This window comes from Solea solea, chromosome 20 (assembly GCF_958295425.1).
Source record: "Solea solea chromosome 20, fSolSol10.1, whole genome shotgun sequence".
NCBI classification, from domain to species: Eukaryota; Metazoa; Chordata; class Actinopteri; order Pleuronectiformes; family Soleidae; genus Solea; species Solea solea.
This window is the reverse complement of record NC_081153.1, coordinates 16649364-16767377: the sequence shown is the minus strand read 5'-3', so window position 1 is coordinate 16767377 and position 118014 is coordinate 16649364. Positions and strand designations below refer to the sequence as shown.

Below are 118014 nucleotides of genomic sequence, written 5' to 3'. Positions count from 1 at the left end.
GTTTTGAGCCCTGCAAAAAACACATAAAGAGCAACTTAATTACCTGAAAATGCATTCATTCAGTGGGGCAGAGGGATGCGCAAAAGGCAACAGAAAGCATAATTATCTTAATGGAAGACTGAGATGCATGCCCTTTGTAACACAAGCACCTCTTAACAGCCAAATCAATAGCACACTATGGCTGTGCCCTCAGCCCTGGAGTGGATCACCTCCATCTGCACTATCGAGCACTGATGATCATAATAAGCTGCTTTGATGCAATTCACATAACCACAAGTAATGAGGCATCCTCAATTGAGAGAACACTATTACCTTTTCCACCTCTCTCTCTCTCTCTCTCTCTGTCTCTCTCTCGCTTTGGCAAAATTCAACATTAATGTAGCTAAACAAGTTTCTTTTCAAACCTCTCCAGGGTTTCAAATCCCACTCAGTCATTTACATTTCACTTCTAAAGAGACATTTTGAGTGGCATTTTTTGGTAAAAGTAATTAACATATATATATAAAAAAAGACATCATGTCATGAGAAGCTTAAAGGCTTTTGGGCAGGATGAGATTTTGGAACTGTGCACATGGGCAGCACATGCGCAAACTGAATTTCCGCCTCACTGGTAGGTGGAGTATTAAGCCCCACTCACCGAGCAGAAAAAACATTTCGACAACAGAAGAAGTAATCACCAAGGATAGTCATCCGAGCGTCGACCTAGCGACCCTCGAACCGGCTGACACCCCGACTCCCCTGCGCGACGGGCCTTTCAGCTGTGAGCTGCAGCATCGTCTTTCTTCTTCTTGGGTTGGAATGCCTCCTGTTCCCTGCATCCAGACTTGTACCGCCACCCGGTGGTGAATTGGGATACTACAGGGCCCTGACGTGCGAGTATACCAGGGTCCGTGATACGGGATGTGCAATGCGGCATGTGCCGCGGAAGTACACCAGTGCCTTAAAGCGTTTGTGTGTCCTTTAACTAAAAAGGAATGTCTGTTACATTCCAACCATTGTCAAATGAGTTCACACAATGCTGATTTGAATTTCTCTGTGTTGCACAGAAGCCAACACGATTGTTCAATGTACCATGAGCGATGAAGCACCCGTTTAAGTCCCTCCTCAGGTTTGAACAGTAGATACTCAAACTCCCAAGACCATGTCAGCTGTGTGTCACTGGGCTATGAACACGTAACACTGATTGTTTGGCTCATTACGCCTCACTGGATGACTAACAAACAAAACTCCTGTGAGACTGCACATGCACTTGGCCTTTAAACAAGTGCTTAAAGAGCGGACTGTGTGGTTTGCTGAAAAAGCTCTCTGAACATCAGCTGATCCTCCCCCCCCTGTGGCTCATAGTGACGTTCATAAAAGAAAGAGTAGCGAGGGTGAAGGCTGGGGATTCATATGGGGAAAGATATCACTTTGTGACTCTCAGCTGGGAATGATGTCAGGGAGAGCAATCTCACAACATGTGATCAAGACAGTATGAGACCTCCATACATTTAGAAAAGAATGTGTGCTTGTGTCTGTTATTTTCACAGTAAAATGTCCGCTTACGTCACAAGCCAAGAGAGCAACGTTTTGTATGTGGTCATAGTTGAATCACTATAAAGGCACACTATGTGATTTAAGTTATTAATTAATACATTACAATGAAAGGTAATACATCTCCTAGAAACATTTCCAGTCAGAAAACATGTTATAGTAAGAGATGCAGGGTGCATGGTGACCAAGACTATTTATTTATTGTGGCCTAAGTCCCATCCAGGTGCCCATCTGCTAAGTGGGCGGGGTTAGTGACCTAACCTGCGATCAAGGTGTCAAGGGCCATTGTGCATTAGGAGTTAGGAGTTAGGAGTTAGAGCAGGCCGGCAGTTCAATCCCTTGCTCTACTAGTCTGCACGCTGAAGCGTTCCTGGGTAAGACAATCTTGGCAGCTGTGGATGTGCATGATGAGTGATGGAACACAGCGCTGCATATACAGTACATGCCTTCTATGAATGTGGGTGTGAATGGGTGAACGGCAATACTGTAGTGTAAAGCATTTCAAAGCGCTATATAAATACTGACCATTTCACGCCATGCCATTAACTGTTCAGTAGTAATGACTGCAAAGTACTAAAATGATTTTAGCCCAGTGACCCTCTGTGTTGCTTGTCACTCCCTCTATTATGCAGACATAGTCATTATAACACACACACACACACACACACACACACACACACACACACACACAAGCCTATACATCCAAATCAGCTCCGTGCCAGGCTGTATGGCAATTATTCAAAGAGCTAATTAGGTCAGTCAGCTCCTTCAGCCCTGCAGGCGGGAGAGTTGTGCAAGATGGTCCGGCCTGACACAGTGACCTCGTGATGGCTTTCCTGGGCAGGATGAGACAGGATTGGTCCGAAGCCAAAGAGATGAGTGAACCGACCATCAGTTGGGCATATGATTGAAGTCCTGAGCATCAAGCACAGGCCATCTGGGCATCTTGCCATGTGTCACTGTGACTATGTACTCTATGGATGAAAGGAGTAAAGTTGCTCTGTACAATTGAATCCGGTTAGATTTTTCACTGAGTAGACTAAACTGAAACTGGAAATCAATTCATTTTTTTCAATTCAATTTTAATTGTATGGCTCCAAATCACAACATATATCATCGGAAACAATATTATAAGGGGAAGAGAAACCCAACAATTCACACAACGAGCAAACACTAGGCATCAGTGGAGAGAAAAAACTCCCTTTTAACGGGAATCTCTGAGAGAACCAGACTCAAAGATGTGCAGCATCTGCGTCGACCGGTTGGGGTGAATGGAAAAATTGGGCACAGAAAGGCGAGAGAAAAGGGGAACGGAAGGCGACGTAGAGACAGAAGAGAGAGACCAGGAGCAGATAAATAACAGTTGTATCAAGTTATAGGTTCTGAATCAGTTATGATAGTACGACTATGTCATTTATACACATAGATTGTTGATATAAATTATACTGATATCAATTTTAGTCATAACATAATGATGATGACAATACTAGCACTGCTAATGATAATAATAAAAATAATAGCCTAGGAACTGGATCTGGATCCTGCAGCCTCCAAGATGAGGACACAGAGAGAGAGGAGACGGGAAGGAAAGACACAAACGAGGGAGAGAGAGAACAAGGTTAATGACATGTAAAAATGACATGTGTGGGTGCACCAGAGAATTTCCTCCAGCAGTCGATAGCAGCATAACTAAGAGACGGTTCAGGTTTCCCTGCAAGCTTTATCAAAAGGGAAGGTTTTAAGTCTAACTTTAAAATCTGAAACATTGATTTAATTGGATAAACACAGACTATTCACTATTCACAGATTTCTGTTCAGATGTTTATCCTGCACACCAGGGTGCAATTGTTAAAAAATAATAATAATAACATGAATGTTTCTTAGTTTTTGCATTGTCTGAGAAATAAAATGCTCAAAGTACATTCAATTAAAACAATAGACTGGCTTTTGTTTTGTTAAGGAAATAGTGTCGTCGTGTTATCATGCGTAACTGGCTGCATGTTGGAGAAATGTTACGTGGAACTACTGCTGAGTGTGTGTCTATTAAATCTTTATGCATATATTAAAACATACCCAGAAAACAAAATTACTGGTTGAGATACATGTGAGTATTGCACCACACTGAGGATCTACTCCCATAGACTTGTTTTTTTGTGATTGTGAAACATTTTCATCCTCAGACATATGAAGCAACAGGAGTGACAATCATTCATAAATGGAAACACTATTTAGCATGTCCTACTTTTAGACATACATTGGCCAGTGCTTGTGTTTTTGCATTTGCATGATTTCTCAACGTCTGCCGTATGCAACGGCCCACAATGCAGTTCGACAATGCTTGACGCTGCACCCTTTATTAGTGAATAAGAGGCATTTCACTTGACGCCTCCACTGCATATATGTGAGTCTACTGTAACGTTGTTATTTAACCTTTGTGACGCTATTCCGTGGTAAATCACATTTTATTTTAGCTTCCTCGTCATTTTTAAAAGCCCCACTCTGTTACTTCATTCTAGTGCTCGTATGAAAGGCGAACACTCGATGAAAACGAGGACTTACTGTATCGTGTGCATAGAAAGATGAGAAAAGCTGCAGTCACATGTGACAGCAAACGACTGGTTCTGAGTCACAGCCGATGTGGACTGAGGATGACTGTGCACAGTGCTCTCTGCCTGACGACGTAATAACAACCAAAGCATTCCTTCAGCCAGAGCTGGATGTTTAAACTGTGTCATAATTTTCCATAATGGCCTTGTCTTCATCCTCATTTTCCATTCAAAATATGTTCCCATTCCCTAATTTGAGGCCATAATCCTGCGGCTGTGGTTTTTCATTCCACACTCGGGGGTGGGGTGGGGGGGGGGGGAAAGGTTGGTCCACGCCAGACCTTGCTCCACTAGTGATTGTGACATTTCTTCTCCTCCCTCGGGGCTTTGTTGAACGCCCCGCCTCTGCTCACCCTCTCATCCAAAATGCTCCAATTCCTCTGGAGCACTGTCTTCTGCTCGCAGAGAAAAAGGTCACATGCTCCATTATTTCAAAGTGAACTTTCGACCCAACATTTACAGACGAGGCACAAAAAAAAAAGAGAAAGAAATAGCGGTCGGTGTGAAGACGCAGCAGGTTTACGGCTGTGTATTTCAGGGTGAAGGATAGACGGACAGGTGAGTGGAGGCGGCGTGTTAGGATTGGCATCACAAAGTCTTTACACAGAGACAAGTGATGACATGGCTGCGAGGGCTAAGTGGTCAAACATTGATCCGAGTGTCCCGGCCACGTGCACTGTACAAGCTGTTACAGTATATTGCAAGTGATTCCTGTGCCATAATAACAACCGTGCATGGAGGATACAGCCGACCCCGCGGCTGTGATGGAAATGACTGTGATTCACTCTGTCAGTCAGTTCTCTCTGTCAGTGCACTTACAGTTCTACCTCCATAGCTTCTCATTAGAGCTGTGAGCTGGGACAGTGATGAGATGCAAAGTGAAGTTTTTGCCATTTCAGCGCGTGTGCAAAGTGACAATGAGAGACGGCGTGTTTACTGATGCCGCCCTCCCACCAGCCAATTACTGATCATTAAAGGATTTCAGTGACACTTCTGTTACCGAGAGACAGCAATGAGGATGAATAGAGATGAAGAAAGAAGGGGGAATGATTAGAAGAGAAACATTTGACTATGAATACATTGTGAGGCTCACTTAATTGCTTCCTCAATCAATGCTCTTCCTGTGGTCAGATGTGGCTGTGGTTTTAAGCCTGGTTATTGACTCAGCTGCTCTTTATTTGTTGAACAAAACTGATCCTCTCAGGTTCACTAAGGACAAACATAAGTGAGGAACAAACCCTTTAATGGAATAGAAAAGAAAGTATCTATCTATTCATCTACCTACCTACATATCAGTATTAATTGGATCGTCTGCACTGCATACTGAACACATTTATTGTAAAAGGGTTCAAGAATCAACAGTAGTTCTTTCATCTTTGACTTAATGATCACCCAACAGCCACTTCATTAGGAACATCTGTTCAACTGCTTGCTCATGCAAATATCATCGCAATCACATGTGCATTTAGGCATGTAGACACAGTGAAGATGACCTGCTAGTACAAACAGAAGATCAGATAATGGAGGAAAGGTAAATGAAATAATAATCATGGCATTGTTGTGGGATTTTAGACATTTACTTGTTAAATGTTGGAGATTAACGCACATTTTTAAGGACTTTTAAGGCTTTTTAACTGATCTACAGTTCGGCATTGTTCGGTTTGAGGTCGCGCTCATGACTCAATCAGTGGCCGGCAGTCTGACAATGTCACGCCAGAGCAGGTACTTAAAAAAGCACCAGGTACTATTGATGGTGGAGGTCAAAGGAGAATTACCAGACTGGTTTAGAATGATAGAAAGACAACAGTTAATCAAATAACCACTCGTTACAACCACAAGATATGCAGAAGAGCATCTCTGAACGCACAACATGTCAAACCTTGAACACACGAGCTACAGCAGCAGCAGCCGAAGACAACACAGGGCATCACAGGTGTCAGGTGAGTTTACATTTCTAAAGAAAAGAAAACAATGCTTGTATAAATTCCTCGGGTTTTTGATACCATTAATCATCCATTGTTTGCAGCAATCCTCCATCCTCTCCTCCTTCAGTGACTCTGGAGGTGCAATGGAAACACAGATGTCCCTCACGTTGTTCTGGCTCAGCGTCCTGCAGACGGCGTGTGCAGTGGTAAATATTACTCTTCCCTGTAACAGTCATGCTAATCATTTATCCTCTGTTTGTTTGCTCATCAGACACATGCTGCCTGTGTGTTGTGTTCGCTCTCCTCTCCTCAATATTTCATGCCAATGGAAGTGCATCTATTCTTAGCGATCCCCGTGCCTCACCACCTCCTGTCAAAACATCATTTTCTATCATTCGACACCCCTCCACCTTATCAGCCCTCCCTCTGCCTCTTGGTCTTGCAAGTTGCGGCGATTGTGTGCATTAGGTCGATCTTGGTTATAATAAATGAGCCTATTGTTGCCCAAATAAATAAACAAGATAAACATAATGATAGTCAGGCTCTTCATGAGAAGTTTACTCTCTCTCAACATGATGAATCCTTTTCACAGTCGACACATTTTGACATGTAGGAAGAATATTGTTGTGCATAATAAAATGAAGGATGGTTGAATTCTATTTCGCTGCCTCAACTTCAGGGTCATGGTATTTTGCATGCTGGTTCACTGTCACACATTCTTACTGGGATCCTTAAACTGAGCAGAGGCTTTATTAATGTTAACAGTAACACCGGTGCTTTCCCTGCTGTTAAAATCCCCTCCTTAATGCAATTTCGGCATCATCCATGGGGGCATCAAATCCTCTGTCCTTCCTCTGTGCAACATTTTCTTTTACCAATGGTTTATCTATAGTAAGTTAGATAAATCTGGTTGACATTTCCCAAAGTTACAATGTGTTTAATGTCAAATCTGCTCTTTTTTTTTTCTTATCATGCATCCTGCAGCTGAACAGGGAAGTACTACACTGGGAAACACAAGTACATTATATAGCATTATATAATCTATAACATCACGTCGGCCACTATAATATGCAGCAGTTGAATAGGCGGCACAGGCGGCACACCAGTGGTTTACAAATAAGCTCAAGAAATAAGAATCCTGCTTCATTGTGGTTATTTTCTGCTTATTTTCCACACCGCCATACGATGACCACGCTTTGATTTATTAATAAGTATTTTGCCCTTAATCCATGGCAGTCCTCTCCTAAAATGATTGTGCAATTTCATTTCTATCTTTCCCTGTGAACTGATTGCCTTCACAGCGCATCTCCTTGCTCCCTCCAACCCTCTGTCTTTCACGACCATTTACCAACACATCACTCCCCTCCCTGAAGGCTCAGCCCTCATCCGCGCATCCATTTCCCCCCGCCCCGTTCTCCCTTTTCATCACTGCCAGAATCGGAGGAACATTGCTCTTGATTGCAAGGCAGATGCCATTATCTAGAGCTTATATCTTCACAATCACATTAGCCATTTGCACAGCTGGTTACTTACCGAAGCAAGGCAGGTTAAGCGCTGCACCTGAGGGGACAAAGTGATGGAGGCCCACCCGGAGATTACACCGGGTCGTTCTGCAGCACTGTGCCATTACCAAAAACACATTTGGCCTTTGTGACATTTAACGAACGCCTCCCAGTACACACCTCTGTGTTGGTCCGTTTATGCTAACACTAAGTCTTCTTTAACCTTCTCTGCCTCTCCCTTGATTCCTGTAAATTTCTTCCTCCCACCTCAATGTATCTGTGCCCCGAGGCTTTCCATATGTCTTCCTTTCTTCTCTCTCGCAGCAACTTTTACTCTGCAACTTTTTCTTCTTCTTTTTTTTTTATCCGTACCTCCGTAACTCCAGCAGAGTGCAAAATCCACATTCCCACTAAATGAAAGGAGTACGGAAAGGAAGGATGACGGAGGTTGGCGAGGTGACTGAGCTGGTGCTGAGCTCAGGCAGCTGGCCAGCGACACATTTACACACACACTCTTACTGTCACACACAGATTTGTCTTTTTCTACAAGTTCACAATGATTCGTTGCTCCTGTTGTTATTTTTGTCCCCGTTACTTTATATTCAGCGTCTGGCGTTTCATTAGATAAACTGCTGGATGAAAGGAGTCGGAGTTTAATGCGTGTGACTAACTTTAAAATCGAAATAAACGTGTGTTACCTTCATACTGTCATTAAATGAGTCCATGCGATGCTGATTGACCTGTGTTTTGTTTTCATGCCACCCAGCGACACTACCGTAGCTTTTACATCATAACTGACATTAATGCCAAGAAGCTCCCATGAAAAGTTTCTTAAAACTCGGATCATTTTAGAATGAGACGCAGGGAAAAGAGGACACTTTGGACAATCGATCTCAGCGGTCTTTGCCTGGTCTCGTCGCCGAGGTGACGGCCTACAGTATCTCCGTCTCAAAGTTTTAGAGACACTGAACCAGGCTTTCAGAACACCTCAGCTGGATTATTGTAATTCTCTGTATGTGGGCTTAGACCAGTCACCTGTTCTGGTCCGGAACGCCGCCGCTCGCCTTTTGACAGGGAAAGAGAAAAGTAAAGAGGCCACGTCACACCTGTGTCGCGCTCCATCCACTGGCTTCCAATTTGTTTTAGGAGTGATTTTAAATTGTTAGTGTGGGTTTTTTAAAGCTCTTAATGGTTTGGCACCATCTTAGCTCTCTTCACACCCCATCCCGAGCTCTGAGGTCTAATAACAGGTCAGTTTTAGATGTGACTAAAAACTAACTTTGGAACGATTTACCCATGGAAATTAAATCTTCCCTCACCAGTGGACATTTTAAATCACTTTTAAAGACCCACCTCTTCTTCTTGGCCTTCACTTCAGGGTGGGAATAGTCAACCCAGACCCTTTCTACCTTTTACCATTTTATTATTTTACTGTTTTACTTTTATGTTTTTAATCAACCTTGGTTGTTTTTGAATGTGCTCTCGAAATAAAGTCGACTTGACTTGACGTGGTTTAATTAAGAAATAGACAGAGACCAGTGAAAACCATCACATTTTCTCCTGGAATATTACTCACACTGTGAATGAAGTCGGTTAGGAAATCAATATCAAGCCAACAAGGATACATGAAAGTGTTAAGGCTGATTGATTAGAACAAGTTATCTGAATAATCAATATGCCCATTGCTGCTATCCATGAATTAATCACAACAAAACAAACAAACAAACAAAAAAAAGAGTCAGAGCCAAGGTAATGAGCCTCAGTTACTGTGACTTTAATGTGTACCGATGCCTGTAGAAAATCCAAACTGTGCAGCTGCAGAGGCTGCAGAGGCAGCGAGAGGCAGCGAGAGGCTGCGAGAGGCTGCGAGAGGCAGTATGCATGCATAAACAGCACATCACGTGCAGCAAAGTCAAAAGAACAAATATGTTCAATAACTTATGACACCGGGAAGCTTCTCTCAGTCACATGTTTAAAACACACACACTCATGCCGGCAAAAGCACATCATAAATATGCATTTGCACCTCAGCTGCTTGAGACGGGGTCCGGAGAACATATTAAATGTCAGCGTCTATATTTTCATCTCTCTTTCACTGGCACTGTGTGGCTGGCAAGTGCAACAGGAAGCCAGAGATCATCAGTTTATGGAGAAATGGAAGAACGTGCTCCTCATATATGCAGCACTTTCCTCCCGAGTGCAAGTTGACAAAAAGGATGACAGATGTTTGTGTGAGTGGAGGTGAATGATCCAGTGGAGCCACACGGATCGGTGGTGGGACAGCGAGGGGGAAGAGTTGGGGGAGTGGAAAAAGTGATGGTAGTTGTTCTTTTTATCCGCCCCTTTACTCCAGTCGCCACGGCAACATGCCCGGAGGATGCTCAAGAGAGGCGTCATCGCTGACAAAAACAACAGAGAAGCAGAAAGTGAGCGAGAGCAAATGAGAGCAAACTAGAAGCTAGAGGAAAAACAGCCCTCCGGTCGACTCTGGTTACTTCTCCTCAGTCAAAGAAGTGTGAGTTTGACCTTCAGGGTCTTGGCTAAGAAGTTTAATGAACACTCATTTGTCATTTTGATTAATGTTTGGATACCCCAGTTAAAGTTTCACCAGCAGCGACGCCAGCCATGTTTATGGGTGTGAATATCACTGATATCAGCTCAAAAAAAAAAATAGAGGGGACGCTATTATGAGATATGAAATTGGCAGAGTTAATCAAACCGAGGCTAATGCCTAAAATTTAGAATTAACGAAGCCATTAATGCAGCGAGCTGCTGGTCTGCTAGATAGAGTGGTTAAACCACCACGGGCGAAATTAAACAGGTTAATTAAAAGTCTCCAAATTTTTCATACGCTGCTCCTTGGTTCATGGAAACACACACAAACATAGACACACACATGCCTGCTGTGGCTTTCTGCTGACTGTTTCCATTTTATATTTTTAATCATTAATTGAACCCTCAACCCATGTTGCATTGTGAATCTAATATAATCATATTTCACAAAAAAACTCCTTCCAAAGACCCTAAAGATTTAACTATTCATTTAAAAAGCAGGCAACATTAGAAATAACACAGCTGCAGTACTTTTGTACGGCGTGTTTCAGTTATCAACGTGGCACCAGTTTCAGAAACAGAAACAGTGGGGACAAATAAGAGGAGTAATGTCAGTAAGTGGAGAAATATAATAAATGCACATGCGTTTGCTGCTGACACGAGGGATGAGGCATCAGTGAACATTTAATGAGTAAAAAAAAAAATGAGGTGAATCATATGTGATGGCCTTCACAGTTCTAATATTACAACTCAGCTGAAAACCAAGGGGAGCGCTGCATTGACATAATGCTGGGCGCAGAATATCAAATACCATGTGTATAATGCTGCTTACATTACACCTTGAATATGATACGATACAGATTGCACTTTGGAAATGTATTTATTCAAAAGGGACAACGCATACTGATGAGCATATCAACGTAAATATGCCAGAATTAGCCGAAAAGGCTGCGTTACATCTGTTGTGCCTGGCAGCTCATGACTAAAACAACAAAAACAACACAACAAAACGGACAATTCACAACATGGGTGAGAATCCAGAGTACAATGAGCAAACATGCACACATTGGGATAACATGATAACCGATATTACACAAATGTGTAGTCAGCCAGCGTGTCCATGTGGGCGCCATTCGGGTCCCAAGCAGATCTGCCTGTGGTTTCCATGGTGGCCCATCCATCCTCCACATGAGGGTTGCAGGGGGCTCTCAGCTGACATAGGGTGAAAGGCGGGGTACACCCTGGACAGTTCCCCAGTCCATCACAGGACCACATAGAGACAAACAACCATCCACTCTCTCATCCATGTTCAATTTAGAGTGTCCAATTTACCTCATCCCCAAATTACATGTTTTTGGACTGTGGGAGGAAACCGGAGAACCTGGAGGAAACCCACACACACTCGGGGAGAACATGATACCTCCATGCAGAAAGGCCCTTGTTCCAACTGGATCGTGAACCTGGGTCTTCTTGCTGCGAATGCAAGAGCGCTAACCACTTCACCAACCGCGTGGCCCAAATTTGCCCACTTCAAGCCTTTACCCACTAAGTACCTAAAACCCATATATTGAGCCTAAATGTGGACATATTGGCTGAGTAAACTGGTCCAGTCCCACCATCATGGCAGTTTGCCCTTTAATTTGTCACCTCAGTTTCCAGGGTTTCATGGCTGTTGGCAGACATTTCGAAAAGTGTCCTCGTAATGATGTGATAATGATTAAATGTGTGATGTTACTCAGTGCACACGGCGCTGGAGAGGATTTCAGTCTTTTAGTCAAAGTACAAAAAACCCATTTGTAGATATTATTGTGCTATATTTGTTCCTAGCACATGTAATGGTTTATAAAAGTCAATGTTGTGCTTCATTGTGTTTAAACTGTGTCTTAAAACCGATCCTACACGTGCATTCAAAACATCATTGCAACATTCTCTGCTCTTTTAATTAAGAGCTTATATTTTCCTCCCCAGACAGGAACACACACACACACACACACACACACCCTGAGTCCTTTAAACTGAGCATGTTTTGAGGGGGCGGGGCAGCTGAGGAGATGGACATGTGAGCGCATCTCTGCCATCAGAGGGCGGGTTTGTGGTGTGGTGGTTGTGTGTGGACCCCGCTCCTGCTCCTGCTCCTCCTGCTGCTGCTGTTGGTGATGGTGGGGATGAAGATGATGATGATGAGAGGAGCGGCCCAGACACACACCTTCATACGGAGACGCAGCGCCTTGGATGAGATTCTAAAGCAGTGCAAAGAAGACAAAAGGCGCAGCTGTCAGTTGTGAATGTAGTAGCCCGCCTGGTCTTATCTTCTCCTCCTCCTCCTCCTCGCAGCCTGGCTTCTGTTGCAGACTTGTCCAACAAAGGGAGAGACTTGAAAGTACGCATAGATTTGGCACAAGTGCACAAACTCGAATGGGTCTCGTCGCGATGGCTTTTGAGTTGAAGAACACGTAACCACGCTGCTGTCACCCTGGTTCAACCCGTCGTTAAGGTAACCGGGAAGTTGAAACGGCGTCTTTGGCCGCTGGGATGTTGTGAACGACGCGCGTGTGGGACAGAAAGAGCCGGGACGCAGAGCGCAGAGAGGGGAACCGGGACTGGACGCGCACCGGAGGGGGATTATGGCTCTCGCAACGTTTTTTCTCAGCCTCACCACGCTGGCGCTTACAAACTTGCACCTGTCGAGAGCCAGCAACCGGCATGCGGTGTACTGGAACAGCTCCAACATACTGTGAGTGTTTGTGGGGGGTTTTGTTTTTCTGCAGCGATAGCGCTGCTTTCTCTCTGTCCACCGCAAATCAACTTGATATTGCGCACCTGTGCTGATAACTTGTTTTCCAAGACAGCGGTCAGTCTCTGCAGCGACGTGCTTCTCTCTTTATTTATTATTTTTGTACTGAATGAAGTCCAGTGAATGAGTGAAAGACACACACGTACATGTGATGGCACAATTAGACAAAGCAAGACAGTTTCTATCCATAGTGTGAAGATGAGGCGTGAGATAATCAAACGGATTTCATGCATTAGTGTCATGTTTTTATCTTAAATCTTAAAATGTCTTTGTTTCGCAGTCATTTAGACAAACCCCTCCTCCACCTCCAGGTAAGAACCCCCCCCCAGAGAAACTCTACTGACCACTAGAAGGAGCCAGTTTTCATTTCAGTTCTTCTCTTATCAGCTTATCTTTCACTAACTTCAATATTTTACTGGTGTAACAAACTCAAGTGCTTTTGAGGTCTTTGAGCCTTTTTTCTCTTTTGTAACATGAATAGGTTCCTTTCACTGATCAGCCACACAGGTGTGATCTGTAACTGCTTTTATTGTTGAGACACATCTGCTCATTTCAAGCCATAAAGATATGGATGATGATGAAAACTGACCAGATGATGAGCCACAGCATTACGACCGGTCGCCAGTTTTGACCAGTTATTCATGTTGTGGCTGATGGTGCACATGCACATATAACGATTTTGAAAACATGTCTAATTGTGATTATTTTGGCTGAAATTGTGAGCGTGTGAAATTTTTACTCCATTATTCTCATTTTCATTATGATGCGACTGAATCTGACGTGTATAGATCAGGACAATGTTCAATCTAAACTGGTATTTTGGCCATGTTGGAATCTTGATTACAATCGTGATTCCTTGTCCAGCCCTTACATAGAGGCCTTTAGAATCAGTCCTATTATGGAGGGCAAATTCACAAGTTTGAACTACAAATAAACGACCTCTGTAGTGTACTGAAGTGTCAGAGTATAGGGCAGACACGTACACTGTCATTGCAGTAGAAGCCCATCCATGAGTCTGCAGTTTGTCATGATTATAAAAGCGTGGCGTTGAATGTGCCCTGAATGGTTGTCATGGTAAAACACGGGCTGTGGTTTTGAAACGTCTTTTTGGGCAGAAAATGGTAAATGGTCTGTATTTGTATGGCGCTTTTCTACCACTCAAAGCTGCTTCACACTGCCATTCACTCACACTTTCATACAGCGTATCTTTCACACCCATTCACACACACACACAGCCGTCAGGAGCAACGTGGGGTTAAGTGTCTTGTCTTGGTATGTAGTTTAGCAGAGAATCGGGAATCGAACCCACAACCTTGAAGCTGAAAGACGACTCGCCACCGAGCTACCGTCAGTAAACATTGGTAAAGTGTGTTTGCAGCACAAGGAAATGACATTTTATCATAATTATTGTTGTTGAATTATTCCCCAACCCTAGATTTGCTAAAGACTGAGCTCAAGTATGTGCTGCGTCATGTAACATAGTCGCATAACTAAGTTTATGACATGAAAGCTTGATTTATCCTTCTGTTGCTGCAAGTGTTCTAATGTAACGTCCATGGTGACGTGTGTGTGTGTGTGTGTGTGTGCGCGTGCGTGGTAGTAAAGTGTGATGATGTTCCTTTACGACATCACTTTTGTAATTACAAAGTCATCTCAACCAGTTGCAAGTAGAGTGATTCATCTCCAGGTCGAGATGTGTTCCATCTCCCCGGCCTGCGCGCAGAGTGGTTGCTATATAAATATTTAATTTCTATCTCACTTTGAGTCCATACACTGCTTTACAATAATGACTCATTTTAGGCCATCATCGTTTTCATCTAGCCACTTTCGCTTGTGTGCTCTCTGTCATCCAACCTGCTGCTATGCAGCACAGATAGCCTTCATAATTCATATGCACAGCTCAGAGTCCCATAGATCTGCATGAGCATGTACACTCACTATAAATAAGTATGGCTGACACACACACACACACACACACACACACACACACACAGTGAGGATGCCTACCTCAGGTAAGCTTCCCCAGGCTCTTCTATGTTCCTGCACCTCCACCTGTGAGAAAGCTGCCTCTCTGCCCCACAGAAAGCCGCCTTTCTGTGGGGCAGAGATCAATGTGGATTCTACTGCCTTTGTCTCCTCATTAGGCAACAGTGAATCCATCTTTTTCACATTCTTTTATCTCCTCTCTTCACTCAACCTCCTCCGTCGCCCCCGCTTCTCCTCCTTCTCCCCTATCTGTGTTCCTCCTCTGTCCATTTGTATTCACCTCAGATGCAGGTCTCTCCTATCGCCTCTCTCTATCTCATACTTGCTTATTTTCCTTCCTTTCTTATTTTCCAACTGTTTCCCCACCAGCAGGCCTGTCCTCCTCAATTCTCTGTTTTTTCTGCATCTCATTTGCCGGCCCCTCCATCTGCTCCTGGTCTGCCATTCACTTCCCCGAACTCAGCTGGGAGCACACATACAGTGGATAATTAGAAAATGTATTACGAGTCATTTGAATGTATGCGAGTGTGGGACGCTTCCAATATTTGAAGGTTTCCTTGAGTCAAAAAGCCATAAAAGTGCTATAAACCTGACTGAATCAGTTGAGACGGTGACACTTCCTCATTAATGTTAATGTGTGAGTGGCACAGTCGCATCCAAAACTATTGGAGATTTATGGCTGCAGTTAATCCCATCAGTGTGACTTGAATATAATAGAAATGGAGACTTTGGTCCCATTGAAGTGTTGTGAAAGTGCACAGGTTTTTGAATGTCACATGTCACTATTAGTCCTATCTATCAGTTTTAATGAGTGTGTGTGTGTGCTGAAATTATTTTCACAGCATGGATTTCGCAGCTTAGTGCTGTCATTCATTACTGTGTTAGCACATTTTGTGGCTTTAAATTGACATTCATGTGTTACAGTGACAAATATGTCCTCATATTAATGAATTCAGAACACTTTCATAGTGTGTGTGTGTGTGTGTGTGTGTGTGACAGATAGCGAGAGATGGAGAGAGACAGATAGAGTGAGAGGCACAGAGGGAGGGAAATGGAGTGAGACAAAGTGCAGGTGTGGGTCTACATGCCTGCGTGTGCAAAAGCCCTTCTTCCCCCACAGTGAGATACAAATCTCTAAAATAATGCAAAATTTGACCCAGTTTGCAGGTAGCAGACAAATCCTCAGAGGCTATTGCAAGAATACTGATGGTCACCTCGCTTTAAAAGGCCTTATGCTTCTGGCCACTTTGCCACCTCTATGTCCACAAACTGAAGCCTGCACATGGTCAATGAAGCAGCTCCGTCCCTGCATGCCGCTCTGGTCGTAGAGACAAACTCAGGAGGGAGCAGGAAGAGATGACTGCATTGACAGAGCCGGAAACTAAAGGCCTTTTGGGCCAAACTGGAGTTGGGGCCTCAATGTTTTACCCTTGAGCTCAGCATTTAGCACAGATGGTTATGGCACAGCTGCAAGAAATGAGATCAGTTGGACGCTAAGCTGTTTGTGCCAAAGCCATGAAAAGGCCCTTTTTATGATAACGCTCCCCTAGAAATGTCTTGCTCTGGTTGTACTGAAAGACCAAAGGGCGACTGTCGCGTCGTTGACGCCGTGCCGTCTGATTCTTTTTCAGGTGACGGCATTTCTCTCCGCCTCAGACGATGTGAGAGAAGTTAATCTTGATTATCATAACCCAAAGAAAAAGCTCGGGGTGCTCTGATTACCGCCCAAGCCTGTCATGACCACACTCTGCCCCATTAGAAAGTGTTGCTCTCAGCTTCCTCTCTCAGCAGTGCGCCTGGCCAACTCGTTACAGATGTCCCTGCTAATGGCTGACTGAGGCAGGAAAAAACACACGCAGGCCATTAAATCATCTCGCATCTGAGGCCATCTGCCAATTAGAGAGGGGAGATGCGGAACATCTTGAGAGCACGCGGGAGCAGCGGTGCACTGCAGTAGCCTCGCCTACCTACAAGCAGCCTCTCCTGCTCCTGCCACCTCTTCCCATCAGGTGTTTGGCCTCGCTGCTTAGGCAGCCTGCATCTCCATAATTGGGCACCCTATGTCCGCATGATCAAAACAACAGTGCGACTCTGCCACTCATTTCACAAGGTAAAGAATGTCTTTTACAAATGCTTGTAATTTAACAGGACACCGGAACCATAAATCGATTTATAGCGGCGGTAAGAAAATCATCAAGGAACCGAAACCGTTTGTTTCATATGAAGTCACAGTTCTGCATGTTCCATATGGCACGTTATGAACCTGAATTATACAGTATGTGAGAAAGTGTCAGGCACTTAGTCCACACACACACACACACACAAAAAAAGCCAATCCCTGGCACACCATATCATGTGCTACAAAATAAATTATCAGCTTGACAAATAGCTTCTCCGAGAGTTCGAGGTACAGAGGCCTGGTGACAAATGTTGAGTCGAGGTGCAGTCTTACTCAACAGGCTCATTAACCGCCAGGTCAGTCCGTGTGGGTGTGTGTGCAGACTGTGTGAGACTTGGAGGTGATTTCCTGCGGAGCACCAAGATGTCCTGTAGGGAAAAGTTTGTAGATATTTAGTCACCGTTATTGGAGTCATTGCTGGGAAATGGAGAAAATAGATAGTCAATGATGGAGAAGGGTTATTGGGAAGAATAAATTAGAAAGTGGATGGCAGGAAAGAGAAGAAAAATGTAACTGTAGGGAAGAGTTTGGCTTAACGGAGGGAGAACATGATGGAAAAGTGTGAAGCGGTCTCTGAGGAGGAGAAAGAGAAATATTGAAAAAGTTAGAAAAGTCAGAAAGGTTGAAAGTGAGGATGGATTTTTGCCGGTGCTATAGGTATAGCTGCTGTTTTCTGAGGAGATAATACTCCTGGGAGTTGATCCATGCTAATGTGGACATAGGCTGGGTCATTCATGTGGACCAGTGCTCAGAGACAATAGCAACTGTCACTCACCTGCCCCTTCGCCCTGGGCCACCCGATGCTAACGGAGCGTACAGGAGACAAGCAGATTTGCTACCTGATTACATGCGTGTCTGTCTGCCTGCAGCCTTGTCTCTGGGCTGCTTCGGCAATTTTGCATACAAATGCATCTCATTCACTCACATTCAATTCCTTCTTTCATATTCATCGCGCCTCACACGAGATTGAAAGGGGTTTTTCTTTTTGGTTGCAGAGAATGTGTAATCTACAGTCATTTAAAAGTAAAATAAATATGTATCTTTGCAACTATTATATAACCATTTTTGCTGATTTATATTCTTTCCCTGCCTTTGAAATCGAGAAGATTGGTTTTGATGTACAGCGTTGTTGAATGGACGGTTCACTTGATTGATTTATCACCTGGCTTCATTAATGCTGTTGATCTGCTGTGTTGTCTCATAGCGCATTGGTCTGCTAAGTGGTGCTGTGTCCAATTTTAGCTCATTCAAATCTGCTATGAGTTGCATAAATGGACGGAGAACCACTGAAAGGATGTTTAATGGTTCGTATGGATCCAGGAGAGGGTGCACAGATCAATACTTTTATATGGTATGGGAAGGTGAATGGACCTTGGCCGAACAAAAACACGACAGTGTTGCTGTCTGAGCAGCAATCAATCTGGGTGCATCAGATGATCAATCTCCAAATGCATTTTTAATTTGATTTCACAGTGTCAGTAAATTGCCATGAAGTGTTGGGAGCTCAGCTTAGCAGTCTCAGATTGAGTATTGCCTTGGAACAGTGAGCTTGAGAATTGATTTTACAGACTTGTCTGTCACTGCTTTGGGTTCATGCACCATGGAGGCTTTAACTAAGTCTACATTTACCAACGCTCCGGTGTAGATGCAGAGGCGGCTTTAGAGAGGACGAAGGTTACAAAAACAGGACGAGCGTGCACAGATTAAAAACAAAAAAAACCAAAACATCAACAAAAATTGAAACGAAAGAACAAAATGCAGTTAAATGTCTACGGAACATAAACTGCAAATAATCCACAAGATAAACCTAAGAGCTTTTCATTAGAGCATACTTCAGTCTGCACTTGTTTTGCCAAATTTCTCACTGCTCATTTGCATATCAAATAAAAACGTAGTCAAATTCCATCTTGTGCAACCCGTCAGTGGAGATTTGTTTATCGGATGCCAAGTGTTATATACAGGGGTTTTATTACAATCAGTCTCTGAACCCACCGGCTTTCTCATCTGGCAATTACGCTCTGCGGCCAATGGTAAATATTTTGGAGCCTCCAGTGTAGAGAGTGGACATTCGGGCCAAGATTGTAGCTCCTGTTTTCTGAATATAATCTGGTACCTGCAGGCAAATGTTATAAAGCAAGCATTATGCAAAAAACAGCAGTCTTCAGCTCACTTTTATTCCAACACGTGTCACTCTACTCAAGGACGCAGGTTAATTCCTGTCATGTTCTCACTGCACTGTCACTTTACTCTTGCACATTTTCCATTGCGGTATCTGCTTTGTTTTAGATTCTTTTTTTTATTATCCAGTCTACTTATTTTTAAGCTGATTATCTTTTTTATTATTATTATTATTATTATTATTTATTCACTTATATTCCATGAGTCTTTGTAGTGTGTCTATGTTGGCTGTCTGTTGTTAATCTGCAGCAACTGCACCACTTTTGCCCCAGACACATTTCCCTGTGAGGACAGTGAAGTATGTTTGATTTAAATTGATTTGATCTGATATGAAAATTTTATTTTTTTGAGTAATCTCTATTAGCCATCTGCATGTGAATGTAGGTAATATCAAAAAGCCGATGTATTTTCCCTCAGTCAAAGACTGCTTGAGTGTAATTGGTACCTCTAGAAATGGAAAGCAGAAGGCTGGCGTCCCCTCTCGCCCACAGATTCTGCATATTCACATTCAGGATGTGCTTATAGAGATTATGTGGCCATATGTAAAGGATTTTCTACACATACACACAAACCCACAGTCCACAGAGGTATAATTGTTTCTTCCAGACTCTTGTTTTGATGAACACAAATCAAATTCTACAGTGTGATGAGCTCAATTAAAAAAGGTGAGTGGAGATGTAGGTGAAACCCCACGAGGAGGCACTTTATCAACCTGGAAGTTAACAGTTGTGAACTGAAAGGAAAGAGCGAAAACTTTGACTAAAACTCTATCCCAAAATAAAATCTCCCATCTTGGTGTTTCGACTTCACTGTCCTCTATGTCCCCTCTGGAGCTCCAATTCCCAAAGCCTGCTCTACTTCATTATGGTGAGGAATTGGCAGGTTTGGTGGACTATTATAACCTGTTCATGGGCTCTGATGGGAAGGTGCGACAGGACTTATCTAAGAGTTACCCCAGGCGAGGGAGAGCGCCGCTTTCATCAGAGGAGTCCAAAGAAAAACACAGTTTGGCCCTTCATATGCCATCAAAAGCCATTTGGATTCCTTGCGCTCCAAGGTTATAAAAACTGCTCTTGACTGGCAGTGGGAACCCACAGGAGATAGTTCCGATCCCAGACAGGTAGAACCAATTTCAGACTTAATGATTTGAATGCAAATGCTTTCTACAAAGACGGCTTTCCGACTTGTGAATGGCGGCTACACAGTACATTACACTGGGAGTCTGCATTGCAGCACCCGTTACCCACTGGGAAATTACATTGCTACTATGATGGAAATGGCTGCCATGTAGGAGGAAGATCAAAGCTATTGATAGTTGAATAGTCAGTAGCGGAAGTTTGATTATTGGGCAAACGGGCCTTGTTGCCGCACGAGGCCTGTAAAACGATAAAGCAGCCACAGCAGTTGGACAAAATAATTCATTTTGTTATTGAAGCAGAAGGCCACTCCTGAGGTATGGCAATTGAGGTGGTATTTTGCACCAACAGGCGCCCTCAGAGTTATCAGTGTCCCCTCATAAAAAAAGGCAGCGAGTAAGGACACAGGTTTGTGCTCTGTCATATCTTGTTCTCTGTTCATTCCCTACAGGTCCTGAGCCGTGACAGGTCTCTCCTCTAATGCTCTTGGGTGCTTAACAGCAGCGTTACGAGGAGTGCAAACTGTCCTCACAGCTTAGTGGATGATATGGCTCCAGTTTTCCTTTCATGCGAGGGCAATTTCAAATACGAGTGGCTTAATAATTAGGTATTATGTTATAATTGAGATTTTTCCTATTGAAGATGTAATTATATGAAGGTCTGAGACCCTTTGGCAGTCATCGTTTTCTGTAATGAGAATATTTGAAGAAAATTGAAATCTCTTTCAAGAGCTCTGTGCATCCAGAATGACTGAAAGTAATTTGACCCTTCAGCAGCGGTGACTGCCACCTCCAGTGGCTTAATGTACCCCCCCCCCCCCATATTGTTAGAGTGAACATTTAAATCAGTACATCTTCAAGCGAAACTGCGCTATTACAAATATGATAGCAAAGTCTTTAGAGCTTGAAACTAAGATGTAATTGGATTGGACAGAAAACTACCTACTGGAAAAGAAGGAGTTATATTCTGGTGCGGATGCTGGAGGGCTGTGCATCTTTGACTTTTACATTGCAGGTATTAAAACCTCGGCCTGGTGAGGCAGCGAGGAGCTACATAGAATTATGAAATGTAACAGTAACTTGTTGTTGTGTATCGCACAACATGACAGTACTTTCCTGGTGCTCTGCAAATACAATATTGTGACTTTTGCGCTTTAACTTTTTGGGGAAAATATAAAATTGTGAGTCGTCCGTTAGATAGATAGATAGATAGAAGCAGTTCTGATTTGATTTGGGATTCAATAAATCCCAGTCTAAGTTCAGTTCACTATTCACAGATTTGAGATCTTAAAGATATGAACTCCTTTTTAAAAAATAAATAAATTGCACAGACGATAGAACAATGAAATATTGAAGAATCAAATTGCAGAGCACAGGCGTCAACCTCGCAGCCCGCGGGGCACATGCACCGCCCCCCCCCACTTAATATCATGTCCTAATGAAAACATGGCCCGCGACCTCCTCTTCCTTGTAAACACACGGTGTGTGTGACTGAGACACAGCTGCCAGTGAGGCGATGGAATATGGACAGAATATAATATAACACATTTGCTAGCAACATTTTCATAACAGCAATAAGAAGACATTCGGTTGTAATTATTGCGTTAAGTGTATTAAATTCAACATTTTATATATATATATATATAATATAAGCTTGTTTTTTAATGTGTTTTCATTGTGAAACATATCTCATTCTATATCAAAACAAGCACTTTTACTTTGAATTTCTGTTAAATTTTATCATGAATATCTTTATTGCGAGTATTGTGTTAAAATGTTTTCTGTTGACCAGACGAGACGCTCATTGTCGCTCAGGTGATTTGAGTTTGACATTCTTGTTATAGAGGGAAAAAGGAACCGTGTCACATTATACTTCCCCTTTCATCTGTGACACTGTATTTTACTTGAAGTAAACAGTGTACCCAGATCCTAGTGCAGGCTTTGGTCATCTCCTGCCTCGACTCCTGCCCTGCTAACAGGCCTCCCGACCTGTGCTATGAGACAGCTACAGATGGCCCAGAGCGCGGCGGCACATCTGGTCTTCAATCAGCCTAAAAGGGCACATGTCACCCCTCTGTTCATTGAGCTCCACTCGCTACCCTTAGCCGCCCGCATCAAATTCAAATCACGGATGCTAGCCTACAAAGTGCTTCATGGGTCTGCTCCCACCTCCTTGAATGCTCTCGTAAAGGCTCATGTTACCCGCTCGACTACTCCGGTCATCGAAGGATTGTCGTCTGACGCTGGCGTGTGTCCTTCCACCTACCGAGTGCTGCCAGAACAGGGGCGTCCCTCTCGGTCTTCAAGAAGCTCTTGAAGACTCAGCTCTTCCAAGAGCATCTTCTGTCCCAGCACTTACCTTTACCCCCTCCCTGCACGATCTCCTTCTGCACTTGGATCCACTTCTGCACTCTCACCCGCTGTGAGTCCACTGTTCTTTCCAGGACTTCTTCTATGTAGCTTATTCCTCTTTTGTGGAGGAAGTGGCTTTGGTTAAAGGCGTCTACTAAATGCTTTAATGTAAATGGAATTGAGGTTCGCGGGGGGGGTGCAACAAAGCCAATCCCAGCTAATAGGTCAAAAGGCGTGGTACACCATGTACAGGTTGCCAGTCCATCGCAGGGCTTAACATATAGAGCCAAAAAAACATTACCTCATCATATTCACATTTATGGTTCATTTAGATCCAAAGAAAACCCACATGCACACGGGGAGAACATGCAAACACATAATACCCACATTAACCTAAACACCTAAGACGTACGCTCCTTTATTTGACTCATTACATTGCAGTGAGGTCACATCGGACAGTTAGATACTGCATAAACTGATTGTAGACAGCTCTTCGTGTTCCCTTTAAATGGCGTGCTAATGTGAGCTAACAGAACAAGCTGCTGCTGCTCAGCTCACAATGACACTGATTAAGGTAATTAAAATGGTGTATTTTTAAGTGTAGTGAGAGATTCAAATGCAATATCTGGTAGAAGGAGCTGTTGGTTAATGTCCAGCTGCTGTGCAGATCAGTTATTTTCTCCATTAATCGAGCACTTGTTTGGTTCATAAAATGTCCGAAAAATGTTGATTGGTGATGTTCTCAAAAGTCTTGTTTTGTCCACAAACACAAATGTCTCAGTTTGAAACATTTGTTTGTTATATGGAGCAGAAAGATTTAAGAAAGATGAAAAACCTGAAAGCTTGTTTTAATTATTGAATAACTGATGATGAAAACACCTGACGATCAATCAAATAAGAGTATAAATGACATGTGCAGGCACTACATTTGCTCGTTGTTTGAGACTTTGACACGACAAAATCATACGTGGCTTGATTTTGCAGTTCTGCTCAACTCACCAAGTAAAGGTTGATACAGCTCATAAAATGGTGAAATGAGGAGCCTCTTGACAGCTTTGATTTCTGCCCTTGATTTTATGGGAAACAACCCGGGTGCTCGGAGCTCGTGGTGATGGAACATTTTATATTTTAAAGGGGTCATTGCCACAATGGCAGTCCATGCTCTGGCTCTGAACACTGAACATGTTGTAAAATGTCAGAGTAAGATCGGACTTCACCGGCAGAGCTGAGCTGCACTCTCTTCTCTCTGTCCTTGTTCCCTTGTCTTCAACCTCATCATTTAATCAGGTCTCGTGTTGGTCTGGATCAAAAATCTATTTGGAATTCATTTGCTGCCTTGATGTGTAAATTCAGCGATGGTTTATACATGAGCCACGGCACATGCATAATCATGTCTGCCTACTCGCGCATGCATTCTCTCCTCTTCCTAGTATCCTCGCTCATTGATTGATACGGCCGGATCGTGACTCATACTGGTATCCTCCATCAGTGGGAGGTTTCCTTTCCTTTTCTTCTCTCTCCGGATCACTTTGAGAAACATCTCTCCAGTTGCAGTCGTTTAGTTGCGTGTGATTTGACGAGGAATGAGGAGGTGGTGCCCTGTTTGTTGTGACTAAATTTTGAATGCTTAATTGTAAGTGACAGATTAAAGAGGAGAGTCACAGCAAGAGTCAGAAGTCTCCCGGCTTATTATACTCCGGCTTTGTTGGCTGAGGTGTTTATTTGACTTGTTCAGCTGCTTTCCAGTAGCTGTGGGTACTTGTACTTCGTATTGTTTTCACTCTGCATCAGAAAATGGGCAACAACACGTTTTCCCGTAGTAACGAGCTCTTTAATGCTGCATGCGACTGTGTCTAGACCAACATTGGAACTGAAAGACACACAGAGATGAGCCCAGATCCTTAGCATGCAGTGTGTGTGTGGGTGTATAGAATATCAATGTCCCGCTGCGCACGCTCGCTCGCTCACTCTGTGTGTGTGTGTGTCTTGCAGTCATTATGTGTCATTGAAGGTGTTTTCATGTCTCATTGTTTTGGTGACTCGCTTGTGCGTTTGTGTCTGTGCATACATGCTTGTTTTATTGATTGCAGGTGAAAGCAGGGTAATGATTCTGTCTCCTCGTCTCAGGCGCTCTCCGTCTCCTTCGGTCAGCCTCTCCTCTCCCTCGTCCCCGTGTTTTTTCGCCCCGTACCTCGCGGAGCAGCAGCAGCAGCAGCAGCAGCAGCAGCAGCAGCCCCCTCTCTGTCTTCCTGCCGTGTCACTTCAAGTGTCTCTGCTCAGCCGTCTGTTCCTGCTCCATTCTCACCTTGTGTGGAGTCAATGGGAAGTCCCCGAAGACGGCTTCGCACAACCGCATTGCTGTGCGTGGGAGGAGAGTGGGCGCTACCACACATTTCCCTCCCCACGCTAATTTATGACTCCATGTATTGTATCAGTTTTTAGAAATTGTTTCACTCACTGTTCGTGCCGTTCTTGTTCTACTCCAGTGAAAGTGAAAGCCTTTGCCTTTTTGCTCTGCAGTCTGCGTTTGCGTGTCTAAGTGTGTCTTTTACAGCATAACGTGTAGGCTGTGTACAGTAGGAGATAGATGGTTATGATAAATAGATTTGCTTTTGCAGCACTTAAAGGGATTTCTGTGCCACTTCCCAGGAGGAAGGGAAGAGAAAGTGTAACCAGAGGAAGAAGAAGAGGAAGAAAGTACGGTTGGGGGGAGGGAAGCATTACAAAAAAGGAGACGGCGCAAAGAGATATAAGGCAGTAAAGACGTGTAAAATCTATCTATCTATCTATCTATCTATCTATCTATCTCAATATTACAGACAGACATAATTCCATCCTATGTTATATAAATTGTCATTTACACTCATTTGCAGTCTTTATTCATTCACTCCATTTCTTTTTTTTTTAAATACACACATCGTGACACACACTCTCTGATGTTGGAGTTGCTGCTGTGTCAGGACTCCCTCCCTGCTCCTGTCAGTGCTGGGATCCTCAACACTGTGTGTGTGTGTGTGTGTGTGTGTGTGTGTGAATTGCATACTACAGTAGAGGAACAGTATCCAGAGAGAGAGGGGGAGAAGGAGGCGATGCTCATTTGCCACATGATGCAAGGGAGGAACATTGGTGGAAGCCTGTGTCACAGGTGACACTCAGTGACAGGGCCAGGAGCACAGCCTGTCACTGACACGGGAAACAAAGACAGGGAAATCCTGGGAAATGAATGTGGTATTCCTCATACAGGGAATGACAGAGAGATGCAGAGTGGGTATAGGCGTTAGAGTATGGTGGCACAGTGAACAACAGGAAAGCACATTGTTAAGAGTTAAATGATGTAGAGAGGAGAATAACATATACAGCCTGAGGTTGTGTTTATGATGGGGAAAGCGAGTGTGACATATGGCGACTGCGGAAGATGGATTCCTCCTGTGGAAATTGTTCTAATACCAGGAGACTTATTCCCTGGGAGCTCTGACTGCATTAAAAACATTGTAAGTTGTTCTTGGGGGTAAAAAAAAAGAAAAAAAAAAGAGAGAGTGCAGATCTGGGCTTGTTATTTGATCTGTAGTAATGTCAATTTGAACATCAAGCTCTTGTTTCTCGGCAACATAAATCCTGTCTGCTAGTTGCACTGGCATTGTCACACTTTCCTAATGCCTTTCCCCACGTTCTGACTTGGCATTTGCGATCCCTAATACAGGTTGTAATCCGTAATTATCGGTCTTTAATTTTCCTAATGGAAATGAACTTTTGGTCAAATTAACGGTTCCATTATGTTTTCATTCCCACCTCCAGCGCCTGCTGTAAAGAGGTAAATTAGTGCCAAGGAAACTGTATCTCTGGGTAATGTGCAGTGGCAGGAAGATAACAGCAGTTTCAACATTAGCATTCCTGCATTGTACTGTGAGTGTGTGTGTGTGTGTGAGGTCTCAGTTTTTAAATCTATAAAAATAAATAACCCTGCTGTTCGTCAGCAAAAACCTTGTCGTCGGCCCCCCCACACACACACACCTTCTCCCTCTCTTCATTAGACAGTTCATCAGCAATCTATTATAAATGTATTATTTATGAGCAGAGCCAATTCCATCTTTAACACCTAGCACCGGTTTCTTTAGATGTTTCATGTTTTTTGTCCAGTTGCACTGTATATTTACAGTATGCAGAAAGAGAGGAAGACACTCAAGTGTCTTGTATGCAAAAGAAGTTATAAAAAAACAAAAAAAATCAACCTTGTGGTTCATTCTTAGGGTGCATTCACACCGGCTCCTTCTAAATCGAACCCTGGTTCGTGTGTCGTATGTTTACATAAAACCATAGGATTTGATGCAGCGCTATGTTTTTTTTCTTATGTGACGGAAACAGAAGTTGTCCTGTATTAACCAACACAGTGGTTCTGTTGGGCCCCCCTTCCCAGGGGCCCCGCGACTCTCATGAAATTGTAACAGTGTCAATTATAACATTTATTGAATCAATATTAGAACAAATGTTTTCATTTTCTTTCAATAATCTGTTGAAATACAAATCTGCAATACAAATAACCTCAATATTGCTACACGAGAAGGCAATTTTCAAATTAAAATATGAAATGTGCAATTATAACGATAATAGTGTCATTCTTTAAACAATAAATACATTTGGATAACAAAGAATACTTTACCAATATTAATAATATGCTGTGCAAATAACACTCGTCTTGGGTTTTGGTCGTTGTGAATCCTTGTTCCGTTCGGCTGACGTTGGCTTGTTGTTAGTTTCTGAAACATCGCACAGTTTGAAAAAGGCTGAACCAACAGAGTCCAAGAAACCTTGCACCGGCTGAATGTTGCAAACCCCAATTGAACCGAGTCTAGCGGACTATTACGTGTGAAGACGACCTTAAGCATTCAATATAAGTATGCCCTTGGGCGAGGTAATTTACCCAGTATTCCTTTGACCCCCAAGGTCACCCGGTGATCACTCGGTGATCACAGCCTTCACAGGGATGACACACAGAGAGGTCACTCAAAGTTAACTGTCTGACGGTTGTGCAACGACACTGACGACAGCAGCACTGAGCGCTCTGACGCCTTCAAACATAATAGAGCCAGAATTTAACCAACAATTGATAAAACTAATGAAAGAAAGAAAGAAATCTGTTCAAAGAAAAATCCCTCTTGTTTCACTGTCTCACACATGGACAAATCTATCAATTATACATAAAATATTGTTATAGTTATTTTTATGTAGAGATGAGTGTGAAGGTTATGAGTAGGCAAGTAGTAGTTAAGACCGCAGCAAGGTTACATCCACACTAATGCGTTGTCATGTGGCATTGTTAGATTGTGATCAAATATGAAAAATGATGTGGATGTGGCTCCAGTGTCAAGGAAACCAATGTACGTACTGTAAATGCAACGTCCTTTCAAATGACTCTGTGTGTGTGTGTGTGTGTGTGTGTGTGTGTGTGTGTGTGTGTGTGGTTTCTTGTCTATTCAAATATTTGAACATAACCCTGTGATTTACATCCAAATTCCAACATCCACTGTCAAAGCTGGGAGTCTGATGATAATCAATATATTGCAAGACAATATTATAACGATACATCACGATATCATTCTCACTGAAAACGTCTGTTTATTCACAACATAGAGAATAAAGTCTATGTATTGAATGTTGAAGGAGCATCTCTTAACGTAGCTTTCTCCACCATTATCCCGCTCCAAACTCCCTCTTCACAGGAGGATCCTGTCTTGGAGCTCAAATTACAATAATTTTCCCGTAGCTTTATTTATTTTTTCGTGCTTCAACCATTGTGTATTTGCACACATGCACAGCTGGAGCGCAGCATAAAAGGCAGCGCTTCTATCAATAAAAGATCTGCTTTTAAGGCCTTGGAAGAGAAGCATTTTGGTCACTTTCAGCATCAGTGTGCCTTTAAGCAGAGCAATAAACTTTTAATTAGTGAGGCAACTTTGGCCAGCTGTTTTCTCTGTGTATGTAGTTCCCTCGTTATTTTGACTTTAGGCCATTGCTGTAAAACAAAAAACAACAAAAAAACAAATGTTCTTTCTGAACGAGCCTCGATACCTGAAGCTGTGAATATGGTGGGTCTGAAACTGCAGGGACGAGTCACACGCTTACTTTTCTTATGCTTACCAACCTCCAACACCTGTACAGTTTGTAAGGTGATGTAGCAGCAATCTGTGCGAGAGGACACTTCTCCTAACACCTTAACTCTCTAACACAAACGCCAGATATGTTTTGCTTTCCCCCTTAAGCCCTGTGATTTATCGCACAACACACAACAAATCCATTGGAAGATGATGCTCACACCAGCAGACACACACACACACACACACACACACACACATGTAAGGACACCTTTGTTTCAACCACAATGATTTTAAATGATTTTGGCTGCAGAGAAATTTTGCAGATGTGCTTGTTCCAGATACATGTAAAGTGATCATTAAAATTGATTGAAGATTTGATTGGGGAGGCATTTTTGAATACTGCTGATTTACCACTAATGTGTTTTTAATAAAAGAGGTAGTGAAACAAAAAGTCTTTGGATGATCGGAGAAAACTGACTGATCAAGACGGGAAGGGGCCGCACGCACACACACACACACGCACACACACACACGCACAATAGCTTTTTGATGTAAAAATGGAAAAACTGTAAAAAAAATTACTTTAAATGAACATCTCTGCATAATATCAACACAGTCACAGTCTGAAACATGTGGTTAGCAGAGAGCAGGATCAGTTGGGGGGGAGGGGCACTCAATACTGATAGATAGATAGATAGATACTTTATTCATCTCACAGAGAAATTCTTCAGTGATGCCATTTCTAAACAGCTTATTATCAATCTGGAGGGAGTGATGCACAATTGAATAAACCACGTGGAGGGATGGGGGTCGGGGGACGGGCACTGTCCATGATTCATACTGTAGAGCAAATCTGTCTATCTTGTTTTGCATGGATTGTCAAATGATACTATAAGTATTTTAGATTATTATTTATTGAAATATTATGATTATTTATTCATTGGGCTATTTTTTGATGTCCTCTCAGACAGCGGCAGCACTGCACACAGACACAAACATATGCACTGCAGTTATCCCTGATTCTTCTCTGTAAAGCCCTGCAGGTGTGGTCCACTTCTACCATTGGTATTCATTTCCCGCTCTTTATTCCCCCCACAGTATTTTTTCTCCCCCTCTCACTTGACAGAGGACCGTGGGTTAAACACCGGGGGGAGGGCTCCATCATGACTAGATTTGATCCAATTAAATACAGATTTAATCAGCCACACAGTCGGTGAGTGAATACAAAATGTGATCAGGCTGGTGGTAACTAGAGCCCCAGCAGCGAGGACACTGATTCCCATCCCCAGGCCGGACAATAGGCTTAGTGGCAGAGGAGGTTCTGGGATCATAGCTGGCCTGTCTATTGAGCACGTCCACATGTCTGTGGACACAGATTTAGATTTCACTTCTATAAAGCTGGTGACATGCTGAAGCTGTTGCTTAACTCTCCGCAGTGTCCTTAAACTCCTGCTCCAAAGACTCGTTAAACTGGGGATTTAGTGCTGCTTTGAGAGAGACACGGAGGCAGTGATGACAGAGGCGCCTATGGAAGATCTGCAAAATTTACTGTTGATGAAAACTCTATTAATTAATGATTTAAGGAGTGGATTATATCTGTGGTGGGCAGCGATGATCTGGAGGAGGTTAATCTTCCGTTTACTGGCAGAAAATCGGAGCCCATCTACTCGCAGCCATGTTGAAATCACGGAGGAAAAAGTACGTCTCCCCTGCCAGAGAAGGAAGATTTTCCTTCTTCCCCTCCCAAAAGGCTGCAGCTGCTGATTGTTGAAACCTTTTACTCTGCCGAGGAAGCAGTCCTGTGATATGAAGTACAGCTCCCCAGTGCCCCATCAAAGTCCACTGTAACTGCTGTGTCACCTTCAGAGTTCCAAGGGAGCGTTGTAGATGGGGAGCTGCTGCAGAGCCTACTAATGAGAATTCATCTGGAAATTGGTTGTTTTTCAACGTAGGCTGGTGTCTGGGGTCATTTCAGTTATGACCCAAGACTTAATTACAAATCCTGCAATTGAACGTATGGCGGTGTGGTGTGGCTCTCTGGGACGAGATGTTGCTGTGGCTTAAATGTGCAAATAATGCTGCAAACATGACACACCATGGCTTTAAAGGTACAGTTGGCAGAACAATGGTTTATTGTTGAGTATCATCCACAGGTTGTCAACTGATAATGTTTTGAGATGGCAGCTTTTCTCACCAGATTAGGCATTTAATAATGTGTTTGATTGTGTGAGTGTTCTCATTCATCCAGGTCATAGAGTTAGCTGCAGTGTTGTAATGTAACAAAGTACTTAAGTACCAGATTCACACATCTGTACTTTACTTTGTTATTTAAACTTTTCAAGAAGCGTTTACTCTAAGGCCACTACATTTCCTCTTACTTAACATCAGAAGAAGAGTTGGTATTATGGTCTGTATATATATAGCGCTTTTCTAGTCTTGATGAGCTGCTTTAGGCTACTGTTTTGCCATTCACCCATTCACACGCTGCAACACATACTGTACATGTATAGACGAGCAGAGTCAGGAATTGAACCCACAACCTTCCATTTGAAAGACAACTCGCTCTACTAACTCCTCCTTTTTTTTTAAAAGACTTTTACTTATGTAATATTATAAAAAGTGACTTCAACTTTCACCAAAGTCATTTTCTGGTAAGAAAAGGCAGTTTATATAAGACTGGTTAGCTGTAGGCAACTGGATTTGCTTAAGTCAGGTTTGAAGAGGTTTGACCTCTCATCCAATCATTCCTCATGTCGAGGAATGATGTTGTTTTCTCATCAGTCCACAGAAAACGCCTCTCACGTGTTCTAGCCACTGTTTCCACTCTTTTTCCAGTAAAACTGTTTCAATTGCACTCATTCGCCAACCTCTCCACCCCCGTCAAGCATATAAAACTTGAATGCAATATTTCAAGCCTTTTTTTGAGTGTTCTGTTTCCATTCAGGTGACGGAAACCCTCTTTATATCTGTGTGTATTCTCATCAATGCAGGCCATAGTTCTGTCAAAGGAATTGAAAGTAAACACAAAGTAATTGGCTCCTTCAGTTCTGCATGCAGTGTAGGTTTAAGTAGAACGGGTCAGGTTAGATTTCTTCAAGCCTGGACACAGAGCCTGGAAGAGTTCCAGAAGTCTAGTTCCCTCTCAGATGACTTGTTTTACCTTATGCTGGGAGTTTATTATGTCATTCATCATGACAAAAATATGCTGCCTCCTCCACCTTTAGGGACACAGTTTAGTGTCTAAAACAAATCCACAAGCTGGAAGATTGTTCCTCATTGAGCACGCCAGTCATCTATGTTAATGCAAAACCAGCCCTCCATTCTCTGTCCATTTATCATTTACAGTGATGAATCGCGCGTTATCAGATCGAAGCCTCATATCCTGAGTGTCATTGGCATTCGACGCATTCCTGCAACCAATTTCTCTGCATTATTCAGAAAAGCTTATCTCAGCCTTTTGTTTGTAAAAAATATTCCTGCGTGATCTCACTGCGTTTCATAATGAAAGGTCTAAAGCGGTATCATTTGTTAATTACACCAAAACGATTCCAGGTTCTTGCTGTTTGCATTCCCGCCACATTCTGCCCCTGGGATGTGCATCTTTCTCTCTTCTTCCACCTCAGATCAGCAGTCTTTAATTGCCTCTAGTGTTTGCGTGAAGACTTGCCTCGCGTGTTATTTCCTGGTGTAAATGAGATGAGGAAAGAAAGGTTACCCCAAGTCCCATAAGACTGTTCCTCAGTCCTTCAGGGTGGCCTTGGCTCAGCCTTACCGCCGTCTGCTATCTCAAACAGAGCTGTGCTTGAAGTGCTCGGTCGGGCGCCCGCTCTGTCTGCACTTGGGCAAGAGTCATGGTGCTTGTTCAAGTTCCTTCTTTTGTATTTGCATAAGGAACAAACAGGAAATTGTGTTCATTTGTATGCAAATGTGTTTGTCCCCAAGGCTGGGATTTTGAATTAAAAGTTTTACCGTCCCATTAATTTCAAATTACACACGGGCACTAACATGGGCTCCTCCACGTGGCGGCGGGGGTATCCAGCTTGCCATCCAAACGCGCCTCTGTCAGTTTAAACTGTTTGGATTGCCATCTGCAAAACAGAGTCGGAATTTGGATTTAATCTGGTCCACTGATTTGCAGATTGATCATCTGCACCACGTTGCAATCTCCTCTTAATTATGCCGCGGAAAATATGCAAAGCTTTGGGTGTGATTGATATTCGCGGATACTACTAGAGACAGACGTTTGGAGGCCTTGGACTGGTTGACTGACAGGTTTTGAGCAACGTGGTGAATGAGAGGGAGTGTTGAAGGCTTTCCTTCATGCCAATGTTGCACACCTCATCAGCCCTGCTCATTAAAATACATGTACAACCTTATGAAAAATGCATGACCCCATCAATGATGTGTGGCATGTATGGCCGGATGCTGACAGTCAAGGTAATATGAAAAATTAGCACATTCACATGGGCTTCTCAGAGCGGAGTCTGATAGAAGGGCTTTGTCCGTAATGTTGCCAATCAAAGGGCTAACATTGTTTTTAATTCACCTAATTAAAGTATTGATTACAGGGATTGAAAACCTGACTGTAATGTTGAGTTTGGGTTTTGCATTTATGGTGAAAGTTGAGCACGAGTTGACGCTACACGGTGGTTAATGTATTCATTCATATTTAATTCATGATTGAGACGTAAGCAAAGCAGCTCGTGCGGCTCCAAGTAATGAATGAGAAAGATGAATTAATCACAGGAACCAATGGATCGATCGATGTTGGGAACTAAATCACGCCTGTTTTCAGCCGTGCCAAGCGAGAAAAGAAATTTGCTGTGGTTATGGTTCTGTCTTTATATCGGTCTTTAATTTATTCATCCAGCTTGGACATATGGAAAACCATAAAGGAATAATATAAAACATATTTTATGTGAAGTTTAACCCTTTAACACCTAAGCCTCAAAATGTCCGTCTGCTTATTTTAACCATAAAAGGGCCAGAAAATGTCCTGTGACTAAGTGCTTTTGCCCATTTTTTCCAGAATAACTTTTAATATATGGCAGTTATCATTAATTTACCACACCTGAAACACTCTATTAATCGATTTGCTGAATTAATCTTCAACTATTTTGATAATCGATTCATCAGTTTGAAGCTTTTTTGATTATAACAAGACATTCGAGACCGTCATCGTTTCCATCATTTTGACGAGTTGTCTGACATTTTATGGACCAAACGATTACTCGATTAATTGGGAAAATAATCGACAGATTAATCGAGTTTGAAAATAATCACTAGTTGCAGCTCTACAATTTACTGCGTCTAAAAATAGTGTATTGACAATTTAAAATGAAGAAAAACAAAATGGTTTATTTAGAAAAAACACCGTAGTTGCACATGAACACCAGAAATGTGAACAGTATAAAACATATTTAAAATAACATTTGTTTTAGTCTTTGTCTCAATGTCCAAAAATAGGCCAAAAAAATGCAAACTATGTACTGGCCTTTTTCTAACTCTCTCCTCTGTGGTGACTAAGACTGTGATTTGCCGGCTTCCTGAAACAGCGTGAGTGAAATGACTATGATAACCACATGTTGGCTTGGACATGCAGCTTCCAGAAACCGTTGGAATCTTTCCGATAGCACAAACCGTTCATTACAGTAATGTAAAGTGCGCTTGTGTGTGTCGCCAGCAATATGCTCGGTGTTACGTCATATTTAGTTCCTTTTTACTTTGGTTTCACCATCACCATTTACTTCAGTATTTACTGTTTGACACTCAACTTTAACCAAATGCATATGGTGAATAGAATGAATACAGTGTGGAACTAGTGATAAAGTGTGCACACGAGGAAAACCCCCCTCACATACACACGGTAAAGCTCACAAATGAATAATGTATGGAGCGCATCATGAGGAGCCAATGGGGAAGCATCATTTTTGACGGAGGCTCAGTGAGCAGCTCTGCTTATGAAAAGAAGGGGAATTTAGCTTTGTGTATTTTCAAACACAAACAGAATCATTATTTTTTATCTATGTGATATTTTTTTACATCACTTTTTTTGTATACTAATATACAGTATGTCTATATATATATATATATATATATATATATATATATATATGTGCAACAATATATGTATGTTGCACTGTTATCTACTCAACGACTGTATATATATGTATATATATATACATATATATATATATACACATATATACATATATATGTATAGTAGATCTTTCATCACAATCTCCTTGTATAGATTAGTGATTATCATAAATGCTGCTAAAATTAAATGTCGATATTATTTGGCCAAACGTGATTGAGCAACAGTAAACTAATATTCCCAGTGCACATTTAAAGAAATTGCTTTGCATGCAGCTGTTTGTTATTTTAGTCAACGTGAAGTCTTTTAAGAACAGATGGAACCCTGATTGTTTTTGCACCTGAAATAAATCGTCTCTGCACACTTGAAGGCAGGTTTCTGCTTTCATGAACAGAACTGGCAACTTCACTGTTGTTGCTCATTACTCAGACTGAATAAGTGGTTGTTAAATCCCTTATCCCTTATCCCTACTTGTAACATGTGTATACTGTATATATAAAGTCAAATCCTTAATATCAATAATATTGAATTGCCGTTTTAATATTTAACTTATATGTGACTAAGACTATTTTACTATTTTAAACGTACAGTATATACAGAGGCTATATAAGAATGTGCAATATAGAGTGGCATATATCCTTTTTTTCCAATCTGATGACATTTTTGTTTTCATTTTCAACAACTATATAAACACACCTGACCAAAAAAAGTGCTCCAAATGTTTAAATTGGTTGAATTTGTGAAATTTGGAAATACGTCACGGTTCAAAGTTCACGTGGCTCGTTTTTATGAACAAAAAGGAAAGAAAAACGGTCTATTTCTGTGACTTCTGCACAATTATTGCTACTTTATATCGTGACTAAAAATGTGATATGAAATGAATCAGTAACACATAAGAAGACACAAAAATGCGTTTTAAAAGCCTGAATATGTGACCTGTAAACACACCCCCCCACAGGATGTCCATAAAAGGCGTTGTGTATTATTCCTGTTGCACAGCGCCATGCTGCGTGATCACTAAGGGTTAATAATGAACACATTTAATTAATAAATACATATTTAGTTATGATACACCTGCTTGTTTGCATTTGACCTGCTGTGTTGTGCTGTTAGATTCACGTAATTGGAGAGAAAATGGAATGAAGACATGACAGCCACGTTACTTTCATCGCAATTTCAATTTCATTGCTGCCTTTGTGCCATGTGTGACAGGACCCGCTGCTTTGCAATGAGAGTTGTTGATATGTTTCTGCACCAATGCCACTGAAATAAATCAGAGACTCTTTATTGGACTTTGTGAAAAAAGGTAAACGTGAAAGGATAAAATAGAGGACACTTTTGAATGAGCCTGCAGGCTGTGCAACAAACACTGAAGCAAAGTATTACGTTGGACAATGTTGAGGTGTTTTGTAATAGAATTTAGATTGAAACAATGCTCTTTTTGTACCACGGAATAAATGCGTACAGTAAGTGAATACATGTGGGAAATAAGAAGTCATCATGTGACAGCTGATTAATATTCGTCAGAGGGAAAAACCCTACGCTTTGCCTTGAATCTTAATGCAAATTTGCAATTGCATTATAACCATGGAATCCCTTGACTGCTGTCACACGTCTTTACTGTTTCCTTCCCCCGCTATTGTTCTCTTCACAGAGTCACAGAGCACAGTACAGACTGTAGTGTACATTTTGCCAGGAATCATAATAAGCCACTCTCTTCTGAGAGTTTCAAAGAAAGGTGGTTACTGACGGTAAAAAAAAAAAGACAGAAATGGCCACAAGGTTAGAGGAGGTGGCAGGTGACCGTGACACAACATGTACCAGTTCCATTATCGGAGCCCCACCCTATGCAACTGTCACAGAATAGGGAGAATTTGATTAGACTGACTTGTCCGCAAAGGCTTCTAGGACCAAGCTGCCAAAACCTTTTCTGCCTTTCTGCATGACTCCCAGCGAGGGTCAGCAGGAGTGTGTGAGTGGGCAACAGCCAGCAGTCACAGCCACTCAGAGACACCCTGGAAGGCGGAGAGGAGAAAGCTGACCACAGCTTGGCAGCTCCATTGGAGTCTGATAAGCTTTAATGGCACTGCTACAATGATTCACACCCTGTGAGACACACACACACACAGTGACATGCACACACACACACACACAGACACACACCTCTAGCAGCCTTGTGAGGAATCATTTCTGGACCCCGGATAAATTTGCAGTAGCAGGGAGTCTCTATTTACCAGTAATTGCATTTCTCTGCCCTCTTTCAGCCCTGCCTTCAAAAGTGCTCTGTGCCTCAGGAAGTTGAAGGTGGCTGAGGGAAAAATCAACGGAACATGTTGTCGGCCTCACACGCTGCTTTGCCACAAGTTGACACTTTATAGGCCATTCTGTACCATACACGAGCACAAGCTGTGCACTGTACAGACGCTGTCGCACAGACACAGACGCGCTGCATCATCGGCGAGTCCATTCAGCTGGAACAGAACATATTTAACCACGGCGCATGTTTGTCGACTCGCCACACAATGGCTTAATTGATCCATTTACTCAGCGTCGCAGGAGCGGCAGAACTACGCTTCGGCGACTCGAGATGTTCAAACATAACATCTGTATTCACCGCGGCTGTAAATGATGATAAACGCTCCTAATATTTGGTTAATTCTCCGTAGTACAAGGGGCCTGTTTGGCTCCGAGGCGAGCACCTTAGAAAGAAACGGCTCTCTATCACATGGAGTTATAGTCTGTAACGCACGACGCCGGCGCCACCACTGCCAACATTAAGTTCAGTGCAGGAAAGATGGTGAGAGGATATCTGTGTTTTCATCCAGTAACAACGCAATCATTCACTGAAATGTCCTCCTGAGTGATGTCAAAATCACATATAGTAGTTGAATAAGCTGGTGTGGATACACAACTTCTCACACAATTCGTACCCTACTAAACGTCGGGTCGCACATTTCCCATAATACATCTTGATAGGTGTTACCATCCCTGCCGGAGAATTGTATACATTTTTCAAAACGCCAAATGCCCAATTTGTAAAACAAGCTCCTGAATGTAATTATTTCGTCCCCCATGCTCAATCAAAGATAACTGCGATTGCATCACGGTGACATCTACAGCGTTATCTTCTCGTCAGGTCCCTGAAGGCATCGTTCCAAAACACATTACTAATACCAACCAGAGAAAACACACCGTGTCGATACACTTTTCCCTATTGTGCAAAGTTAACAATTGTTTTTAAAAAATCCTGACTCCGGATCCATAACTGGATCACTACCAAATTCTCAAACTTCCCCCATGGACCATAACCTACAGACAGATGTGGCCAAAAACACAACCTCCTTGTCAGAGGTAACAACGATCACATACAGACTCCCCGAAATGTCTAATGTTTGTTTGATTTTCATTTCACAAAAGCACCTGAATGAACTTCAAATAGAGAATTTAATCATTCAACTGTGAATGTAGTTTCACAATGTTTGCACACACTCCTTAATAAAGGAGTGTGTGTGTGGTGAAATGGTGAGAACGTGGTGTGATGCACGGCCGACAGCCTGACTGCGTCTCTCGTGACTGATCACATTTACCATGAATATGATGTTGTGCTCTTGCTCGAGAGACGTAGGTGTTGCCTTTATGAGTGAATTGAAGGAGTGTACTTCAACAAAGTAGCGCCACCAATTAACCTGCACTCGGCGAAGACGGAGACACAAGGAAACACCGCATGGACAAAGGAATCGATAGTCTGAGAAGTAATAAAAAGCAAACCTCGGATCAATGTAGTTTTTGAAGCTTCACCCTCCCCCGGAAAAGAAGGAAATATCTGTTCCTTGTTAGTGGGAAGTGACTACAATGCGTGGTGAGTGACTGCTGTGCGGACTGTCAGCAAGTGGAACAGATTGCAGGATTGCATATGACTCAAAAATGTCCGTTTGCCCCCATTATGTGTGCAGTTTTATTTTTTCCGCCTCTTTTTTTGCTGCTTTCAGCATTATGCCTGAAGTGTGCTTACACATCTCTCTCTGCTTCTGGGAGCTTTGTTTTTATGTGCATGTGTACACACACACACACACTGGTTTACATTGACTTCCTGGAGACTTCCTCATGGGGCAACGGTAGCTCAGTGGTAGAGCGAAGGTTGTGAACTTGAAGGTTGTGGGTTTGATTCCCTCCTGAGAGATACTGAGCTATCAATTCCCAGTTCTGCCAGTCTACATGCCGACGTGTCCTTGGGCATGACGTTGCTCCTCGCGGCTGTGCGCCGGCAGCAAAGATGAGTGATGGATAGAAAACATAGGAACCTTTTTGCAGTAGCTGTTTATTGTTGGTAGTCTTGGCAGTTGGTCAGGTCTAGGTCTAGGTCTAGGTCTAGGTCTTGGTCTCGGTCTAGGTCTAGCAACATTATGTGCCCAAAGAATGAGGTCAGCTGACTACCTGAATATACTGAGTGACCAAATTATCCCATCAATGGCAAAACTAGTCATCTTTGAACTGTGACATATTTCACAAATTCAGTCCGATTTTAAACATTTTGAGCACTTTTTGCTCAGGTGTGTTTATATAGTTTGCGATTTTTTTTCAACAGATGGAAAAAAAGGATATAAGTACACTCTGTATTGCACATTCTTATAGCCTCTGTATATACTGTATGTTTAAACATAGTAATGGAAAGGGTTAACATGTGATCTTTTACTTTATGGGGACTTGCTTACAGAGTTAGGTCCCCACAACGTGAGTAATACCTGGAACACACACGTGCTTGGACAGCTTCGGTACAACAGGTAATTATTTGTAAAGAATGTTAGTGCGTGGGGTGCAAATTGCATTGTGGGATGGCTCGGCAGGACTGAAAGGTGTAAACTGAAGAGGCTGCCATGTTTACATGCACCTCATCCATTGTTCGCTGTGGTGAATTGTAGTGTCGCTGTTTTTACATGTATCTGTTGGATAGTCAACGTGGGCGTAGTTGTTTGTCTCTGTCAGGAGAGGATGATTTTCCCCACAGTGGAGAAACACTGGCTGAGCAAAAAAAAATAAAAAACTGCCAGTAAACGGGAACATGGGTGTAGCAATAACTCCAAAACACCTCCGGAGAGTGACACTGAGATGCGCAGAAAGACTGTCGCCACCTGTCATAACCCTGAAAAACAGCAGGGGAGGCCAAAGAAAAGCCCACCTGCTTGTCAAAACTCCTCTCACTCTAATTGTTCTATCCACATTCGCAGGATTACTGGTTTAATTCTGCTTTATAATCACCGCTCATTGTTCACACTTATTGTTTCCTTGCTCAATTTGTTTTGTTTGTGTTCACACTTTGGCTACACAAATGTATGTCATGCCAGCCAAGCAATTTGTGTTCAAGGCAAATGAATTTAATTTAATTTAAGGAGAGCATAGAGGAAGAGCGGGAGAGCAGGAGAAAGGGAGGGAATAAAGAGGCACCTGCAGACGCGGGAAACAAATAAAGCAATTGCACATGCAAAATGAACGCTGTTTAATAATTATTTCAGGCTACGTGGACACAGTTCTAACCAGTGGACAGAAAATGATGGATTATTCATTTAAAAAGGACACAATTAGCATATTAAGTAGGCTGGTTTTTAATTCATGAATCAGTTTGGAACGCGCAGGGCCTATTCGTCTGGAGATGGTAAGAGCAAAGCAACTCCATCACTTACAGCGGCACGGGCATGAGCCTTAGAGATGTGTGTTAGCCCATGTTCATCCCGTGTTATGTGATTATCTAACCCACGGGTTCCATCTGTAGTGTGTAACGTTTAGATTTCAACACATCTCTGTTAGATTCCTTGTGAAATGAGCTGATTAGACCTGTTCGATTACGATCCAGCAGTCACTCACCACTTACCCACCGCTGGTTTTTAACAACGGTGCAACAAGAGTTGAATTCATTTCCATTATCATTCATTAAACTAAATGAAATGCGTGTAAACTGTAAAGCTGCAACTGCATTTTAAAGAAGTCGCATCTTAAATCTTAAAAGACAAAAATGTAAACTGAATCATGCTTTTACGTGAAATAATGTTTAACAACTCAGAATCATCATCAGTTACTATGTGGATTATTTTCTCAATTAATCGAGTGATCGTTTGGTCCATAACATGTGGAAAAATGTTCATCAGTGTTTGTCAAACTTTGTCAAATGGTGATGTTCTCAAATGTCCACAAACCAAAATGATTCAGTTTCAATGATTTCTTTGTTATGTGGAGCAAAGAAACCCGAAAATTGTCAAATAATAGTTGACGATTCATTTAGTGATCGATTAATAAACGAGTAATTGTTTCAGCTCTCATAGTGAGGCAACAGATGTCCAAGCATCACATGTCATTTCTATCCTACCCTCTTTCACCAGTGAGGCCAAGACTTCTGTTTTGGTTATTTCAGTGAAATAGCGCCGCTTTATCTCGGTGTTGCGTCTATTTTACGTTACTTAACATTTAAATAATCAGAATTTGGAAACGTGTGAATCGATTCAACGTCGTCCGGGTCTGAATCGCGCTGCATCTAAGAATCAATGTTTTTCCCCCACGCTTAGTTCTGAGTACAGCTGTGTTAGAAATCTCGTGTCGCCCGGTGACATTCTCGTGCCGCACACGACAGAAGGAGACAATGGCAACATTGTGCTGGTACCGTGAGACAGTGGAAAACAGTTTTAGAGTATAAGTGACAAAAAGTTTCAAAACAACCTGGTCGCTCAGCAGTTCAAATGCTCCCCCACTCAGGTCTGATCGCTTTGCTTGTCAGAGCCTGGTTTCAGGTGAAGGACACAGCATACAAATAATGTTCCATTGAACAAAGGCAGAATAACAAATTCCACAACAAGAATCTCCCAAAGTTACACTCTGCACTTTTAAATATAGATTATTTCTGGGCTTAGTGGAGATTGGCACTTGTTCTGTGACTTGTAAGGCTCTATAGAGCGGAACATGTCCAGCTCGCTCTCAGCTGTGGCTCTGGGTGGTTCAAGGCCTTTTGGCCAGCACATACGGGGTGTCCAGGGGCAGCAGGAAAGGAAGCTGATCGAACTGGTTTTACACTGGGGTTGTCAGAATTCTCCTAACTTTCTCACAAATCAATATGAGCCTCAGACTGCAGCCAACCGGCAGAAACTGGCTGCAATATCCTCCCAACTCGGGCTCGGTCCATGTTTCTCATCAGTAATAACTGTGCCGTTTGAGCCAAATGCCTCAGTGGGCCAGAGAACACTGACTCATGTTAATAATGCATTGTCGCATGTAACGCTGAATAATTAACTGCGCTGCTAAATACAAGATCAGTGCACATGCAGTGCCATTCTGCCACAACGCTGTTTTTCTGAGAGTGAGAAAGCGCCGGGTGATGACTAAGCCATCCGTCTTTGTTGTGAATGATTATAGGTTTTACACTTCTCCCATTGCTGTTGTTGTTTGGTTTGCATTTTATTTCGTCATTAATCCGTCCAAGTGGCACAATTGGTTAGATATTAATCAGCAGCTCAGCTGCAAGTCAGACGGAACTTTTCTTTGCCTTCCATCCAACAGTATTCAAGTGCTAAATGACTATTATTTGTGTGTATTATTACATACAGGCTCCGTACGACTAACAACAGAAAATCATGTCTTATTATCAAAAGAAGACCTTTAAATCAAACATTTGTTCACCGGGAAAGTGATCAACAACTGCACTGATGTGGGTATTGATTCAAATCATTTAGGATCAATATAATATTCTTCAAACTCGTATTACATTTGATTGACTTATCAATCGTTGGTTCATCAACAATTGGACGAAATGAAAACAAACTATCAATGAGTTGAAAAGGATAAGAGCGATTTTGAAATCTATTTATAGCTTCTTCAGACTTCTTCTTCTTCCCCTGGAGAATAACTTGAGGTGTGGCTGAGCTCTTAAGTGGAATTCAATAATTTCTAAATATCTTTTATTTTTTCCTCTTTACAAATGCTGTCATTTTAATTTTCTGACATATTTTGACACGTGTTACAGATGCATTTGCAGAGACTGTGTGTCGTCATACTACAGAGTTCCTCTTTTTCCCACAGTTTATGCTTTTGTGTTTTTACACATCTCTTTTATCATGTCCCTCCGTTTCGACACATCACGTTACATGACTCATCTCACATCACTAATAGATTGACTCTCGCCGTGATTTGCATTGTCGGACTTAATCCGTCCAGTGTAACCGTCTAATCGTCCACGCAAGCGTAATTGGAATCATTTCAATTGTTACAGTCCAGTCCGTGTTCGTCTTCCTCTTCCGTCCTCTCTCCCCTTCCTCACGCTGTCTTTATCTCCAGTGGTTCTGGTACGCTGCTCTTCTTCCATCTCCCTCGCTCTTTATTGACTGTTGAGTGTGGGGCGGTGTTAAACCAGCATTGATGTAATAGTGGGCATTAGCCCTTTGAACTGCTCTTAATGTGACTGTAATAAATGGACATTTATTTTGGTGGCAGGGGCGTTTTTTTTTTTTTTTCCCCACACAGTAACTGAATGTGTAACAAAACATAATGATAACGTTTAATATAAATTAGGGCAGCAACTGTGTCCATAATTTTCATAATAAATTCATCTGTCGATTGTTTTCTTGAGTAAAATGTCAAAAAATGTTGATTGGTGTTTCACAAACCTGGAAATAATAATGTTTGTTATGTCCACAAACCAAAATTATTATGTTTTAATAATTTTCTTTGATAATATTCACCTTTTTCAAAAATCAGAGAGCTTGTTTTAATTTATATAGATATATATTTATATAGATATAAATTTAAGTCTGTCTGTCTGTCTGTCTGTCTGTCTGTCTGCATCGGTGTGAGAGGGGGAGAGCAGGCGTCGGCATAAATGGCCATTGTTATGGGGACAGCATACAAGCCTGTCAAAAGCTCTGGTGCGGCGCGATGTAGTAGAGCCGTTCCTGAGACTCTCCTTTAATTGGAATGTAATTGGAGAAGCGCCATTGATCATGAATCACATTCAGCCTCGTCTCCCTCCTCCCTTAACTGCTTTGTTGTTTTCCACTGACTGACCGACTCTTTCCCTCCTCCTCCTCCTCCTCCTCCTCCTCCTCCTCCTCCTCCTCCTCCTCTAAAAGAACGTCAGTCATGTGCAGTGAAGCGAGGCAGAGGAACAAGGCCCCCCTAGTGGGTCCGGAGCTGGTGGGTCAATGCGGTCTGGGGCACAAACCACAAGAAACAGGAAAACGGGAGGAGAAAAGTCCTCTAGAGGAGAGAGGAGAGGAGACGAGGAGGAAAGGACTGTGTGAGCAATGAGGTGGAGTCCACGTGTGGAATCATTTGTAATAGCCGGCGCGCTCTGTTGCGCCATTTCATTCAGCATTTAGTCGAGTGAGATTTGTTCTGTTTTGCCTTTAGTTTTTTTTCCGGAACGCGCAGAGAAGTCAATTTGCTGCCTCATATGTCAAACGCTGGACTGCGTCAGTGGCATCTCAGTGGTGTCACGGCGCGGAGGAAAACTCCCTCACTCCTCACGCTGGAGTGGAGATGGGAATCGGGCTTGTGGAGATTGCCTGAGCACCATTTTAAAAGTTGACTGGAAAACAATGGAAGGGCACCGGCACAGAGCCTCTGTCCTAAATGGATTCTTAAGTGAAACAGGGCAGCATGAGTTAAGTGAGGGGAAGAAGCTTCTGAGGCGCTTCTGATGGCACAACATACTATAGATACTCCAGATACTACCTATACACTATAGATACTGTAGATACTACCTATACTATATATACTGTAGATACTGTAGATACTACCTATACACTATATATACTGTAGATACTACCTATACACTATATATACTGTAGATACTACCGATACACTATATATACTGTAGATACTGTAGATACACTATATATACTGTAGATACTACCTATACACTATATATACTGTAGATACTACCTATACACTATATATACTGTAGATACTACCTATACACTATATATATACTGTAGATACTGTAGATACACTATATATACTGTAGATACTACGTATACACTATATATACTGTAGATACTGTAGATACACTATATATACTGTAGATACACTATATATACTGTATATACTATATATACTGTAGATACTACGTATACACTATATATACTGTATATACTATATATACTGTAGATACTACGTATACACTATATATACTGTAGATACACTATATATACTGTATATACTATATATACTGTAGATACTACGTATACACTATATATACTATAGATACTGTAAATACTATATATACACTATATATACTGTAGATAATATCTATACTATATATACTGTAGATACCACGTATACACTATATATACTATAGATACTGTAAATACTATATATACAGTATATATACTTTAGATAATATCTATACTATATATACTGTAGATACCACGTATACACTATATATACTATAGATACTGTAAATTCTATATATACACTATATATACTGTAGATATAGATACTGTAGATACTATATGTACACTAAATATACTGTAGATACTATATATATATATATATATATATATATATACTATAGATACTATATAGACTATAGTAGAGCTGCAACTAACGATTATTTTCATAATCGATTCATCTGTTGAATATTTTCTCGATTAATCGTGTGGTCCATAAAATATCAGAAAACCTTAAACCGTGTTCGATAAACCTTGAAATGATGATGTTCTCAAATGTCTTGTTTTGTCCACAAACCAAAATGATGAACTTTTAATGATTTCTCTGTTATCCAGAGCAAAGAAATGAAGAAAATACTCACATTTAAGAAGCTTAAACTATTGAAAATCTTGTTTTAATCAGGAAAAAAGCTTTGAACCGATGAATCGATTATCCAAATAGTTGTCAATTAATTTAGTAATCGATTAATAATCGATTCATTGATTAATTGTTTCAGCTCTATACTATAGATACTGTAGATACTATTAGATGCTGTACAGTAGATACTATAAATACTGTAGCTATTACACATACAGTACACACTGTACATACTGTAGATACTGTAAATACTGTAGCTTTTACACATACAGTACACACTGTGGATACTGTAGCTATTACACATACAGTACATACTGTAGATACTGTAAATACTGTAGCTTTTGCACATACAGTACACACTGTGGATACTGTAGCTATTACACATACAGTACATACTGTAGATACTGTAAATACTGTAGCTTTTACACATACAGTACACACTGTGGATACTGTAGCTATTACACATACAGTACATACTGTAGATACTGTAAATACTGTAGCTTTTACACATACAGTACACACTGTGGATACTGTAGCTATTACACATACAGTACATACTGTAGATACTGTAAATACTGTAGCTTTTGCACATACAGTACACACTGTGGATACTGTAGCTATTACACATACAATACATACAGTACATACTGTGGATACTGTAGCTATTACACATACAGTACATATTGTAAATACTGTAGCTATTACGCATACAGTACACACTGTGGATACTGTATTCATTACACATACAGTACATACTGTAGATACTGTGGATACTGTAGCTATTACACATACAGTACATACTGTAGATACTGTAGCTATTACACATACAGCACATACTGTAGATACTGTAAATACTGTAGCTATTACACATACAGTACATACTGTAAATACTGTAGCTATTACACATACAGCACATACTGTAGATACTGTAAATACTGTAGCTATTACACATACAGTACACACTGTAGATACTGTAGCTATTACACATACAGTACATACTGTAGATACTGTAAATACTGTAGCTATTACACATACAGCACATACTGTAGATACTGTAAATACTGTAGCTATTACACATACAGTACATACTGTAAATACTGTAGCTATTACACATACAGCACATACTGTAGATACTGTAAATACTGTAGCTATTACACATACAGTTCACACTGTAGATACTGTAGATACTGTGGATACTGAAGATAGGGCCAGCGCTGAACAAGTAATAGATTAACATTAGATTTGTGACATATGAAGAGTGCACATCTTAGTGTAAAGATAGAAATCATAATCTGTAATTCGTTGCTGTTTCATGGAGATGTGAGTTTAACTTGGCGACCACTGAAAACCTAAACTACCATGACAACTGCTGGTGGATTGTTTGTTTACTCAGCTGCAGCAACATGATATTAGACTTCATGGCTTGATGGCTGTTGCCTGATTAATGTGCTTTATGCATACTGATGTACACATGTGCAACCGTGCCTCTGTCGACGATGAATCACCACTTTGTTTTGATTAGATTTAGGGAAAAACAGACTGTTTGATTCTATAATGTAATCTGATCATAGTACAGCGCCTCAATCAGTTGCAGACCGGCACGTGTTGGCTTCTGACTTAAAGTGTGTAACTGGTGCACAGCTGGTTATTGTTTTTGTAAAAAAATCCATTTAAAGGATCCATTTTTGACATTTTGGCAGTGGAAGAAGCATAATTGTATATAAGGAAATAAACATTCTACCAAAAAAAAAAGAAAAGAAGTGATTTGTGCTAAATTTGGTGAAGGAAAAGGGCACGGGTTAATGACGCTGTACTGCTCCAGTTAAAGAGCTGGATCTAGGAATCTTTAATCATTTTATGAGGCAACATTTTCATCACTTTCTCAGGATTGCTGTTCATTAAAAGATATGACATGTTTAGTTAAGTGCCAGTGCAGCTCCCGAATGTGGTGGACATTTATGAGGTGCGTTTACATTGTTCTATACAGTATGTTAAACTCAGAAGGTTATTTGAGCCTGCATCGTCATAGCAACTGACAAGATCCAGCTCATTTATATTTTAGCAATCACGACATTTATTCTAAGTGGTTCAGAAGAAGCATGTAGCGTATTTTTAAGCAGAGACTGAAGTTAATGTAACGACAACAGTGCAGACCTGTCAGAAGCACCATTAGTGCTTGTCAGTCACACATCAAAACACGATGCTTGAAATTATTAGCACATAACTGGCTGACTGTAGCTGCTACAGTAGATATAAGACCACCGTTAAATGTTATTCGAACATTTGAACATTTTCCATTGCTGTCAAATATGATAGTAATGTAATATCTTTACAATTCATTCTTCATATAAATCAAGTTTGTATGGAAATATTGATGCCAATTGTCAGGGACAGGATTTGCATTTAACGATACAGCAAGTACATGAATGTGTAACAAAACAGAAATACTAAGTGGGTGATAACGTTTAATACAAATAAGGGCTAAAACTAACTTATTGATGGATCTGTCAATTTCTTTATCAATTACTCACATAAAAAGTCAGAAAATGTTGACAAATGTTGATTGGTGTATCCCAAACCTGGAAATTATAAAGTTTGTTATGTCCACAAACCAAAATGACTCAGTTTTAATAATTTATTTAATAAATAAAAACCAGAAAATATTCACATTTAACAAGTTGAAATTTGGAAAAAAACAACAACAAACCAAATTAATAATATATTAATTGAATAATCGTTGCAGCCCTAATACAAATAGACATTAGGAATCTGCATTAAGCATAGATACACACCTGATGTTTCATTTATAATCAGCCTGGTTCATCACCAGTAAAGAGTGGAGTAGAAAAAAGAAAAAAAACCAAATGCAGATTGAAACTAGAGGAGGGTCAGAGATGCTTGTTGGATATTAATGAGACATAAATGTGACATTAAAACGCGATCAAATGAGCGAGAGCGGGACATGAAGCAGCGGCAGAGGACTGGTGTGAAAAAACAAAAAAACATGTCGAAAACCAAGAAATCGACACAAAGAAGAAGCAGGCAAATGAAAATGAATGAGCGGTGGTGAAGTGGGGACGGGGTCGTGATATGCGCGGCGGCAGCGAGGAGAGGTGCCAGAGGGCAGGTTGAAAGTCAGGGTGAAAGAGATGAAGGGAAAGATGGAGAGGGAAAAGAAAGCGAGCGAGGAAGGGGAGGTGGAGGAGGGGTGTTGTTGTTTTAAGATCAGTACAGATGAGTGCGTTCCCTCTCTCTGGGGAGGGGGCCCATCGGCTCTCTGTGTCTGTCACTCTGCTCGTTTATGCTTCGCTCCTAGGGAGAGGTAAAGGGCGCTCAGTTGTTTTGTGTGTGTGTTGTGTTTGTGTATTGTGTGGATTTACATTTAAAGCTTCAGGGTGAAGACGCTATCACCCGTCCTGACTTTGTGACACATTGTCAAAAGGCCATTTCAGCGTTAAGGGTGCTTTCGTACCTCGTGTTGTTCTGAAACCCGGCGGCGTTTCCACGTTTGCAGTGTGTACATAATTTACCCACAAACCAAGCTATATAACCAGACAGCTTACCATGATCTGATGCATCTTCCGGACACAAGCTGTCGGGTGAACAGGTCATTCTATGCATCCAGGACACGTCTTCTCCTTCAGACGTGTCTGGACGCAGCAGCAGCAGCAGCAGCAGCAGCAGTGCGTCTTCTTATCACCGTCAGATATATGGCATTGTTTTCTCGGCGTAGCCTAGTCGCTCGCTCAGATTGAAAATGTTCGTATATCAACGTCCAGAGAACGGCAATAAATGCTATTCTCCACACTCGCTGGTGGTTAAGCATTTTCGATTATGGGACTTTGAGGGGTCTGTGTTTACATATTCATATAACCAGACCAGGTGCACAATAATTAACAGCTATAACTTAGGATAAGACACAAACTAGGTCTTAGATACAGAGGTGTCAGGCATGTGGACTGGATACACTATCTCAAGTCTTTCTAACAACATGTATCAGACCTGGCACACTGGGTCTGTGATGGCTGTTCAGATGTCAGGCGTGGTCTCAGTTCTCCTCAGATCTGAGCTGTCTTCAATAAAATAACTCATCACTGACTCCAGAGGTTCCATTGTTGGTCATCTCACCTGATAATGAAAAATCTCACTCCCTCATATTAATCAAAAGTATTTTGATCTTGCTTTGATGGTTTTTTTATCTGTCTTTTAGTATGAAGCACTGTTGTCACTTTACGTTATCATCGTGTGTGTGTGTGTGTGGAGGAAGACAACTCACTTCATTGTAAACCAAATCTACCTTCACGTATAAATAAAGTTACCTTGAAGTTGAATCGGAATGAAATACAGGTTTGTAAGCAGACTAAGACTTGGTTTTAGTATTAAAAGCATTTTGGCTGCTTTTTCAAATATACAGTATATACAGAGACTATAAGAGTGTGCAATATAGATTGACTTATGAGTGTTTCAGTACAACTTATAGACAATCTGATGGAAAAAAATAATAATAATTCACCAACTATACAAACACACCTGAGCAAAAAGTACTCAAAATGTTTTAAATCGGATTGAATTTGTGAAATTTGGACATAGGTCACAGTTCAAAGTTCACTTGGCTCGTTTTTATGAACAAAAATAAATGAAAAACGGTCTAATTATTCCTCCTTTATATCGCGACTAAAAATGCGATATAAAATAACTTTGACTCAACATCACATAAGAAGATGAACAAATACAACCCATTTTTTAAAGACTGAATATGTGACCTATAAACACAAACCCCCTGGATGTCCATATAAGGAGTTGTGTATTATTCCCACAACAATTTACCAGGGGTGCACCTGCGGCACTGATCCGTGCTACGTGAGCACAAAGGGTTAAACAACCACCAGGGGGCGACACTTCGACTTCCATTCAAACTCAGTTTGAACTTTGTCAGTAAACATTTTCCTGAGGAGTTACTGGTCTCAATCACGAGTCTCAGGTCTTCAATAACGCACCATGTCAACTTTGTAGGATTAAAACAGACACTGAATCACAGCACATGTGAGTGGACACCAGTGTGATTGACAGCTGGTGTCATCCAATGGGAGCCTGTTTGCAGGTGACGTCTGTGAACGAGCGCTTGCTCAAATTGCAAATGTCAAGTCTTAAAAGTACGAGTTCAGAATCTTATGGCAGACGTTGCCGTCGGTTACCACTCGGTCCACACTAAGTCACAGTTTTCAAATGAAAACGGAGCCAGCAGCTTTTTAAATGTCTCTGTTTTCGGGGCGGCTCTAAAACAACGGGGTAGTGTGGGCGCCAGACACATCCAGAGCACAAGTTATGTGTTTTTCATGTGAAAATGGAGGTCATTCAGAAAAGGAGTGTCACGCTCTTTTCATCAGTGAATGAGTCACCCCTCCTCATCATTAGATTGTTTTTCTTTCTTTTCTCCTCCACCATTTTCTCTCCATCTTGCCTCATTAGGACCGCTTGCCCTGTTCTTCCAGGTTGTGTTATTGCTTCTTGTCCTTTATTCTACCTTTTTTCCTGGTGTTTGGCGACCAGATTTGAGGTTTGAATACCCAGTGGTTTGGAGTCATGATGTACTTTTTCATTTATTGTTCTATTAATCTATTCCATTTTTTTTCAGCCCATTAACGGTCAGAGGTAATGAAGAAAAGTCTTCAAATAGCAAAACCTGTGTCCATTCACTTTTCAGTTATATAAAAACCTGCAAAAGAAGCAAATCTTTAGTAAAACATGTGCTGGTTCCAGCTTGATTAATGACTCCAATTATCACAACTGTCGTCAATTACTTTTCTGTCAGTCGACTTATCAATTATTCAACAGTTGTTTCAGCACTAGTTTGTTTGTTGTCTTGTTCTTTATGAGTTTGACTACAACAGAAGTAAACGCTAAGGTATACGGAAAAGAAAGAGTATTTAAATTTACATTCAATATTTGTGACGATAAATCCAGCTTCAATAGTTTTATGCAATTTGCCTATAATCTCATGGCGGGGAAAAAAGTACACCACACATTTACTCATGTAAGAATTAAATTGAATAAATACAGGTGTGCAAAAGGTGACACATAGCTGTAATGTAATTATTGCAATGGCTCCAGTCCTGCTGCTAAATTAAAATCACTCGCTAATGAAATTAATTGAGAATCAGTAGGATCCTGCAGAACCACTGGAAAAACCCGGGATACATCTCTGCTTTTTAAGTGACTAATACATTCACAAAATATATGACATGGATAAATGAAAGTAAAATAAATGTCATTGTGGATTGAACCTCCACTATTTCATTTTATAATAGCGACTAGCCGACGTCTGATATTTAATTAAAGGCCACTATCAGTCAAACATATTAGCAAACTGATTTACCTTTCCAAGCCGTGCAATAAGTAACATCCGCCTGGTTGTAAAATGAACACTAAAATAAAACTGTGTTTCATTCTGATAATGTGTTAATGTGGCTGAAATTCAAGTCAAATCATCCATTTTTGGTGCTAATAATCGTATCAGTATTGTAATAAACTGGCAGCAGCAGCAGCAGCAGCAGCAGCAGCAGCAGCCTCACATACCCCCAAAACAAAGTTATCATTGTTTTTGCAGGTTTGCAGAGCTGCTGTCACCGTGTGTGTGTGTGTGTGTGTGTGTGTGTGTGTCACCCTGTTGCCATGAAGGTTATCAGGCCAGTGCACAAACTAGACTAGAGGTGGAAGGAGGTGGAGCGGTTATCCCCACAGGTTAGGAAGCATAAGTATGCAGCACCAGTCAGGTGCTTATTTTTATGTGTGTGTTTGTGTGTGTGTGTGTGTGTGTGTGTGTGTGTGTGACACTTGTCTTCCTTATGGAGACAAAAAGCAAGTCCCCATAATGTAAATGATTACATATGAGGGTGAAGACATGTTGTATGGTGAGGATGAGCTTAGGGTTGGGTCAGTTGTGGTTATCGTTAAGTCTCCAGGAAATGAATGTAGGTCAATCTGATGTCCTCTGAAGTGATGGAAACCAGATTGCGTGTGTGTGTATGTGTGTGTGTGTGTGTGTGTGTGTGTGTGTGTGTGTGTGTGTGTGTGTGTGTGTGTGTGTGTGTGTGTGACATTCCTCACAGGAGCAGCCAAAGTTCGTTCCTCGATGTCATCCTGTGGCTGCCCTCCAGCTAAAAGCCAGCGGCTTGTTCTCTGCACTCTTCCACCAATGTCACCTTTCTTACCTGCACTTTTTACTTTCTCCTCCTCCTCCTCCGCCTCCTCCTCCCTTCTCTTCTCTTCTCCCACCCCTTCCTCTCTCACATCCGTCCCAGTGTTTGTCATTTTTCATCATCCGTCCATGTTTGCTAATCTCCGTCCTTTCTCTGCTCTCTGTCTCAATTCATCATCTCTACCTGGGTCTTGTGCTGAAGGTTACCGAGTCGCTGATAGAGAGGACACGAGGAGCAGACGATCATAAAGACTGACACTAAAGGAGGAGGTTATCCTCTTATCTTTTCTTTTCTCTCCTCCTCCTTTGCTTTCTCTTTCTCTCATTCTCCTCTCCGCTCAGTTCGTCCTCTCCTGATCTCTGCCCCTCCATCTGCGTCTTCCTGTCATTGCTACCCTGACAACACTCACCTCTCCCTCCCTTCTCCTCCTGCTGGTGATCCCTCCATACTGACAGCTGTCAGTTTTCAGACAGACGGACACACTTCGCAGAAACAGCATGTGAAGCGTGAGAGTTTGTGCTTCATGTGATGTGAAGTCTGTGCACGGGTCAGCAGTTCAATTCAGCGTGTGCTTTGTCACCGTGAACAGCACGTGTTTACAGGATGATATATGCATTTAACCTATGTTCACATCATGTAGACACACACACACACACACAGGCTTGTGCTGACAGCCTGACCTTAACCTAACCACATTCAAATTAGCCTTAAGCTTAACCACGAGGTTCTGCCTTGTTCGGACCAGGTTTTGGTCTCCATGCGGACTACTTGTCCAGAGAAGGTCTTAAAGAGTAAACTTCCACACAGAGACAGCTCGATACATAGAGCTGTTAGAGTATTCTATCTTTACACACCTAAGGTCACATTCACAGCCGCTGTTTGCCTCGCTACGCGGGCCGCCAGCATTAGGCCCAGGAATCATGGCAAAGCAGCTCGCCCGTCTCTATCTAAAATTCTAATCACCACTCGCATGGACATTACTATTCAGCCTGTGTTGCCGCCGTCTGCCTGCACAGCGGCGAAGCTTTGCACTAAAGTTTTGGTTAAACCATGAAGGCCAAAGCCCATTTCAGAGCACCCACATTTGTTGCCTATTACATATTGATAAAGACTATCTGTCTCTTACTCTCTGTCCCCAATCTGCTCTTTCCACTGCTCTCTCTCTTCACCTTGGCCTCTGCTGGTCCACTGGTCCAACTTCAAAACAGTGATTTGTGTGTGTTATTTTTCACTGTGCTTCCAACAGATCCACACCTTATTTATGCATTACACATCACAAACAATCTCTCCGTACATCTTTCAATATTCCCCCTTCTTATTGCCCTCGTTTTTGCATCCCTTTCTTCTTCTCCTTGCTAAAACGATATCACCCCTGCACTATCGGCATGCCGGGGCACACTTCCTCCATTCGACACAATTCTTATCTTCTGCTCTATATTCCTGCATCTCCCTCTTTTCCCTATCCTCGTTTTCTATCTTTCTGCCCAGCTACCTTTTGCATCCTCTGTCTCTGTGCCCTCTCCGCCTCCATCCTCCGGGCCCCTCGGCTGAAATTAAACCCTGTCGGTGTGAGCCTGGCCCGTCCACGTCTCCCACTGAGGCTCAGCCGCACGGACCGAAGAAGCAGACCTTGAAAAACAAGATAAAGTACATCAAAACTGCAATGGGATCACCGCTCCATGGGCAGTGTATATTTTTGGATACCATTTCGCATTCATGCGCTCTCTCCACCCTGCTCCACCCAGTCTGTCTGTTCTTCTCCCCCACTGTCTTTTTTTCCCTTCATCTTTCTTTCCAGTCCCCGTTTTTGTCAGAGAGACATTGTCACAGCCGTGACAGTGACGCGGGTCTGCAGTGATTAACATCGATTAAAGTGGCTAACGAGTGTCTTTTATACTCTCTGTGTGTGTGATGGTGCGTACGTTGTGGGTGTGACAGTGTGTGTTTAGTGTATGCACTTCTGTGTGTGTGTGTGTGTGTGTTTTTGTGTTCAGAATGTGTTCATAAAGCTGTCACTCATCTGCGTTGAGTGTGTGAGAAAAGAAAAGCCCAGCTGTGAGTGCGTAGCAGCGGAGGAACCTGTGTATTTAATAAGATTGTACATTGTGTTTGCGTGAGTGTGTGTGAGTGTGTGTGTGTGGTCCAGGTATTACTAGTGTTGTGGGGACTTAAATGTGTTAACACAGTCACATTATGGGGACAGAAGGCAAGTCCACATAATGCAAACAACTACAAATTGTTTTTATTTTAAATATGTTTTATACTGTTCTAATTTCAAATTTAACATCCAGAATCTGGTGGTCATGTACAACTGCAGTGTTTTTATGAATGATTTATAACAATGTTAATATAAATAATTATTTATATTTATAAATAAATATAAATAATACATTTTAACATGCAGTCAATTGTACTTCTAGCATTTAGTTTCAGGACATTCTCTGGTCCTTTTGAGGCTTAGGTGATAAAGGGTTAAGGCGACAACATGTTGTATGGTTAGAGTTAGGTTAGAGTTAGTGTTCGGCCAGTAGTAGTTATGGTTAAGGTTACAGACTTATTCTAAAGTCAGTGTAAGTCCTCAGAAGCCATGGTAACCAGCCTCTGTGTGTGTGTGTGTGTGTGTGTGTTGCGTACAGTGTGTCTGCACATAGCCTACTCACTAATTCAGCTGCCTGTTGAGCAGAGACTCTCAGTCTTTGTTTTCTCGCCACATGGACCTTATTACTCACACATCCGAGCAATAAGAACCCAGCGTCCCGCAGCTTAAATCAGCTCCCAATCAAATGACCAAACAAATCTATCACTTTACACTGATAGCACACTGTGTGTGTCATGCTGTTTGATTATTGAATTTAGTTTTTTTTAATGATGCATTTGGTGTGAATTAAAGTTCTTTTTACTAATATCAGATCATTACATTACATTTTGATTTGCATAGAACAAATGAATGACATGTTTAATGCTAATATAAGGTTACATTTTTACATCATTCTCAATTTTTTTTTTAACATTTTACTTAAAGTACAAGTAAAAGTACTGATCTAAAATGTGCTCAAGTTAAAGTAAAATGGTACCTTGTTTAAAATTTACTCGGAGTAAAAGTTACTTAGTTACTTTTTGAACAAGGTTAGGGTTCTTTCTGTGTCGTGCAAAAAGGACAAGGGGACATAAATCTGCTGACAAAATAAAATATCTAAACACATAATCTGTCAGTCAAAATGGGTCAAAGGTCACAAATGCTTTAACCTTCTCACTCACTCAGGGACCTTAATAAACGCCAATTCACATGTCCTCATCGTTCACCTGTCCTCATAATTCACCTGTCCTCATCGTTCACCTGTCCTCATCGTTCACCTGTCCTCATCGTTCACCTGTCCTCATAATTCACCTTTCCTCATATTTCACCTGTCCTCATAATTCACCTGTCCTCATCGTTCACCTGTCCTCATAATTCACCTGTCCTCATAATTCACCTGTCCCCATCCTTCACTGCTAAAGTTTCCGGTATGTGCATTTTTTTATTTAAAATTAATTTATAAAAACTAAAAAAGTACGCAAAAAAAACCCTACTCAATTACAGTAACGCGAGTAAATGTAATTCATTACTTTCCATCTGTGCAAAAAAGCATGCAGAAAATTATAGGGTAAATAATCAAACCTAGTCAAATCATATCTGATATTTGATTTTAGCTCACACCATATTGGCTTTTATGACATGGCGGCGCTGTCGGCAAAGGTTGCAACAAAAGCAGCAGATTTGCGTTTGCTGTGTGACCCCACGTGTGATGGAGCATGTTGATTCTGTGCTGTACGGTACCTGAACACAGTAGCTCGAGCACTAACCCTCCTGGCTGTGGTGGTGTGGGCTGACTGAGCCTTTGAGGCGCCCAGATCCACAACCGACATGGCTGCCTGAGCCATAAGAACAACTCCATGAATTATGAAAGTGCATAAGCCCTTCGTCGGGCCGCCTTGAGAGGGAAAGAAGGAAGAAGAGAGGGAGAGATAACTACACGATAGCAAAGAAAGATAGTGTGGAGCGAAGCAAAGTGGGGGGGGGGGGATAAAGATGAACTGAAACAATGACAGAGGGGGATGACGCATGCATGTGTAGTGGAGTGAGAGAGTGTTTGTTTTGGAGTGAAGAAGAAAGTGCGTGTGGTTTCTTTGTGTGAATTTGTCACTGATAGCGCGCGTGTGTGTGTGTGTGTGTTGATGCTGCGTTGTTACCAAATCTACCTGCATGAAGAATTGTTATCTATGCAACTGGATTTAGGTTAATCACTGTGTCCAGAAATGCAACGTTATTATTTTTATTATTATTATTATTATTATTATTATTACACAGACAGTAACATGCACCACACAGGCTTTGTTCCAATAGTCAGAAGGCAGAAGTGACACAGAGAATGGGCATTTTCTTTTCTTTTATCTTTCTTTTTTTTACACCAATTATCTGATGTGTGATCTCCAGGCCTTGTTGCTTGTCATACGAAGTATCTGGTTTATTCCATCTTTTCTTTTTTCTTGTCTTTGTGCCACTGCAGAGCTGGTGTCACAGCAGTGAACTCCAAGAAGCAAAGGCAATTCCATTAGCAGATTTCATGAGGTGGCTTTCATTAAAGGCCCACGCCAGATGCTACACCACACACTGATGGGGGGGCGTTGAGTGAAAGGATGAATCTGATTTGATTCCCCGGGATAATACATTGCGCCTCATCATAAGGTTGTTTTGGAAATGGGGTTTTACATGTTCGGCCGTGGCTACTGTGGGTGTTGAGGGAGCAGGTGTTATGTTGTCATGTGTCAACCTTCATCCAACACTGCTCTCTCTGAGCCTGTTCAGTATTCAAGGCTCTACCATGTACCACATGTACCACCTCTCCATCCACTGTAAGTGCTTCGGCCCTTTAACACCGAGCGTATCGAAGGCGACACGTTTGCGTTTGTGCTATCAGAAAACGTCCAACGGAGAAGTTGCACGTCAAGGTCAACATGTGGTTATTACGGTTATTTCCCTCGCGCCGTTGCAGGAAACCAGTGAATCAGCGTCTTTGTCACCAGAGAGGAGAGAGTTGGAAAAACGCCTGGACATAGTTTCCATTTTTTGGTCTGTTTTTGGACAATTGTTATTTTAAGAATGTGTTATACTGTTCAAATTCCAAATTGAACTATTAACTATAATGTTTTTTTCTAAATGAAACCTTTTGTTTTTCTTCATTTTATATTGGTAACCCTTAGTGCTCACATGTGCAGGTGCACCCATGGTAATTTGCTATGGGAATAATACACAACTCCTTATATGGACATCCTGGCGGTGTGTGTTTATAGGTCACATATTCAGGCTTTAAAAAAAACGTGCTGTGGAGTCAAATGTATGATTTATTTCATATCACAATTTCAGTAGTGATATAAAGTAGCAATAATTGTGCAGAAGTCACAAAATGAGAGCGTTTTTCTTTTCTTTTTGTTCATAAAAACGAGCCAAGTGAACCTTGAACTGTGAGATATTTCCAGATTTCACAAACTCAATCAGATTTGAATGAATACTGTGTTTTTATAGTTGGTGAAAATAATTATTTTTTTTATAGGATTGCCTATAGGTTGTGCTGAGAAAAAGGATATAAGACACTCTACATTACACATTCTTATAGCCTCTGTATTTACTGTAACGTTTAACATAGTAATGGTTCTAAGGGTTAATGCACTATTTTAACATGCTGTAAATCGTAAATAGCTGCCAGATATTAAAAGTTATTCTGGAAAAATGGGCGAAAGCACTTACTCACAGGATATTTTCTGGCCCTTTTATGGTTAAAATAAGGATATAGACATTTCAGGGCTAGGTGCTTAAGGGTTAACAGGAAGCACTGCCCATACTTGGCATTTTCAGGCCCCTACGCCCAGTCCTCCCAGGTTCACTCACCCGTCCTCGTCTGCAGGCATCACCAAGCAGCAGCTGAGGTGTTCGAAACTGTAAACATGCTGCGATGCATCGCCTCTCCAAGGATGTCTCACAAAAAAAAAAAAAAAAACACTTTCAGAAATGCTTTCCTGTCTTTATCTACCGGGTTACATAAGTGCCTATATGTACCAGCATCCTTCACAATCCATAGCCTTTGCGAGGAGAAAAAAATGATGGAAGGGAAGAGGCGAGATAGAGCTGTAGGCGAGGAAGGTATGAAAGAAAACCAGAGCGATAGGAAGTGGGGGAGAAAACGAATAATAGAAGGAGGTGAACTGTGCAGGTGATGCAGAGGAGACGGAGAAGAATGAGGAAAAAAACGGCGTCAATTATTCAGAAGAGAAACATCTATCGTACCTGGGGTGTTACTTTGAACATGCCTGCATGTGTCACCTGCTAATGGGACACAGATTGACACGCTACCTGAGCAGACTCCTCTCGCCCGCCTCGAGCTGCTCTCTCGTCCCATACGGACTCTTATCGCCGCTCTCTGGAAGAACGTGTAAATAATTACTCCATGACCACTCAGCCGCGCCAGCTGGAGGGGTCTGTTTGCGTAAAGAAAAGAGAATATATTTTAAAAGGTCTGTGGGTTATTTTTAGGAAAAATGGGTGAATTATTTATCGTGGGGTCCCTGCCAGGTAGTGTTTGTGGACGTGTGACTCTAAATGTTTTTTTATCTGGAGATATCACAATTTGTAAGTGACATCAGCAATTAGGGACGTGTTCACTGCTCAAAGAGGTTTTCTTTTATGATTTTAAAAAGGGAATTTGAGTTTGTTTGGACGCACACCTTCATGAAACTAATGCCATTTCCACGGCTTAGAGATGAAAGAACAAATCATTCTTCTTGGCATCCATTAGGCTGCCACTGCCTTAATATCATCCCGTCTTAATCTGACCCAGGACTACTTTCCTTCATCTTTCTTTCTCTCCTGTCTTTGTTCTTCTTCCTCTCCTTCCTGCTTGCAGAGGGAGGGATATGTGTGCCAGCCCAGACTAGAGGCTTAAAGCTGGAGGCTTTTTTTTAAAGTGAACACCCTACTGTGGTTGACTTCCTGCAAGAAAAGAGAGTCCCTCACATACTGAGCTTCAAAGCTTGCATACTGCACTTTATTAAGATAATAAAAGTGGCGCTTTTGTCTGAAGGTTCATGATCCTCTCTGGGGTTTCACGATATTTACTTATATTTCTTTTTACAGGTGGTGGATTTCTGTCTTACCTGCATATCGTGCAAATCGGACGCCATATTTATCCCTTTACTTTTAAGGTTCAGGATGTGTAAGATGATACGTGTGAACCCTTTGCGTCTTTCGCTCTAAAAATATACTATAATATAATAATAGTATACCCAAGATTTTTTTTCTTCTTCTTTACTTGGATGAACCATTTATTATTCAACACCATTCCCATTGTCAGTTGTTGGTCTGACCTGTGGTGTTTTTTTCACCCATGCATGAAATATAATACCCTTAGAACACATTACTATGTTAAAACATACAGTATATACAGAGGTTATAAGAATGTGCAATATAGTGTGTCTTATATCCTTTTTTTCAGTACAACCTAGGTGTATATAAACACACCTGCGCAAAAAGTACTCAAAATGTTTAAAATCGGATTGAATTTGTGAACAAAAACAAAAGGAAATCGCTTTATTTGTTGATCAATATAGTATTATAGCACTACTAAAAATGTAACTTTGACTCAACAACACATAAGAAGATGAAAAAACCCCGAATATGTGACCTGTAACCAGGATGTCCATATATGGACTTCCCACGGCAATTTACCATGGGTGCACCTGCGGACACAGATCTGTGCCGTGTGAGCACTAAGGGTTAAACTCAGAGGCAAAATGGAACATATTGAGAGCTGTTGTAAGGTTGACCAAAAGCAGTCATGTCTAACAGCGACGCTAACCGCTCGAAGACTGCATTTCCTGCATCATTGCACAGGAAATGATGCTGGAATTTGCATCTCTGCTAAAAGTGAAGCAGATGAGGAGGAGCTGAGGGTATTCCCCTGTTTTTAGCGTTAGTGGTGTCTCGATCTAGATTTTCAATTGAACATTGATCGAAACCACGTCACAATCTCGAACCTTCGAAAGCAAAGCTGGAATCGAGGATTCAACCACGTCGCGGTCGTAGCATAATAGCAGAACTACATGTTACCTCCTCCCTCTAACCTGAAGCTGCTGTAACCACGGCAACTGCTGATTTGAGCAACACATGGACCGAACTTGAACCCCCCTTTCGCGCCTCTGAAGTCACCGGGGGGTGGAAATATTTTGCGTTCCCTGTGAGTTTTGTCGAACCTAACTACAAAAACTACTCCGTTCACACAGGTAACTCCTCCGTCCTCATTTGGAGCAAAAACCTCCACAAAGTTCAACTCGTGCTAAAGTGATCACTAGCGCTGTGGACGTGTTTGTAGCATCAGATGTGCGACCTTATTCAGAGGTGGAAAACCTTGAATTTAAGCACTTAATTAACGTACTGGAACCACGCTGTGAAATGCCAAGCAACGGTGTGTTACCTTCCATGTATGATAATGTCAAGGATAAAGTCACTAGAGGTCTGAGCAGAACAGGTTTCGTGATGCTGTTAATGAATGGTTTCAATTTGACAATAAGGCCTTTGTGTGGTTCATTGCAAACAAATGATGGACATTATAGCAGTCATGGCACCATGTAGACAATCCAAATGGGAGTTAAATGAGTTATCATGACATAAAACCAATGATCCTACACTAAACAAGTCTAAAAATAGACCCCATATGGGCTAAAAGAGAGAAAAAAAAGTTTGAGAATCAGATCGAATCAAGGATTTTGAGACTCGGGACTCTCCTGCCACTGATGTTGACGGTGGCAGAAGTTGATTAAAACCCCCTCAAGCATTGCAGAGTCATTTGACCTGGGAGTAAATGCCAATTCAACATATTCCCAGTGGTTAACAAAAACACAACATGGACTGGGAGCTGGATTTGTTTTGACCAGTGAGAGCAGAGAGCGCGTGCCCTGTGCTCCGTTGATGGGCGAGATAAGCACTGAGCATGTGTGCTGTAGAGAATTCATCCTGATGATGAGCTTGTCCCTCTGCTATCTCCCCGCGCTCACCCTTTAAGGCCGGCACCCTTCACAGTTAAGTGGTAACATATACAGCAGAAGAATCGAAATTGGCCTGTCATCACAGGTAATATCTCAGGTTTGTGACAATTGCTGCAATATGCCCTCACCTCCGGTTCAGACTCTTCTGGCACCATCATTTCCACTTTGGGTAGATGAAGCAGCTCGACCAGAAATGTGTTTTCACAGGTTCAAGAAGCAGATCGGTGGTGCGACCTTTGTTTTTGTGTCAGTAACTGACAGATGTTTCACAGAAAAATACGATACCTTTGTGCACTTTTTTTCAAGACGTTGTCGTGATTTATTTATTTCTGTGGAAAACTGTTGCCTTCGTCTTTTTTAGTTTGGAAGCAATGAAATAGACAAACATGTATGCACACTTTCATTTCTTCATGTCCTCGTTTATTTTCTCTCTCATCTGTTACTTTAACCCTTATCTAGATAATACACAACTCCTTATATGGACATCCTGGGGGGGTGTGTTTACAGGTCACATAGTCAGGCTTTAAAAAATGTTGGTTTTATCTGTTGTATATGATTCATTTTATATTGCATTTTTAGTAGTGATATAAAGTAGCGATAATTGTGCAGAAGTCACAGAATTAGACAGTTTTTCTTTTCATTTTTGTTCCTAAAGACGAGCCGAGAGAACTTTTTTGAGACATTTTTTAAAATTTCACAAATTGAATCTGATTTTAAACATTTTGAGTACTTTTTTGCTCAGGTGTGTTTATATAGTTGGTGATTGCTTATAGTTTGTGCTGAAAAAAAGGATATAAGACTCTCTATATTGCACATTGTTATAGCCTCTATATACGTATATACTGTGTGTTTAAACATAGTAATGACAAATGCTCTGTGTTCTAAGGGTTAAAGTAAGCACAGCAGAGCTGATTTGTTGTTTTTATTTCAGATTTAATCTCCAGTTTGTTCTGATAGCCATCTCTATTGTTTATTTATCTCGTGTACGAGAGAAGATGCTTCTCAGGGGAGCTACCAGTTTACTAAAGGTAAAATAAAGAGAGGCACAAACTTTTGATTTGCCCCCAGTGTCACATTCAACCAACGTATTCATTTCAATCTTGTTTGTGCCCTTACCTAAGCAAAAACACACAAACACATTGAGTTTCCGCAGGAGTTGGCCACTTATCTCCGCGTATGAATGTGTGACCTTTGCGGCAGCCGTGGCTTCGCGACATGACGGAACGAGGGGAGTGAACGGTGCGTTTCATTATCTCAGGAGCTGCGTCCGCAGAGGAGACACACTGAGAGTCATCAGTGAGACGTGGGCTCATGGATAGAGCAGGAGAACAGATGTGGGAGCGATCAGGCCTCTAATGGTGAGAAACAATTAGAGCCTCACCTTGAGAGAGATGAACACGCGTTACTGAGGATTGTCACAGGATACAATCATCACACAGTCAGAGTAGAGTGCCCGATACTGATGTCCGATACCGATATCACAAACTCCAGTATCCACCGATACCGATATTAGTCCGATATAGTCATTTCAGACCATTTATGAACTATGAAGCTGTAAACAACACATTTGTGCTGAAGCATGCAATATGTAGGCTTTTTTGGTTGTTTTGGATTATATGATATCTGATATCAGACCAACACTTATACTATATTAAATTCAGTAAAGTGTAGTATTTTACGAGTATTCAGTCTTCCACAGCTACCACACATTATATCTTTATGTCACTTTCTAAATCTAAATTTCACTCTGATACTCTTAATACGTCTGATCCACTAATTGATTTTTGTCTGTTTGCTTCAAACTGTATTTTCACTCTTTAATATGAACAATGTTCATTGTCATGACCCCCGGGTTTGGTCTCTTTGTTGTTCCTTCTATTCTCTTTACCTTGAGTTTTTAGGACCTTTCTGCATGGAGTTTGCGTTTTCTCCCCATGTGTGTGTGTGCGTGTGTGTGCGTGTGTGTGTGTGTGTGTGTGTGCCTGTGTGTGTGTGGGTTTTGCGGTTTCCTTTCCCAATCCAAAAACATGAAGATTTGGGGATTAGGCAAATTGGACACTCTAAACTGACCGTAGGTGTGAGTGGATGGTTGTTGGTCTGGTGACCTGTCCAGGGTGTACCCCGCCTTTCACCCTATGTCAGCTGGGGTTGGCACCAACGACCCTGTCGCCCCCCCTGTAGAAGATAGATGGGGTTTTGAGTTCTTTGTGTCTGATTTTCTGTTCTTTGTTTGCTGTTTTGTTGTGTATTTTTTTCCTTGTGTGTTCCTTGTCATGTTTCACTTCCTGTCCTGTCTTCTCGCCTGTGTACGATGATCCCAGTGGTTTATCCTCTGTGTTGCTTCATTTGCTTCAGTTCACGTTGTTTCAGTCGGTCCATTTTGTTTGTGTGGTTTTCACGTCTCAAGTTTCTGCCTCTTTCCTCACCGTTTCAACTTCTCCCAGATTTCTGGACATCACAGAGACTACAGCACTGATATTTTCAAAATCTCAGTCGCACAAAACTGAGCACAAGTCATTAAAATAGGCCTTTTTATTGCTGGATTTGAGTGCTCACTTAAGTGTAAGTCATACTGCTGCCACTCTGAGTTGCCACACTGTTGCAAAGCCTTAAGCCCAGGGGCCAATTATAACCAGAAAAACCTTCCCAAGTGGCACTTGGAAAGATACCACTGTAATAAAAGTAAAAAAAAAAAAAATTGCTGGTGGCCTCTCTTATATTTATTTTATGCAAAGACTCTCTCTGGAAGAGAGCCACAGTTGAATATTCAACAGTGTCATCCATATTTCTGTTTGATATTTACCAATTCTCTGTGGATGTCTTGAAAGTAAAGAGCAGCTTAAGTCACATGGATTAATCAGTGAAATTTACGCCTGTTCATATTTCGTCGGGAACAACCTGGCGGGTACCCATAATGCTTTGCTGGAAATGTAATCATATTTGGAGCTGACATTATTGGCATTAATATGTCAATCATGATCAGTCTAATTTCCCTCACTGCCACACTTTAAATAAGAACTTGAACAACCAAGAAGAGTTGTGGCTCCCATGCGTTGGTTATTGGAGAGTTTGTTTATTGTTGCATATATGAGCAGTTTTCACCAAAGGAGGACCCCCCCCCCCCCTCCAGGTTATTTTTGCTTACTTCTTCAATCCTTTACAAAATGTATTCATTTATTTTTAACAAAATCAAAGACAATTTTTGGCAAACAAAAAACTAATTTCACGTATAATGGCAGCAAGTCGATAAATGGATTTTAAAAATGAAAAGCAATTACTCGTTTATCATTTCCCTGCTTCCCATGAGTTTTGTGTTGTTTTTCTGTGCCGCGTCGTATAAATTGAATATTTTTGAGCTGCTGGTTCGACAAAGCAAGCCATTTAAAGATATTCCCTTGGGCTATGATCGGGATCTCTTTACAATTGTCTGCTGTTTTGTTAACACTAGCATTCATCAGGCTAACTGACAGGTAGCCCTTGTACCAGCCATAAAATCATTGATAGCGTTGTTATTGTTTTTTTTTCGCTTTGCCTGCTCTGTCCTCCTCACCCTGGGATCATTATAAACTCAGTGATGAAACCTGAAATCTGTCTCTCTCATCGGGACATTTACCTCCAACTTCATCGTACAACACTTCACTGAAGCCATGCTTGGAGCGAGGCTGGGGGGGGGAAACAGACACACCAAACATCGACAGTAGGCCACAGGGTTGAATAGTGAGCACACAGACCATCCGTTAAGTGAACCATCCATTTCTCAACTCCGTGCGTTGGCAAGAACTGGCCTCACAAGCTGCTGGAAGCTGGAGCCGCTCTGTGACTTCCTACTGAGAGGGAGGCAGATCGTCTTAATTCTAAAAGATCAGTAAAAAAATATGAATTTAAACTTGCTAATGTGTAACTTTCTGCATGTTCCAAAAAGAGAAAGCACTCAGAGAGAGGAAAACCTCTGCCAAGGCAGATCAGTTTCTCACAGTTAACCCTTAGAACAGAGAGAATTGTGTCTGTTTTTATTCCATTACTATGTTAAAACATACAGTATGTATAAGAATGTGCAATATAGAGTGTCTAATATCCTTTTTTCAGCACAACCTATAGACAATCTGATGGAAAAAGACACATCTGAACAGAAAGTACTCAATTGAATTTGTAAAATTTGGAAAAACGTCCCAGTTCAAAGTTCACTTGGCTCCTTTTTATGAATGAAAATAAAATAAAAACGGTCTAATTTTGTGACTTCTGCACAATTATTGCTACTTTATATCACTACAAAAGACGCAATATAAAATGAATCGTAACTTTGACTCAATAAGAAATAAGAAGACGAAAAAAACTAATTTTTAAAGCCTGAATATGTGACCTAGTAACACGGCACAGGGTTAATGTGTTTGCATGACATTAGAACAAAAATATTGTGTCAGTCAGACTAAAACCTTGTATGATATTGTATTAAATTGAGCTCCGTAAAGTCAGACTATCACACCCAGACGTCTCAAGTTAGCCTGTGCATGCTTGTCGGCGCTTGCATGGAAACACAATGAGTGTCAATACTTTCCTCTATCTTGTAAGGTTAACAGTTGCTTTAAAAAAAAAAAACTGGATCAATACATCCTTTACTTTTTGAGCTGCTCACAGTCAAAGAAACAAACAAACGCAGGCAAAACCATGGACTCCTGTTGTGACTTGGAGCAGAAAGCGGTTTCACTTGGAGTTAAAGTTGCTTCACTGCGTTGCAAATGTCACAACGACGACCGTCAACGCACATGTTTTAATTAGTGAAGTTCTGAACGCATCTGAGAGTGTCAGTATTTCTCAGCAGCAGAGTGGAGTCTGTATGCTATTCGATATTTAATCTCGACGCTCATCATCATGATCAGCGACGTTCAGCCTCAGCTCTGTGCGTGTGTTTCGTTGACTCCGCGCTGAACACACGCTGCTGCGTTCACATTTGCTACGCCGGGGACACCAGAGAACTGACCTGTGAGTACTTTGAATTGATAAAGTGCAGTCAGCGGTGATTGGTTTTAAAAAGGCCATTGCTGTCAAGCAAGACGTGTAATTACTCCCGCACTATACTATTCACTGTAGGTAACCGATGACACTATAGAGCTACAGGCTACATTGGAACGTGTGCAAAGGGTTACAGTTAAAACCTTACAGCAGAGCATTCCCCCCAAATACGTGAAGGCGAAGAAAAGAAACTTTTGAAATCATGGAAGTAAAGGTGGAGGGTCACAGAGGTTTACTGTGAGATCTGTAAATATGAAACGGTAATCTTCCTCAATATATCTGAGGCCAGAGGGTACAGAGGTGGCGGATGACTCCCAGTGGTCTCATAGTGGAGAGCTGCAGTGTCTGGCTCCTCCCACAGACTGGCTCAGCACTTGTTTCACCCTCAGTCCTCCATTTTGGATCGAAACATTATAAATTGGGCCGTTAATTGCGCCGTTAACTCAATCAGTGATGACTCACAGGAGATTGTGTGTGTGTGTGTCTACTTGTTTGACGGTTTGTGTGTGTGTGTGTGTGTGCACGACTAATGAGGTTTGGTGCTGAGGTACAGAGAAAAACAGCCTAGCTTAGCTTGTCGCTGCCTGGGGGACTTGATTGGATGAGTCTTGTCGGTGGTAAACAGAAGATTGGTATTAAATAGCGTTTATAACGCGGGAATTCCTGGATTGGCGGCTTCACCTCTTGATGTGCCGGATGTTGATTACCCCGAGGAGAATGTTTCTTTAAGGTCACGGCTGACGACGCCACACTGACCTTTTCTGCACTCAGAGAAGCTTCTACAATTAAAGAAAGTGAAATAGCAAGATTTAACGTTCACGTTAAAGTGTAATGAAATAATTCCAACTCTTTCTGAAAGCTGAGAAGTTGCGCGTCAAAGCCAGAGATGTGGTTATTACAGTAATTCCACTGTTTTGTTGCAGGAAAGGCGGAGAATCTGCATCTTTGTCATACTTGGTTTCCATTTTGTTGGCCTCCAACAAACGTTGTCTTAAATATGTTTTATACTGTTCAAATTGTGGACAACTACAGTGTTTTTCTCCATTTTAAATTGTTAATACAATATTTTTAACAGTAAATGCAGTAAATTGTTTCTGCCAGATATTGAAAGTTAATCTGGAAAAATCACTCACATTTTCTGGCCCTTTTATGGTTAAAATGAGAATAAAACTCCAGGCGGACAGTTTGAGGCTCTGGTGTTAAAGGGTTAAGACGTTACATTGTTGCTTCAACACGAGCTGGAGTTTGCATTTTCCCCCCATGTATGCCTGGGTTTTGTCCATGGTCTCAAGGTTTCTATTGATTGGAGAGTAAATTAACATTGAGTCCACTCTGTATGTGGACCCTGTGATTGGCTGCTGACTTGTCCACGGTGAACCCGGCCTCTTGCCCGTGGTCAGCTAGGATTCCCTCCTCGTTCCCCTGTGACCCTCTCAGTATAAGCAGCAGAGAATCTCTTTTTTTATGGCATTTTGGTGAGAAATAATTCCAGCCGCTGCACACACAAAACAACCGTGTACTGTTAATTAGCCACGGATTACTTCCTGTTGGCGTATTGAAAGGAGCGAAAGTCTGAGAAGTGACAAGAGCATTTATGCAGAAGTCGATTCTTTCAGCTGAATCCGTCTGACTCTGCAGTGCTATTTCTGACACGGAAGAGCTCTGTTCATAATTGCTTTGTAGATATTCAAACACATGAAGCCGGTGGGAAGGGAATCATAGGATATGTTATTTGCAAGAAATTAAATGTGGAAAGACAAATGGAGCCCTCGCTGGCAAACAGTGTAGCATTTTTTTTCAATTTCCAAGTTGTTATTCCACAAAAGTGAGACTCTGACAGTTGCTGATACAGAGATTTGTAAAGGATAATTCTGCCACGAGCGTTAATGTCCTTTCTTTTGGAGTCCGTGGTAGTTTTGTGGGGTGAAGACACAACAGAAGAAACACAACTCACTTCTGACTATGACGAATATCTGATGGATTCAGACTTTCCAGCGGTATCAGTGTTATTAGGGCAGAACAATGAATCGAAATTCTATATCGAAATAGTGCAATTTTCAATTTGTTGTGTCAAAATATCATTTTAGATGATTTTAGATGAATTATTGTCTTATTATTATTCTACAGACTGAAGAGAACATCTTTGTTTCTGCACAAATATCACACAGTAATCATCTGAAGTATGTTTTTTTCGTTTCGCACTCGCACTTCCTGTCAAAAATAATTGCAATCAGATATTTATTCAAAGTCACAGACATTTTAGGGGCTCAAGTGAAAACGGCATCCCTCATAATAACTGTACAAGAACATCATAGAGGCAATTTTAAGATTTTGGGGCATTATAACACACGTGGAACTGAAAATGAATGCTGTGTTCCATAATGAGCACCACCTAGGTTCTATCTGTGCACGAATAGGAGGAAATATTTTTCTTTCTCTCTCTTTTGTTGGCCGGTAAAACAGCAGCGTTGTGTTGTTTTATGCCTCATAGATGTTCTATGGTAGCAGAGGATGCTCCTTTTCTGTCCATTGTCTGTTTCTAAGTGTTTTTAGCTGTAGTGCTATGTTACCATTGTTATTTATTGACACCGGCACTATTCCGACTCTTTTCAGTGCAGATGTGAAAGGTGCAGTGGTGCTATCTTTGTCTCAGTCTTCCTCACTGCTTCTTCCTCACTGTCTCTCCTTGTTTTTTCTTTCTCTACCCCCCCCCCCCCCCCCACACGTGTTTTCTGCCTCCCCTGGCAGCCTTCACCGCGTTGTGCAGGCTTTACTAACTAGCTACGCTCTCCCACTCATAGGAAAAATAATGATGAGACAGCAAAAGACAATGCACAAGCACAGAGAGAGGAGGAGAGTTGGAGGCTGCAGGAAAACAGAGACAATGGGAGAAAGAGAGCCATCAGTCTTTTTCGTGCACTTTTACCACATACATGTTCAACCCTTGGGGAACACTATGTCTCTGTCTCAGCCTCTGCCTCTCTTCCTGTCCCGTTCTTTGTTTTCTTCTCCCTCCCATTCCCCCTCTTCCCTCTACTGTAAGTTATTAAACCTCATCACACGACCATCCTCTGTTTTCCTTCTCCTCTACTCCATGCATTCCTATCTGCCCTGCAACCGCTCTGTCTTGTCCCACTAAGTGGACTGCTTATATAACAGCATACACCTAGCGGGACTCCCCGCCTCCTCTCAACCACCATCTTCTTCTTCTCACCCCACCCTTTTAGTCTCTCCCCCCCCCCTGTTTTTCCTCTTCTGCAGCACCTTGCCTCTTTCTCTTTTCCTACAGTTATTTTTACTCTCCTGCTTCATCTATTGCTGACATTATGTTTGCAAGAAATGGTCCCCCTGCTGTGTCGCAACATCTAGTGTGGCTGAGTGATAGCCAAAACAATGAAACAACAGGGTTGCATGTTCAAATAGCTCTGAAACTACAGTATTATTAGAAGAGCAGCAAATGAATTAACATTTTTTTTAAAGTAATCAGTAATTATTATTATATAATGATTATTTTTTTCTGGTATATGACGTAAAATACTATGTCCAACAGTACTTTTTTTGGTTTTATATAATTGTTTATTAAGTACTGCACAGGGGTTTGGACCATAGACTGTTTAATGAAGTCATTCTTTCAGGACGTGAAAGTATCTCGGAAGTCTCTCTGGGAATGTCTCCGTCACTAGTTTCAGGTTTCCTTGATGTCGATTTTGTGAATTGTGATGACACGTATGAGCGGACTGATGGGCCGGTTTCGTCGAATAGGAGCCTGATTGCAGGCGCGGCGACACAGCGCCGGACCAAATGGGATTCTGGAGGCTTGAAAATGCTAGTTCAGTTTCTTAAAGGTGACGTGGTCGTCGCTTGGTTTTTGGCGTCCAGATGTTAGCACTGGCTCTGTGAGAGATTTTTTCCCACTTATACTGACATTTTATGTTTGTATTAATTAGACAAAATGTTAAACACACCAGCTTGCACATTGTAACCCCCCCAACCACACACACACGTCATCCCAGCTATATTTCTCTCACGTTTTATATTCTTTTTTCTGCACTTTCATCTTCTCCTTACTGTTCTCTTTATTCCACATGCATTGCACCTCTTTATCTCAGCTCTACCTCACCTCTCTCCCCCATTTCAAACTTTCTTCCCCCTTTCTTTCCTATCACCCCCCCCCCCCCCTAAATATAGTCCCTTTACATTACATTACATTACATGTCATTTAGCAGACGCTTTTATCCAAAGCGACTTACAATAAGTGCATTTAAACATTTGGGTACAAATAAGTGCTAGAAGTAAGTAAGAGCTTCAAGTAAATCAAACTATGAAGTGCTAGTCATAAGTGCGATACATTTTTTTTTTTTTTTTTTTTTTTTTTTTTTTTTTTTTTTTTTTTTTTTTTTTTTTTTTTTGTCGTCGTCGTTATCGTCTTAGTCGAGGTAGAGTCGGAAGAAATGTGTTTTTAGTCGGCGGCGGAAGATGTGGAGGCTTTCCGCTGTCCGGATGTCGATGGGGAGCTCGTTCCACCATTTGGGAGCGAGGACAGTGAACAGTCTGGAGTTCTGTAAATGCCTCTGCGATCCTGTCAGTGAGGGGGCAGCGAGCCGGTTTGCCAATGCAGAGCGAAGTGGGCGGGCTGGGGTGTAGGTTTTGAAGCATCGCATGTGTTGTCTCTTCTCGCAACACTGCGAGACAAAAAGTCTTGTCATCCCACATCTGAGCAGCGGGGATAGAAAGCATAGATAAGATTGATGGCCCTGAAAAGAATCTCGGTTAAGAGAACTGATATTCATCTGCCTCAGCGTGTGTAAATGAAGAGAGGAGGTGGAGATGAAAGGGAGGATGGGAGTAAAGGATGAGAGAGATCCAGGAAAGGGAACAGTTGTAACACCACGCCGATAAAGACGGAGAGTGTGGAAGAGAGAGCAGTGTTATGACATTTCTGATCCTCATTTTGTAATTGAATAATAATCCCTCTGGAGGCCTGACCTAGTAACGCATTGTAACGTATAGGTGTGTGTGTGTGTTAGAGCGTGTCCACAGCTCTGAGTATGTGCTGGCACAATGTGTGTATAGTGAGAGGCAGGTGTGTGTGTGTGTAAGAGAAAGAGGAGACACGCAGGGAAGGGGAAAATAAATGGGTGCAGACAAGAAAGACGAGAGGTTTGGTCTTTAAATACAATGCAGCGCAATGTTTCCACCTACTGGTGCAAATGTGTCCTTACAGCTAGTTAGTGCAGGTTACGCCTCAATGCAGCCAAGGACATTCCCACCTCATCAGCTCACCTCTAATGACTTACACTTTGTCTAATTACATATGGTGTAATTAACACAATAAATGTACTTAAGTATTAAAAACAGTCAAGTTCACAGCGTGGTGGCGGAATGCAAAATAACATCATAGATGCAGAGTTTTGGAAGTGCCATCATGTACATCACACACACACACACACACACACACACACACAGTAGTAGTTTACCTGCTGACACTCAGAGTGGTGTGTGTTTCCAAGGGAGCGTGGTCTTTCATATGCTGCACCCCGTGCAGGCCACTTCCCCTGTGGCCAGAGCATACATCGCCAATGACAGGCTCTCCTCCCGCCTCAGTGACCGAGCCTGTAGCTGACTCAAAGAGGAGAAAGACAAAGGTGCAGATTATCATCCCGGACATTGCAGGCGTGTGTGAGACTGTGTGCCTCTGAGAGAGGGCAAAGAAAAGAGCAATAGTAAGAAAATAGGAGGGTGTTATCAACTCTCGGCCAACAAAGTGGTGTTTTATATGAAGCTGATGATATTAGCGCTGTGACGTAGCTTTATATTGACTTTGGTTGCGATACAAACATCGGTGTCAATTGTTATGTTCAGTTTTAATCATTTTATTATATTGTGTTGGATTATCAAGTGCATTACTAATTATACAATGATGAATTTGATGTGTTAAACATAAGTACAAGTCAAAGAAAAGATGAAAATAGAAGGAAAACAGCTATGACGGCATGAGCATCACTTAAGTTCATTTCTTATCATATTAACCCTTAGAACACAGAGCATTTTAGCTGCTTTTTTCCATTACTATGTTTAAACATACAGTATACAGAGAGTATGAGAATGTGCAATATAAAGTATCTTATGTCCTTTTTTTCAGTATAACCTAAAGGCAATATGATGAAATACTACTTCATATCACTACCAAAAATGACTCAACAACACGTTTTTTTTTTAAAGCCTCAATATGTGACCTATAAACTTTCTTAACCCACCTCTAATTTTATCCCTCCTGCTCTTTCTGTGTTTTTATTTTAGGCTACGAAGGGAGGGATACACGGTGCAGGTCAGCGTCAACGACTACCTGGACATCTACTGCCCACACTACAACACCAGCCAGCGAGGGACACTGGAGCGCGTCGTGGCCGAGCAGTACGTCCTCTACATGGTCAACTACCACGGCTACCGCACCTGCGATCCACAGCTGGGCTTCAAACGCTGGGAGTGCAACCGGCCCCACGCGCCTCATGCGCCCATCAAGTTCTCTGAGAAGTTCCAGCGCTACAGCGCCTTCTCACTGGGCTACGAGTTCAATGTGGGCCAGGAGTACTATTACATCTGTAAGTAAGGCCACTTACTGTGAGGGATTAGAACAAGCCTGAGGGTATAGTTAATGTAATAGTTCATAAAAAATCAATGTGAAGGGTTTATATACGGTATCCAGTGGTGAATTTGTATATCGCAGTGATTAAGTGATTATCACTCAGCTCACTCTCTCCTTCCGAGTGTGACAAGTGTTCAGTCTCACTCCTGGTGTAGAGAGAGTGAAAGTGCTAATTCTAAATTTGCAAAAAAAACAAAAACATTTCAGTTCATTCTGCAGATAAATGATGCACACTGACTGGATCTTCTCGTACGTGTCGATGTTTCTAACAGATTCAGGCTGTTGCAGCGCTGCACTGTTCACTGTTCACTGTTCACTCTTCACAGACTGACTGTTTAGGGCGATGTTGCCTGCAGAGGGCACAAGGTTAACATGTTGGGTGCGTCTGTCTGTTTCAGCCACACCCACCCACCACCACGGTCACAGCTGCCTGAGACTGAGGGTTTACGTCTGCTGCTCCACGGGTGAGACCTAATAACCCCCCCCCCCCACACACACACACACACTTATTTGATACTCATTTGATACAATTTCCCCTATTTCTGTGTCACTTTGTCTCCACTTTTCTCTGCTATCTCTTTGTATCATCTACGCACACAAACACAGACAAAGAGAAAAGGAGAGAGAGAGAGAAAGAAAGGGAAAAAAAAACGAGATCTGACAGTCGTGTCTCAGAGAGAGGATTTTCTGCCTCGTGCTGTCTTGGCAAGGGTTTGATGATAGCGTCTTTTTCCCTCGAAGCAGCGCTTTGAGTGTGATGGCTTAATGTTATTCCCTGTCTCACTGCTATTACAGTAAAGCTCCATCTCTGTCTGTGAATGACATGCTCTTGTGAGAGCGCACACAAAAGATCCAAAGAAAGAAAGAAACAGATTAAGCTGAAAGATCTGACTCTCTCTCCCTCTCCGCACACCTTGTCTCTCTCTCTGTCACTCTCCATCTTTGTCTTCCTCCACTATCTTGACCACGTCTCCCTCCATCTCCCTCACTGTCTATCTCTTCTGTCGTTGTGCCTCTTGATGCCTGCTGCTCTGTATCGTGTGTTATTTTTACCCTGGTAGCCTGCTCTCTCCCCTGCAGGCCTTTGATCAGAGAGCCCGGTGCTGAGAGCCTCCCCCACTCCTCTAACCTTGTCAGCACTAATACATCCCACACTTAAACTAGTGTCAGCCCCTGTGTACACATCACCTTAACACCCACCCCCCCATGCCAGTGTCACGACTAATCTATCGAAGCATCCACCACGCCTCCATTTGCTTTTCTGTGTGTGTGTTTGTGTGTGTTTCTCAACAGTGTGAAGTTTGTTAGCCATAAAATGAGCGTGTGCGTGTGCACGCATGGCTACGTGTGCATCTAGTCAGTCGCAACCTCTGCAGCGAGGTCATTTTTACGGCGTGCCATCAAAAACCGCTGCTGCTTCCGCGCCATTTTCCTCCTGAACCGTTTACAAGATAAGAGAGAGAAAAAAAAAGAGACGCGAATGTTCACGTCACACGCTGCCAACTTCCTGCCAACAGTCGCACACGGTCGCCCGGTTTATTTGGTTTTTTAAAAAGCACAGAGATGTATACACGTCTTGCCCTTCAGCGAACCCACACATCATTTATTCATGGATAATTTGGCAGACAGAAAGTAATTCTGTGTCTAGACGAACAGCAAATGGAGTAATGATTTCAATCTTCAGATGGAAGCCTGGATTCAGTCCACAGTCCAGGATTTCTCCACGGTTTCCCCCCATGTACTTACTTCTTTGTTTTCCGCTGTATCTGTACACAATTTAATGAGGCCTGAAATGTACCTTTTACCAAGTGTTGTCATTTTAATTGGACGTTTTCTCTTTTCTCTTTGTCTCTGTCTGACTCTTGACTTTTTTCGATGAATGTATTCTCTGCCTCTTCTTCTCTCTCTCTCTTTCTCTCGTCGTGGATGTGGGGTTTGTTTCTCAGTCTCCCAGACAGATGACGACTCCAGTCAGACTTCTACCGACTACACAGTTAGGCCAAACATCAAAATACACAACCTTGGTGAGTGATTCGACGTTAGTTTGTGTGTTGCAGCCAGTCGAGAGTCGATAGTCAATATTTGGCCGTGGTTGCAGAGCTTGATTTGTCAGGCAATCATTACAGGGAACAAACTGTGTTATTATTATTATGTATATGTTGCAGAGAAAAGAAAATCCATAGCAGGTCATAGCTGATTGATTAGCAGAACCTTTATTTTTTGCTGATGAGAGTTTTGCAACAGGAGGGAAAACCCTGATCACTGCAGATACAGGGAATCAGCAGTGCTGGATTAGTGTAAGACGGAACTGAGGGCAGCCTGTGGCCAAGTGGGAAGGGAAGTTGGCTTGTAACCGGAGGGTTGGAGTCCCCACCAGGTCAAAAAAAACTCCTTATTAAATGCCAAGATTATTTATTTATTATTATTATTATTATTATTATTATTATTATTATTATTGTAAGAAAGAAACCCATGTGTGTATATAAATTCATCTTTCTATGACATTCAATTATGCAACATTTTTATCACCACTTAGGTCTTAATAGTTACACAAACAGACATTAATATCCACTGTCACTGTTTCATGTGAGCACACGTGCTTTTAATGAGTCGCACATACTCGGATGATGATGATGATGATGATGATGAGGATCTCTAAAAATACGAGGACAGTCTGGGGAAAAAATGTAATGTTTGTCTTACAAATGAGTTTGGCGAACCTGTGGGTGTGTTTAAGAGCTGCTGTATATCAAATGGCTTTTATTAGCCCATCAGACATGTTCCTGGAGCTCAGCTATTAACGTGAGGCGAGTAAAGTTTTATTGTTGCCAATAAGAAGGATGGCCAAAACTAAGTCGTAACAAAGCAGAATTATCCCTTAATGTTTTGAAATACAATAACCCACAAAGTGTACCTCAGGTGCACACACACACACACACACACACAGAGAAAGTCTGACTTTTTTCTTCTGCACAAACTCCGCAGGGTCAGCAGAGGTCTTGTACGGAATGAAAGCTCCGTGTTTACTTAAGGAAAAAGCTTGTCAGCGAGCGACTCGATTGTGCAGCTGACTGGTTACATAAACCCTCGATTTTTTTCTTTCCCTTTCTTTCGTTTCTCCTCTCAAACAAAAGCCCCTCGCTGGGAATCATTTAGCACGGTTGTTTCTGGGAGCTGTAGGAAGCGTGTGACCAGGGCTAAGAGAGTGTGACCTGCCGAAGATGGGAACCGAGTCCAGCTGAGTAAGAGTGACAAGAGCTCTCCAGCCATCAGCCACAAGTAGCTTCACAGAGAGAGAGAGAGAGAGAGAGAGAAAACAGAAAGGTGAGAGAAGTAGAAGAGAGGGACAGAGGGGAGAGAGGTAGGCAGTGTGTGGCAGGAAAGAGGGGGAGAGATAAAAAGATGCAGTGAAAGAGAAGTTCAGGGACAGATAAGAGAGCGAGAGAAACTCATGAAAACTAGAAAGGAGGCAGAGAAAAGGGGAGAGAGAGGGGGCAGAGGAGAAAGGAAAAGCTCGGTGGTGGGCGAATTGCTCAGCACTAACTCTGGCTCGGGCTTATGTGGAATTTAATATAAAAAAAAACACAAACTGGCAGAGCATCATAAAAAAACATAGCCTCCGGCGTTGTGATGCATTTTGCTGAATACATTTGGTGGAATAACAAAATCAGGACACACAGATCTACACACACACACACACACTTGAAAACAATCCATACCCCCGATGGCCCTGCTGACCGCTGGACACCCACTCATGACTCACCTCCAGGACCAGACCAGCCCACAGACACTGCACATGGTTGGACTTCCTGTCATCCGTGTTGATGTTATTACTGGCTTTGCTTCCATCGCACGTCACATAATAATATCTCCTGTTCCACATGATGTTTGGACTCTTCTCATCACGTTAATGGCTTAGATGCAGGAGCATTGGTGGTGACCCCCCCCCCCCCGGGTAAGAAAAATAAAGGCGAGAAAAACGAGTCAACGATAAAACAAATATTCTCCTGTAAACACTCAGCACAGTTCATCGTTGGTGAAATTAGATGCTGTCACTGTTTGCAAATCTGCGTGTAAGCGGCGCTTGTTCAGAGCTTTTATAAAACCTGACATCTCAGCAATTATTACATTTGTTGATTCTTCTTCATAACGGCACAAACAAAACAAGACCCAGGGTTTAATAAAGTGGAAACTACATGTTTAGGTGTGAATCTCGCTGCCTCTCGCTTGAATACATAATTTCTTCATAGAGTCCTGCAGCAAAGCTTAGTATACTGTGTGTGTGTGTTTTTTTTTCCATCTGTGACATATTTACCCTGAAACATTTCCCTCTTATTTCCCTCGTGGAGCAGAAAATACAGCTTGAAACAGGATGCTGCGATATACATTTACATCCTTGAATCATGTTTTTAGTGTAAAAAAAAGATTCCAAATCCTGATTTTACAACACACTTACACATTTGGAATTGGTCAGCTGCTCCTCACCAATAAAAAAAAAATAAAAAAAATTAACCAATCAGCATGATATGGGATCTGTAAACGACTGAACACACCAGATGTCTGTTGATTCCTAGTCGGCCCCATTGTTTAAAACTGGAGTATAAAGTTTTAAACATGAACAAATGACTGTTTGATCAGCCCTCAGTTTAGCAGCATTTAGATCTCATGTAATTTCCACGCTGCACACAGGAAGTGACTGGTTCACATCAAGACAGACGGAGGCAACGGCAACACTGTGCTAGTAAAGTGAGGCGGCTGCAAACAGTGAAGGCAAAACACAGACATTCAGCAGGGGAATGAGATAAATGCTTCTTAGCCCCACCCACCGCTGTGCTGTTGGTGTACACACACAAACGCTCTTATAGTCAGGTCTGATAGTATTGCTTTACAAAAAGACGCAGCATAAATATAATGTTGCATTGTTTTCTGTTCAGAAAAACAAAAATGGTCAATTCCAAGTTATGCACTGCAGCTTTAAGCCACAACATAATCAGTGCTACGTGTTTTTAGAGCACAAAGACATCACCAGTGGATGCTCCTTTCAGGGCTTTTTATTCCCACGGTTGCAACATCAGGGCATTATGATTTCCCCTTAATGTTCCTTACACTACTTCACAATGAGTTTGAACAACGTACTGCACAAAAGTCTTATCTTAGTGGTGCTGGATGACGGTCATGATTGGATGAACATGCTGCTGCACTATAGAGGCGGGCTCTGGCATTAAGCCATCAATCTACAGAGCAGTGGGCAGAGAGTGTACTAATGTCCTCTAAACTGTTGCACCTCTCTCGCTGACCTGCGCGGCTGTAATCACACATGATGGCTCCATCGCCCCTGTGTTGTTTACACCCTTGCTGCAAGTCTGCCATTATTGGGTCGCAAGGTTTTATCAGAGCAGACAACACATTTCCTCTCATTGAGAGTCTAGTGCTGAGGCTTTTTTATCTCACTGTAAAATGCCGGGGGCAGTTTATCGTGGACAGGAGAGCTGCCCAAGCATGCTTGTCTGTAGTTATACGCCATACAGACAAGACTGCACCCGGTTGTGCACTTGAAAATTGATTGCTTGTATCCCGCAATTGTGCTGTGATTTTAACGGTTGTACGGGGGGACCTCTTGGTAACTTGTTATTGCCTCTGGCTCCCAGCGTCCTCCGTATTCATCTTCCAAGGGCGGCCTCTCTAAATAACAAGGGCTTAGGAAAGGTGCATATTCTGCAGCTCTGCGACTGGCGAGGATCTGTTCACAAAGACTTTGCCGCAGAGATTTGTTCATGTAAAGACGAGGATGGTCAGAGACTATACATTTTACCTCCGTAATGGCCGATGTAACCTTTTGGAGACACAAAAGCGATGACGGCGACGCCGTGACTTGCAGGCCCAGTGTGGGGCGGCGCTCTTTAATATGAGCCCTCCCGCCTTCACGGACAACCTGGTGTGGGCGTCTGTGCTGTGTCATCGTCACTGACAGGCGCCGCACTTTGGTGACAGCCAAGAGTCGCACGCACGACCAGGAGAAACCAGACTGACTACATGTCTCTGTTATCTCTCATTACCTTCCGTAGCCAATTATTCTCTATTATATTCAGTAAATACCAGAGAAGGCATGGATTATCATTTTATGGGTGTTGTTCCCATTAAATCGCAAGAGGTTAGGGCGACCTGACGGCTGCCTGGTGCGACAGACACCACGCGGGCAGCAGGTCCCTGGTTTGACTCCGGGCTGTCTGGACCACTTACTGCGTGCCGTTGCCTCCCCTTTTCTCTCCCTTATGTCCTTTTTATCTGTCACTGCAAAAAAATGCGTGAACAAACAAACAAAGGGGATACGTGGGCCTGACATTTTACATACTTTATCATAATTGATCAAAAACATAGCTATGAGAGGATTGTTGGCCTTTTTTTAAGACTTAAAAACCAAAATATTTCCATAATTCAACATCAGAATGTCCAATCTTAGGCTCCTAAACGCTCCCGTCTTATGTGGGCATCAGTGACTGGCATCAGTAAGAAGTTGTGTCTTTCTTCTGCACTCAGTAAGATTACCTGATAGAAAACAAAGCAGAAAACAGGTTCTATCAACATCTCACTGCTGCTTGCCCAGACTGGCCTTAAACAATTGTGATGGATTTGTAAGCAACACGTCTCTGTTTGGGTTGTTTGGGTGTTTTTTTTTTGCTTTATGTTGGCTTGTAACAGTGCTCTAGAAATAATGGGAAGCATTATGTGGAGACGAGGCCTAATGACTCAGTGTAATCCAGTTTTTAGTGAAAATTACACAATGTGTTCCCCCAGCCTTTTCTCAATCTTTCCCCTGCAGCTAACGCTCTGTTGTGTCTAATCAATGGTACGGCCACAGTAATTTGGTTTGATTGAAATCCCTCTAGGATGAAAACATCGTTAGCGCGATAAGAGGAATACATGTGCAACAAAAGAGACGGATCAGAAACCAAAAAAAAAAAGTGTTTTTAATTTTCCCTCCCACAGGGGAAGTAGCCATATGTAGCAGTGCGGATGATAATCGGTGGTTTGTTGATAATTGCATCATGTCTCTTTCTCTGCATATGTTAAAACACCATTTGCATGCACAGCCTTTAGATTGATGAATTAATAATGTAGTAATGGTTCACTTCCTTCTGTCTCTGTGGCTTTTTTCACACTCACTCACTCACTCTCTCTTGTTTCCTCACTTTTCGTATTTACTTCACTCTCTTCCTTCCTCTTCAGATGAATTTAACCCTGAAGCTCCCAAACTGGAGAAAAGCGTCAGTGGCAGCAGCCCATCACGCGACCGCCTTCTTCTCACAGTGGCAATGCTGCTCATGTCTGCTGTGCTCTTGTCCTAGCGACTGTCAGACACTGTGACACTTCATGCATAGCTGGACCGCCTTGTGCAAAGGGCTTTGTATCCACCCTGATGCGAGTTTTTTGGTGTTGGTGTGAAAGTGGGAGGAAACATGGAGGAGAATCAAGCAGAGCAACAACAGAACCACAAGAGAAGGAACATAACTTTAAATAAATAACAAACAAAACAAAAAATCCTTGAATTCAACTTATGGACCTTAAAAAAGGAGAGGCCTTTCTTGCTGTCATATTTACACCCGCGTGTTGTTGGACATCGTTATCATATGAATAGCACAGCATTTCATGCAAGTGCGTTTGCCACAACCAATGTTCAGAAACAGAGAGGAAGTGAACTTTGAGTTGGATAAAGACTACATACTGTTCCGTAGCATTCATATTAAATCACTCAAAGAGGCTCAGAAGGTGAAGACGTAAAAGCGGTGGATTTTTAAGCCTTGAATGATGGACAGAGTGTGCTGATGGATTAAAAACTTAGCTATAATGTAGTAAAAGAACAACCTGGAAGTGACGATCTCACCAGGACTATACAGGATATTCGTTTAATCAGTGAGCGACACAAACTGCCGTCGCCGTCCTTGACACCGAGGAATGTTTTCATGTCAGAGCGATGGTGTGTTTCTAAAGCAAAGAGAAAAAGACTTTGTGAAGATATCCACAGGCCTTTCAAGAATCCATTTTCTCCAGACATCAAAAGTACCCCCTGGCTTTGTGATAGGTGCACATGCAAAGCCTGTGTTTCGTAGAAGATAGCGAGTGCCATCTGAGAACGAGTCCTTTGTCTGCGCTTCTTGCCGTCACCAATACCCAGCAAGGGACTGACCCTGGACTGGTGATTCGATGGCACTTAGATGTGATAGATGTGGTAGAAGTGTGATTCGTTCTGAGGCATCTACATTCAACACTTGATGACATAGATTTTCCAGATGTCAGCTCTTTCTCTCCTTGCAGCAGTCACCAGTCATTTTAGGCACAATTGTTAAAAACGAGAGCCCTTTTAATTCCCGACTTTTCCTTTTTTCACCCACTTCAGAGATTCCCAGCCAGTCATCGCTGTCGGCCATTACAGCAGTTACAGTCACGATGTTAATGACCCCATACAGTCGCCAGCGTGCGGCAGGTGCCTGAGGAGAAATAAAGCTTTGAGTCTCAAAGTAACGCTGCCACCATTTTGTTATGAAAATAAAAATAAAAGGGAAAAAAAAAAATAAAAATACAAAAAAAATAAAAATACAACACCACACGTGTGAATGTGCAAATAAAGACAAGTTCACTTTTTTTATATTGTAATACAGGACAATGTAGGCTGGCATTAATCATTTAACAATGTTGTGCTTTTTAAATGTGTTTACTTTATATGATGTATTTATTTTAAAAAGGAATTCAAATATTTATTTACTTCATTTATCCGTGTGCATTTGTAGGCCTTTGCTCAATAAAGCTGTCGTGCCATTTTTTTATTCTTTTTTTTTTTTTTTTTTAAACAGTGGGATTTTTACTGCGGCATTCTTGCTTGTGTAGATAAATATTCAGATGTGAGTCAGCGTGACAAAGAGAGAGGGTCATCGGTTATGACTAATCAGTGGGGGACATGTGCTCGGTTACCCTGCGCTCATGTAAGCGGATACCGCTGACCAGATCATGTTGCTGACGACCATGTCATAACCCAACTGTGAATGCACAGACAGACAGACAGACAGACAGACAGACAGAGGCGATGGCGATGGAAGGGCGGCACTTTTCAAGTGCTGCACTTGTGAAATGAAGGCGTCTGCATTGTAATGTATATTTATGATACATGCCATTTATGGAATGTGCGTGTGTGTGTGCACTTATGTGTGTGAGTGTGTGTGTGTGTGTGTGTGTGTGTGTGTGAGAGAGAGACAGATAGACAGAGAGCGAGAGAATAAAACATATGTGTGCACATTTGTGTGCGTATGTATGTAGAATGTGTTTGTCCGCGCTTTTCAAGTATGTGGCATTTAGACATTTTTGGACCCATAAAGGAGTCGTTTGTAGGATCTGAATATGCAAGTGTGTCTGAGAGAATGTGCTATATTGTAATGTTAGTTTACCTTATGGAATTCTTGGGAAGTGGATGAAAAGCATTTACTGACGTTGAAGACAACCACAAGAAATGTGTTTACCTTTGACTAGAAAGAACAATAGTGATTTAAAAAAGAAAAAGAAAAGACAACACCTGTAAATTGATCCAAGAATGATTAAAAACAACGCCAATTAAAAACTTTTTTTCAAATTTACTTTTGTGTGTTCTTTTACATTTGCATAAAACCAAAACCCCCCAACCCGGTGAGTGGTTGGGGGCCCATCTTCTACTTCATCTTCACCGGCCCATCTTCTACCGCTGTATCCTCCATATGAGGGTCGCTGGTGCCAATCGCAGCTGACATAGAGCGTGGTCATCTCCCGCCTCGACTATTGCAACGCTCTGCTAACAGGCCCCCCCGACCTGTGCTGTGAAACCACTACAGATGGTCCCGGATGCGGCGGCACGTCTGGCCTTCAATCAGCCTAAAAGGGCACATGTCAGGTTCAAGTCACTGAAGCTAGCCTACAAAGTGCTTCATGGGTCTGCTCCCACCTACTTAAACGCTCTCATAAAGGCTCATGTTACCCCCTCGACTACTCCGGTCATCAAAGGATTGTCGTCTGGTGGTGCCAACACCCCGCTCAAGACAATCCAGACTCTTTTTGACCAACCGAGCGCAACCAGAACGACACGCTCGATCTCCTTCTGCACTTGGATCCACTTCTGCACTCTCGAGTGGATTTCTTTGCAAGACTTCTCCCATGTAGCTTATTCCTCTTTTGTAAGTCGCTTTGGATAAAAGCGTCTGCTAAATGCTTAAATGAAAATGTAGTGTAAATGTAACCATTCACACCTACGGTCAATTTAGAGTGTCCAGTTGACTTAATCCCCCAAATCTTGTGATTGGACTGTGACCCTGGAGAAAACCCCTCCCACACACGGGGGAGAACATGCAAACTCCGCGCAGAAAGGTCGACAGTAATCATGATCCACATATTCTTTGTGTAAAACTATCACCATTTCGCTTCGGATTGACTAACCCTCCTGCTATAAAACATAATGACAGCATGGGGGTAAAGTCACGGCTGCACATCTCACACTCTATCCGTCTCACTTTCCCTCCACAGAACAGACATAAAAAACACCTGCAAGCCATTCATGTCTCCACAAATCTGTCTGATCTGTCTGCCTCGGTCTCTCCACGTCCCTCTCCTTCCCCTTTGCCCCGTCAGCTTCTTGCTAATCTCCGTACGCAGCACAGAAAGGAGCCGACAATGGGAAGGGACACGTCTCTGATGGGGCAGAGGAGGTTCTGTCTTTGGTGTCACACATCACGCTTGAAATTGTCTGTGTGTGTGTGTGTGTGTGTGGAGGGACGTAACAAAGACATGTTCAAAGTTAATAAAATACATTTGACGTGACTGACGACTTACTCATAACATAATGTGAGTTGCACTCAGCCAATGAAGTGATCAGGTGCATTAATGTGTGTGTTTCACAGCTGTTGGACGCCCCTGTGAGGCAGCGGCTCCTGATTTGGGCTGACATTTGTGCATTAAGCTGACTGACAGATAATTGCTGAGCATTACATTAGGTCTTGGCTTAAAGTGCCTTGCCTGCTTATAGGTTTGGACTTGCACATAAACGTTTCAAGTGTTTTGACACCAAGGAACAGTGGAGGGGTTTTAGCTTCTGCTCCCAGGCCTGAGCTGACAACTTAAACCATCATTTTGCAGGAAATGGGCCTGCTTTCTTTTTTTAGCAGGGAGGACATCTCTGCTTCGTCATGCAAGAGAATTAACAGCTTTATACATTAAGTTCCTGCCTGGAAAGGCTTATGTTCCTGAATGAAACATTAATTGGTCTGTTTACTATTTAAATGAGCAGCTCGGCAGCGACGTTGCTTGTGGATTAGACATGGCTTTCTTCCTGAGCCGCTGACACTGTGTCACACGTTGCTACCCGGGGGGTGGGGGGGGTCTGCAACCAAGCAAGACGTTCCATTAACCAAAGCAGATGACCTCTTCTATGGTTGGAGACAAATTCAGATTTTCTGAATCATTTACTGTGAGATAAGCCATCTGTAGCGCGAGGACGCCTGTGTCGTCGAGAAGAATTCCCCTGACAGGCTGCACCGTCTGGCCCGCACAATAAAACAGATGCTTCCTCCTTGGAGAACTTGTTAAAGCTCACAACATCAGCGAGACAATCACTGAGACAAGTGCTGCCTTCAAGTGTTCCTTGGAAATCCCCAACGCCAGGTTGGGAGTCATAAAAATGACTTGTGCCTTATTAAAATGCCTCTAACCAGGAAACAATCTCATAATCATTGTGCATTTATTTATTTCTTCCTTCATATTTTACTTTGAATTAAAGCAAAGTGAGAAAGAGATTTCATCCATGCATCAGTCTGTCCTTCTTCTACCACTTTATCCTCCACATGAGGGTCACAGGGGGCGCTGGTGCCAATCCCAGGGTCACATAGAGACAAACAACCGCTCACACTCACACTCACACCAACGATCAATTTAAAAAAGTGTCCAATTTGCATAATCCGGAAGAGATTTTGTTATCACCAAAGCAATTTAACCATTTTCCTAGACGTACAGACAGGGATTGGGACACCACCCATATGATTAATGGCCAACCTGATCAACATGAAGTATGACAACCACATTTGAAATACTGTCACAGCTGTGGACACAAAAAGGCTTATTTCACAATCCATTCCCACTGGTGCAGAGATTGTCGTTACTTTATCCTCGAGCACTCTGCGGTCCACACACCGCCTCTATCTGTACTCGCTTTGTTAATGATATTTTTTTTTAAAGTCTAATTCTAATATTTATTATGTCTTATCTGCATTCCACATCTCCCCTTTTGTTTTTCCTTTGTATTATCTCCTGGCATGTTTTGGAAGCCTCTCTCCACACGCTGTCCTCTCTTCCCAGGCGTCCCAGGACGCAGCAGCATACCTTGTTATATTAGGAGCAATCACGCAGGAGTTGGATTCACGTGTAAAGAGGTGAGGCTTCAGTGTTCAGATGCGTTCACAGAGTTTTCGTTCCACTCTTTCGAGACAAAACCATGGCAGCATGGGAAACATCTGCAGTACAAACACTGTGTAACCAATACTGTCTCTTTTCCGCCCATAGGTGTCGCCAAAGCTTTTGTTCACTGTGGGACTTTGCTGGTGAAAAAGACAAATGAATGCTTTTACTAAGTAAGTAAGTCTATATATACACATATAAGATTTATGTAATATGTGGTTCATATGGATTTTGTTTCGTCTACGCAGGACTGAATTGTGGGTTAATCTGCTGAAGTGCACCAGGACTAACATGTAATATCTGCCCTCTCGGGGAGTTAAGCAAGGCATTGTTGCAATCCTTGTTTGATTCATGCTTAGCGGCAGCAGTGAGGCAGCACAGGGACAGTCACTAATAACAACAACGAGGCAACAGGCATCTAAGGCCACGAGGAGCCACATAAAAATAGAATATTGTGCCTTATGTAACGCTTGAAAGGATAAGCTGACCTACTGTACCAACGCTTTTTCCCAGCTTTTCAGGATTATTGGTCCAGGGCTGATGACTGTATTAAAAAAAACTATTTCTGTTTTACATAAAAAATGGAGTTTATTCCTGTGTTAACCTGTGAACAGCTTGCTAATGTGTTTGCTCTCCTGGGCACTGAGCTCAGAGAGCATGTTGTTGTTTTCTTTCTGCACTGCACCTGCTGTATTTACTGCACTGCTTTAAATGCAGTCTGGATTTGATGTGATTTGTATATGAAATATATCAACGCAGGAGTTCAATAGTTCCCTGTAGTGAGATCTGCTGCCTGTCAGCGGCTATAAGTTAACAAATGAGGCTTTAGTGGGCCAAGTTTCACATGAAACAGACAAATATGAGATTTGTACGTATAAGTCACAAGTAAGCCACTAACATTCATGGTTTAAGAGAGTCAGGGCCGTGCTATTGTTCAAGTGTATGAGTAGGTCACACTAAATAATTGACACGTTAAGAATAAGAATCAGAATTTATTTCCAAGTACATTTACACATACAAGGCATGTGTGTGTTGTTGCATTTACATAGAATACATGCATGTGTGTGTGTGTCTTCTTGTATGGGTAGCTTTGTGAGGACCAAAACACTTATATACCAAAGGAAGTGACGACATTTCTGGACAGTGAGGACAATTTGGCTGATCCTCACATTCTCACACCCCTAAAATGTAGGGCTTTTTCAGGGTTAGAACCTGGTTTTAGGGTTAGGGTTAGAATTAGGTTAAAGGTTATGATGATTTAGGTTATGATAAGGGGCTAGAGAATTTATTATGTCTATGAATATCCTCACTACCAATGCTATACAAACGTGTGCGTGAGACTCAGTTGATTGAGTCAAACAAAGTAAAGCCTCATGACCTCAGTTGTCTCTTGTTGTGAATGCATCCTAACCTCACCTCTTCATTTGACTTGGTTTTCCTTCCGCTTTCATATCACAGCGACTTCGCTCTCCTCCTCTCCTCCTCGGAAACTGAACCAGGTGGTGGAGTTTTTCCTCTGAGATGAAATGAAGGAGATGCTTTGGAATCAAAGTGGCATCATATAATCCTCCAGGACACATATGACGCCAGGACACTGACATGGCAGGAGATCATGACACGACGGTCCAACTAGCAAGCTATCAGGGGAGGTAAGAAGTGTGATTCGTCTGCTTTTAGTTTATTACGTTTCAGCGTTGCTGATGTGATTCGTGCAGCACTCGGGGTGAGATGGATCAGGGAGGTCGGCGATGCAAACTCATTAACAGTTCCTTTGTGCTGATAATTGACCCTCAGAGCAACAGAAGTAGTCTGAAAATCTAAATGTGAGTCTGAGAGCGAGAACAGTAATGCTGTCTTGAAATAGGCAGAAACTTGCAAATGCTGAATATTCATAATGGCGGTAAATGAAATAAAAACTTGGAGTTTCACAATGACGGCCCACTAATTCAAGGTTTTATGAGACGGACTTTCTTGGACATGTTGTTAAGAGAGGCAGGGAAATGTGAATGTGCATTTTAATTAGAACAGTGTTAAGCTTCCTGGAGGGCTTTGCTTTTGCGCACATTAATTTGGGCTCTTGCCAATCCTCTCCAGATCAGTTGGCTAATGTGTTGACATGTGGAGGAAACTTATCACAGAATATCAAACAGGGCACATTTGCCATCTGTACCAGCCTCGCTCTGTAGCAGCAACAGTGTGTGTGTGTGTGTGTGAAATATTTCCAATATTAAAGAGGGCAGGATTTGACTGTAACACTTGGCTGGAGGGAATGCAGGTTTACGTCTCAGTATGCAAAAGGGCACAGCTTTTATTTCCCTCGTTGAGGTATTAACATAAACAGATCAGCAAATATACGCTCAGGTTACCTTTTTTTTTGCAGCAATGTAAACAATTCTGCTCTAAGTCTTTAATATTCTTCTGCATTTAAACCCTGCTGTAAGCTTCACTGTTCCTGTGCACAAACGCGTCCTGACTCTTCCCAGTGTGTCGAAGAAGTCGAAGAAATCAGTGAATTTGTTTCTGTTTTACTTTCTCCCATATTCTCTCATGTCTAATCTTCCTATCATCAGGCTGCATTTCCTCCATCCCCTCTTGACCTTTGTCTTCATGTTAGACCGTCGCACCATCCCTGCAGTCTCTGCACTGTCGCCCAGTCACACGCCCCCTTCCCTCCTCCTCCTCATCCTCCTCCTCCGCCTCCTTCACCCTTTCCTCTAGATTTAGCTGTAATCCCTCATTTCTGGTAACTACATCTGCACAGCACTCAACAGCTGGGGGACGCACATACAAGCAGGCGTGTGTGTGTGTGTGTGTGTGTACATGTGCCCACATTTTCTGCATCTGGTCAAACTTAAGCCCAGGAATAGCTAATGCTTGTCTCCAAAAAAAGACCTTGTGACAGGAGTATTTCTGTCGGGTTAGACGAGTCGGGATGTTTCAGACTAACATGAATCAAAGCGGTATTAAGAGTTTACTAGAAAGCTACAAAGACGTGGTGTCTTGTCTGGTTCAAAGTGAGTGACTTTTGTGAACACCACTCCTGATCTTTGACCAGAGTTTGTTGTCTTCTCAAGTGTCGAACAGAAAATGTGATATCAGTTTCATGACGGGATGAAAAGATTTCAGATTTTGGCGAGACCTTAAAATAAATACTAAACAAATAAATACTAAAATAAGAGTTTGCAGTCTGGATTCTGTGAGGAAGTGATTGAAAGGCCATTTATTTTGCAGATATCTGATCATAAACCTGACGATGGTGGTGGAAATGAAAGTGTCACCATAAACAAACACTAATGTCTGAGCCAAATTTCATGCCAATGAATAGTTTTTGAGCCATATGGTGGAATAAGACAGACTCTGGGCATCTGAGACCAAACATTTATGACAATCCATTTAATATCTGATGAGATCTTTCAGTCTGGACTGAAGTGCTGAGTCATCCCTGTGTTGCTAGCATTACTCAAAATGTCTGTCTGTAATATGATGTTAGACATGTTGACTAATATGAATGTATGTGTCATGCACGCGTTGGTTGTGTCATATGCAGTTGTGGACATTTTAGCTGCTAAACTGACGGGGTATTGTTATTATTATTATTATTATTATTATTATTATTATCATTATTCTTATTCCTTTTCTTTTTTTTAAGGTTAAGTTTGCCATCTTGTACCTTGAGTGAGCATGTGCCAGATCCACTTCACTTCAGATGTCACAAGGTATCATGACTCACCCGGGGGAATATTTCCTCAAATGTCATATCGACAAAGTCTTCATTTTTATAAATGCCGACAAATCTTTTCTTGGTCTTTTTTCCAGGTTTCGGTTTCAGACTTTGATGCAAAGTCAGGAGGACAGGTCGGTTTCACGTGAGAATACACGGAAACACTGAAACTGATTTCGAGAGTATTCATGACTTCTGTGTTCATATCTTGTCAGTATTTCTATTGTCTTTCCCACTGATAACACAAATCTATTTATACTTCTGGAGCATGAATATCACAATCAGCCAAATGCCTTCACACGGCACATGAGATTCAGTGCATTACATAACAAACAATGATGTGAATACTTGTAAATGCTTATGAAACAGTGTTGTTGTTGTTTTTTACAGTGGGTATAAAGGTGGACTGGCAACATCTGGTGGTATATTTGCAGAGTGTGCAGTCTTTACATGTGTCAATTAATTCAATATTGAATATTTGCTCCCTGGCTGGCTGCTTCTATTTCCAGAAAATGCAGTATGATGTGAACACAGTGTGACTGTTGGGAGGAAAGCAGCAGAGCCGCACCTGTGTCTAATCAAACTCCCGCCTTCATGTGTTTCAGACAAGGACTGAAAGAAACTTTTCTGGTAAAAAGCAACTGAAGCAGAGCCACAGTGAACCACAAACCTGCACTTTCTGATCACCGATCAACTCCAATGTTTTACTTTTCAGTGGTAAGTTTCACAAATGATCTCATTATTTATCTGTCTTGAAGTCACAGTGAAGTCAAGACTGTTGTCTTGTACGTTACTGCTTCTACCTCTTCTTCTTTATCTTGAGAATCATTGATAAATCTGTTGTCAAACGCCACGACTGACGTGTGAAACTAGAGCGCAGTATGTTCGTTTCATGCGGGCAGGTCAAACACTACAACACTAATTCCTCCATAAATACGAGTGACTTTGCTTGGCGTCTCCACTAACTCTTGTGGGGGGAAATATCTGCTTCTGCATCTGCTTAACGCTCCCTTGTGTTCGGGCAGCTCCGCTGGGCACATAGCATGCAGTGGGTTGCAGGCCCTTAAACCAAAACAACGTGCTGTTGTAGGTTGCTGCCTCGTATGTTCACTGGAGTGTGCCATGCAGGCATCATTTGGTACATTAAACGCTCCACAAACACTGATCAACCCGGCTTATCGGTAAAGGCTGCCTGTGGCTTTCTTGGCCTGGTTTCTCTGCTTGGCTGCAAGTCACAGCATGTTTTATGTGTCATATCCATATTAATACCCATTAAAGGACATCGTAACCCCAATCCTCTCCACTGAGCATTGATACAGCTGCGTCAGATATGTCCTCACCCTTTCTTTCAATACGTATATGATTTTTATCACTTGCCAACAGAACACAGTAGATGGTTCAGCAATATAACGACCCAGTTGCCAAGCTATGAGCTCATGTTTATTTAAACCCGGTCAAACATGCAATATAGGGATAAGGTCAATTGGACACTTTAAATTGACCATAGGTGTGAGAGTGAATGGTTGTGTGATGGGATAGATGTTAATTAAAGGTAGGGTGGGAGATCCTTTTTCACCGATTCATTAATGCATTGTCACAAAAATGAAAAAGGCCTGTAAAAACACCACCCAGTCATATGGAACGTGCACTAATCGCACATGCTCAGAAGACCACGCCAGAGCCTATGCTAGCTTGCTAAATCCAACCAGACAGTTGCGGCAACGTTATGGCAGAAAAGGTGCCAATAACAGATGCTGGTCGCAAATGAAAGATTTTTGTCTTTTGTTTTTTTTGGGAAAGCTGCTGCCAAGAAAAAGGCTGATCTGATGCAGAGCGGTCCAAGACCTCAACGGTGGCGACAACTGAAAGAACCTGAAAGAGCTGCAAAGTGATGACATGGTGGCACTGCTCCAAATGGACACCGGGTATGTTCACTTTATGCTTTTTTTTGTTTTTTGTTTTTCATCATCAAGGTGTGATTTTTTTTTTGTCATTTTGAAGTATCCAAAAAGCTTAGCGTGACCGAAAAGTACCGAAAGTTACTCGTGAATCCGTGTTGGTTGTGCGTTCCCTGTGTTCTGCAGACAGAGCTTTGCAGGGAAGTCTGAAGAAAAGGGGCTTGGACTTTTAAATTCAAAATCTAGCCTGCTCAAAGAGGTTTTTCGGGATCTCCAGCACTACCTTCAAACAAAAGTGTAACTTTTTTTTCACGTGTACAGATGTGCATATCAACATGATAGTGTTTTTCATGCACAGCCACACTGCCAACAGATATCCTGCTTTGTTTTGTGTTGTTTAGGAATCCTTTCAAATTGTTTGTGTTGTGTCTGTGGGTGGTTTTCTTGGAAGTTGTCAAGAGTGCCTTGATGTTGTGTCCAGGATGTAACAGTGTCCCAGGATACTCTCCATAAAAAGTCACCAGAATGTCGCCAGAGCACGTCCACAATCCAAAAACAAACCCTCAGACTTTTGGTCTTAAACTGCGGTCTGTCACTTGACCACTTGACCACCAACCCCTTCCTCATGACTTCAGAAATGTAAATGTACAAAAGTACAATGGCAACAGTTCTGGAAATAACACGATGGAAGAACAGAGAACCCAAATCGTATTTCATGAGGAACAGCGAGGGTTTAATTTAGAAAATGAATGTGATACCTTCATACAATTAGAAAATCCAGTTATTTGTGCATGCAGGTATTTTTCATCTCACTGAAAACAATTAAGTTTTTTTTGGTTTTTCCATCTTGAAAGCATAAGCAACTATTATACTGGAAAAAGTGGCTTCTCAGAAAGTCATTTTAAAGATGAATTGATCTTAAAAAGAAATTACCGCACCGGCAAACTCTAATGCATCTCTCTTTTTTTTCCTCTTTTAACCCCATCATAGTTTATTTCACTTTTGTGAGGCTCGACAAGGATCTTTAAGTATTTCCCATTCATTATTTGTCTAATGTGATTTAAACAAAAGACAGCGTTCAGAGAAAAACACGGGGCTATTTTGTTCATTACCCTTCAAATGACCCAGAACAAAGCTCACTCCCGCTGTGGCATCAAGGTCCCAGAATGAACATAACAGTCAGCGCAGACGGACACTAATGACCTGGAGGCATAGCCTCAGTTTATCCCCATGACACTGATGCTCATATCCACAGACGCACCCAATTAACGAGAATTTGAGCACATTTTTCAAGTGTAAACCTCGATGTAGAGAGCCATTAAAAGACCTTTGCTGGCCTTTTGTCCACTACTAATGGCCTGTAAGAAGGACATTCCCTGTTATGATCTCTGCCCATATACGTATACATATATGTTTATATATATATATACACGTAACAAAACGCCCTCTAAGGCCAACAGGATATGTTATGATTATGCAACAGCAGCGATTATGTCGAGTGGAGCTAAAAACTTACATCTGCTGCACTTTGTGGGGTGTGAAGTGGAAAAACTGTGAGTGGAATTTTAAATGAAGAAGACTCGGGATGAGTAAAAGTGACACATGTGGTCTGTGTTAGTGTCGGCGAGGACTCATTTGTTGAGTGCAGTTGTGTAAGTGTGTGTGTGTGCGTGTGTCTGTGTGCACATGTGGATACATGCTGAAGGCAGTAGTTATTCAACAGAACGAAAAACAAGTTGCAACAGAGCTGCACGGTTCACCTGTCGTAGCCGAGATGTTACGCAATCCGCGCTCAGCTGAAGTCAGACCTCAGTGGAACGGAACAAAAAATAAACCCCCCAACCCCTCGACTTATGAGTCCTCTTACTTTCATCATTATCACTTAATTAGAGTTAGTTTTGGCAAAGAAAGGAAAATAACGCTGTGTCTTAGATTTACATCTCAAAGCATCCCTCCTCGCCCTGCACTGTGTCATCGACTGTGTTTTTGAGGTGAATTTGTCATACTGATTTCCCCCACCCACAGAGGGAGCAGCTCATGATCATGTGTTTATTGTGTACATGAGAGGACTCACTCGCATGTCAGTGACTCACCATCGGGCATTTACAATTTGGTAAATGGAAATTTTCCAATATCCTCAGGCTCACAACAGACGTTTTAAACGATAAGCTGGCGTTAAGCAGGGTGACTTCCAAAACAATTCTACGACTGCTCACTGTTTCTGTCTTGAACTCCACGAAAGCAGAGCAAAAAAACTAAACTTACTTAGTTCACACGAATGAGTTTGAAGGCTGTACGTACAGGTTTGTCTGCAAAACAGTCGCTCTCATCAGTGTCACAGGCAGCAGACTGACACTGTGGCTTGAATCCAGGCGATTCTGGCACAGCAGACGTAGATCGTAGGTGTACAATGATTGACTCAAAGCTGCAGTGTGCTACTTTTGGTGAACTTGGTTGTCAATGTTTTTATTCTGCTTTATTATCTTTGGTCTATATAAACAGAAATAATGGAATGGATTATTTTGTGTGCTGCGTTCTTCATCTGAAAATTACCTCTGTCAAGCAATACTATCAGACCAGACCTGACTGAGGGAGCATTTTGATGTGTTTCCACCAAGTGGAACGGTTCAGTAGGTCAGCACCAAAATAACTGGCCACACGGTTGGTGTAGTGGTTAGCACGCTTGCCTTTGCAGCAAGAAGACCTGGGTTCATGTTCTCCCCGTGTGTGTGTGGGATATCTCTGGGTTCTCCGGCTTACTCCCACAGTCCAAAAACATGCAATATGGGGATTAGGTAAACTGGACACTGTGTGTGGGAGTGGGTGGTTGTTTTCCTATGTATGTCTGTCCAGGGTGTACCCCCGCCTCTCGCCTTATATCGGCTAAGATTTGCCCCTTGTGACCCTCATGTGGACGTGAAGATGGATGGATGGACTTGTCTCAAACCGTTCCATTTTTTGGTACCCTTCCCTTGGGGTACCAGAGTGTGTGGTACGGTATGGGTGGAGCTAGATCTATCTAATAATGGAACTGTTCTCAGTGGAAACACAAGCCTGACCAAGGGCTTCAGTGTTTCAAACCGTACTGTACCGTACCAAACTGCACCATGATGGAAACTCGGCTTTTGTGCAGCACAGGGGCAGGCGGAGGGAAGAAGCAATTATCCCATCAAACTGGCTAACGATCAGGTTTTTTTGAGCACTTTTGAAATTCTTAATTAATTCACTTCTTTGTGTTTTCAGTCATACTCTAACTTGTCTCATTTTACTTGTGCAATGTTGCTCTTGCCTCAGTCTGTCTGGCCAAAAAAACAACTCACTTCCTGTGTGCAGTGAGAGAATGTTGCTTCGGGGATAAAACATCTAAACACTGTTATACTAAGAAACACCGAGAAGTCATTTGACAATAGTTTGAATGTAGCTGTTTATATTTAAATGTTTCACATAGCATACAGATGAGTCAACCTTATCTAACCCAACAACACATAGCGTACGTATCATTGATCATGCACGCTAAAGAGTGTCTAAGAAATGTTTTAAGTAATCAGGACATTACCACCACTAACCATTACCACTAACTAACCATTACCACTAACTAACCATTAACTTTGTTGTGAATCATGTGTGAATTAATTTCATATGGTTTTTACTCTGCTCTCTACGTGCCTGTAACCCACTGCTTCAGGTAACACCCTCTGCTGTCCAAAGATCATCAGCCCATTAATAGCAGATCACCAGCACCAGGAGTGTCCACTCCCCCAGTGGCTGACATGGATGCCGAATAATCCTTCACTAATACGTATTTTCCCCTGGATACTGAAATTTGCCAATAGCAACGGGATGATTTAGAGCAGGAGTCTGGGCTGAGCCCCTCCATATCCCTTGAGATGAACATAGCTCACTATATGTGCACTAATGCCTGCTGGAAGCCTATTGGTGGAAAACCAAATGAGGGCACATGATCCCAGATAGTATCCATATGTATGAGCCCACAGAGAGGTTCAGGAGAGGCTGCAAACAGACCATCCAGCTGTTGTTCCAGTTGTGAGGTAAACATAGCACGGATTAGCTCCTGCTCTTAAGCTCTGGGATAATGACTCGAAATGTCCTGAGGTCAGAGGTCGATTGCATCTGTCCTGTTCTGTGGGCGGCATAATATACCCAATATCCTGTCTGTCTTCAGAAATAGAACAACCTCTGGCTGGAGCTGGTGCCCAAACATTTTCCACCACACCACAACGTCTAGGCTCAAACGGACATTTTGGGAGCACAGAAATGAAAAGAAACCAAAAAACAACTTAATATTTATGGTGCAGAACACATGCACAAGTAACCAGGCTCTGTATATGCAATATGCTGCACATAATGTGCACCTTTCACTGTTATGATACGAGCGAGGGAGAAGCCTTGAGTGACCTCTAAACCTCTGAATAAAGTGTATAATTCACACAAGGTCACAAGAGGTCTTTAGTTGCATAATAGACATTAATGTGCTCCAATATACGAGTAGCGCTCAGCCCATTAAGGTCAGCTAATGAATACGACCTCAACTCCCCTCAAATATTAAATATGATTGCATAGTATCAACAGACCAGGAAGAATAATCCCTCACTGCAGCAACAGCAGGAGCTGTAGTTATTGGATATATATAGTAAAAATTCCTCTTTTATGAGCGCAGAGAAATCCATAAAGAGCTATAATGTACCTTTGGACTTTAAAGCCATAAAGGGCTACAGCAATCGCTGATGTTGGAAAGCAGGAATTTGTCACAGGGAAAGACATGTCCTGCTTGACTGACACAACCTATGTCATAATAATAGACACAGACATAATATACCATACAGCCCAAAGCACGTTAGATGCTAACCCTGTAAATGCAGATTGTATGTGCAATCCAATTTCAAGCTGTCTTGGCTGCAACGTCATCTCAGTGTTGGGGGTTTTAGCAGAACATTTTAAATGTTATTGTCAAGGATTTCTGTTGTGCAGCACCACAACTCACACAAATGGAACCTACCAGCTATTGTGGCCTGGATAAACTGCAATGTGAAGGGAAAACTCAAAGTACTCAAGCCGACCATGAGACTGAAGGAGATGGCTGCACAAACATAGCTGAATGTAAGGCGATAACAAACAAAAAAACATAACAAAAGAGATATGAGATTGAAAGACTGAATTTAAACACACAGCGTCCAAGGACAGATATCACTTTTGTCAAGCCCGGCGCATCACTACAGAGACAGCCATTTGTCCACTCATCAGTCATCAGCAAAGATCACATAACCATTCATAATCCCACAACTTAACAGTGCTGCAGTTCAAGCTCAGTCTGATTCATGTTGAATCATGTTCAATCCCCTGTACTGGTTCAAACTGTTCATCAATGTAATACAAGCCTGGGCCCACACATGTCCTGTTTCAGCTCAGGGGTCAGGCTGCAGTGCAACAAAGCTACTTATTCATTGGTGTTTTAGGACACTGAGCTGCTCTGGATTAATATTCAGCAATTTGTTTGCTTATTGGACATCTTTACTGTGCTCAGTGGAGTCAAATTATATCTTCCCAAAAAGGTCAACTTATTAAATGTAGCTCCTCGATCATAATGGAGTTTATCTATTTGTAAAAATGATATATTTGTTGACGTGCTTGCTCATGCTCAGTGTTTATAATGATTTGAAGTTGGCTCCCAGCTCAACTATCAAAGTTCATTTTTGACAAAAATACATCCATCATGCAGAGCCCTGCCTGGGATCGTGGGATCATGTTCTATAGCTGGAAGCCCTGGGTTAAAAAAACGAGCATTAATGCATTGGTTTTTGGCCCAAACCTGCAAAACTAATAACATTCCCATCAGACTGACTTTTTCAGATCATGATTAGATCCTATGTAAGAGTTCACCGTATTCACGACTTCAACCATGAAGACAAATGAAGAAACAAATGAGATCTTTATCACCTCTGTCATGTCCAGTCGCTCTAAAGAGAAAAACCTGCTCAGCAGATAGGACTCGCCTTGCACTCACGCTCACAACAACAGAGTTCCCTGTGCAAACATGTTTTTTAAAGAGACTCCAACTCTCCCCGAGGAGACAGTACGTATAAGTGTGCATGCATATTCATGACGGGCATGTATCATCACGTTACAAGCGCAAGACAAGCAGGCATGTTTCTCTGGATGTGCTCGGATGAATAAGTGAAGACTTTTACATGTGCTTGATACGCCGTGGTGTGAACGCACGGGAGGCCGCGCAGACACAGATTTGGGAAGATAATGGATGCATAGCTCCAGAAGGAAAACGAAGCCTGAAAGCCAAGTCCTTTCTATAATGCAGAAATCTTGAGGAGCAGCACCTGCCTTCTTATACAGACAAGAATACACACATTCCCCCCCCCCCGAGCACTCACACACACACACACACACACACACACACACACAGTATGCAGGGCCAGTGGAGTCTCTCTGTGCGGTGGTGTGAGGTGCAGAGCTGGGCCCCTCTTGGGCTGGGGGTCTTTGTTCCTCTTTCATGGGCTCTGCTTCCCTCTGATGATGGAGCCATTGTCCATGCTTCCACTGGACCTGCACCATTCAGGCCGGCTGATAAAGCCCCTATTCACCAAAGCAAAGCAGGGGAAGGAGAGGGAGAAATGGGAGAGAAAGGCAGTGATGGAAGTGTGGAAAGGCAAAGGGGATGGGATGGACAAATTTTAACAAGAAGCAGACAGGGTTAAAGGTATGGGGGGGGGGTCTTGAGATGGAAGACAGACTTCTGGAAGCAAAACTAGTGAGTGTTGTGGAAATTTTAGTTTAAAAAAATATCAGAGCGAGAGAAAAGAACAAAAGAACAACTGGATTTGAAGTTGAGCATTTCAAGGTTTCACTTCCTGATCTGAGATTATCCATCCAGCCAACAGAAGCTCTTGTTTCAGTTGTTTCCATGCTGAACACACACGGTGCGGTTGAAACCGTGCATCTCACGTCTACTGTAATGTGCATTGCATGACCTTAAATGTCTTTTTTCCCAGCATTGCCTGAAAAAATAGAAGTTGACGATGACACACTTTTTCTCATTGTGGCGAGCTCTGTGCCACCTATGATGAGAGCTCACATCACCACTCCACTGCTGTGGAGTAAAACACTGCTTGCGTATATATGCAGATTTTATTTATTGTGTGTTATTTATTTATCGTGTGTAACCATGCGACGGAAACCAAACTTGTCATTTTTCTGCCCAGAAAGGAAGGAAAGGAGGAAGGGAAGAAAAGAAAGGGAAAAAAAACAACTGACCGCTGTTGTTGTCATGCAGAGCCAGAAGAGATGCTGCTGAGAATGTCACACAGCGTTTGGTCATACCAACAGGGCTTGGCCTTGAAGCAGCCTCTCCCCCTTTTTTCTCCTCCACTGGATTAGAGGGGTGAGTGGTGAGCAGGAGTCATGCGTTCTCCGCCAGCCTGCAACATGAGCATACACAGGGTGAATGCACAAGCAGAAAGCAGACAAAAGTGGTGAACAGTAGCCAAGTACAACCCGGAAGACGTGGACTGGGGCCACGGAAGGACGAGGGGAAGAGTGAGGCAGCTGGTCGCTTCGGATGGTTAATGATCCAGTCGCCTTTTAGTCCGACCGAAAAGCATGAAACTGGAAATGACAGACTTGAGCCGAGAGAGACATTAAAGCAGATTTGTCCCTGAGCTTTAATCTTTCACACATCGAGGTCTTCCAACTAAAAAAAGTTTACTAATCTGTCCTGAAACATAACAACCTCTCTTGTGTAGTTGCCCCCGAACGGTGAGAACGTGTCATACGGATTCTGTGTGCTATCTTTGGATTATGTGCCTGAGTCTGATGCTCCATATCAAAGTGCAGTGGCTTGAACTGGGTCATCATGCATTAATGCATACACACACACACACACACACACACACACACACACTTTAGGTGAACTGTAAAATAGGTGGAAGGGCAAGTGGGGGGAGTCTGCTGAGGGCAAGCTGCTGTGTGTTGACACAGGAGATGAAGATGCGATCGCAGATACTGGAGAATAAATCAAAGCGGCGGTGACTCACTTTGACGACTCCAGCGCTCTCATTTGGATTTTTTCGAAAGCTCCAATGTTTAACCACATCTGTAAGAATATACCAAACAAATTGCTTTGCAGTTCCTCATTAGCGGCAGCTCGAGGCGGCCTTGTATGTCATACCATTTAGGGTGAAAATAAAAACAGAACTCACTAAAACGTTAAAAATACACAGATATGATTTTAAGTACTGTCAAAAGGCCTCTGAGGGTACATTAAACCAGAGCGACGAGCCATTTCAGAGGTGCAGTGTCGGAGTTTGAATCACTACTCTGTCATTTTAATCCGGAGACTGTTCCCGTTACATGTCTGATATTTCACAGACCCGTGTGCGCGAGCACGCTCATTCAGAGGCACAGACTTAGATCAGACTACATTTAACAGGTATCAGGAATAGAGCTGTGCAATTATGTAAGCAAAGAGAGCCACTAAAGGAGCATTTGCATAAATCCTGACACAAAAAAAGCAAAACTCTTGTCGCTGAGATAAAAATATGCGTTTTGTGAATGGAGGAGGGCGGGGGGGGGGGGAGCAGATCCATAGGTTAAAGTGGTAATTATAGGGGGGTGGGGGGGTGCAACTGAGTGGTGCGTAAAGCCGCAGGGAGGATATGTTTTTAGAGGAGACATGGAGGTTTCTCAGGACTTCTGTCCGCACAGCAACAGGCACCGTGACAAAACAACAAGGGGAAAAGACGAGATATGTGGAGGGAAGAGAAAATCAAGAGTAAATACAGTGTGATGGGGGGAAAGAGAAGAGCATGGACGAGGTCATCATTCTGACATTTAGGATTCCATGTGTTTGGAGTGTATATTCAGCAGTAAATTGAGATTATTTTAAAAACATATAGAAAAAAGTGAGAAGCCCAGAGATAAGTGTCATTCGAGTACGGGACGTATAGGAAGATGGGGGAAGTGAAGGAAGGCTGAGGGAAAGGGAGGGAGAAGGAGGGTTAGGTTAAGTACAAATTTGGAACCACACAAGCCAACCACACGGTGAAAGACTGTAATTTGGATTTTCCCAGAATAGCCAGTAAACGAGGGAGAGAGGAGGGACAGAATAACATAAACTCTTTAGCAGCACGCAACACACACACACAACAACACACTACCCGAGAGACGGTCTTCATATCTCCTACTACACACACACACACACATGAGGCATCAGCTGCAAATGCACCACTGTACCTGTAAATACACTCTCACTAACATGCATTACAGAGTCACGTGTGTGTTAGCGGAAACAAAACAGTGCATGTGGAAAAAAAACATGACAAACTTAAAAAAAATGATTAGAAAATAATGAACTAAGTCATATAATGTGTTCGTTTCATGTTCATTTCAATACTTTTCTTTAAGTTTGTGTGGAGGGTAAAACACAACACTAATGTGCTGAAGATTGAAAGAAATAGTTTACTTTTTTAGATTTTTTTATAGAAAATGTGCCTTTTTTTTCTTGCACGGTTTGATTTAAAGATCAATACTACTCTTGTGTCTATATGTGTGACACAGTATAAAGCATCAGTCATTAGTTGCTTAGCAGTGCAGCATAGAGATGAAATGGGGGGAAATAAATCACCATCCACTGAATGCACTGACCTTATTAATCTGTGCAAAAGTACAGTATTTTAGTCTAGTTTTATGTGTTACATAAATACTCTAAATAAGGGGCACACAGTTGGTGTATTAGTGAGCACTAGCTGCCTTTGCAGCAAGAAGACACAGGTTCGTGCACGTGGGTTTTCTCCAGGTTCTCAAGTTTCCTCCCACAGTCCAAAAACATGCAATGTGGGGATTAGGTAAATTGAACGCTCTAAATTGACTGTAGGTGGATATGAGCCTCGTGTTTATCTCCTAACAAAGAAGCAAATACACATTTGTGTAATTATTATACAATGATTACTATTACTTACAATCCAATAATTATCTTTTTTGTAGGATACATAACTAAGAGAAAACTAAATCAACCAACATCTTTAAAGCAAATTAGCGCATCAATTACTACAATTATTATAAATACTGAAATGTAAAAACTTAAATTTGAAGTATTTTCACCGAATCAAGATGCTGCAAAATGGCATTATTTATGCAGGGGATTAAGTATATCCATCCATTTTCTACTGCTTTTTTTCCAGGGCGATAGGTAGGGTCACACCTTGGACGCAGGGTCACACCTTGGACTAAGGGCCACGTAGAGACAAACAACCACTGACTCCATATCAAGACAACACATAAACATTACGTATGTAAATTCCTTACATATTAGGTGCTTTGTTTCATGTTTCTTTGGCAGCCTCATGTTTACTCAGCATTACATGCTTTTTTTCAGAGAACAATAATTCCCGCCTCAATCTTCCCACCGCCCGCTGTTTTAATGCTAACAACACACTTGATACATTCCTTACTTTGCTTTTATTTTCCACTTTTTCTCTTTCTTCTGTACCACGGACACAAATCTGTTTCTGCAAGTAACCGAGTCCCTCCGGTGCATCTTTAAAAAAAAACATCTGAAACCAATATTCTCATCAGTATCAGTAATGTCACCGCAGATTGATGACTCTGCATTTCACACTTTCTTCACGAGGGCCTGCGACGCACCACACACTGTGAGCTGGCGATATCCATCTCTGCAGAGGTTACGTCCTCGTCAAAACACTTTCAGCTGCACGTCAGTCGTGCAGACAATGCACAGACTTGCGTGGCTCCCAGCAGCTGTCTGTCAAACGTGCCGATCGTTTTAAATATACATGCATTCGGCATAACTAGACACAGATGTTGTGAACGCTCGGCAGGATCTGACATGTTGTCTAAAACGACAGCAGTATGGATTGCAGAGGAGTATAAACAAAGTGTCAGTCATCACGGGGCGCTGGAAAAACTTTAAAAAAAAAAAAAAAGAAGAAAAGAAATCTGTTCTAATACATAAAGCCTTTCAATATCTGTTTTACGGGCAGCTTAACTTGATTATCATGTAGGAAGAGGAGATTATGATTGCACGATCCAGACTGGAAAATAGCTGGTTTCAATTCTGACCCTGCTTGGAAGAATATAACAGGAAAGAACATAATCTGTTAAATAAAAAAAATAAAAAAAACACACAGCTCACTGTAAATTCAGTAACTGCTGCTGCGAAAGTGCTGTTGGGCAAAGTATTATTCTTTTAACGATGGCGTGTTTTGGGTAAATAACACAGCTGCATGTTTCAAAGGAAGCAAGTTTTGTTAAAAGAGTGAAAGTCTTTTTTTTTAACGACTGCTTCATGTGGACAAACTGCAGGGACAAGTAAGTGGAAAGAGGCTTTTGTCGCCCACTTTGTTTCACTTTATTGCAGTAATTGGTAAATACAATAAATGAAAGAGCAAAGAACATTTGCATTTACACTTGCACGTACTCATTTTGCAAATGCTTTTAAATAAAGCCACTTACACATTTGTGATTGTCATTGTAGTGCTAAGAATCTGTTCCGGAAGAAAAATTAAAGAAGTTAAAGTAAAGAAGTCCTGGTTAGAGTGGAAACTAATGTAACATCAAGAAAAGAAGAAGCTGGTATTTACTAACCTAAAGTAAAGGAATTCACTGTTTAAACAAATCCCATTTTATTTCATTTTAATACTTTGATTATTTGTGGCAATAATCAGAACCAGGACAATCAGGATGACACTCTCTGAGCTCCTGTTAAAAAAAAAAAATACAGTTCATTTTCTACATCACGTAAATTTTTCTGCAAAACATTCAGTTATAGTAACAGTAAAGTCCAGTTTCCCTGAAAAGTAATGTGTTTTTGATTGCTATCTCCACATTTATACCATAAATGTCATAAACCACAGTTATTTCAATAAACCCTGCTTATCTATAGTCCCTGTATGTGTTGGCTTCGCATGCCTAGCGGCGAAAAAAGAAAAAAAAACAATATTTACACAGACCCTGCTGTGCTTTTACCAGAACAACCTTTTTTATTTATTTCCACTTTGTCTCCCTCATTGTGTTCTAATTATCAGCGAAGCACTCGTTTGGACGCAGAGTGAAAAACTGTGAACAAAAACAGCCGCGGCGATGCCGACAGCCCTCTGCTCGACATTCTGCCTCGGCAGGTCAAGCAGAAGAAGTAGGTCAGCTGTTGATTAGAAGTGGGTCACGCTGGCCCGTCGCCGGCGGCCCTCCAGCCGAGCAACGAGGGCATTTAAGTGTACACCGCCCTCATTAATGCACAATATTTTTCACTCCGCATTAGCATCCTCTCATTCTACTTCTGATTCATAATGCATATGAAGCTGTGGTATTATACAATACAATATATTATGTCTATGATGTCACTAATAGTTTAAAATTTTCTCAGTATTATCCAGGTTCTCGAGGTCCTCATTTTAATAATTCAACCACTGAGGAAAAGCATCCTTCCTGTGGGATAGTATTCGCTCACTTAAATGCATTTGTGATTTTATTGGTTCTGAATGTGTGTTATTACCACAATGTTCTCCTTCTCTATGGTTTGTGTAAAAACAGCCTCGGGAGCTATAGTCACTGTTGAAATGAGTCAGCCCATCAGAGAAAAACCAGTACCGCCACCAACCATGTGTCATTATAATGTCCCCGAAGTTCCCAGTCGCAGCTCCGCAGCTGTCCGCGTGGTGTTTCCACATTTTTGAAAGGCATTGAACACATCTGTGATTTTCATTGCTCATTAGGTAAAGCAAATAAAGCAACAATAGAGCGTCGGGGCAAAAACCGCACAGATGAGCCAGATATGGCTTTACTTGTTTGGTTTGATTTGATTTGAGATTGAATTTCTTATGAGCTGTAAACAAGCTGGAGGGCACACTTGACATCTGGGGAAAAGCAGAAAAAAAACAAAAAAACGGCGGTTGTCATGACACGTCATGGAGATGGGTTTGATGGCATTGTTTTGCTCAATGCTCTGGGCATCATCAGGCAAAATGTTGCCAAGAAAAAAAACAAAAAAACACAATATGTGGTTCTTTTTTTTTCTCTTTGTTTGGTTCTGAATTTCTATGGTGATTGCTCGTTTGCCGCGATGCCAAGACTGGTAACGGGATGCAGTGAAGTGGGTAAGCTCAATCCTGTGTTGGCCTTCTGTTTGTCATTTAGACGAAATTATACATTTGATTGGGGTGACATCTGCCCACACTGTCACTGAAGCCTCTTTGTTTTCCATGTGGAACATTTTTCCCCTCTTCATGCAGATTTGACCACATCATTTTACTGTCTATGGACGCAGTGACATTTTCTACTTCACTTAATACAATCCTCCATACACAAACAATTATTTTAGCACACCAAGTCCTTATCCCCTGTAAGTCCAGATAGAAAGACATTATGGCGAGGCCTTAACTGCGCCTGGGTGGGAATAAATCATTTTCGTGCACACTGACAGTCAACAAGCTTGGAGTCAAACGGGATGATTGTATTTGAGCTATAGGAATCTCCTCATCACAACTTAAAGAAACTGAGAATAGGTCTTAATGTGAGATCGTTATCGCCGAGCTAAACGTGCTCAGGTGTGTTTATTCTGCCTGTAAAGTTGCCGTGGGCCATGAACACACCCATCAAACACGCTGGCGTGCAGACAAAGTAGCATTTAATCACACGATATGTGCTTTCATTCATACAAACTGCTGTACACAATCACTCTTTGTCTTCATTACAGATGGGCACATGATTTATTATCTGTCCCTCCTCCCACACCTTTTTAAAAACAAAACAAAACAAAACACCAATCAATAAATTTACTTTACAGGTTCAGATGACACTTCTGCCACAAACTGCTTGACTGGCTGAACTGTATAACCACCATCGCCCCGGGGTAGACGAGATACTCGCAATGATCCAAAATAACCTTTTAGTGAAATGTCAATCCAGTGCTGCACTATACACTGTATCCAGGGACACGCCTCTTCAAATACACACAGTTTTAAATCCTTTTGTATATTTTCATATTGTGCTACATAGATTCTAGTCTATAATAATAATAGTAATAACGGGCGACTGCACCTCCTCTGTTTATAGTTCAGAGAGACCGCGGGCACTGCTCTACAAAGCTGCTGGTGCTCACGGGCTCCTTTTTGGTTGAATGATTGCGACTCAACTGCCTGAACTGCAAAGAAAACCAAACGAAAGAGTCTAAAAAGGATTCAGACAAAAAGCACATGTTAATATGTGCAGAGGCAGACTGCTGCGGGTCATCTGTCATATATGAAACAAACGTCTGTCTTTTCAGACCATCCAAAAAAACACTACGCACAAAAGTCACGTCAGTGTCCTGGTCCAAAATCCTGCTGCACATGATTGCTGGCAGCAGCCACCACCTGACAACCTGACACACAACCTCACACACACAACCTGACACACACAACCTGCCACACTCAACCTGACACACACAACCTCACACACACAACCTCACACACTCAACCTGACACACACAACCTGACACACTCAACCTCACACACACAACCTGACACACTCAACCTGACACACACAACCTGACACACACAACCTGACACACACAACCTCACACACTCAACCTGACACACACAACCTGACACACTCAACCTCACACACACACACAACCTGACACACACAACCTGACACACACAACCTCACACACACACAACCTGACACACAAAACCTGACACACTCAACCTCACACTCAACCTCACACACACAACCTGACACACACAACCTCACACACACAACCTCACACACACAACCTCACACACACAACCTCACACACTCAACCTGACACACACAACCTCACACACTCAACCTGACACACACAACCTGACACACACAACCTCACACACTCAACCTGACACACACAACCTGACACACACAACCTCACACACTCAACCTGACACACACAACCTCACACACAACCTGAGACACTCAACCTCACACACACAACCTGACACACACAACCTGACACACACAACCTGACACACTCAACCTCACACACACAACCTGACACACACAACCTGACACACTCAACCTCACACACACAACCTGACACACACAACCTCACACACACAACCTGACACACACAACCTAACACACTCAACCTCACACACACAACCTGACACACTCAACCTCACACACACAACCTGACACACTCAACCTCACACACACAACCTGAAACACTCAACCTCACACACACAACCTGACACACACAACCTCACACACACAACCTCACACACACAACCTGACACACACAACCTGACACTCAACCTCACACACAACCTGAAACACACAACCTCACACACACAACACACTTAGACTAAATCCAAATTGACAAATGAATTGATGAATGGGGCCAGTTGTTTTCTTCCCCAGACTCTACTTTCCAGTGATTTATCTTTCGCTGACTCTGTGCTGAGTAGTTTTGATGTCATTTGTATATTCTGTCATCACAATAAAGTTTTAAAAAATGGGTTCAAAGTACAAATCATACCCTGGCGTCGCCTAAGTGGAAAAACAATAGATTGTGATTGTGCGGGGGAAGGATTTTATTTCATGCCGCATTTATTGCAGTTTTTTTTTTTAGTAAGAAACTGAACATGGACTCTGCAACGATGTTTGTGGATGTCGATGTTTGCCTCTAACTTACTTACCCCCAAGGCTTCAGGGTTGTTAAAGATAAAATGAGCTATTTAGTCCTGACCCATGACTGAATTTAAATAAGATGCTTTTCAGCCGTTTGTGGTCTTTTGTGTTTGGTATTACACAGTGAATGTTTTGTTTGAGCATTTCTTATGTGGTCAGCGCTCACACGAGAGACATGCTTAGTGCGTGGTTGTGTGTGTCAGCACGTGAGCGCGACTGTGCAGATACTGCATTAAAAATATCGTTTTTTATTTTGTGTTCAGGCGTTCAAATGCATGTGTCCACGCAGTTCTGGGAATCTGATTTACTCGCTCTCTCTCGCTTTCACTGTTCCGTTTCCATCTGCGCGTGTTTGCGTATTTGCTTTGGAAGCAGCCTGGGACCTGGGCCCTGCGTCTGGACAGACGGACGAACATGCCAAAGTGTGACCGAGAGAAAAAGGAAGGCGACGTTAAAAACAAGAGACGGACCAGAGGAAGAGCGGGCAGGGAGAGACGGGGCCCCTGACCTGACCACACTGACACACTCAGGTCTCTCACTCCTTGCCAGCTGTGCATTGTGGTCAACTCAGAGAGGACACACTCGCGCACACATATACTTATCGACGCATGCTGGTGATGAGGACATACTTGGCTTGTGTGTGTGTGTTTGAGTTTGTTTGAATGTGACAGGCCCCACGAAATGTGCTGAAGAGTGTGTGAATGCTACCAAAAATCCTCCAGTCTGTTTGTTTATCTTCCAGCCTTTGTGCCTTTGTGTTCACGTCCATGAACCTGTATGCACATGTCTGTGTGTGTGTGTGTGTGTGTGTGTGTATTTACATATCTGCTGGAGTGTGCTGGTGCTCATTTCCATGTGTTTTTCTTGCTCAGCAGCTCCAGCAGCTCCACATATAGGTTTGCAGTGTGTCTCCGTGCAGCACTCCATCATCTGAGCCTCCTCACCCTGTCCCGACATGTGTGTCACGTCTGCGAGCCATTAGCAGCATCGAGCACAAACGGAGTAATTATGAATAAGTGCTCAAAGGTGCAACTGTTAGACCCCGAAAAAACCTCCCAAAGATCTCTTCCCACAATCCTTTGCCGCATTGTGAGGCCGTCATTCCCACTGCTGGAGCCCGACGGTTGCCCAATGCGCACGTCTCCGTAAATAGAAATGGTGCCGCTAACAGGCGATGTGGGCACCCTGTGTTTTCAGAGCGGGCCCCAGTGAGTGCTGACTGGCCCTCGAAAGGGATTATTTTAACCATGTGTGTAGTTCCTTTGGACTGGCAGAGAGGAGAGGAAATGCGATGGTCAAAGAGTCAAGGAAGGGAAACTTCCCTCTTAACACAGCACTTTGTCATGTCTGTATAGCGTGAGTAGCAAACAAGCTGAATGTGTATGTGTAGCTATACGGTACATGCAGACGCTGAAACTAAATTCGGGTCTGCCTTTAAAGAGATCTGTGTCCTTGTATGAGTATTGTGGGTGTTTATCTCCCCGTTTATAGGAAAGAGGCTCAGCCGCCAGCAAATCTGCTCTAACCCCTGTAACCCCCACCCACTACCACCGCCACTACCACCACCTCCATCTCTGGCCTCCCTCACCCTCCAGGAGAGAAGCGGGGAATCGATACTCCACAATCTGACAGAGTGAGCGAGCCAGCATCCATACACTGAGGTTTGGACGAAGCAACAGCAGTGAGACGCACACGCACACGAGCGCACAAACAGTTTCCGTGTAAACTGACGCACGTGCACGCGCACACGTGTTAATGTTTGCGTGGATGTGGGGACTTCCCACACAGGCTCATGACATCTTAATTCAACAAGACCGAGTGCAAAGTGGTACAGAGTGGAGGGGGGAAAAAAAGCTGAGTGGAAAAACTGTCTTGCTCCGGCTGAGGTCAGTTTTTGAAGACAAAATCCATTTTGAGCAAGTAAAAACCTGAAATATGTGCCTTAATCGCTATCCTTGCTCTGCTCTCCACTGATACGTGCTCCCGTCTGAGTCAAATAAAGGACAAAGAGGGAAATCAGCACAAACATATTTGCATATGCTAACAGTTTACTCATGAGCAAGTGCAAATGTTTTATGGAAAACAGACACAAATAATCGTAGGTGCAGTCCAATTAAGATAACACTTTTTTTTCCCCTCCCCCACTGGTTCTAATCACTAACACATACAAACAAACCAGCTTGCTATGCATAGATTTTATGGATAAACACACCTACCAGCGCGTATGTACACATACACACAAATGTGAATGCAGTGAGGCCACCGTAAATTACAGCCATCCCATCTGGGAGCATTAAGAAGCTGTTAATGAATAGGGTGCTGCTGCAGCAGCCACAAGTGGAGCGTGGAGGAGGGAGGAGTAGTGGAGGAAGGGAGAACAGGGGGGTGGATAGCATCTGGGCAGCAGATATGTGTGTAGTCATGTAAAAGAAGTTGTGGTATGGGTACACATTCTGGGGGAGGAATCAAAAGATCTGTTTTGAAGCCGGTGCTGTGTGTGACCTTCCTGCTGGAAAACATAATTGTGTGTAAAAAATTCTATTGTCTTATGATGAATTCAAACAGTTTAATCGAGCTAAGGCCGTAGTCTGACTAAGACGGGCAATCGGACAACTTGCCGAGTCCGAGTATACATGCGGAGAAGAAAATCCATTTATTGGCCGACTCTGTAGGTGGCGCTGTATCGCTCTATAAGCCAGTGTGTATTGAATCAGTTAACCTTTCTGTATGTCTCCGGCAACAGTACCACATCTTATACGTTATCTCCTTCTATTTCTTGCAAGAAGTCTGACTCTAGTCCGACTAAGCTGATACAAGCAGGAGTAATCGGACTATGACTCACATTATCCAGGTATGTTAGTCCGATTAAGACTCGAATGATTGTCTTTGTATGTAAATATGCTGATTGTTGATTACGCCTGTCATCTCCACACAACTCCGTGTTTCTCTGAGTAGCAGAGAAACACAGTAGATTTTGTGTTGCCCGGCAACATTCCCACGGAGGAAGTGGTTTGTTTTCCACTGCTCGAGAAAGCATTGTTCCAGAGTTTGATGTGATTAATCTCTGCCCCTGTGCCTTTGCCTCAGTCAGGTCTGATAGTATTGCTTGACAGAGCCTATTTTCAGCATACACATAATGTCATGTAATGAGGCAGAACAACAACACACAACAACAAGAAAACAAAGAAACACACTGTAGCTTTAAGCTCCACCATTTAGTCGTGCATTACCAAGATCTAGAAGTCCAGATAAACTCTGCACACAGAAATGAGGCTGCAGGGAAAAGGGCAGCTCAGCACCAGACTAATGACTTCACCTTATCTAGGGGAGGTGTCAGAGGAGGTGTGGCAACAGAAGGGCCAGTTATCTTAAGTGACCTTTTAGTACCCTTAACCCTTTCACAATGCCTCCACGAGCTTTGGACACATGGGCAGCACACAGAGCAGAAGTGTGCCTCACAAGGAGACAAAAGACACCACCTGTATGCTAAAACACTGAGCTTTCAGCACACAGCGCTGCACGAGCAGCAGGATGAAGTGTGTCGTTCCTTTGGAGAAAGCCAGGGGCTGTAAAATTGAAGCAAAGGGCAAAAATTGATTTTCGGACCTTGCATTTCAAAAGGGAAGACACAAGAAAAATCTGAAGTGTGCTACTTTGTGGAGGAGAGGGTGCTGTAAAATTGATTTTCTCCTTCTTTAAGGCTCCAAAGGAGAGAGACAATATGGGCAATGTAGATGAGTAACTGTCGGGAGATGCTGTGGAGAGAAGAAAGGGCATGGGCTGTAAAATTCATTTGCAATCTTTGTGTTAAGTAATGAGAAAGAGGGAGAGTGGCAAAGTGTGCCACCTCAGATGGAAGGACGGGGGATGTTTGAAGAGACAGATAGGACCGAAGGCTGTAAAATTCATTTTCCCTTCCTCTCTTTAGGTAATGGGAGAGCAGAAGCCATCGAGGGTGAGCATCGTGCCTTTGTCAATAAGCAAAGAGAGGGAAAATGGGGCAATAAAATTCATTTCCTTCGTCCTCATTCCATATACTTTCTTAAGAAAGGGAGGTTTGAAAGAGCGGAGTGTGCCGTGGCTGAGGGACGCCTGTTCATATGGAAAAAAGGAAGTCAGGTCAGGGGCTGTAAAAGTCTTTCTCTTATTGCCTGTGTAATAAGGTAGAGTGGTAGCATGTGCCTGTTTGAATGGAGGGTGGAGTAATTGCTATTAAGCAGGTTTTGAGCACGGGACACAGAGAAAGAGGCAACTCCTCCTTGTGCAGCCGTGCAGAGACCACACATGCAAAGTCGTGCTCATTCATAAACATTTAGTCTGTTTACACATCTTCATGCACACAGGCGCGCCATTCGTGACAGTCGGATTCACCGCTATCGCTGTGCTCCTCCAGACTGTAGAGCAGCTTTCTTCTCTCCACACTATTTTTGTTTTAGCCCGAAAAGCCCCGAGGCGTCTCTTTGCCATGCTGTCTCTCCGTGTGTGCACACACATCCAGACCTCTGCGCTGCATATATTTCACGCCGTCCACTGCAAATGATCGAGCTCGTGTTCAATTATATGCACACGTCAGTGCATGTTCTGTCTTCATGTTCACACTCTCTGTCAAACAAACTGCAGGATACAAGCTCAGAGTTGAGACGTTGCATCGGTTTTACCTCAATCAGTACTTTCCATGCACACTTAGCTTGACTGCATCATTTAATTGGACGACTGTCCTTGTCCTTGTACACAAACACTAGTGGGAATTCGTTTATTGACTGTATGTCTCTGCAAGGTGGGGATGTGCCCACTGTGAGCAGGTTTTACCCAGTGGACCTGTTACGTCACAGATATCAACAGGTTTGGCTGACGGCGAGTCAGCGCCATGTTGAGTGTCATTTCATGTCTTTCTACTTCAAAATATTCAATTCTTTAAGGAAGAAGAGCATAAATTCAGTATCCCTGTCAGTCCAGAAACTTCTCCATGTTTTTGTTTCTTCTTCTTCTTTTTCAGCCATTTCCAGTTATTTTCCAGGCACTCTGAAGCACCCAGGTTAGTTTTGGGTACCACTGAACATATTTGCAGTGATTAACAAATGTATTAGACCACCAAACAAAGCCACAGCTGCGCTAAATTATTATCAAAATATTATTTTTTTTACATTTCTGTAATGGTACACCAGTATGTAGAAGCTCTTTAACCAACATGATATTTCAGAATCATTTTTTAATTGTAAAGTGTTATTATTGTTATCGCTTTTTGTTTCACAAAAAAAACCTCATGATTATTTCTTGATTAAAATGTCAAATTATAGTGATTTACTTGCATTCCTGAGCAGAAAAAATAGTTTTAGTGGTTGAATGTTATGCTTGATTCATTTCTGACTTCTGAGAAGCCCAGTGAGCTTGCTCAAGTTTGGTGAATTCCGTTTAATCGCCAAATAAACAACATATAAATAAATAAAATATGTATGTTTACTGGTCTAATAAATGTGTAATGCACTGTACATGGCAATGAGAAATTTGATTCCCAGTTGTATTATGTTGGTGTGTTATTCTGAGAAAGTCCAATTCGGTTAGTTCATGTTAACATGTTAGTTCATGTTAACATGAACTAACATGTTAACATGCATTTTAAAAGTGTGGGTGACACGATGTCATGTTAGTCTGTCAACTTTTATTTGATCTGCTCTGAGTTTTCTGTCTAGAATTGTCTCGTCTCTGTAACTATTTGTACTGTCTGTGTTGCTGTCTTGACCAGGAGATCTTGTATATCAAGTGAACCTTCCCCGGCTAAATAAAGGACAAAATAAATAAGTAAATAAATGTGAACACTGTCACTGTGCATGTGAGCTATCATTTGTTGTTGGTGCTGCTGTGACTGTGACAGTCTGGATGCTGTGTGTGTGTGTGTGTGTGTGTGTGTGTTCCTTTGTTTCCCTCCAGGTTCCTCAGGGCCTGTGAGTGCTGGGGAGGTCGGGACACTTTGGACAGATTGTTGTTCTTCCTAGAAAGGCAGAGGCAGAGGATGTCACTTTCAGTTTAACATGTTTCAGTGGGTAATGAGCGCATGCGAAAGGGCTTCAGCGTTAGTTGGGATTGACAGCGAGGTTTGTCTTTCTAATCCGGCTGTGTGTCGTCAGTGGGATCAGGTGCATGTATTCTGCAGCTTCTACCCCCCACAAAAAACAAAAAATCTGTCAATAGTATGCAGTGTTCCTTTTACCTGTTTCCCCTGGAGAGAGGTGCTCCGCTGGGCTTGATGACATTGTTTGCGGTTTCTCTTTTATAATCCCAGTGTTTACTTTGTGATACAGGGCTGTGATATGATTTTGGTCTCCCTCTTGTATGTGTTGTAATGATGTAATTGTGCTTTGGTGGGCAGGTTCTTCACACTGAGCCCTCCTCGACTCTCCCAGGCTGTTGTGTTGTTGTGTCAAAGCAGGGAAAGCAGGGCCTGGTAAACAGAGCCTCTGGGTGGTCCTTTTTTTTTTTTCTGGACTCCAACTCCCCGGACACACTGTAAAGTCTGCTGACAGGAGAAGAGCCCCTCTCTTTTCAGCACAACCTTGCGTTCCTGCTCTCCTCTCCTTCTGTCACTTGTTTGTGGCTGCTCTATGGAGCTGCCCTCATACATATTGAAGGGGCTTTTGAGGAATCCAACAGTATGCAGCTTTTTCATCCTCCTCTCACTATTTAAATTTGAGTGTCAGTCTCTCCCTCTCATTCTCCCCACATCCGTCTGTATCTCTCTACAAACTACTTTTCCACTGCACTATTCAATCCCTGTTTTTCTCACACCATCCTCCACCTGCCCACTTTGATGCAGACCCACTCCCTTTCTCACACCACTTAGCTCCAAATATTCCTCTGCATTTGTTTTGGCTTTTGTTTTGTAGTTTAAAAAAAACCCTCTTCTTTGTATCACTCGAACCCTTCCTACCTTAACTCCTCTCCCCACTCGGAGCATTTATTGCCGTGTATTTCTGTTTTTCCTCACTGTCTGTAAAGTAGCATCTTTTAATGAATGTTTCTCTCTGATCTCCCATCAATGTTCCTTCGACTGTCACTCCTCTGCTCGAAAGATCCTCCAATAAATGCAGTAATAATCTATTTCTGTTTCCCCAATCACACTTCTCACTTCCTCTTTATTATTTTGCTCCATCTTTCCAGCCTCTCTACCGTGTCCTGTTTCCCAATCGTGCATGTTATGCCTCATCTCAGCATCTTATTACATCTTGTGCCTCTCCACTCTCCAACAGTCCTTCTTGTTTATTTCCTGTCTATTTCTATCTTTCTCACTCTCCCACCGGCCCCCTCCTATTCATTTGGCACCCGTCCCTTCTTCCGCTCATCCTCTACACTTACTTTTGCCTCAAATTTATTCATGTTTAGACTCTGTGTCTCTTTTCACCTTTAAAAAAAACCCAACCTTCTGCCTTCATATCTCCTTTCCATTATTAAACTTCCTCTGGTTGTTTGTCCCACAAGTCAATTTTGCACTGCTTTCAAACTGAAAGGGATGGATGAGGCGGACCTGCTCTGTCCACTGTTGCTACACAACCTTTCCAAAATGACTTTTCCCCCCCCAGAGAGTGCAGTGCATTTTTCCCGTTAGAGTCACCTGCGATATCTGTGACACCGCTTACTGGACTGTAACAGAAAAAAAGGGAAACGATGTATCATACCGCCATCATTTCAATTCACCCACAGTTACAGGTCAGTGAAGGTAGAACGTTTGCTAATTATTGGCTCAGAGGTTTCATGCATCATTAATCTGTTGAAACAGATTTATTGTAGCTCACCTCTGCTTCGTTTCTCTTTTTTTTTGATTTGCATATTGTCGCTGCTCTTCACTCTCCTCTCGCACGCCTCCTCACTTTTGCTTTCATTCTTAGTTTTTTACACTCTTGTTATCTAACACCGTGTTTGCATTTCTTCTCAGTCCTCCTCTTCCTTATCCGCCTCTTTCTCAGCTGCTCTTTGTCTCTCAGTGTGGCTTGTATGGCGGGTATGAAGGCGTAAGTATTGTGTCTGTGTGTGTGGGTGTGTGCTTTCCCAAATGTCTATAAGCACAATGCCTGCTCGACGATCACCGAGGCCATTCTCGGATAAAAGTCACTGCAGCTTACCTCCACTCGGTCACATGACACAATGATCCTTGGCTGTGGCTGCACATAATCAACCACCTCTTTGTTTACCACTGATAATCAACCACCGCTAATTAGGACCCGGCACTTACCACCTGGTCTCTTCACAGCAATGCTACACTTACTCACTGATTAACTTTGTTTTGCTTTAAAAATCGCTCCACCTGATAATTAACACGGCTTCCTCCCGCCTCAGGAAAGTCTAAGAAAAGTCAACATTTGCTCCAGCACGGGCGAAAACGAGGCCGTGGACAAACTCGGTGATGAATGGCTACAAAATGTTTCATAAGAAGAAGAAGAAGAAGAAGAAGACGACGACACGTGCATGGCTCATTACAGGAAACACTTCACTTCCACTGTTTGCAGGGACCGCGCCGGAATAGATTGAGGAGCTGCATCGACTAACAAAAGAGGACACAAACCAAAGAGGTCAATGTAGTTAGAGTCACACAGTGCGGATGACTGCTGGGCTCTGCGCTGTGATTTATTTTTGTGTGGGGATGGGAACATGATGACATGTCAGTCATTAAACCTCGTATTTGTATTCACAGCACTGGGCAGCAACACTTCTCCTTTCGTGGTCATGTTTGAGAGCCAAACAGGGGAAAGTGGCAACCGGCTGCAACGCGCTGCATATCTGTTCAAACCTGCACAGATTATGGTCAGAAATATGTTATACAAAGTCATGAGCACTAAAATATAGGCTGTCACCAGAGAGAGGTAGATATTTTCATAGAGATTCAGTGGTGGAAAAAAAAAAAAAAAAAAAGATCCTGTGTTTTGATTTGTCTTTTCAGGATCACAGAAAGTGCAACTGTGACATCATCTAATTACTCTGGTTGCAATGGTTGAAGAAAACAAATTATGGGCAAGCGAGTTCCCATGCCTACATTAGATGGTTTTCCCTATCATTTTCCTATATCCTATTTCCATGCCACAGGACAGGCTCATTGCAAATTCCATCAGGAGTTGAGGCGAATGGAGTTGTGTTTAAGTTTGAGTCTATATTTGTGTCTTTAAAGAAGAGTCTGTGTGCCTGTCTGTCATACTCTGGTTTAAAACAAACAAAATACAAATACATCAGGGCTGAGCTGCAGTTTTCTTCCACTTCCTTTTGCCATTTGCTCGCGCCGTGTCTCAGGTTTGGTAAGAAATGAAAGGTCCGTTCATTTGGTCGCTGCTCCAGTTCTGACATAAATGTCAGTGGCGTGGTGAAAGCTTTTCCACATTGCAATGCAAATGGCAATTATGTCACCTTCTTCTTATCCTCCCACTGAGGCAGAAAAACAACCAGACAATACAAGAATTGAATCCAGCAGGATGAGCACCCCTCATGAATACAAAGCACGTCACTTGGGATGACCTGCTTGACACCGAATAGCACACAATTAATTACTGTGCATTCCTGTATTTGCACAGGCAGAACTGATATGGTTGGTAAGTTTTGACAGATTTAGTTAAACACAGACTGCATAGACCTCACTGTTTGTAATAATAACCTGTGGGAATATATTAATCAGCATCCACTTCAGGGTCAAATGACTCCGATGCACGCAGCTATTAACAATTTGTAAGAGATTAGCCATTGCTGGTGCAATGCTACGACATGCATTCATCTTCCCTCCATCAGCATAGCCACTAGCATTAATGTTTGTCGTGATCCTTACTTTTTGAAACTCAGGACAGCACTCAATATCGTTTATTTCATCAATTAAATTGTCTAAAAAAAGGCAGACTGGAAAAAAAAGAGATGCAAATCACTGGGGGCTATGATGTTTTTCCTCTCCCATTTAGTTTTCTGCACATCGTTGATGTCATAATTCATGCACGGGTGACACAGGGGTGGAAATAGAAACACCACAGGGCAGAATAACCACTTGTAATGGGAATGTTGTTAATCTACCCTTTTTCTTGACAGCTTCACCTGGGTTCAGAGCAGAGGCTACGTGCTCTTGAGCTCAGATCGTTCACCGCAGAAAATAAATACCAAAACTAAAGCGTTTGAATAAATGCAATGGCAGTGTGGGTGTCTCAAGAGCAGTGATTAGTCAAAGACAAGGACATCGGAGTCAGACCTGGGTTAACAGGAGATGCACGCAGATATCAGCTGTTGCTTTATCTGCTCTGAGCTTCGTGGTGGGAGTCAAAGCACTGCAAGAATTAAACTGTCAGATAAACCGCTGATGAGTATTCAACGGTCTACCTGACAGATTAATTATCCTGAGAAAGTATCACGTCTACTGTGGAGACTTTAATCCTATCAACATTTCTTTCTTTCTTTTTTCCACGCTTCATCCAATCTTGACGTGTTTTATTTAAACAGAAATTAAAGTGATTGATTCCATTAGCTGCATTAAGCCTCATATATTCTCAGGATGCTCTTTTTATTTCACTCTACTTAACCCTCTCAGATTACACTGTTGTTACACGGGGGGGGGGGGATTTAGCACAGCTACAGTGCATTTCTCAA

The 118014-nt window shown here is 42.2% G+C and overlaps 1 protein-coding gene and 1 long non-coding RNA gene across 2 annotated transcripts; both read left to right on the top strand.

The window, feature by feature from the left end:
- The first annotated feature begins 12301 nt into the window (after positions 1-12301).
- On the top strand, positions 12302-81133 carry efna3a (ephrin-A3a). The gene is made up of 5 exons (XM_058619912.1): positions 12302-12853; positions 73299-73600; positions 74043-74108; positions 75591-75668; positions 80872-81133. Exons 1-5 carry the CDS (start codon positions 12744-12746, stop codon positions 80988-80990), a joined length of 675 nt encoding a protein of 224 aa, XP_058475895.1. The 5' UTR covers positions 12302-12743; the 3' UTR covers positions 80991-81133.
- A 4874-nt stretch (positions 81134-86007) lies between these two features.
- On the top strand, positions 86008-90027 carry LOC131447921 (uncharacterized). The gene is made up of 5 exons (XR_009234101.1): positions 86008-86081; positions 86212-86279; positions 87565-87755; positions 89756-89822; positions 89923-90027. It is a non-coding gene; the product is annotated as an uncharacterized LOC131447921 (long non-coding RNA).
- Positions 90028-118014: the final 27987 nt, after the last annotated feature.

Bases quoted from the DNA above. Each gene is read 5' to 3' on its own strand.
- efna3a (XM_058619912.1), top strand. From the start codon at position 12,744: ATGGCTCTCGCAACGTTTTTTCTCAGCCTCACCACGCTGGCGCTTACA. The intron at 12,854-73,298 runs GTGAGTGTTTGT...TTTTTATTTTAG, and splicing joins TGGAACAGCTCCAACATACT to GCTACGAAGGGAGGGATACA. The intron at 74,109-75,590 runs GTGAGACCTAAT...TTTGTTTCTCAG, and splicing joins TTACGTCTGCTGCTCCACGG to TCTCCCAGACAGATGACGAC.